We start from the raw sequence: 115607 nt of genomic DNA, 5'->3' as shown, positions 1-115607 counted from the left end.
TTTTTGACTAGCAGGTATTCATATTTAAGATATCTACATTGCGTTTCTGAATAAATACATAGCCTATATGAATTAAGTTAGTAAATAGTTAAAGAAGTTATAGTAACTAGGAAATTCACAGCCACTTAATATGATTGATTGTTGAACGAAATTGTTGAATGAAGCTTCTCTCTTTTCAATTTACTGTAATTTTTAACAGTGTTTAAAGATTTAACAGATTAAAAAACATGGGTGCCTTGATTCTGAAGCGTTAAACCACTACACCAAATATTTTATTTTTATAGATTGCATAACAAAAGACCCATTTGTGATTGTCTGTCTTTATTAATCGTTTACACTTAAATCGGTCTATGCTGCAACATATAACACTCCATTGCTACACATAGTTAACTGGAGACCTTTTAACATATATAAATGCATCAAGATATTGTTTATTAAGTTGTCAAGTTGTTATTGTCTTTATCTTTCTATTAAAAATTACAGTCAATTGAAAAGAGAGAAGCCTCATTCAGCAATTTCATTAATTGATCATAACTGCTATTAAGTGGCTGTGAATTTCCTAGTTACTATAACTTCTGTATTCTGAATTAATACATAGCCTATATTAATCATTTGTAATAAGAATTCAATAAATGTAATTAGTATATCAAACATGCTTGTGGGGGCCTGGGTAGCTCAGCGAGTATTGACGCTGACTTCCACCCCTTAAGTCACGAGTTCGAATCCAGGGCCAAGGTCTCCTAAGCAACCAAATTGGCCAGTTGCTAGGGAAGGTAGAGTCACATGGGATAACCTCCTCGTGGTCGCTAATGTGGTTGGCTCTTTGTGTGGTGCATGCTGTGTTGTGTGTGGATGCTGCGGAGAATAGTGTGAAGCCTCCACATGCGCTATGTCTCCGCGGTGACGCGCTCAACAAGCCAAGTGATAAGATAAGCGGATTGACGATCTCAGACGTGGAGCCAACTGAGATTCGTCCTCCGCCACCCTGATTGAGGTCATTATGCCACCACGAGGACTTAGAGCGCAGTGGGAAATGGGCATTCCAAATTGGGGAAAAATGGGGAGAAAAAAAACATGCTTGTGTATTATTTGACAATACAGTTATAACCTACTTGATGACAGTGTGTAACAGCAACACAATGAGAGAAGTGCTGCTGTGTTGGAGTGATGCAAAATGGATCAATAAAGTTTGTTTCTAATAATTACATCCCAACTGTAGACATGCAATGTGCAATTTACCTTAGAGCTAATGTAGAGGTTCTGATTTTATTTGTGTTTATTTGGGAATGATGGGTGATTCAAATAATTTTTCCAAGTGCTCCATCATCATTGTTCCTTATTATTGGATTACATTTTTTTTTAATTGCAAAATTCTGTTTAAAATAAACCAAACTTGCAAGACTAACATTAAAATATCAATCCTTTATCAGACAAAATTGTGGATGGCAAACATATCTGATGTTTTTTCTAAGGCGGTGCATAGCAGAGAGGCAATTTGCATAAGCATTTTAGATATCTGTAAAGTAATTTTCACAAGTAAGAATGTTGATTTAAGATATCTCTTATAGAATTCTTCCCAGTCAGATTAATAATTGCATCTCCAAATAAAGATCTGCCTTGTCTGTAATCAATTTGAGATGGCCACAAAAACATTATATCTTTCAATGAAAACTGACTAGTAATAATTCAACTTAAACATGTCTCCTATTAAATATTGACTAGTCATAAATCCAATTCAAGATATCTACAACTATAATTTGCCTTGTCATATCTCAGATATCAAAAAAATATAATTAGGATATCTTTAAAGATATAGAATAGTAGATATCTTTAAAGACTGAATAACTGGATCATGACTAGTCAAAACCATATTTAAGATATCTTTAAGTTCTGTCTATAATAATTCAATTACAGATATCTACAATTGATTTTATTACTAGTAATAACTTAAGAGATATCTTAAATTATAATTTGTAATAGTAATAAATCAGTTGTAGATATCTGTAATTACAATTTCTACTAGGGAAAAACTCTATTGTAGATAGAAATCTACAATTTTCAATGCAATCTTATTGGAACAAATGACTGGTCAAAATCGCATCGCAGACATCTTCAATGTAAATTATGACTTGTCAGAAATGCACAACAGATATCTGAAATTGGAGTTTTAACTATTCATAACATAATTATGGATTGTCAAATCTGAATATTAAATGATCTAGTAAATGATTAAATGAAAAACGCCTGCCATATGTGTAAGGGCAATTTAGATATCAGTAAAAAATAATTAGAGCAAGTCAAAACTGAATTAAATATATCTCTAATCATCTTTGTGGATGTGTGACGTGACAAGAGACGAGATCTGTGACGTCATTGCAGATATCTTAAATGCAATTTCGACAAGGCAAACTGTATTAACAGATATCTTTAGTGTTTTTTCTAACTAGTCAAATTTTAACTGCAGACATCTCAAATTAGCATTCTGACTAGACAAATTAGAATTGTGACTCGTCAAAATGCAAATGTAGATATCTAAAATATAACTACGGATAGTTAGAGAAAAGCTTTAAAAGCCAAAACGGCTTGCGATGATCGGCCTCGTCAATGCATTTAAATGACCCGATATTAAATATCTTGAATAGGACACTTTTCAGACACTGATATCAAATTAAGCCTTCTTTTTCTATAAAACAGCGTACAAATGACATGATGAGTGTTTTATGTTACATTAAAATGATATCAACAGGCATCAAACATCATTAAAGGGCAGGAAGAAAATGTATACATTCCATCAGCAATGGAAAACTGGTGGTATTTACTACAGTGTGAGAAAGGTAAACATTCATTGCACCGCACCAGTCTTAGTAATGAAGAGTTGACTAGCCAGTTATCTATTCAAGTGAATACAATGTAATTGACCGAATCTCAAATGGCATTATTTACCAGACGCATCAAGCAAAGTGCGATACATGTCGTCGGTAAATAAACTTGCAGTTGAGTAATGGAGGTTGGGCGGTAGATTAGTATGTTAGTCTGCAGTATCGGTAGCGCGCCACAATTTATTTATACGTTTACGTCACACTACGGTGAAAATTACCTCACTTCCGCAATCTCTTTAAGAGATTCGAAATTTCAAATCGCCTTGAAAGAAGACGAGAGTAGACAGCTGCAGTCAGAGCAGGAGTGAAAAGCGTGCTGTCAAGTCCGACAGTTCTCACTTCTCGTGGTGGATCAGACGCCTTCGAGATCAGTGCAGTGTATTTAGCAGAGACGGGCCACTTCTATGAAAATGAATGGGAGAATTGGAACGCTCAACCGGAAGGTAGACAAGAAGTCCCGCCTTGTGGTTAAAAGAGCAATCACCTTTTAGATACAGACATAACCTGTCAATCAACTCGAGAACGCGCATGAGCATTAGCTATACAAGCCGGGAAAATTGCACATATATATATTGTCTACCGATATATATATATATATATATATATCACATATATATATATATATATATATATATATATATATATATATATATATATAATGACACGTTCGTTGACACTTGATCTCAGATTTTATAAGGAGATATATCCAATTGTGTGTTTGTCCCACTGATCTATATCAGTGGTTTGTCCCCATATTTAAGGGAGAGAATATTGGACTAAACGACTTTGCACCAAATTTTATTTTCTTGTTTTTAAACACGAAGAAGGATAGTAAGGGTTAAATATTTGCCAACCTATGTATTTAGTTAAATGGGTCTTATAAATGTGCATACATTTGTAAACTATGTGTTTGTTAGATTATACTTATAAGACAATGTATACGGGTCAATAACGTGACGCTCATTTTTGTCCTGATCTATTCTTTTTAATCTGTTATTCAAAAATACATTTTAAAAGCAATTCACACAAAGTAATTGCTTGAATACAATCAAAGTTCCTTTCAAAGCAAGTCAGTCCACTTGGCGTCCATTTTTGGAACTCATTTGGCACTCATTTCAATGGATACGAGCAAGCGGCATAAAAGTACAGCTCCTATCTACTTGAATATCGAAATATCCAAAAAGGTTGATCAATATTAAGATCAAATAACATATTTAAAATCTGTGGTAAAATATGTCGTCAATAGTATCATGAATTTAACTTCGTTATCTCGGATCACACTAAAAATATATATTTTTCAGTCTGGATAAGCTAATGCGTATTTTCGAGTTAACAGACAGGTGATTTCTGTTGTCTAAAAGATGATTACCTCTTTCATCGCTAAGGAGGGACTTTCTTTTCTAACATCCGTTGGCTGTTCCAAGTTCTCCCATTAATTTTAAAACCAGTGGTGTGTCTCTGAATACACCTCTGCTATGAACATGTTTTAAAAATTTCAGTTCAAAGTCATTTTTATATATTTTCTAAGCCTTAAAGTAAAAAAAAAAAAAAGTCACCGTCTAGACTCTAGAGACAGTAAATTATAACTATATTAATAATAATAAAAATCTAATTTAAAAATGTATTTCCTGACAAAATAAATATTGTCATAAGTAGTTTGTAATAATCGTTTATTTAAAAAACTATTTTATTAGATTTGTTTATTTATTTAAAATAATCAGTGAAACTAAATTGTTTAAAAATATAAAATAATTAATATTTTAAAAACTTTTATCCACCAAATCAAAGTCAGGTGGTGTAACCAAAATGCAGGTAACCATTTTGAAGTCTTGTGAAAAGAGAGAACCCATTTAGACAGTCATGACTTTGTGTGAATTTATCAGCTATTTAGACATTTTTATGAAAGGCATATTTTGGTCAGGTCAATTGGAGTAACCATTAAAAACTTCTTGATATTCCTGACTCAAACAATCATGATATTTTTAATAATAATAATAAAATATATATTTTTTTACCTTAAAATATATGTTTGAAAACAAGTTGTGTTCACTTCGTGTAAGAAAATTATTTTAATACCTTCATTTAAAAAATAAAAAATAAAAAAAAGGATAACCCAGGATAACACATATTTTATTAAAAATGTTGTATAGCCTATTCAGAAGCAAAAATGAATACTTTAACCCATATTCCAGATTTTCTGTTAGAATTTTAGAAATGGAATAAAACTTTATATAATAAAGTATACTTCAATATGTTTCTGAATCCCCCATAAACCATTTTACTTTGTATGGATTAGTGATGGGAAGATCGGATCATTTTACTGACTTGGATATTTGAATCTCCTTGAAGGAATGTTTATTCAAGTCATTTCGTTCATTAGTCACGTGATAACCGCATAGGTTTGAGCAGGAAACAGAATTCATTAGTGAATTGATTAGGAATGGTTCTTTTCATTCATTTGTCACGTGAGCTAATAGTCTCCACATAGAAGACAAACGATATGTTAATTTTCTCTTAACAGCTTAAAGTTCATTGTGTTGCAGTTGTTTGTATCATGATGAATACATATAGTGTGACTTTTAATAAAGTACATTTTAAATCATAAAAATTGTCATGATGAGCTATTTGTGTGATTTGTATGCAGTATAATAAATATATACACACACACACACACACACACACACACACACACACACACAGCCAAAAGTTAGGAATAATGTACAGATTTTGCTCTTATGGAAAGAAATTGGTACTTCTATTCACCCAAGTGGCATTCAACTGATCACAATTTATAGTCGGGACATTAAAGTGAAACATTACTATTGCAATTGGAAAAAAATTAAATATTTAGAACTTCTTAAAAGTTCGTGGTGCAATGACAGCTTTGCAGATCCTTGCCATTCTAGCTGTCAGTTTGTCCAGATACTCAAGTGACCTTTCACCCCACACTTCCTGTAGCACTTGACATAGATGTGACTGTCTTTTCGGGCACTTCTCACGCACCTTACAGTCTAGCTGATCCCACAAAAGCTCAATGGGTTTAAGATCCATAACACTCTTTTCCAATTATCTGTTGTCCAACGTCAATTTCTTTGCCCACTCTAATCTTTTCTTTTTCTACTTCAAAAGTGGCTTTTTCTTTGCAATTCTTCCCATAAGGCCTGCACTCCTGAGTCTTCTCTTTACTATTGTACTGAGTGTTGAGCGGGTAGAATTCAGTGAAGCTGTCAGCTGAGGACACGCGAGTCATCTATTTCTGAAACTGGAGACTTTGATGTATTTATCCTCTTGTTTAGTTGTACATCTGGCCTTCCACATCTCTTTCTGTCCTTGTTAGAGCCAGTTGTCCTTTGTCTTAGAAGACTGTAGTGTACACCTTTGTTGAAATCTTCAGTTTTTTGGGCAATTTCAAGCATTGTATAGCCTTCATTCCTCAAAACAATGACTGACAGATGAGTTTCTAGAGAAAGGTTTCTTTTTTTGCCATTTTTGACCTAATATTGACCTTAAGACATGCCAGTATATTGCATACTGTGGGAACTCAAAAACAAACAAAATGTTAAGCTTCATTTAACAAACCAAATTTAGCATGATTACTCAAGGATAAGGTGTTTGAGGGAGCCTGGGTAGCTCAGCAAGTATTGACGCGGACTACCACCCCTGGAGTAGCGAGTTTGAATCCAGGGCATGCTGAGTGACTTCAGTCTGGTCTCCTAAGCAACCAAATTGGCCTGGTTGCTAGGGAGGGTAGAGACACATGGGATAACCTCCTCGTGGTAGCGATTAGTGGTTCCTTCTCTCAATTGGACACATGGTAAGTTGGGCATGGATCGCAGAGAATAGCATGACCCTCCACGTACGGTGTCTCCGCTGTGTCATGCGCAGCGAGCCACGTGATAAGATGCACGGATTCACTGTCTCAGAAGTGGAGGCAACTGAAACTTGTTCTCCGCCACCCAGATTGAGGTGAGTAACCGCACCACCACAAGGGCCTACCAAGTAGTGGGAATTGGGCATACCAAATTGGGGAGAAAAGGGATATAAAAAAATAAAATTAAAATAAAAGTGTTCTCACGTACACAAGGAGTGTACATATATACACATTCACTCATAGGCCACTTTATTTGGTAAACCTGTACATCTACTTATTCATGCTATTATCTAATCAGCCAATTGTGTGGCAGCAATGTAATGTATAAAATCATGTCGAAACAGTTCAGGAGCTTCAGTTAATGTTCACATCAACCATCAGAATGGGGAAAAATGTGATCAGTGGCATGATTTTTTGTGCCAGACGTACTGGCTTGAATATTTCTGTAACTGCTGATCTCCTTGGATTTTTCATGCACAACTGTCTCGAGTGTGTAAAGAGATTGGTGTGAAAAACAAAAAACAGTTCTGTGGACGAAAACTGCTTGTTGATGACAGAGGTCAGAGGAGAATGGCCAGACTGGTCCAAGTTGACTGCAAGGTGACAGTAACCCAAATAACCACACTTTACAACAGCTCTATGCAGAACATACATTTCTGAACATGCAACACATCGAACACTTAGGCGGATGGGCTACAGCAGCAGAAGACTCCTCCGGGTACCACTACTGTCAGATAAGAACAGGAAACTGAGACTGCAGTGGTCTAAGGCTCATCAAAACTGGACAGTTTAGACTGTAAAAACATTGCCTGGTCTGATGAATCTCGATTTCTGATGAGGTACACAGATGGTAGGCCCACTGCAGCCTCAGTTTTCTGTTCTTGGCTGACAGAAATGGAAACCAACGTGGTCTTCTGCTGTTGTAGCCCATCCGCCTCAAGGATTAACATGTTGTGCATTCTGAGATGCTATTCTGCTCACTGCAACTGTATCCTTGCTGTAGGATACAGTTGCTGTACCATATCCTTTGTCAGATCAAACCAGTCTGACCTTCTCCGTTGACCTCTCTCATCAACAAGGCATTTCTGTCCACAGAACTGCCACTCATTAGTTGTTTTCTGCACCATTCTCTTTACACTCTAGAAGGAGATCATCAGTTACAGAAATACTCAAACCAGAATGTCTCGACGGGTCAGAGCTGTTTTGGCTGCACAAGGGGGACCTACATGATATTAGGCAGGTGGTTTTAATGTTGTGGCTGATCGGTGTGTGTGTGTGTGTGTGTGTATGTACACACACACACACACACACACACACACACACACACACACACACACACACACACACAAACCTACGAATAGCTTATAGTTGACTCTGCACATTAAGCTGGGATACGAGAAAGAATAATAATAAAAAAAGAACATACAAATCAGCTTTAAACAAAATATTGCAAAATAAGCTTTTCTGGGGCTCGAAGAAACAACAATTACACATCCAAACATTTAAACAAACATAAGAAATATTTATTCCACATAATTTTATACTCCACCAAAAAACCTTAAAATGATCTGAGGTTATGATACAATTTTTTTTTTCACATTACAAAATACTATGATTTGTGTACAAACATTTCTGAACATCAATGGAATCTAAACAAAAAATATAATAAAAGTGAAATGCATGATTGAATATTCAATATAAGTGCTCAACTGTGATTAAGAGTAAACACCTGAAAAACCAAACGCAATTGGAGAAAACAAATGAACACTGTATATGGCTGTGTACATCATTAAGAAAATTAGTGTTTCATGGCTAATGTATTAAAAGTATTGCTTTTGTTGAGATGTAATCTGGGATTAATGCAACTGCATGACTACAGCGGCAAAACAAAGTTGAACTCCTGTTGAACTCATCTGAAGGGTTTGACGATTTTCATTGAAATGTAGTTCTGTAAAAATAAAAGTGAATTAGTTTTTCACAAATTAAAGAGAAGTGTCAGACAAAGTGCCCATACAACATGAGATAAATCACAAAATTTGTGAAAGCATTGTTTCAATTCTGTATCAATCTTCATGTAGTGTGTCCTTACCGGTAATGAATACAGCAAGATCCCAAGGAATAATAGCACTAAGATCAGCAAAATCAGGCCAATGAATATCCATTTAAATCTGCGCCATACAATGAACTTGCACGTCTTGCATGGATTAGTGAACCAAAAAAATGAGGTATCCGGTCGCCTAAAAGAATTTAAGAGAGAAGTAAATATTGTGATGTCCTCTGTTAACAAAAATAGTAAAACAATTCAAACAAAAAACACACACACACAACATTAAAACCACCTGCCTAATATTGTGTAGGTAGGTCCCCCTCGTGCTGCAAAAACAGCAACAACTCACATCTCAGAATAGCATTCTGAGATGATATTCTTTTCACCACAAATGTACACAGCGGTTATCTGAGTTACTGTAGACATTGTCAGTTCAAACCAGTCTGGCCATTCTCACATGGATGATTGTTAGCACCAGATGGGCTGGTTTGAGTATTTCTGTAACTGCTGACCAGCTGGGATTTCATACAACAGTCTCTAGAATTTACTCTGAATGGGGCCAAAAACAAAAAACAACATCCAGTGAGCGGCAGTTCTGTGGACGGAAATTCCTTGTTGATGAGAGAGGTCAACAAAGAATGGCCAGACTGGTTCAAACTGACAAAGTCTATGGTAACACAATATTAGGCAGGTGGTTTTAATGTTGTGGCTCATCGATGTATGTGTGTATATATATATATATGAAAGGAAAATTACTTTGGAGGATCAAGCTTTGGATTCATATTTGGCTCATCTCTGCCTTTTCCAGCAGGTCTCTCATCTGCCTCCTTCTCATTCACAATCTCTAGCGTCAACTCAACCTTCCCCTACAAAAATATATATAAAAAAATTAAAAATAAAAAAAAACACAAACAGGGCCAGATTCATCAAGCTTCAAGGCAAAACGTTATTATATGACATATGACATATTACGGAGTGAAATATATCTGTGCAGTTTCAATCCTAAAAATAAAACCTGAAATAGAATTATCATCTTTGAACCATGTGTTCCCTCTCTGCAGTTTATATAGGTTGGTTTTCAATTTAAGAGTAAATAAAGATCTGTGGTTAACATTAGAGACTTTAACGATTGTTCTACAACATATATTAGACAGTCATACTTCAAACGTGACATTTGAAGAAGCTGTTTTTTAACAATGCAAATTGAAGGACTACAGCTATGACAAGGATATGAGTGCACATGCTTGGAGAATCAGACAACCATTGTAGTTCTTATGTAGCTACTTACATTTTTAAAAAGGCAATTAATACTAAATGACAATTCTAAAAATACTCCAGAGGGAACCCATGGTAAATTAGTCATCTGGGTTGGCCAACAAAATAACATTTTGACAAAAGTGAACTGACTGAACAGATGCTTGCATGTTCACATGAGAACTTGTGCTGTTTAGCACTAAAAACAGCCAAAAGCACTAAAAAGTTCTAACTGAACACAGGTGAGCTCGCTGAGAATAGATTCAATTACCAAAACCTTCATGCCTTCAGAAGACTTTGAATGTGATGCACGAGTCACATGGGCCACTTTAATTAAGCGTTTGGGTCTTTTTTTAAGCTATAAAGTAAGGGTTTGGTTTTGAGGGTAAATTGTCAAAAGAAAATATTTTTAAATCCTTTAAAGTATTACAGGCTTGTCTGGATAGCATAGGTCAGTTGGCCCATGATGCTAGATACTCATATCTACACCATTCTGCTTCCAAAAAAATATCTTTACATAGAATAACTGTATTCAGCCCTCGTTATGCTTTTAAGCACCCGTATTAATACAGTTACTTTATATAATGTAGTTCTAATACTTTTAGAATACATCTCTTATAATGACCACAAGGCAAGGCAGAAGAAAATTCAAATGAGAAAATGTATAATTTTTCTGAACAGCACAGATGCACGCTGCACACTTGCTCTCTTTTCCCCAGACAGAGCAGCTGCAGTGCAGTGGGTCGCTAGTATATAATACCCAGATGATCAGTCTGATACGTGGATGTGCTGACTGCTAGATGGTGCTATTGACCACTCAGAATAGAGTATTCCAGAAAGCCGTGTAATAATCATGTACAATGTTTCTGGGACTGAATATGTGTCAACCACACCAGAATGTTGTTGTCTTAATCAGCTGTCAGGTTTGCACCAGAATCAACACAGCCACATTTTCACACAAATATTACAATCAAGCTCCTGATACATTGTTTTGTGCGATTATAATTGCTACGTAAATACATTTACTTAAAATCTCATACGAAAGTGATTTACAAAAAAGAATTAAATGCACCCATAAAGGTGTCAGAAAAAAGAAAATGGAAAATGCGAAGACTGAATAGGCCTAAATATGGAAAGCAAACCTAGTTCAAATCTTTAATGTACTTTGTTCTCACTATGTTGTATGTTTAATTTCTGTAAGTGGCATCCAGTTATTACCTCGGTTTCACCAAAGGCAGCACCTGCTTCTTCCCTCTCTCACTCACAGCACACTCAGAAAAAAGACCTCTCACAAGATGAGCAAAGTAGCTATGGAAATCACTTCGGTGGTGGTGTGGGAATCAGATTTCTGAAACGTTGGCTTGCAAGTCACTATGGATGTTTTCATGTGCATTCTTGCAAGTTATTTTCCCACCAAGCAGGCTTTTTCAAATGCAGGTCATGTCCCGTTTTTGACCGGACCATGTTGACGTTCATTTTGCTCATCAAAAATGTATGCTTTTGATTAAGTAGCCTAGACAATAAGTATTTTAGGCTAGGTATGCAATTTTACCCTGTTGATCAAGAAGGCCATTTTCAATGATGTGCTGACTGTTAAAGGGATGATTCACCCAAAAATAAATATTCTCTCACCCTCATGTCATTCCAGATGTGTAAATCTTTCCTTTACTGCAGAACACAAAGATTTTTAGAAGAATATTTCAGCTCTGTAGGTCCTCACAATGTAAGTTAATGGGTGTCAACATTTTAAGCTCCAAAAAGCACATAAAGGCATCAAAAAAGTATGCTAGATGTGGATGAGAAACTTTTTTTTTTGCTAGAAATTCTTCTCCCTGCCAAGTAGGGGTCGATATGCACAAATAATGTGAATCACCAAAAACAAGAAGAATGTGAAAGTTAATGTGGAGATTGACTGAGCAGGGAGAGATTTTATAGTAAAAATATTACTTAAATATTGATCTGTTTCTCACTCACACCTATCACATTGCTTCTGAAGATTTTGATTTAACCACTGTACTCTTATGGATTACTTTTATGCTGCCTTGTGGGATTTTGAGCTTTCAAATTTTGGCACCCATTCACTTGCATTGTATGGATCAAAAAATCAAAAGATATTCTTCTAAAAATCTTCATTTGAGTTCAGCAGATGAAAGAAAGTCATACACATCTGGGATGGAATAAGAGGGAGTAAACGATGAGAGAATTAAAATGATTTGGTGAAGTATTCCTTTAACAAGTTAAACTTAATTTTATTCTGTGCATGTCATGTTTAAGAAATATATTTGGTTTATTGTACACTTCTCAAAAAGGCCTATTTTTTCCTATCCTATAGTTTATTTATTTTTACATCGTAACTGTTAGGCTATTGGTTAACGTTTTTAACCGAACATGTCAAATTACTACAATCATAATGCACGTCTTGAAATACATGCAACTTTTCAGCCAATGTTTTCCCCAATCTTGTAGATTTGGCTTAACTTAATTATTTTCAACAATGTCCTGACTGTTTTTATGTTAAGTAACTTTAACATGGTGAATTCTGTTAAGAACAGACGTTTGCTCTATTGGTTATGATTTATTCAGTCAATCGTTTTCAATAAATATGACTAACAATGATTCAGTGAATGTGTGTCGTGTTTTATCTTTAATGTACAATGATCATAATGCAAGGCAAGCACCTCACAGATAAATGCCAATTTTCAGCAGAATTTAGTGTCAGATTTGGCTGTTTTATGAGGGTTTCTTACTTTTTAGACTAGTCGACCCCAACATTTTTATTTAAACGTCAGTGAAATTAGTCGTTCCGCACTTCCCTATTCTAAACTTTCACAAACAACCCTGCTTGGTATCTACAATGTCACAGCTATAGCGGCTTTTGAGTCAATGAGGTACAGGCAGCATTTTCTTATATGTTGGAAAGTGGACAAGATGTTGTATTTGACCGCAAACTGCCTTCGGTCTTCCATGAAGAAAAACATCAGCGTCTAACTCCACATCTAATCTAAAAAACTTCAAGGTAGTGCTAAATTTAGAGAGATTTGCTGACAAATATCTAACTAGCCATTCAGAATCACTTAGATGTTAATACTGAAAAAAATAAATAAAATAGAGTTGTTAGCTCAATAACCGTAACGGACAAATATAAATAACTTTTAATCAGAAATGTATAACATTTTTAGCTTTACTTAATTTTCATTCATGTGTACAACTCAGAATATCAATTTTAAGGTGAACTTAAGAGTTACATAAAGTAAATGAATAATCGTGAGTTCTCTGAACTTCTTTAGCTTACAAATCCATAAAATTAAGATTTTAAGTACTACTAACTCGAAAAATCAAGTACAGAACTGAGGAATACCCATATGCCCCTGCACATGAATAATTTTAGCATGTTTGTTTGGTCAAAAAGGAGCTTCTATGGACATTTAATTAGTTGTATTTTTTGTATATCGATGCTGTTAATTACAGTAGCTATTTAGTGTAAATGCAATATAAAGTCTATTAAAGTACAATTAGGGTGATTAGTGGCCCATAAGTGGTCAACTTGGATTGTTCAATCCATGTAATTTTAACTTGCGCATGTGAATATGCATAGCGGAAGTGCAGCTTTATGTGCACATTTTTGGCCAATCAGGTTTAATGCCTGACCTCAGTTATTTTCTTTAGAGCCAAGTAAATTAAGAACAAACAGTGATATAAATGTTAATTTAAAACAACTTGCTATTAGTTGATAAATCTTATTTGTTATATACATTTAAAAAAGAAAATATGAACCGATACATTTGTGTATATCAAACAAATGTTTTCTAGTTGTGCTGAAATAAAATGACCATAAGTTGAATTTACTTAAATATAAGAAAACATTTTGCATCACGCTTTTTAAGTAAAACCAACACAAAATGTATTTCAGTTATATGTAGCAGTTCAGAAAAGATAGTGACACATCACACATAATTCTTCCAATTGTGACTGAAAGTATTCTGAATATATAACTTTTTTATGTGATGTATCGGAAAACATTAATGAATACATTTAAAAGAGAGTATTTCGCATTCAGCCCAGAATACTTTAAGTAATCTGCCCAACCCAGGGTACTAATAAGGATGTTTTTTGGTGATGCACAAAATGCACATTTATGGCTCAGGGGATTGGCTAAAAAAACATTTCCAGAATTGAGCGCCCATGATCAGAGATGGTAGCAAGAAGGCAGCGTGCTTACAAGCGGACATGCGCCAACCGAGCAACTGCTATTGAGATGAATGGGATCCATATACAGGATTAAAATAAAAAGTGACATGTAGACACCCTTTAACATGTTTCATATCTGGATAGTAACTGAATATTCTTTAGCTAGATTGCATTTCCACCTTGCAGACCAATGCGTCTCTCTCCACTATAATCAGACAGAGATCCTATTATATCATACATATTAGAAACATATAACATCAAAGGGTGCGGTAACTGAATATCCTCCATTATACAAATGCTTTCCTTCACTTTGACAGTTAAATAATAAGGTATCTCTCTCTACTTTAGATACCTTTCCACAGTAAAGGATGCTAATAGTGATTAGAAAACGGACCATGAGAAAGACGTGAGTGTGGATTTGTGGAGAGAGAGTTGAGAGATTCCAAGTGTATACTAGTGGAATAATTCACAGAATATTATTCATTAATCAGATGACAAGGCAGCAGTGTCTGTTGTGTTATTCACATTGCAATGGCAGAGTAAACAGAAAGAAAAGATAAGAACTCACAACACGGTGCTTAAACGTTGGATGACTGTAGTACAACCTCATTGTATATTTACTTATTTGTATCAGGATAAGGAAAATGCATTTGCATTTACACCTTTGAAAGTGGGCAGAATCGGTCCCTGACCACCTCCGAATGTGATTGGGTTTACAGATCGGGCATTTGCACCTGACATCCGATTACAATCAGATCACAGAAACTGCATGTTAACGGCAGATGTAAATGGGACTGTAGACGCTTTCATGCATTAGCTGTACTTACACCAAGCTCCCTCTTCCCATCTTTCTCTATATAACACGGCCACCATCCTCTTACTGACTTCTGGTCAAATAGAGACTTTGATTGGTCTGATTTTGGAGGAGCAGTCCCATCAGGCAACATGGTAAGGTTGCATTTCTCTGCAGATTTGGAGGGGTTGATGAGGTTTTGCAGATCGAGTTCAATAGCACCTGTTACGAAAATTTAATTAATGTACAGTAGCCTCAAAAAGACACTTATGCCATGCTTAAAAATGTCAGATTTTATTGCAAGCAAAATATTAAAGTATAATTTATTTTAAAGAAATATGCCACAAGCACACTTTTCAAGCTAAACATTTCACAAAAAGATGTTTGTTAGCTTTTTAAGGGGTAATATGAGGAGGAATAAATAAGAGCTTGATCCCCAGCCCAAAAAGAGCATTTATTTAAACTAAACTCATTCATAACTTCCACAGATTTGTGACAAATACATCAACTGATATGACTTAAAATTATATGTGGACCTAAATAATAATAAATAAAAGAAATAGGATATGACCATTGAAAGTATTTAACAACATAAAGTTATAAATGAATAATTAGTGTGGTTTGTTTAATTCCACAGAACTCACACATGAGCTGCATACACACATCTCACCTAGGTAATCATCCAGGGAGAATTTGTCATTGTCCCATATTTGAATAATCAGCTTGGGCGGGATTCTGAACTCCGTTTTGTCAAGGCTCCAGAAATTTTCCTGTATGACAGAAGAGGGTAAGAATGTTTTAATAACAGTTTAAAAAGTGTTCCCATGAACACCTCATGAAACACTGGTACACTCAATCATATGCATCACCTTTTTAGACACAAGACACAGCTGCTCTGCAGGCAGGTACTCAAAGTCAAAGACAAATCTCCAGTTGAAATTGCCATCGCCATCCAGAGATCTGTAGTGAACATCTGTTTTTTGCTTATCGTCTTCCATACCCGGCAACCAACTGATCAATACAGACAGAAACGTAAAAAATGTAAGTTTAAGAAAGAAATTCATCACAACAAATGCTGAAAATTGGTAGCAGTAAAAATAGTTGAAGATTTGAGTTTTGATTTTAAAATCATCTTTATGCTAGTGTACTCCTAAAAGTTCAAACAACAATAATATTTAAAATGTAGCCTTTCCAGGAAAAATATTGATGACTCATCTTGCACTCATGGGCGTTTAAAATTTTGTCCAATCAAATGCTACTAAGAATGTGAAAATTTCATTTAAAAAAGAAAGTCAAAATTGAGCTTGTCAAGCCATTTCTTGAAGTAGCTAAAATATTTTCCGTACCCCTTCACATAGATGTCACTCATATTTTCTCCGGTAATACTTGTTTCATCCAAAACTACTTCAGCTGTGTTCCAAACAATGACACGCAGAACGTACCTGACAGAAAGATCGAACATGGGTTTATCAGTCAGTAAAAAAAACAGCATAACTTGAATATACAGATTTCTGCTCACTTCTTTGCCTTGCGTGGCGAAATGTCAAATGGAGGTCCAGGAAGTCCAAGACTTTTGGGGAAAATATCAACCCACATTTGAAGTAATCCCTTTGAAACACAGATTAGTTAATAATGTTCATCATAAAAACAGTTAACTATTTGACCCTGCTTTTTAAATTAAAAAGGGTCTCATCTGAGGCATATAAATAAGGGTCTTACCTGTGGCATATTTGGTTGGAAGCTACTGTATAGAGTCCTGGTTTCAACATGCTCGGAAACCAGGACTTGAGTTCTGAGCACGTGCAGAGCGATGCGTTCACTTGGAGGACCCAGGTGCTGGTGAATTTCCTTGTTTGCTTCTAAAACACATGTATAATATTATAATATGTTATTTGAATGTACACTTGCATTGTAGAGCATCACTGGAAAAGCATAGTTTCTAAAAGGCACAACAGCAAAGAACGGAAGTTCTGAGAGGTTGCAAGACAGATGCTAAAGTGTTTTAGGCATTTTCTAGATCATTTTTAAGCATTTAATGAAATGTCCCGAGTGGTTGCTATGCAGTTGCCAAGGGGTTTTAGTCCTCCTCAGGTTGTTGCCAAGCAATTGATTAGGCGTTCTAAGTGGTTACTCAGGATTTAAAAAAATACAAATAAAAAAAATAAAAACCCTGGGTGTTCTGAGTGGTTGCTAGGCAGATGCTAAGGTGATATAGGTGTTTCTTAGGTTGTCCCTAAACAACTGATTAAGTGATATGAGTGTCTGCTAGGCAGATGCTGAAGCATTTTAGTCATTACTTAGGTGGCTTTTAAGCCATTGAATAGGTTTTCTGAGTGGTTGCCATGCAGTTGCTTAGGTGTTGTTGTTGTTCTTAGGTTGTTGCTAAGCAACTGATTAGGCATTCTGCATTGTTACTCAGAATTAAAAAAAACAACACTAGTGTGTTCCGAGTGGTTGCTAGGGTGTTTAAGGTGCTTCTTACATTGTCCCTGAGCAACTGATTAGGTGTTCTGAGTGGTTGCTATGCAGTTGCTAAGGTGTTTTAGACATTTTCTAGGCCATTGTTTAGCAAATCACAGGTGTTCTGAGTGGTTGCTATGCAGTCGCAAAGGTGTTGTAGGCATTTTCTAGGTTGTTGCTAACCAATTAATTAATTTGTACCAATTGATTACTCTATTTTAAGTTTCTACAATAACAGTATTTTGGCCTTTTCATGCCAACATAAAGTTAAAAGAAGAACAAATTGCATTCACCAAAGTCAGAAAGGCAATAGAGTTGGCCACCAAAGGTTAATGTGTTTCCATTGTCTTCAGTCCTGGGTTCACTTATTCCTTTAAAACGAGCGTGATGTTGAAGAATCTGAGATGGTTTGAGCTGATCACGCCACTGGTTTGGTCCAGAGCTATTTAATGAACAAAATATTAGCCAATCAATTTCTCTCCCATTGATCTCAAAGGAAATAAGGTTAACATTAAAAGGACATTGCACAGTAAGCGTCTCACATGCAATAAGTTTGGGGTAAACCACAGTAGGAGCCGAAGTGAGAAAGTAAACGGTTTTCCAAGTCAATCACTGTCTCCCCAACCTTCTCGTCTTGGGTTAGCAAATCAAAGTCATAGACAGCGATTTTCAAGTCTTTGTCTTGAGGGAGGAAGCATGTCAGCTCAAACATTCTGTTGAGAGATGAGGAATATTTTTTTGTTTTTAAACAGCTTTAAAACTCTCACTATAAGTGAAAGAATGATACATTACGGGATCACCTTCCAAACACTGGGAAGAGTGTATTTGGCATGTAGTTGTCTCTGTCATCAATACACTTTTTCCCCAAATGGATCTTGATGTATGGGTCACACTGAAAAAGACAAAGAACTTTATTTTTATTGTACTAAAAAGGAACTCAGGAACAAATCCAAACATTCAAACTAAATTAAGGCTGCTAATCAATTATGTGATTAATCAAATTGATAACAATTAATCACATGCATCAAACAGAAAAGTTTCCAAATGAAGATAATTGACCCTTCGATAAGCTCTGTCCCACGTAGTTACCGTTGCTCCCTCTGACAAGCTTTGCTGAACATCCCTTTAGGAATGTATGGGAGATTGCGGTGAACAGCACGGTTTATGGCAAAATATTCTCATAAACGAAATGAATAATATTCTTACATGTGCTGGAATAAAGAGTGACACTCAAGGCATATTAATCTGATGTTTTTGTAAAACAAATAGTTAAATACCACAGTAATTTGATAGAAAACTCTGGAATAAAAAAAGGTTTAATCCATAGCATGCTCTTCTCAAGATTTATATAAAGACATAAAAAAGAAAGAAAAAACACTGCATGTATCCTCTCTGGGTAACTTTAAATGTTTTTTGATTAATTTTCTCCCCAATTTAGAATGCCCAATTTTTAAGCAAATCCCATTATGTTCACGTCCCCAGACTTTAATTATTAATTTTAAATGTTACTTTCTCCATTTGGTATATTTCCCAAATCGTTTCCCTCCATCTTTGAAATTGTAGGGGTTCTGGTTTAATGTTTTGTAATCAGCTTCAAAGCTGCTATTCTGATTACCCTTAATATGTTTTTTCAAATGTATTTCTTAATGACAATGGCATTTTACACAAAATACATTTTTCTGGATGTATTTCTATTGTGCAGCTAAATATTAAATGAACTTGTCTAATCACTTAATTACAATAAATTGTCGATTTAGAGCACTCATATAGAATTTGAATGTAATGTTCTCCACAATTTCTCCTACACTCCCCTTTTACCATGCTGTTGTATTTACTTTGAATAACAGGTGTTATATACAAAGAAATTATAAAAATTGCATTTTTAATCTTCCAAACATATGCCCTCCAAACACTGGATTGAGTAGTATGGAATATATTATATTTCTTCCCAGTCTTGTCAATTAGTTTAAATTTTTAGTTCATCCTCCCACCTACATATACATTTATTCAGAGTGTCCTGTACAGCTCTTTCAAGTGGATAAGATGTACTGTATGTATCAATTATATAATGCATATATTTAGTCAGCTTAAAAATTATTTATTAAATTTGGGAATTCTAGTCCTCTGAGACTTTTTAACAACATAAGGCTTTTAAGACTTTTTAAGGTTTCCTATTATCCCACATATATTTACAAAGTAGTTTATTTCATTGTCTAAAAACACTTTTAGATATACAATCTGGTAGATTTTGAAAAAGGAAAATAAACTTAGGGACAATATTCATATTTATAGTCTCCATTCGTTTTGTAATCAACAGTAGCATATATTTATTTGTAATGTTTTGAATGATATATACAATTTTCAATTCAATAAATAGAAAAGCTTTCATATTTTAAATAAATTTAAGCTTTTAAAATTAATAAGCCTTTGTGTTCTTGTTGTGGGCCTATATGAATTCACATGCGCATGAGGTTTTATATACGGTATATATATATATATATATATATATATATATATATATATATATATTTTGATCAAATTAAGAATTAGTTTACAGCAGTCATCTTGAGCTCTCGTAGCAGCCACTATTTCTTCTTATTGTGTAAATATCTTTAATTGCTTTATAATTGTAGTTATCCCTTGTATTGTGTAAATCGTTTGTTTTAAGTTTTCATGATTTCATGCTGAACTCTTGAGCAGTGTTTTTTTTTTTTCTTTTTTTTAAACAATGTCTTTTGTACAGTTTAAATTAATTGAAATTCTTATTTTCATAATCATCAGCTTTCAGTAGAGAGGTAAATCCTGCTGAGTCTCTCGCGAGAAGTGAATTGCGTTCTCACGGGATTGGTTGTGTGCTGCAAACGTCACTCATTCATGTGCACGAGCACATAATCTAATCTTAAAGTTAGAATCGAAGCCTGAGTTGACAGAGAAAGTTGATGATGCATCATGGTACCAATTAAGCCTAATTGGATTGAATCAGAGTTTGTTCAGCAACCTTCATGGAACAAGGTCTGCAAAAGGTCAAAACAAAACCGGATAAACAAACCAAGGTAAAGAAAACTGGACAGGAAGCAGTGGAACTGAATCTAGAATACAGTATGTCACCGACAAGACAGGAGAAACAACAATGAACTGACAAAGCAGCACACACACAAGGGGAATATAAAGGGAAGGAAATGAGGAGGGAAATGAGGGGGTCAGGTGGAACAGATAACAAGGTAAACCAGGGGGCAGGGAATCACTAAAGACTGAACTGACATGAGTGCACACCACAATAAGAAAACACAAAACCATGTGCACTCACACAACACTAGTGTCAGGATCCAGCCACAACTATAAATGAGACTAACCACAGTGTCAGGATCCTGAGACTGAAGACTTAAATACAGGGTCAGAAACCTGACAATTTGTTTTGAAATTTAAATGTGTATCTTAAAAATAGGCAAAAATATTATTTTGTTCGTATTGATGTAGTTTTATTGAATGATTTGCTGTATATGCAATAATTTCCATATCAAACAAGACGTAAAAAAAATCATAAATAACGTATTATTTCTTGTTCTGGGACAAGCAATATGTTTTTCGGTCATTGATCAGGTGTCCGGGAATTTTCCAGGGCCAAGGTGGCAACCTTGTATAAAAATCCCTTATGGAATTTATATACGGGTTAATTGCAGCATATGTTTTAATCTCATAATTTTTTCATAATGAAATCCTCCAAATTAATTAAAATGTTAAATTGACAGCCTCAACTAAATAGAACTTCTTGTTCTGAGATTTTACACAATGCTGAATGTATCAAAGGGTTAGTACTTTGCCATTGTTGTCTTTGGGTTGTAAATCAAGGGCTCGAACCACGTAGATTCTGACCACACACTCCTGAGGGATGCTGTCGGGCAGCTCTCTGAACTGACGTGGTGGAGGGGTCACCCCGGGGTCATCGGGCAATGGGTAGACCTTAAAGGAGCCCTGAAAACAAACAATTTAACATTCCACATAAATTATTAATTATACACTATAGCTAATGGACCTAATTAGGCAATACGAAGGGAACAGCATTTGCCAAAGTAGCGACAGAGTGTCAAACATTCAAGTCTGGTAACGTGACATTCATTCACACTGACAAGGCAATTTCAAGTCAACATGAAATGTTAAATACAAATAAATTGTCCTTACAAATGGGTGAGTTGGACAACGTTTTGATTTCATGTTGATTTTTTTTAATGAATTAATGAATTTTAATGAATTAGTCCCAAGACTAAATAATTTCATTCATTTTTAAGAAGCAGAAGTAAATAGCAGCAAACCTATTCTTATTGAAAAACAGGAAAACATCTTGCCTTGAACTCTCCAACTACAGCCAGGTCATCATCATCACCATCATTTTTCCCACGATTCAATTTGAAGGTTTTGCAGAAATCAGTCAGGCCCATAAACTCATCTACACTTTCAAGCTCTTTTTCATACACCTATTAAAACACACAGACCCCGTTTACAGCGTGTATTAAGGTGCATTTTGGGTGATCTGATCACAAGTGGTCAGCGCTAAATACAGGTGTAAACACTAATCCATCCTGAATGTGTCCCGGACAGCAGCGAGCACAACCCCTCACCTGTAAATTTACCGCCGCGCTAAAACAAGAGTTTTCAAATTTGCCAGTTACGTGCCGTTTTAACCATTTCAACCTGAAAATTTGAAAACATATAAAATACAAGCACACAGATCTTCAATGTGTCTGATATCAACATGCAGGGACACAGATAAGAAACACACACAAATCTATAGCTCAGCTAAGACAGGTACTCCACTAAAACAACAGATAGTTAAGATTGAAATGTTGCGTTTGTGATTAAGATTCAGTTTCAACTGCTTCTGGGAGAAACACCACGTTGGATTTATTTGAGATTTCCTTGTCTTTTCTGACTTTTCCGTGTGTTTTTTAATCCTGCACTAACACATTGACATAGTGATTGATGTCATCATGAAACCAGAGACCCTCCCCTCGAAATCTGGACATAAATCTCAGGAGACACATGGTAATACCAGGTGTAAACAGAGATGTGTCTTGCCTGGCCACATATGATCGGATCACCCGAGACGTATCTTAATAACCGGTGTAAAAACAGGGTCATAGAAACGAAAATGTCAATAACAACGACTACAGGACAAATAACAGCTCTGCTACAATCCTAATAACCGTCTGGAATGAAGGCAAATTGATTGTTACAAAGCATTTCAGAGACTTTGTATTTCAATGACAATAAATCATTTGCATGATGCAAGGGAGATCTATCCAGAACTCACGGTCAGCTTGTCGTAACCTTTCTCAAGGTATGGCCGGCATTTCTCGCCCTCTCCAATAGATGCATAAAACTTACTCCACCAATCAACAGTCTCTTTCTCCTGTAAAGAAAATTAAGTCAATTTCATGCTCACAACAGAGCTAAAAACAAAACTAGAAGGTGAACTAATTTTATATAGTATTTATAAGTATTATAAAGTATTTCAATATTGAAAAATGTCCACCTTTCAGTGGAAACTCACCTTCTCGCGCTGCTGAAAACATTTTGGAAGGACAAACAAATGGAAAAAGTTAGAAGTTTGTAAGCTGGAAAATATAATATTAAACTTTGTAAGACATCACATCACATTGCAAAGCAGCTCAACTTCACCTAACCAGAGTAACATGATTCAAATCATTGCTCCACAATTAAATACCCATAGCGAACAAAGGGAGTTAGCTTCCAGTTACTCAAGATCAAGTAAGCCTAGTTAAAGAGTAAATTTACATTTACTTTTACAATTTACATCATTCTGGAGGTCAGAAATTGATTGATTTGTTTTTTTCCCCCAATTAAACCCATTTGTACAGAAATTGAAGACTCACACAATCAGTCTCTACAGAAGGGATAAACTACCAAACTTTAGAATTCACTTTAAATGACATTTCATTGCAAATGTCAGGCAGTTTGATTGAAGTGGCATCAGCATGCATTAATAGCATACATACTTGAGGTGGACTACCAGTGGCCATTTTGTCAACAGCAGCTGAGATGCCATACATAAACTGAAATTCACAAGGTTGAAAGTAATAGCAAATTCATATGGATGTATGCACCAGTGCCCATTATATTATCAGTGGCTATGCTCGGAACAGCATACTAGCTTACTACTCTAGCAATTTCTGCTGTTCATAAGTATGTATATTATACACAATATACAGATTTCCACAATGCAGTGCTCTCAACTTTTAATTTCCAGTGTGATGGATGAACTGGAAGTACTAGCAGTACTATCAGATTTTTAACATCTCCATTCTGATTCTCAAATGCAGTTCAGACAACCTTACATTTTAAAGGCTAGACAAAAAGGTAAAAAAACAAACAAACAAAAAACTACCAGATTGTGCCAAGAGTTTCACGACTGAACTTAAAATTATCATTGTTGTCTTGTAACAGCAATGTAGCATTTATTGTGGAATGATGCCTTTAAAAAAAACAGTAGACATTATGCAGTGTATACTGCACAGTATTCAGTAAATCATAAAGTGTTCTATCACAAGAAGGGAATAAAGTACCTAAACTCATAAACCCAAGTGACTTGGACATTTATATAGCATTTATTTCTGTACCTGAGCTTCTAGATGTTGTTCTCTGCTGTCCTCAATGTTTACATGGAGGTCTCTAGGACCAGCCGCCATCAAAGCCACTGCAGGAAAAGACACGCAGCTCTTAGAAGAATGACGACAACACCTCATTCTTTCAAATGATGTCTATCATTTAAAATGATAAATAAATTAAAATATACTCAAATGTGAAAGATGGGATGTACTTTTTGAAGACATTGCATTTTCAGGAACAATGACATAAGGGTCACATCGAAACTCCTCCAGAGAACTGATGGTGCATTGGCCAACCACAGGTTTTCGTCCAAACGGTCTGTGGTCAATGACTTTCAGCACTATTGGGGGAGAATACATCTCCTCTTTGGGTAGAAGCTACAGACATGAAATAAGATGCAGAAGACATTTAATGTGGCCCCCAAAAATATTTGGACACTTCAGCCACACTTGAATGAGTGTAGACGAATGGAGCAAAATCAGGCTTATGTTTTATGACATCAAAGGTGCACTCCTGACAAGGCGGCTGTTCCAGAAGTTAGGCATCTTAATTATGCTGCCTCCTAAAATATAGTTTTGGCCAAATTCTTAAGTATCAATGTATGCATCCTTCATACGGCAATCCCAGAACACACCATGATGAGCTCACTGAAACCAAGTGAGCTCTCTTGCTGGATACTACCTACATTAGGCAGCTGGCTTCTAAGGAATCCGAAGTGAAAAGAAACTACAAGAGTGAACCATTTGAGAAACCTCTACATAGGTAGCAACTCTGTGTGTCATACAAATAGCGCTCCTCATGTGAAGCGTACAGCAGATGTGACTTAAAATTGATTTCAATGGAGTTCGATGTAAGCATGTTGAAAAGATAACAACGTGACACTCCAACCCAAACTCCACTCCAATGAACAGCACACACAAATATTGGATGAAGTACTACTTGGACTGAATTTTTTCTCTCAATACAAGGTTTTTCAAAAATCATTTTAGAGTTAATTTAAAAAAAAAAAAATATATATATATATACATACATATATATACATATATATATATATATATATATATATATATATATATATATATATATATATATATATATTAATTTTAGTGCTTAAAACAGCAAGTTGCGAAGCGAACTATGTCATCAAAATCCTTTTAGCAAGTCTGGCCACTCAGTGGCCATCTTTGGAACGCTCCCTGGCAGCTACTTTTTATGTAGACAAGCAGTATACAAGTGCCACAGCTCCCGTCTACTTGAATGGAGAAAGACCGAAATCTCCAAAATGATTGGTCAAGATTACAATCAAATAACGCATTTCAAATCAGCAGTAAAATCTGACAAAACTGGTATCATAAATTGTGCTTTACCTCAGATTACACAAAAAAAAATTATTTCCAGGCTTGTACAGATACTGCACATGCACGTTCTCTGGTTTATTGACAGGCGATGTCTGTGTCTAAAAGGCCATTGGCACGATTACCTGTAAAGCGGGACTTCCTTTTCTACATCCGTTTTGTTTCCTTTGCTTTTTCTCCCCAATTTGGAATACCCAATTCCCAATGCTCTCTAAGTCCTCGTGGTGGCGTAGTGACTCATCCGGGTGGTGGAGGATGAATCTCAGCTGCCTCAGTGTCTGAGACGTCAATCCGTGTATCTCATCACGTGGCTTGTTGAACGAGTTACCGCGGAGATATAGCGTGTGAAGGCTTCACGCTATTCTCCCATTCATTTGTAATAGAAGTGACCCGCTTCTGCTAAATAGTCTCTGATGTGATCCTCTAATCAAAGCATTTTTTTCAAATATCATAAGTGCTAATTTATAAAAGAAAGAAAGAAATAAATAAATAAAAATCAAACATTGATTTTAGCTCAAAAAACAGCATGTTAACACGTTGATAATATAGCATTATACATGGAGAACAATTGAAACGATATGACTTGAATCTAGAGTTTTCAACCTTTGCAATCCTGAAATTCTTCACAGTCATAAATCAAATGGCCCAGGCATCCTCATTGGTCAGAAAGACCCCCCAGCCTCCTGATCTTCCACACAAAGTTAAAGCAGAGTTCTCTTTGAAAAGTTTCCAAAAGACCATCAGATTTGCACGACTCGAATAATAAGACATTCCTTAAACCAGAAACATTTCACACAAAGTCACAGTACTTTGCTGAATCAACCTTCCAAAAGGTACAGAATGCATTTAAATCCACAGTTCACACAATACTTAGTCTTGCTAGGCATTCGGACAATTGTTTTGAACTGTGGTAACTTGTATAACTGACAAATTAATTATTATAGCCTGCTATATCTCTTTAAAATGTGTGTAATATTTCATCCATGTTGTATAACCCATGAATTAAGTAGTATTATTTTGTAACCAGGGATTTTCATGTTTTGTTACCTACATATATAACATCCATGAAAAAAATGTCATGTTTAGTATGCAAGCGTTCGCTAGTGTATGCAGAGAAAGCTGATGACAATGAATATCATGTCTCTTGTAACATTCTCAAGATATAAAAGCTCATGATTAAATATGAACTATTTTTGAGCGGGACATTTTTAAGACTCTGGAACAAAGAACCATTAAATCTACTGTCGGAAAAGACAGCCCAGTTGACCATTTGCCTCTGAAAAGTCACTTCTGATTGGCGCAGGACACCTTTGGGGATGCGGTCAATTTCAGTTCAAATATTTCCAAACAGCAAGAACATGTCCTCTTGCCTCTCTAGTCTCTTCATCCTCTCTTCTCTTAGCTCTGGGAGCTCCTCGCACTTCTCTCTTCTGCCTGCACGTGCTGGTTGCTCCGCTGACTGCCAGGTCCATGCCATGTGTGGCCCAAGGAAGCTCGGGACTCGACGTCCCGAGAAGGAATAAAAAGGCCTCGCTTCAAAGCTAACCCCATAATTCATACAGACAATAACTCTTCGATCATACAGAGATCAAAACATCGACGGAGCGAACTTTTGACCAAGCGCCAATAACCAAGCAACACAAAGAATGCAAGGAAACACCACAAAGACAAGCAAGTACATCTCCAGCATAGTGTTCAATGTGCTGGTGTATTAATTAAATAATTTGGGTAATCCGATAGCAAATTGATGTAGACTCAAAGAAGTATAAATGGTTCTTAAGGTATTGTCAACAGACTCCGTAAAGTTCATTTTCACTGTATTGCTCATTTATTTCACATTCTGTCACTTTTCACCAACCTGTCTCATGTATATACGTGTTAAATTAGATTTATCTTTAGAATAGTAATAAAGTTTGTCTCTGTTCAAAGATGAATGACTGTGGTATATTTTGATAAATAATCTCATCCCTATTTTTAAAAGATTTCACTTCAAAGCTGTACCTAAATACGTGTGATATTATTTTCAATAAGCCATGAGAATAATATTACTCCAATAAGTGAATTAATCATAAGGAAAATATGTAAACATCCGATCCGGATAAAGCATATATTGCCGTAAAGCTTCGACCCTCCGCTTTCCGGCAATGTCTCTCAAGATCAAATAGACCAATCAGGGGCTGTGATATTGCATCCTGACTGTGAAGTGATCACTAGGTAGGTTACGTGCGCAAAACACACAGATGCGTCTCACCAGACACCTGAGCGCATATTTACCACTTTCAACAGTGTTTTATGTAATGACAAAGGAGGGTTATTACTGTTCAGACAACATATATATTTTTTTTTTTTTTTTTTTTAGCAGTGTTTTATGCAACTTCAAAGGGTTTCCTGTAAAATGACACCAAACTGTGTATTTAGGCCAAAGTATGTGGGAATGGGAAGCTTTTTAATTTGGGTAGGCCAAATCCAGGCGGAAATCCCCAAAAATGGCAAGGATCTTAAGAGGTTAATAAAGCTAATTTTTTACTGTAGAACTTGTGAGCTGATACAACTAGATGTTGTATTACGATTTCAATGATGGTGAATCTATTAAGACAAAGTATCTAGTTATTTGTCATTTATCTAATTTATAATGGTTGTCGAACGCGACTAATTCCGTTATACATTTTATTACCTAATAAGGTACAATAAGGACAGTTTAATTTAGTTCATAGTTCACATATTTTGAGACCCTAAATTCAGCATACCGAATACACTTACATATAATGGTGTGAGAATGAGGGCAATTTAAAGTTCAATTCTAAATGTCACATTTAGTTTTTTCCCCAACAATAAGCAAAAATGTGATACTAATATAACTGTAAAATGTACAGCATATACAAATATTGTATAAAGTAGTTAACTTTTTAATTACATTGAACCATTTGTGTCAATTCCCATCGTCCAAAATGAAGATATTTGGGAACTATCTAGTTGTCAAACAGTAGTGGAACATGTCCATAGATAAAGTGATTAACTACTCCTGTGTTTACTCTGCTATGACACCTGTGTAAACTTGAGGGGATATTACTTCATAGATCCACTAAAAATTTCCCTTTTGGAAGAATTTGTTTTTGAGGCCTAAGATTATGCCTCTTGCTATATCTAATCAAGCCATGAAATTCATTCATTTGTAAGTGAGGCTTGTCTCAAAATACTTCTTGGGGCAACTTCATTAACACAGTGTATTAGTTCTCATGTTTTCTTTCTTTCCCTTAGAAAGTGATTAAACTCACCACTTTTAATAAGAGGACATTTCCTGGGAAATTTGGGCTCTTCTTCATGTTTTTGATTACGGCTGTCTGAATTCTCTCTCCTCCACACTCCACCACCAGACAGGGCGAGGTGACGGGAGCAAGCTGATAGGTCTTCATGTTACGCAAACCCCAAGCCAGAATCTGCATCACACAAAACCATAAAATAATTTAAGCGCTAATTTTAAACAAACATCCATTTTAGCACTAAAAACAATGCAAGTTCTATGGTGTAAAAACATGCAAATGTTAAGGGGGTTCTCTAAAAGCACTCATGAATGCAAAATGGATATCAAGGTTTTTACTCCACCAAAACCTAATCTATGCCTTCAGAAGACTTGGAATATTATGTATGCGTCGCATGGACTACTTTTATGATACTTTTGGGACCTTTAAGCTTTAAAGAGAGTTACTATCCACTACACTGCCACTGTATTGAAAAAGGACAGGGATGTTGATTACAATTTTTCCTTTGTTTTCTGCACAAGAGAGAATGTAATAAAGGTTTGAAATGACAATGTGTGAGTGTGGTTAAATTATGACAAAAGTTTCATTTTTGGGAGAATTTTTTCCTTTATTTATTGAACATTCCATTAAGCTTTAAATGTGATTTAGCGAGGACCTGGGTAGCTTGCCTCATATTGATGCCATTTATCACCCCTGGAGTCGTGGGTTCGAAACCAGGGTGTGCCAAGTGACTCCAGCCAGGTCTCCTAAGAAACCAAATTGGCCTGGTTGCAAGGGAGAGTAGTCCCACATGGGATAACCTCCTCGTGGTCACAATTAAGTGGTTGTCACTCTTAATGGGGCACGTGGTAAGTTTTGCGTGGATCGCGGAGAGTAGCATGAGCCTCCACATGCTGTGAGTCTCCGCAGTGTCGTGCACAGCAAGCCACGTGATAAGATGCGCGGATTGACTGTCTCAGAAGCGGAAGCAAATGAGACTTGTACCGCCACCCAGATTGAGGTGAGTAACAATGCCACCAGGAAGACTGGATGGATGGATGGATGGATGGATGGATGGATGGATGGATGGATGACACAGTTGAAGACAAAATGATCACACAGTTGAAGACAAAATGATTAGCACCCTATGAAATATTTAGTTATTTTTAAAATTATTCCCAAGTGCTGTTTAATGGAGCAAAGATTTTTCTCAACATAGCATTTCTAAACATAAGTTTATTTAGGCTTAAACTTAGAGTGTTTATAATACAAATTGAAACAAAATTATAACCAAGAATAAAAAAAATTGACAGGTCAAAATTATTAGCCCTCTGATGTTAATAGTCAATAGTGTATCCCTTTTGCTTGATAACAGCCTTTAGTCGTTTGTTGTAGTTCTCAACAAGTTTTAGGCATTTCTTCTGAGTCGCAGCAGCCCATTCCTCCTCAGCAAATCTCTCAAGCTCCTCCAGATTGGTTGGTCTCCTGGCATGGACTCTAGTCTTCAGTGTGGCCCACAGATTTTCTATGGAATTCAATTCTGGGCTTTGTGCAGGCCAGTCAAGGATGTTCACTTTGCTCATTTGGAGGTAGTTCTTCACCAGAAGTGAGGTATGCTTATTTTTTATTTTTTTGTGTTTTGTGAGGTTGACTTTCAAAATCTTCTCGTAGTCTTCCTTTTTCATGATTCTTTCGACCCTGATGAGATTCCCAGTTCCAGATACACTGAAACATCCCCACAGCATTATACTCCCACCGCCATGTTTCACTTTGGGAACAGTGTTCTTTTGGGTTGAGCGCCTCTCCCTTCTTTCTCCAAACATAGGCAACATCTCTATGGCCAAAGAGCTCTAGTTTTGTCTCATCTGACCAAAGGACACATTTCCAGTATGCATAATTTTTCTCTAGGTTGTCCTTGTCAAACTTCAGTCTAGCTTGGAGGTGTCTCTTCTTCAGAAGTGGAGTTTTTCTTGGTCTGCAACCTCGCAGTCCATTCCTGTGCAGAGCTCTAGTGACTGTCTTCGTTGAGACATCAAACCCAGACTTGGCTAAATCATTCACTAGTGTCTTGGCAGTTGATCTTGGGTCTTTAGAAACCTCTCTCACCAGTTTTATTTTGCTTCCTGCCTCTGCCAGTCTTTTTCTCCACTGTGTGGGTCTCTTCAAACTTCTTGATAATACTTCTCACTGCAGTTCTTGACACCTGAAAACACTTTGCTAAATGTGTATATCCTTCTCCTGCTTTGTGAGCAATAACAATGATTATTTTGATGACAGTTTATTACTTCACTAGTTGTTTTGCAAGATACAAATCCTCAGTTTGAAGTGCAAATTAAAGGCTTCGGGGATTAATTAGGTTAATTGGAGAGTTAGGTTAATTAGGCAAGTCATTGGATAACAGTGGTTGATTCCATAGCCAATCAACAAGATACTTTCTTGAGGGGGCTAATAATATTGACCTTACCATTTTTTTAATTATTTTTTTTAATAATTATTTTATTCCAGGCAAATTTAAATAAATAAGGCTTTCTCAAGAGGAAAAATATATTAAGAAATGCTGTGTTAAAATCCCCTTGCTCTGTTAAACATCACTTGGGAAATATTTGAAAAACAATTGAAATTTCATAGGGGCTAATCATTTTGTCTTCAACTGTATAATATATATATATATATATATATATATATATATATATATATATATATATATATATATATATATATATATATATATATATATATATATATACACATATACACATACACACAGTGGGTACGGAAAGTATTCAGACCCCCTTAAATTTTTCACTCTTTGTTATATTGCAGCCATTTGCTAAAATCATTTAAGTTCATTTTTTTTCCACATTATTGTACACACAGCACCCCATATTGACAGAAAAACACAGAATTTTGACATTTTTGCACATTTATTAAAAAAGAAAAACTGAAATATCACATGGTTCTAAGTATTCAGACCCTTTGCTGTGACACTCATATATTTAACTCGGGTGCTGTCCATTTCTTCTGATCATCCTTGAGATGGTTCTACACCTTCAATTGAGTCCAGCTGTGTTTGATTATACTGATTGGACTTGATTAGGAAAGCCACACACCTGTCTATATAAGACTTTACAGCTCACAGTGCATGTCAGAGCAAATGAGAATCATGAGGTCAAAGGAACTGCCTGAAGAGCTCAGAGACAGAATTGTGGCAAGGCACAGATCTGGCCAAGGTTACAAAAAAGTTTCTGCTGCCCTTAAGGTTCATAAGAGCACAGTGGCCTCCATAATCCTTAAATGGAAGATGTTTGGGACGACCAGAACCCTTCCTAGAGCTGGCCGTCCGGCCAAACTGAGCTATCGGGGGAGAAGAACCTTGGTGAGAGAGGTAAAGAAGAACCCAAAGATCACTGTGGCTGAGCTCCAGAGATGCAGTCGGGAGATGTGAGAAAGTTGCAGTAAGTCAACCATCACTGCAGCCATCCACCAGTCGGGGCTTCATGGCAGAGTGGCCCGACGGAAGCCTCTCCTCAGTGCAAGACACATGAAAGCCCGCATGGAGTTTGCTAAAAAACACCTGAAGGACTCCAAGATGGTGATAAATAAGATTCTCTGGTCTGATGAGACCACGATAGAAGTTTTTGGCCTTAATTCTAAGCGGTATGTGTGGAGAAAACCAGGCACTGCTCATCACCTGTCCAATACAGTCTCAACAGTGAAGCATGGTGGTGGCAGCATCATGCTGTGGGGGTGTTTTTCAGCTGCAGGGACAGGACGACTGGTTGCAATCGAGGGAAAGATGAATGCGGCCAAGTACAGGGATATCCTGGACGAAAACCTTCTCCAGAGTGCTCTGGACCTCAGACTGGGCCGAAGGTTCACCTTCCAACAAGACAATGACCCTAAGCACACCGCTAAAATAACGAAGCTAAAATGACTGTTCTTGAATGGCCCAGCCAGAGCCCTGACTTAAACCCAATTGAGCATCTCTGGAGAGACCTGAAAATGGCTGTCCACCAACGTTTACCATCCAACCTGACAGAACTGGAGAGGATCTGCAAGGAGGAATGGCAGAGGATACCCAAATCCAGATGTGAAAAACTTGTTGCATCTTTCCCAAAAAGACTCATGGCTGTATTAGATCAAAAGGGTGCTTCTACTATATACTGAACAAAGGGTCTGAATACTTAGGACCATGTGATATTTCAGTTTTTCTTTTTTAATAAATGTGCAAAAATGTCAACAATTCTGTGTTTTTCTGAAAACAAATGAACTTAAATGATTTTAGCAAATGGCTGCAATATAACAAAGAGTGAAAAATGTAAGGGGGTCTGAATACTTTCCGTACCCACTGTATATATATATATACACACACACACACACACACACACAGGTAAAACTTACCTCTATGGCAGTAAGTTGCACCACAGGTCGAATCCCTTGGGGAACCATATAGAGCTTCTCTCCTCTTTTGGGTGGAGCAAGAGGAAGTTCGGTCTCATTTCCCTAAAGCAGGCAACACAACATGAAAATGATCAGGCATAACTGCATTAACCTGAGACCAATCTTTAATGTGGTAAATGAGGCTCGAAATCGATGAACAACAAACCTTGCTCTTCAAAATGAGCTCTGCAGCCACTAGAATGTCTCCAGCAACAACACCATTGTGAGTTACAGGCTCCCACATGAGTTTAGGAGATGCATCCACATCTGAGTTTAACTTCACAAAGGGCACACATGTACTCCTGCCAAGCAGCTCATCTTTACCCTAGCAGAATGCACAAATCAATACTACAAATTGCATACTCGAAGGCAAGTATTTATCACTACTGGTAAAAAAAAAAAAAATTATAATTCTCTCTCTCCCCTTTTCTCCCAATTTGGAATGCCCAATTCCCAATGCACTCCAAGTCCTCATGGTGGCGTTGTGATTTACCTCAATCCAGGTGGAGGCGACGAATCTCAGTTGCCTCTGCGTCTGAGACCGTCAACCCCTGCATCTTATCACGTGGCTTGTTGAGTGCGTTACCGCAGAGACATAGCGCGTGTGGAGGCTTCACGCTATTCTCTGCGGCATCCACGGACAACTCACCACACTGAGAGCGGGATCCACATTATAGCAATCGCAAGGAGGTTATCCCATGTGATTCTACCCTACCTAGCAACCGGGCCAATTTGGTTGCTTAGGAGACCTGGCTGGAGTCACTCCGCACATCATGGATTCGACTCGCGACTTCCAGGGTGGTAGTCAGTGTCAATACACGCTGAGCTACCCAGTATTAATATGAATTACTGTGCATCACATATCAGAGACCATTTCTCTTGATCTAATCAATTCCCAGTGGGAATCACATTATGGAAGTACAATGAGTTGCGAACACAGTTTCATGTTGACTTTAAAAGACATCCTGAAACCAAGCTGATATTTGTCGGATGAGTGAAAAACAAATGTGAGAAAAGAAAGAAATCAGACTAACCACTTGATCGCTGTCAAAAATTTCCAGCACCACTCTGGGTGGGTTTTCGGCAAGAAACTTGGGGTCACCATAGATTTCAACATTTTTAAAAATAAGAGTCTGATCCCATGTCGGGTTCAAGGTGCTTTTGATTGTCTCTGATGTTTGACTCTGATGCAAGTATGACACATGGACATATGGATCTGCAATTCAAACCAGCAGGATTTAAGTCAATTAGAAGGTGGGTGGCCTTTTTAGGACAGATCATGAACATCAAAACAGTTTTATAACCTGAGAAGCTGTCTGTGTCCAGAGCAATAAGGTTTCTGGCCTGGTAAACATAGACTCTCAAGTGGTACGCGAATGATCCTGCAAGAAAATTAAGCTTTTAGTGCAATGGAGTCTAAAGAAAAAAATTTGCTTTCTGTAATTGTTGGCTGTGTACAGAATGGCATCCTAATATAATACTCTTACTATTTCTGGTGCTTTTTTCCTTTGCTAAACATTTTCTAAAATGCAGTCTAAAAGACAGCACACTGCAGAATACTGTATGTCACAATGCAATGCTCTAAACTAGACCTTCCATTTCAAGTGTGATGAATGAACTGAATGGAATTAATTTCTGCCGATCTCTTTTTTTGACTCCTCATTTAATCAAACTGGCAAAATAAAAAGGGAATAGATGACAACTAGATGTTACTCACATGCAATGTGATGAGGTCATGTAGCATTTGACTGTTTAAATAGTTTATTGTGAAATAATGCCTACTGTTTCACTTACTATTTAAAAATAAATAAATAAATAAATAAAATATATAAAAATATATATATATATTATACAGTCTATACTGCAAAGTATTGGTATTTGATTTTGTGCTTTAGCCTCTATCGTTAAATTACTCACGGTCAAATGTGCATGACACAGTGGGTGTGTTTTCTCCAAACTGCTTAGTAGAAGATTCTGCTTTGGAGCTTTTGTCTTCATCTTTAGATTCCATATCAACTCCCTGTAAAGCAAGTCAAGCGTGAGTTTTATCTGTCATTATGTGGCTGATGAATACTAGGATACATATAAGGAAAGAAAAGTCCTAAAGTCTTGTTGCTAACCAGCGCCCCCTCCAGTTTGAAAATGGCTGACGCTCCGACTCGATCAGAAGGTGCCATCTTCCTTCTCCAGCGGCGCCTACGGAATGTGTCTGAGGAGCGCTGCTGCCTGTGGAACTTCCAGCCAATCAGTGAGGAGTATTCCCAGCCCTCTGGATCTCCTGTGTCCTTCGTCTAGACATCAAAACAATAAGAAAATTAATTAAGCAGCACTTATCATTGTTCCTAATTCAAGTCCACAAAGAATGGCATTCACAACCAATTTTACTTTGTGTGAAACAGAATATTCAACAATTTTTTTAGAGACTTAGGTGCTCTCAGTAATATTTTCTTCATTAAAAAACTTGTGCTCCTAATGAAATGAATAGTAATTAAACAAATGTTTAATATGATCTCTTACAAGAGATATTTGACTGCAGTCATATCAGTAACCTTGGAGAGGGTCCCCTCATGCGGGCTGCCATGTTAGGATCAGATGGCCAGCTAAACACTATTTGCTTAATTGTTGTAACAGGCCAGTTATTGGACACTTTCACTCATGGATTAATCATGGCAGACTGTGAATAACTAATTTCTACAATGGCATCAGCAACTGAAAACTACTGTGTTTGAATCATGCTTCATCCACACCTCTAGGGGTCAGTGTAAGTCCAAGATGATATGCACAACATATCTGAGTGCACCTTTAAAATAAATAACATCAGGAATTGATTGTGTGTGAAAAGCAGTCTCTGTAAAAGTCAAAGTCGTTTTAGAGGCGGAGCAAGTTATTAAAAACTGGTATATTTCTTGTCTTTTTTTCTATTTCTTTGTCAATATTTTACACTGATAAATCGTTCATAGAATAGGAAACTAAAGACAGACAGCAAATGCCAATTGTGATCTCATATTTACGTATATGGCTCTCACATCATAAATTTTTTTTCGTACATAGTATTTTTGTCTTGTTTTCCAGTAAAATATATCCAAACCATCCTTCTTAAAGTGATAGTTCACCCAAAAATGAAAATTCATCATTTACCCACCCTCATGCCATCCCAGATGTGTATGATTTTTTTCTGCTGAATACAAACATCTTTAGAAAAATATCTCTGCTCTGTAGGTCCTCACAATGCAAGTGAATGGTGACCAGAACTCAGAAGGTCCAAAAAGGACAAGGCAGCATAAAAGTAATCCATACAACTCCAGTGGTTAAATCCATATCTTCTCAAGCGATATGATGGGTGTGGGTGAGAAAAAGAACAATATTTAAGTCCTTTTTACTATAAATCTCCACCTTTGACCAGCCCCAACCAATACGAGGCTAAATGAGAAAGTGAAAATGTAGGACTTAAACATTGATCTGTTTCTCACCCACACCAATCATATCAATCATGCTTCAGAAGATATGCTTTTAACCACAGAAGGTCAAAAATGCACATAAAGGCAGCATTAATAGAAATGCAAAATACTTCAGAGTTCTGGTCACCATTTACTTGCATTCTAAGAACCTACAGAGCTGAAATACTCTTCTAAAAATCTTAATGTTCTACTGAAGAAAGTCTTACACATCTGGGATGGCATGAGGGTGAGTAAATGATGAAAGAATTATCATTATAAATTAAACGTTATTCTAGGGAAAGCCATTATGTTATTCTTACCCAATTAGCAAGTAGATTTTTTGTTTTGCTTTAAGCATATACCTTACTACATAACATTTTACAGAAAACAAAACCAAATATTAATGCAGTTTTGCTTGTCAAGTGAATGTTTTAAGGATGTTATTTATTTATTATTTACAGTGATGTAATTATAACTGAGCAAGACAAAGATATTTTTGAAGTGCCGTTTCAACTCGTCAAAGATCAAACCGCTGTAAAATCTCTGTCATTTAAAATAGCACAATCTACACTTGCATCAGCAGCAGTTTTGGTGCCAGGAGTCCTTTTCCGAGGTCGGATCATTCTTCTGCGACGATGGACATGGTACATCTTCTCAGTTGCTACCCAGGATTTGGGCTTATCATCAGGTGGAATGGTGATTCCATACTCCCAACCTAAATTTAAAATCCACATCATATAACTGCCCAATCCAAACTGCTTAAGCACTCTGTATAGAGAGACAATAAAATGCAACTCAGAACAGGACCACAGGCTAACCTTTTTCATCGACAGCCCGGTTGACATCAAAAGACCAGTTATCTTCCCACTGCCAGCCTGGCGGACATTTAATCTCTGTAGGGCTCTGGACATTTTCTCCATTCTGTAAACACAAAATAGGACTGTTCAGACAGCCTCAGTGATATATTAAAGACTGTAATAACTAACTATAAAAAATAATAAAATAAAATTGAGCATGTTTTTTTTCTTTCTATTGGTTTTCATACCAAATAAGTATGGGGAGTGTTTAATAGAGGTCAAAGGATTAAAAAAAATAACATACAGTACATATAACAATCATCATACAACATACAAACTGCAAATTTCAGGAGTCCTGGAAAAAAAGACCCATTTAAAACCAAGCTATTGTAACTAAGCTGCAAAAACAACCCGTTCTAAAATACTTGAATTCTGACACCAGGAAATAAATATTAAAATATGACCATATTTACATCAAACCATGTGTCGTTACTTGCTGTGTGTAGCACCTGCCACTCTGTACATGTTACTGAAGAATGGGACAGCACAACCTAAGTATACTTAACATCAATCCTGCAGTAAGTGTGTGAACGCAGCAAAGTGATATTGCTCATTCCACATGCAAAGGAGCAGTTTCTTAAAGGTACAGCAGCAAAATAAACAGTTTAATTCTGAGGGATAGAGAGAGTCTTGGAAAAAAAAATTATGGCACAATACATGTTCTAATTTTGAAAGTGGACCTCAGAGAGAAAAATAAATGGTGTGTTCTCTAATGATTTAAGAGTTGCAGTAATCTAAAAAGGCTAAATGAATAAATGGCTTTTTATGATATCTAAAATAAAGCTGAAGTTTTAGGTGCTTTTACCACATCAGTGTAAGGTTCAGCCGCAAGCTTCCATTCTCCCCCTGGGAATCGAGTCTCGTTCTCATAAACCTCATCAAGGAACTCTGTGTGTCCAGCATCGGCATCATTCAGCAGACTGAAACATAATAGGATTTATTAATAGGATCAGTTTTTGCGCAATTTGCATCAGACGGTTAGCGAACGGTCTGAGGCTGAGACTTGCAGCAGGTTGGTGGGGGGTGTTTGTCTGTGTTCCGCGACTGCTATGGGGTCATTGAATAACGTATAATGTGCGAGTAAGGACGGTCGTTGGATATTCTGGTACCCCCCTAGGGTAAGATGGTGCCATCTTAGAGAGTTGGTGCCCTAAGCAGACTTCCTTTGTGTATATGGAGCTGAGCTATTGGTGTAGAAATTGTGAATGACCGACGTCACAATTCTGCGGAAATACATATATCAACATTCATGGTCATGCTTGCATTAACAAACAACACTAATAATGCTGTGAAATGTTTTCAAATGCAAATATGAGAAAATAGCTAGCTAATATATTTAGAGGAGCTCACTTTGTCTCTGGATTCACACACCAGTCACCTTCCCACTCCCAGCCAACAGGGGGCATGAAGTACTCCTGCTTCAGCTTCACTTTGCCTGTGACATCAGAGAACTTGCAGCGATTCAGCAAACCGGTGGTGCCCCACTTTCCCAGAACCAGTGCCTGGTTTTCATACTGTAAAAGAAAAATAAGCAATCATATGCTCCAAACTCAGTACTGACCATCTCTAAGCTACCATCTGACAATCTTTACCAGTTCTGCGAATACACTGAACATCCCCTGCGCATAAGTATTGAACTTCTTTTCATCTGTTGCCAGTCCAAGCCACATGTTCACCCGGATCTGGACAGGAATCTTCGAATCTTTGTTCTTGTCCATGGGATACTGTTTGAAAACAAAGATATCATGTGACTGCGATCACAACATACTTTCAAAAAACTATGACAAACAAACACATGCCCATTCTAATCTGACTGAGTAAATCAAGTAAATTAAAAAAAATAAAAATAAAAAAAAAAATAAAAAAAAGTTTCATTAGTTTAACTTTGTTCAAACATTTTGGGAAGCTTTTCCACAAGCTTCTCACAATAAGTTGCTGGAATTTTGGCCCATTCTTCCAGACAGAACTGGTGTAACCTAGTCAGGTTTGTAGGCCTCCTTGCTCACAAACGCTTTTTCAGTTCTGCCCATCGGATTCAGGTCAGGGTTTTGTGATGGCCACCCAATACCTTGACTTTGTTGTCCTTAAGCCATTTTGCCACAATTTCGGAGCTAAGTTTGGGGTTATTGTTCATTTAGAAGACCCATTTGCGACCAAGCTTTAAATTCAAGGCTGATGTCTTGAGATGCTGCTTCAATATATCCACATACATTTTCCTTCATCATGATGTCATCTATTTTGTGAAGTGCACCAGTCCCTCCAGCAGCAAAACACCCACACAGTATGATGCTGCCACCCCAATGCTTCACGGTTGGGATTGTGTTCTTCAGCTTGCAAGCCTCACCCTATTTTGCTCCAAACATAACCATGGTCATTATGGCCAAAAAGTAAGATCATTGACCCCATGTGCACTTGCAAACTGTAGTCTTGCATTTTATGGAGGTTTTGGGGCACTGGCTTCTTCCTTGCTGAGCTGCCTTTCAGGTTATGTAGATATAGGACTAATTTTACTGTGGATATAGATACTTGTCTATCCGTTTCCTCCAGCATCTTCACAAAGGTCCTTTGCTGTTGTTCTGGGACTGATTTGCACTTTTCGCACCAAACTACGTTCATCTTTAGGAGACAGAATGAGTCTCCTTCCTGAGAGGTATGATGGTTGTGTGGTCCCATGGCTTTTATACTTTCGTACTGTTGTGTATACAGATGAACATTGTACCTTTAGGAGATTGGAAATTGCTTTTGTTTTGTTTTCTGAGGTCTTGGCTAATTTCGTTTGATTTTCCCATGATGTTAAGCAAAAAGGCATGGAGTTTGAAGGTAGGCCTTGAAATACATCCACAGCCACACCTCCAATTGACTCCAGTTAGCCAATTATCCATTCAGAAGGTAATTGTCTAATTGCCTAAAAGATTTACAGAATTTTCTGGAATTTTCCAAGCTGCTTAAAGGCAGTTAGTGTATGTAAACTTCTGACCTACTGGAATTGTGATATAGTCAATTTAAAGTGAAGCAATCTGTCTGTAAATAATTGTTGGAAAAATTACATGTGTCATGTCCAAAGTAGATAGTTTGCTAATATGAAATCTGTGCATTGGTTAAAAAGTTTATGTAAACTTCTGACTTCAACTGTATATATGCACACACACACGGCCAAAAGTTTGGAATAATGTAAAGATTTCGCTCTTATGGAAAGAAATTGGTACTTTTATTCACCAAAGTGTCATTCAAAAGATCACAATGTATAGTCAGGACATTAATAATGTGAAAAATTACCATTACAATTGAGAAAAAAAAAAATGCAGAACTTAATCTACTTCAAAGTGTTCTCCACGTGGTGCAATGACAGCTTTGCAGATCGTTGGCATTCTAGCTGTCAGTTTGTCCAGATACTCAAGTGACATTTCACCACACGCTTCCTTTAGCACTTGCCATAGATGTGACTGTCTTGTCGGACACTTCTCACGCACCTTACAGCTTAGCTGATCCCACAAAAGCTCAATGGGGTTGAGATCCATAACACTCTTTTCCAATTATCTGTTTCTTTGTGTTTCTTTGCCCACTTTTCATTTTTCTGTTTCAAAAGTGGCGTTTTCTTTGCAATTCTTCCCATAAGGCCTGCACCCCTGAGTCTTCTCTTTACTGTTGTACATGAAACTGGTGTTGAGCGGGTAGAATTCAATGAAGCTGTCAGCTGAGTACATGTGAGGCATCTATTTCTCAAACTAGAGACTGTTGTACTTCTCTTGTTTAGTTGTACATCTGGCCTTCCACATCTCTTTCGGTCCTTGTTAGAGCCTGTTGTAGTGTACACCTCTTGAATATTTGAATATGAAAATGTTTTAATATGGATGCAGAGGCAGTATAAAAACACGTGCTTCGACGAAGGTAAAGATTAACGTCAGAATACTTAAAATATAGTGCATGGTATGGATTACTTTTATCATGCTTTTTTGTCTTTGTTGGAGATTGACAACTGCATAACAATGGCGCTTCATAATGAACATTAAATAATTGTAAAAGTAAAAAAAAAAATAACATTTGGTGACAAATTCCTAAAAATTGACAAAATGACTTAAAATGCCACTTGTAACACACATTTTGGACAAATTTCTCCTAATACCTGCATGAAGATAGTCTGAGTCTTGCCACAGTACTGGCCACAGGCCTGCTCACAGTAGCCTGAATAGATCACTAGATGGGCTGGGATGCGGGTGTATGCAACCCTTTTTTCTCCTCGCAACATCCAGATTATCACATCAGGCATGCTGTTCTGAGGCTTTGGAAAAAGACAATAATGTTAATAAAAAATTATTACTTTGGACAGATTACTAACCTAACACTGGTAATATCCAGTAGAGCTATTGGTTGATTTCTAATTTGTTACACTGCCTAACCACATGAAATAAATTGTTCAAGGTAGTGGTTCTCAACTGGTGGGTCGCACACAAAAATGGGTCGTTCTGATGAGTCGTGGACAGCAGGCAAATACAAAGCAATGAAGTGCAACAAACCATATAAAATAATGCCTAGTTTGGAAAGAAAATAACAGGCTTATAAACATTTAAGAGGTGAAACACTTAATATTTTATTTTTGATGTCAAAGGCCATGTGTCCAATCAAATTCTACAATATTTTGGCACAAATTCATCAGTCACAAAACAGATTTTGCCCAGTGTTTTTTGCATGTGACAGACTGGTATATCACACTCTGCTGTTGGTTATGCATTTAACAAATTGCTCAATTTCCTGCGGCCTAAATGCAATGCAGGCCGACACTGTAAAATCTAGGTCATGAAGAAAAACCAGTTGAGAACCTCTGGTCTAAGTAAAGAAAAACAGACAACTCAACTTTTTACTTTTAAGTACTGCAGCTCAACCTCTAAACAAAAGTAAACAGAACACACCACCACAGCCAGTTGCTTGAGCTTGTCCAACCAGCCTTCAATGATGCCTAAGCTCTTATTAACATCTTCAGCCCCTTCAAGCAAGTATTTGGCCCCCTTCATAATGCTTTGCAGAGTGCTGTCCCGCAACTTCTTCATCTGAAGATCCAGCGTTGTGAGGTTAGCCTTCCCCTCCAGATCAGGAATTTTCAAACTAAGGATATGATGGGAGCAAACATTTGGGTAGGTGACATGAAATACTAATGGGAAGTTGACAGATCTTGCAGTAGGACATGCTATTCTACATCTACAGTAACTGCTATGGACAGAAAAGAGACACTATTAAATATTTAACATACTGTAAATGTGTTTAGCAATATCTTTTACGTAATGTTTAAATGTGTAAATATATTACTTATATACAAATCTTCTACAATTATATTTTGAATTATACTACCATTTATACATCATTTACCATGTGCACTTAACCATCATTTATTTAAATGCTATTTTTCTATTTGCACATCTGGTTAGATGTTAACAGTATTTGATTGGCACTGCACGTGTACTGTAAATGACAAATGAAGCTGAATCTGATCAAATCTAAAAACAAAATCCAGCATGAATATGAATATGAATAAAAAATATGAATAACTAGGTAACAATGGGGCACTTTTGATTTGTTTTCTCCAAAACCCCTAAACGGCAGCAAAAACTACCACAGTTCTTTCCTTGACACCTGTTTGTCACTATAGACAGCAAAATATTCCTGATCCATGAGATCATTGGGAATAATGTCTAAAGGTTGATTGAGGCAATTTGATCCAGGGACTAAAAACTAAATGTTTTTAATTTCTGTTCTTTCTTAGCAGAAACAAATTTTTTCATTCCAGTGTTCAGCTGCTGGCCTTCCACTGGCTCCTTTCCAATTGGTAACCAGTTAGAACAAAATTAAAGAATGGTTAAACACTTTTTTAAATAACAGTAAACTGTGCTGAGGGTGGGTGATATACTAGTTGCAGTGTTTCCAGATCTCTCAAGAAAAAAGGGACCTGGTGGAGTCATGTGACACCATGTGAGGTTCGGACCTGTAAACTATGAGCTCCGCTCATTTTGCTAGTTTAAACACTATTAATTATTACAACCGGTGAGATTCGATACACTCTGTTCCATAACAGTTCTAGGAGGACAGGCTCTGGAGACATTAAAAGACACTAACGTACTCAAGCTGATACCCCTGGGAACGCCGCAAGCCAGGGAGTGGATTTGATGGGGAAATGTGGTAAATTCAGCGAGAAATGTTGAACAGCAATGCTGATGAAGGTTGTGGCTGACTTGGAAGATATTGCTGTAAGATGTTGATCGATCACTGCCATGGAGATTAAGTTCTTTGAAGTGGTTACAAGAGTGGGGGATGTTGAGAAACAGATTATCTGGAGTCATCCGAGAGGGAATTAGCTGCTAATCCGCTAGCGACAAAGGTGGATTTGGAGCGCGTCTGGGAAGGGTCAGGACATGAGCCGAAAAGGGTCAGGACATGAGTGAAATTCGTGGACGGGCTCTTTGTGAATCTGCTTGACATCACAGGCCATAAGCTAGAAATCGAGTGAGCACACAGGGTTCCGGCTCATCGATTTGCTGAGGGAGACAGGCCCCGATTAATTCTGGCCAAATTTCTGCGCTGTCATGCACTGGGTTAATGCACACACTTTTCTTTTTTCTGTTTGTTCTGGTGGAAGTTCGGGTTTGATTGTTGCACTAATGTTGCAATGTGGTCTTTACAATTTTGTTTTTGACACACAATCTATTTTTCTCATGTCAAAATGTAAAATGTTTATGAGCAGATTGTCTATCCACGTGGAATGTGAATGGGTTGGGACACCCCATAACATTTTTTATTTCTCATCAAGCATAAGAAATATGATATATTGTTTCTTCAAGAAATGCATCTTTCCCTGCAGGAAGCTGAAAAATTTGGGAAGATATGGGATGGACATGTTTTCTTTAATGCTGGCTCAAGTAAGAGCAGGGGAGTCATAACACTGATAAGCATCTACGATTCAAATATCTCAAACAGATTAAAGATAAATTAGGAAGAGCCATTATTGTTTTTTTAGTAGAAATTCATGGGCAGTGTCTTATTTTAGCTAATATTTACGCACCTAACGTTGATGATCAGGGCTTTTTTATAGATCTTGAAGGGATGCTGCAAGCCACTAGCACCCCTCATGATATAATATTGGGAGGAGCCTTTAATCTTTTGATAGACTCAGTCCTTGATCATAGTGAAGCAAAAGTGTGCAAGCGCCCTAGAGCAACATTGATGCTTAACAGGATGTGTAAAAAAACTTACAGATATTTGGGAGACTTTTGAACCCATCTGGTAGGGACTAGACATTTTTATCATCAGTCCCAAGATTAATTCTAGAATAGAATTTTTTTTATTTCATCTGTTGTTGAATTCTTAATTGGAAACATTTTAGTCTCATATCACACCCTGGTGAGTTTAGAGGTGTTGCCAAATATGGAGAAAAGGATATCAAACACCTGGTGCTTAAACGTATCCCTTTTGCAAAATCCTGAATTCCAACAAATGATAAAGGCTGATGTTTATATGGAGACCAACTGGTCCACAGTATCCTCTGTGGGTGTGACTTGGGAGGCATTTAAGGCAGTTCATAGGTGCCAAAACATACATACAGTACATTAATCACCAAAAAAAACAAAAAACATGAGAACTCGTAGAATACTAAAAGTGCCAAGGCAGGGGGACCTGTGTAGCTCAGCGAGTAAAGATGCTGACTACCACTCCTGGAGTCGCGGGTTTGAATCCAGGGCGTGCTGATTGACTCCTTTCAGGTATCCTAGGCAACCAAATTGGCCCAGTTGCTAGGGAGGGTAGAGTCTAGTGGGGTAACCTCCTCGTGGTCGCTATGTGGTTCTCGCTCTTGGTTGGGCACATTGTGCGTGGATGCCAAGGAGAATAGCGTGAAGCCTCCACACACGCCATGTCTCCACGGTAACACGCTCAACAAGCCACTTGATAAGATGCGCGGATTGATGGTCTCAGACACTGAGGCAACTGAGATTCGTCCTCTGCATTCGGTCGCAGACATTTGGCTCATTGATTGTTTCCGCCTGAGAGAGACCCTCCCAGGTTTTGAATTGAACAGGAAGTGCTTGCCCCCATTTCGCCATTGCAAGGCCTATCAAACTAATCAGGGAAGTTAAGTTACACCCAGTTATCTCGCATTTGCTCTCGGTATGGACAATAGTGTCCAGAGTGTTTAATTCGGACATTTATTTAAATGTTGCCTCAGGCATATGGCTGAATCCAAAGTTATGTATTAATAAGTCCCCTTTCTGCTGGTTAGAGTGTGGGGGACGTTACTACACTTGGTGACCTATATGAGAGTGGAGTGTTGAGATCCTTTGAAAATTTTGTTCAACATTTTGGGATTCCCAGATCTCAGTTCTTTAGGCATTTACAGCTCCGCCACCTGCTCTGTACTATTTTTGGGAGTAGCATACTCCACCTTAAAGCGGCAGATCCTCTGGGGGTGGTGATTACTGCTTTTGGAAAAGGTCATGAGGCATCAGTGTACTATTCCCTGCTAATTCAGAGTCTGGAGGATGGAGTTTTAACTTCTGTCAAGAGATTATGGGAGAAAGAATTAAACTTGGTATTGGAGGAGCGCGTGTAGGCTAGGATTCAACAAAACATCAATTCTACATTTAGAGATGCAAGGGTGGGCCTTATGCAGTTCAAGATTTTACATAGATCCTATTTGGACCCCCTCTAGATTGTATAGGCTTCTGGCGATGCCAATCAGAAGATGGAGACACAACCCATGTTTTTTGGTGGTGTGTTAAGATCCAAGAATTTTGGTTGAAGGTTCAGAGATTTATGTGTGATGTATTGGCACTCAAATTTCATTTAGCCCCAGACTCTGTATTTTAGGCGATGGGGTCAGTGTCATGATCGGCAGACAAATTGTTTTAAGGGGATGGAAGTTGGCTGGTCGAATTTGGATTTGTTTGTGGGGAAAAGGGGCAAACATTTGGTGTTCTTGGAGGGCTCTTGGGGAGGGGCAGTGGAGAGAGAGGTATAATATGTGTGAACACACACACACACACACACACACACACAGGAATGTTTGTTGAGGGTCAGGGTGAGATTGGGGATTGGAAGGGGGAATAGTGGGGGTTAAATATTAATTCTGTGTATCCATGTTTTCCTTTTCTTTAAGTATGAATCAACAAATAAATGTTAAAAATCACAAGAAAAAAAGGGACCTGGTCTTAATGCCTAATTTAAAATATTTTGTCAAAAATATTTTCAAAACATCTGGCCAACTAAACTCAGCTAACTAATTACTCAATTATCTCTCTCTTCTGCATACATGCACACACTGATTGGGCTTGTTTGGACTAAACAACATATTATGCAAGTTAAATTATTTTATTTAAACATTGAATAAATGTACTTCTTTTAATGATTTGTTTTAGCACACATTTCTTTGTGTATTTGCTAATACAGTCCAATCCTTTTTATTTCACTTTGAAGCTTATGATTATTGTTCATGTTCACCAAATAATAATATCCTTAGTTAAAAAAAACATGTTAGAATCTATACTTTTGAGCAAGGATCTATAATTTTGATACAACATCAGTATCGGATGTATTGATAATTTAGGATCGATCCGCCCATCCTTACCGCACATAGACAGATTCCCCTTTGTTTTGGACACATTCCCCCTTGGACACTTTATTCCCCTTTTTCTGTAGTTATTTTAAATAAACACCTCTCTGAGGCCTGACGCCACATCCACTGTGTCTGTCTCTTGATCACCCCGCCACATTTGATACAGTTTGCATGGCAGAGCCGTGAGGATGCACGTCTGGCGCTGAATCAGCCGGGAGGGGGATAAAGCCAGAGGTGCCAGTTCGAGAGAGAGAGAGGGACATATGCGGGCGGCCACAGTGTGCATCTGTTTGATTGTTTGTTTATGTTTAAGTTGATTTATGTGATTAAAGTTGACGCAAGACTGTTCTGAGACTCCGCCTCCTTTCCCATCGTGTGAACCCGGTTATATTGGTGCCGAAACCCGGGAAGGAGGAGGGATGCGCTGTCGTGGAGTCCTTGTCATCATCTGCTGGGAGCCGGAGGAACCGCTACTGTCTGCCAGGGGCGGAAGAGTGGCTGAGGACCAGGCGACGGCTTGTCCGGGGACAGGTGAGTGAGTTTTTCTCTCTCTCCTTACTCCGTCTCTCCCCCTCGCTCTTTCAGGGCTCCAGAGAGGCGGGGAAGACCTGCCGGCAGAAGGACCTCCAGAAGGGTAACACCTCCCCTCCAAGAAGGGAGGAGAGTACGTCAAGCCGGAGGTTTCCCCACGGCCTGAATCAGGCAGTGGAGTGCGACTAGGAGGAGGGGTGTGGCTGGGCCGTGAGGATGCACACCCGGTGCTGAATTGTCCTAATCAGTTGGGGGGGCTGAAGACGAGCTGGAGGTGCCAATTCGAGAAAGAGACACACACACGGCCGCTGTCAGTGTCTCTGTGTTTATGTTAGTTTAATTTGTGTCATTAATGTTACATTGACTGTTCTGCCGGTTCCCGCCGCCTCCTTGCCAATCGTGTGAACCCCGTTACAAATACATGTAGTGACATCATCAAAGCTGATCTAGTTATTCACACACACACACACACACACACACACACACACACACACACACACACACACACACACACACACACACACACACACACACACACACACACACACACACACACACACACACACACACACACACACACACACACACACACACACACACACACACACACACACACACACACACACCACTGGGTTTAGGTGTCATTACCTGCTGAGATCTTCCATTAACTGTTTGATGAGCTTGAACCAGATTTCTACAAGTCTTGCATCTGGGGTTTTGGACTGTATTGCAGTCTTTAACATGGTAAGATTTGTTTGCTGCAAAAAAGGGAAAGTTCTGATAAGTGTTTATGGCACAATGGCTGAATTATTAGAATAGATCCATACAAAATCACTGATCCTTGAGACATATGGGACAAAACATGTCCCACAATTATTTGGCCATTAGTTTCCACTTAAAAAGAAATCAGAGATGGTCATTAAATTGTTCTTAACACAAATGTACCATTTCATTTGATATTCTCTTTCTTTTATCCAAATGATGACATTACATTATCACTCTCAATCCCTGTAAAACCACTTGTCCACAGACCAAAACTCTTCATATAGAAGAAACTATAAATTAGAAGACAATTATATGTATCTTTAAAAGGAAACATTACTTGTGTCCTGACAGATGGAAGAGGTTCATTTTTTAAATCTCTTTCATTAGGTTTTACAGGTGTGTGCCTCATTTTTGTCAACAATATAAAATCTTTAAGAAAACATTTATTAAGAAACCGTTCCAGTAAGTTATTGTGCTTGTATTTTCCAATAGTATCTAGCTTCAGCTCGGAAGCACCGGAAGTTTCAAGGCAGAAGTGCCAGGACTGCGGTCTCTGGGTGGACGTTGAGGTCTAAAGTCTTATGACAGCAGAATGTTTTCGGCCAGCAGTTGAGGCTGGATGTTTACATGGCTGAAGTTAGGTTTGTTTGGTGAAGTGTACATGCTAAATGCTTGGATACGTTCTCTGTTTATGTTGTGGATGCTTCTATTTGTTGTCATGCTTTAATGAATCGAACATTTCTCGGGCATATCGCGTTTACCATTCGTGGCAAGCTTATCTAAAGTTGTTTGTAAGCACTGATTTTTCTTTGTAACAGTATTTTACTAATATAGAGCTTCACTTGTTTAGCCTGCTATTTAAATGTTAATGGACATTGGCTATCGCTCCATTATGTCTTTACTGCCAAACAAAAATAAACAACTTGGATTATTATTAATGTTATCACTGCATTTTATTTTGTGTTTAATAAAATATATTTCATCCACATAATTATTAAACCCTCATTTGTGTTTTTACATAACAGTTTTTTTTTATTTCAATTTGATCTTTTAATCTTACCAAAGTTTACTTGAATTGTTCAATGAGGCTAAAAATATTTTATATAAAAATAAATAAATGTCACAGTTCAAACTAACTCCAGCCCTGAGAAAACGGATATGTCAACCTGGTCAATCAAATTGTAAATAAAATGTTTGGGATCTTTACTCATAGTTACTTGCTAGCAACACCAGTAAATCTAAATGGCTACTGCATCTACAATCAAACACATGATAAAAATGAATAATATGGTTTTGTTAAACATTTTAAATAAAAAATAACTTGATTAAATGGAAGCATAATTTTGCACCCAAATGTAAAAAAAATAATAATAAACATTTTTGACAGATTAATCCTTAATAATTCCTTGTTTCATAGATTTTTAAATTTTATCTATTTTTTTTTTAAAGTGATTCACAGTACATTTAAAAACATGTAGCTGTGACCTAGGACTGTGATTCTTAAACTCTGAATTTTAGGCTATATGGAAATTTAGGCTTAAACCAACAGTTCATACAAACCATTCACCAGTAGTTTCATACAAACCATTCACTTACCAAACGGTCAGCAATGTACAGAATGATGTTCATTGAGTCTAAACGGTGACTGACATCCTCCCAGAAGGAAGAAAAAGCAACCACAGGTTTAGATTCGGCCCAGGGCAGGTAGTAGTAATAATTACCTGAAAGGACCAAACACAAGTGAACTCGGTATCATAGCTGATTCCATCAAGCTTTGACTACATTCATTATTTTTTTTAAGTTCCACTGAAGTTGTTTGAGCTCAAGTCATAATTTAGTAGGCCTCCCAATTAAAATGACCTCCCCCTCACCCTTTATTCTACCCGCTTCTAAAATTAAATGGTTAATTTGTGTTGTTGCGCCTTTAAGAAACATCCCCATGGCATGTCAAATGAGCAGCTCTGAATACTTCCTACATCAGTGCTCTCACCAAGTTCTGTGTTTGCTGTGAGGGCAGTACAGTTTTAAATGCCCCATCCTGATTTGTGCCACTCAAACTGTTAAGATCAGACTTAAATCAACAGGGAAAATAAACTTAAGTTGCTCGTTGCCTGGTGTTCAGGCAAAATGTAATGTATCCTGCTTTCTTATTACCCCACCATGACTGGGCAGGCCAAATTTCTGATCACACAACAGGCATGTAAATTATCGTGAAAATGCGGGTGGTCATATGTAGATGTATCCATAAGTATATGTTCAGCAGATTCAATATATGTGTTTGACTTCTTTTGGGGAGTTTTGAGTTGTAAGTTTATCTCCTCCTCAATGCTATTTTTGTGAGAGTACAAGGCGCAGTGCTAAGTGCAAAGACAGTGCGCTATGTCTCAATTTTCGTGCCAGAGAAAAGCACAAGTGGGCGTTGGTGGGAGTGTTTGTGCTATCTGTGGGTGTACAGTCAGGTCCATAAATATTGAGACATCGACACAATTCTAATCTTTTTGTCTCTATACACCACCACAATGGATTTGAAATGAAACAAACAGATGTGCTTTAACTGCAGACTTTCAGCTTTAATTTGAGGGTATTTACATCCAAATCAGGTGAACGGTGTAGGAATTACAACAGTTTGTATATGTGCCTCCCACTTTTTAAGGGACCAAAAGTAATGGGACAGATTAACAATCATAAATCAAACTTTCACTTTTTAATACTTGGTTGCAAATCCTTTGCAGTCAATTACAGCCTGAAGTCTGGAACGCATAGACATCACCAGACACTGGGTTTCATCCCTGGTGATGCTCTGCCAGGCCTCTACTGCAACTGTCTTCATTCCTGCTTGTTCTTGGGGCATTTTCCCTTCAGTTTTGTCTTCAGCAAGTGAAATGCATGCTCAATCGGATTCAGGTCAGGTGATTGACTTGGCCATTGCATAACATTCCACTTCTTTCCCTTAAAAAACTCTTTGGTTGCTTTCGCAGTATGCTTCGGGTCATTGTCCTTCTGTACTGTGAAGCGCCGTCCAATGAGTTCTGAAGCATTTGGCTGAATATGAGCAGATAATATTGCCCGAAACACTTCAGAATTCATCCTGCTGCTTTCGTCAGCAGTCACGTCATCAATAAATACAAGAGAACCAGTTCCATTGAAAATACCCTCAAATTAAAGCTGAAAGTCTGCAGTTAAAGCACATCTTGTTAGTTTCATTTCAAATCCATTGTGGTGGTGTACAGAGCCAAAAAGATTAGAATTGTGTCGATGTCCCAATATTTATGAACCTGACTGTATGCACACAAACTGCAGGTGTATTGTATGTTAATGAAGTGGCGCAAAGTGAAATTAGCTATTTTCATGAGAAAAAGGTCATTGCGCTAAAATGTTTCAAAAGCAGGTCTGTTCTCAGCACAAGTATTAATTCAGTTCCTACAATTGCAATTGGGAGATTCCACCAACACGTTGTCATAAAGTTCATGTCCAAACTCTGAAAATATAGGGGAAAATAAAAATGGTCCCTGATGATCAGAGTTGAAGCCATCTTATGAAACAAAAGACTATGAGATTTGTTTAATCAATATGTCATGGTTTATTTTTAAATGATTATTATTATTAAAATGTTTTATTGCATTTATGATCTAATTTGTATTGGTATTTTTTCACCTGTTGTTGTAGAGTGATTTTTAAGGCACTTCAAAAGGGACAGTGGAAGAAGTTGAAGAGGGTAAAATGTTTGCATTTGGTATTATTTTTTCACTTTGTTATTTTGATTATAAATATATCAAAATCAGTATTCATCTCAATAAATGAAAAAAAAATGTCTAAATAAAAAAACTGACTGGTAGAAGTGCATGCCATGATTTGTGTGTCAGTAGATGAAAACGATCAATAATACTTATATTCTCTATAATTTAACGTGTAAAATCCTGATGAGAATTGCATTGTCCCCGTGTATAAAAGGAGCATGTCACAGTCCTAGAAATATGACTGACATTCAACAAGGATGCAGATAATGCACAAAAGAACATTTGTCCATATTTCTATTCTTCTAATTTATTGCATACTCAATTTACACTACCAACTTCTTATGAATGTGCTGTCTTTGTTTCTATAGCTGGTGCTTGAGGGATGGACTACAGCATATAATAGGATGCATGCGGTTGAATAACCTCAGAATTAAATTGCACTTGTCCCAGCCTATTAGCAGTTTGCGTGCACAATTTTGCTAAACCCATTTGCACCTAGACTAGCGCATGTTTGCAAGAAAATACCAAAACTTCATGGCCATGCCCACTGACTTAGCACTTATGACATAAAGGATAGTGCTGTGCCTAGCGCTAGCACTATCAAAATTGGGCCCTATCTCTCAAAACATTAAGGACATTTTGATACCTCCTGAGAGCTTATAAATGTGCATTCTAGCTCCTCACCATCAAACACAGCGCAGCTGTACCGTGTGGTTGAAGCCAAAGGTTTGCATGTAAAGTCCATCTTGTTGCCGTAGTTGCCAATGCTCACTTCAAACTGAATGGGCTCTCCTGGTTCCTGGATCATAGCTGCACTATGGAAAACTGCACAAAGGCAGTACTTCCTTCTGCGCTGATACTTCTGTTTAAAGAAAGGAAATACCATAGCTGTAAATAAAGGCTTCATGTGAATAACAACTTTGTATGGAAACTGAAAGAACCTCACCTGAACAACCAAGATATCATCATTAGAAATGTCTTCCACCATCTTGTCAGCCTTTTCCTCAAGTTTAGTAGAAAGCTCAACAAGAATTCTCCCTCTGTAGGCCACTCCTTCACCCTGCAATGATTTCACAAATGTTGCCATCAATTTGGAAGGCAGAATGCTTCCTAAAGACACCTTCTGCACACTAACGGCAAGGACAGACATTCAAGACCAACCTGAGGGTAAAGGGTGTCATGTTGATGAGCAACATAACACACAATACTGTCAAGCAGTCAGTCTGGCAAGCTCGTATGTGATTGGCTGGCTTTGCACAACTTCCGTGAGTAAGGGCACATCAAGTATTTTTATCAGTCCACCTGGAAACTAAGTTATCTGCCAGATACAATGAGCACTTCTGAGGAGGAACTAGTCAATGGATTTGTCAAAGTTTTCCAGGATAGTGGCATCAAATCTTTGAAAGATATTTAGAATTTTGCTCCAAAGCCATATGATTTTCCTCAACTCTTTAATGGGTGAGCATTGAAAGAGTTGAGGAAAGACCAAATGGAGATGGTGTTATGATGGTGAGCAGAGAGAAAGAGGACAGCAGGGTGGAAGAGTAAAGAGACAGTAGAATTTCAAATGATCCAAAGTCCCTTTTATTGATAATGTTATGAATCACGGTTTCTCTGGGATGCACAAAGAACTCGGCCAAATCTCCACCCTTATTTTTTGACTCCTCAAAATGTTCCAGTCCTTCAAATATCCTCTCAAATTATAATTCAGCTATCTCAGCTGCCCTTGAATAGCACACCCCTATCAAGACAAAGCTGGTGCCCTCTTCTCGCTCATCGCCTTACTCCTGAACTGCGGGCATTGAAGAGAGTGGTTCGTCGTCTTGAATGACTCCGTACAAAAACAGGCCTTACAGTTCATTCATTAGCTCTTACAGAACATCAGCTGAAGTACAGAGCAGCACTGCACATTCAATGTACTTTTCCAGAATCATCCAAAAAGGAAGCTGTAGACATAGAGCCCACTTTGCTACAGTGAACAAGCTAATTCACCTACCGGTTCAGGACTCATACAGCTCTGATGAACTTTGTGACTCATTTCTGCACTTCTTTCAAGATAAAACTGTTTCCATTTACCAAACAAACATTGACGTCAACCATTTCTGAAGATCATGTGCACAAATGTCTGTCTGAACACCCTATCCACCATTTCTCCTCCTTCACTCCCCCTAGCCCATCATCAGTCAGTGATCTAATTTTACATTCCAACTCATCATCCTGTCAGCTGGACCCTGCCCCAACCTCCCTTCATTTCGCACATGATTCACGTCTCTTTCATCTGCCAATCTGGTTTTTGCCTATTCCACAGCACTGAAACTGCTGACTTGAAGGTTATTCATGACCTCAAGTGGTTGGATGTACCGTTACATTGTCTTCTACAGTGAAGAACTTAGTTTTTATATTTTATACCAATGTGTCCTTTTAAAATAAAATTTCCAATGTTTGTAGAACAGCATTCTTCCACCTCAGAAATATTTCCAAGTTACGACACATGCTCTCTGTTGCAGAGGCCTAAACAATTATTAATGCTTTCATGACCTCAAGACTACATTGTTGTAATGCATTATTGGGAGGATGTCCTGCAAGCTTAATAAATAAACTTCAATTAAACTTAAAAAATGTTAACTACGTACAAAGTTTTGAATGGTCTAGCACGTTCATTATGGTCGCAAAATTCTGGCCTGTTAATAGTTCCTAAAATATCAAAAATCACAAATGGGAGGTAGATCCTTTTCCTATTTGGCTCCTAAATTATGAAATGGTCTTCCAAAACACTTTGAGACTCAAACTCACTCACTCAGTTAAAGTCTATACAAAAGACTCATCTATTTTGCCACGCATATACCAAATTTATTCATCAACTCACAATTATTCTGCTTTATTTAGGTCGTCCGGAACCAGAAACACTTTAAATAATCTATAATTTGGCCAAAAATGTAATGGTATCTTTGCTAATATTATTATTTTTGTTTCAGTCTCAACAAGATCCAGCACTGTTCCTGCCTGGTGTCGGACTCCAAAGCTATGTGTCTCTGAGTGATGACTAAATGCAGCCGGTGCCAGCCAGAAACACATCAGTCTATTACGATGGGCTTCAGGGGAAGAACTGATGCCAACTCCAACCATAAAACATGGGATACTTCATATGCCATTGCCTGATCCTTGGACTTAGGACAGACCTCACCGAAATGACCTGCCGGTTGAACTGTGATGCACCTCACTGATCTATGCGTGCATACCCTTAGTCTAATGATGGACTACACTCTTAAAATGGAATACAAGGACTATCATTAAATTCACAACAAAACCCTACGTCAGCCTGCTTAAAAAGGACAATGCATACAATTGAAGTCAAGTTTGCATACACCTTAGCCAAATATATTTAAACAGTTTTTCATAATTCCTGACATTTAATTTTAGAAAACATTCCCTGTCAGTTAAGATCACTACTTTATTTTAAGAAAGTGTAATGTCAGAATAATAGTAGAGAGAATTATTTATTTCATCTTACATTTCTTTCATCCCATTCCCAGTGGGTCAGAAGTTTGCATACAATTTGTTAGTATTTGGTAGCATGATTTTCTGTAAAGCTGCTTTCAAAAATTTATGAAAATCAACATGGGAGACAAATATTACATTTCTGAAAACTTGGTACATGTGCTTTAAACTTGATTTTTAAAAAGGTTTGTCAAGTTTATAATCTCAGACAACCTTATTTGTTAATTAAAATGGACAGAATTTTCTGTTTTCTGTACCTGGGGCTGGTTGCATAAAACTTGTAGACTAGTCTTTACAAGTTAGTTGTCTAAAATTTTTGTCTTAGCTTTTTCAGTCAGTTTTAGTCAGATTTTATTATTGAATTGGAGTTTTCAATATTAATACTGCATATTCTCTGTTGCATAGAAATGTACATTTGACTGAAGCATTCGGTTGTGAATTTACATACACTGTGAATGACACAATGGTTTTCCTGTTTACCTAGTCACTGCTATTTAGAATGTCAGGGCTGTTTAATCTGGTTTCAAAGAGCTTTGCACGGAGCTTTAAGGTTCATTAATATCTCGTGCAGTCCCACTCAGCTCTCACACTGCGGCCAGTGGATGTGTTGCACGGGAGTGCCGGTCCTCGCGCTGCACCAGTGGGGCCAGTCCAATTCTCATGCTATGGCCAGTGGATGCGTTGCATCGGAGGGGAGGGCCAGTCCCACTCAGCTCTCACACTGTGGCCAGTGGATGTGTTGTGCGGGAGGGCCAGTCCAATTCTCATGCTATGGCCAGTGGATGCGTTGCATGGGAGGGGAGGGCCAGTCCCACTCAGCACTCACACTGTGGCCAGCGGATGGGTTGCATAGGAGGGCCGGTCCATGCGCTGCGCCAGTGGATACGTTGCACGCGAGGGCCAGTCCAGTTCTCATGCTGTGGCCAGTGGATGAGTTGCGCAGGAGATGAGGGCCAGTCCCCCTCAGCTCTCACACGGAGTCCAGAGGATGTGTTGTGCAGCAGAGGAAGGCCAGTCCAGCTCGGCTCTCGCGATGCGGCAAGTGGATGTGTTGCGTGGGGGGGCTGGTCCGCTTCTCACCCTGCGGCCAGTGGATGTGTTGCGTTGGGGGGCTGGTCCGGTTCTTGCGCTGCGGCCAGTGGATGCATTGTGCGGGAGAGTCATTAATTACACTTTGAGTATTTGGTGTTTTCCATGCACAGCATGGAATATTGGGTCGGTCAATATTCGATCGAACCTCCGGAAAATGTCTTTGTGCTCCAGATGGTCACTGCCCTACAGCTTGTTAGCGATTTCTAATATTGTGTCATTACACTTGTCAGATGTCCAGCAACAGTTTTTTCATTGTTTAGTTGGTCTAGAAGGGCTCTCCCTATTGTGCAAATTCACCTTGGCACACTATAATCTTCAATTGGTTCTATACAATTGTCAATTTCTTAGAAACCTTGTATCTCTTGATCTACAATTAAAGGTGAAGTTTTTCTAACCCTAAGAAATACTTAGGAAAATGGCAGTTAAGGAGCTTTATGCAACACAATGGTTTTTAAGGGCAAAATCTAAATTTTGCTTCTTTTAGTCCATGTCTAATAGCTTTAAAGCCATCTTTAAGCACAGAGCACTTCTAATCATTGGAAATTCATTTTCAGAAGATAAAAGCATTTAAAATCTGCAGTCTCTCCCTTCTGGGTAAAGAAAATACTCAAATGTATGACTCACAGTGCACTGCGTTAATTTTGACCAATCAAATGCTTTCTAGAATGAGAAAGTCCCCACCCCTCAATCTGATTAGCGTGTCTGGCTGTGTTCTAACTGGAGCTGAACATGACTCCACAGGGCACTTCGAAGGGTGCACAATCCACGCTGTAATGTCGTTCCAAACAGATTTAACAATAAGAATCACTTAAAATTTTGTTTTTAAATGACCGTTACCACCTTTCATCCATCTGAAGCTCTCAAAGTGGATGGTAATTGTCTTTGAAGTGAAAAGGGCATAGGGATGATCATTGCAGAATGGGAAGTGCCAATGCACAGAGGAAACTCACTGGAGTATCTTCATATGTTTAATGCAGCCTGAGTGTTCTTAGATTGTACAGTGCAAGTGAGTGTTCTTTACTCTTCATGTTTAGTGTGTCATGCTTTAAAACAAGGATATATATCAATGTTTTACTCGCTTGTTTCTCATTCATCTGCACTGACGTGCACAATGGCTCAAGCCTCATTGTTAGCAAATACCATGATGCACGGTGTTTGTTTGTAGCCTCATTTTGTAGAAACAGATGAGTTTGGTCCTTAAGTCAGTGGAAAAGTGGTCAGACTTCGGCAGATCGCTTCCCCGGCTGAACACTGGCTCTGGCATGAGAAGCAACAGGTGTGGTGTGTTGCTTTGCCGGGGCTACGATGTTAACTTAAGCCTATTGGCTGTCCAACTTCATGTTTCAGTAGGAATTACGTCAACAGGCTAAAGAAAACTGCCTTTTTCAAGCCACTTCAGGGAGGACTTCAAGTAAAAGTGTTTTTACAGGTAAAACGTCACAATCCCTTGCGATATCTTTTTTTCTCTGCAACACCCTAAAGTTTCCCTTAAACTTAAGGGTGTTGCAGCCTTAAGGGCTTTGTAATTTTTTTTAAGGAAAAATTACAAAGATGGTGGCTTATGCAACCGAGCACTAGGCTAACTTTTGTTTACATTCTATGTTGCCATGGAAAATAACTGTCAGCTGAGCTAGTGGGGGCTTCAATTTAGGGCTAAACAAGGTTTGAGTTGAGACTTTCTAGAAGACCTTGACTTCTATGATGGAAACAAAAATTTGTATTTCTTATTATTTGGGTAAAGATTTGTTCATTACAATTAATTTTGAAACACTGCATTCTTCTAATAAGCAAATATTGTGTACAGCGCCCACTGTTTTTTTAATTGTTTAGTGTCTTTTATCACAATGCAAATTAGACGGTCTTATTAAAGACAGCTGTGAGCTTGTTTATGCAACTGGCACCTGTTTTCAGCAACTGCCAGGTCATTACTTGAATTTCCCCCCAGTCTATTACTGGTGTATAATTTATTTCAGATAACCTTACCCTATGCACCACATAAAAACCAAAATAACCCATTGCTGGTCACTCCTCTTCATGTCTAAGTGTGCAGTTCATGGCAATAATAAACTGCAGTGTAGGTCAGACTTTGCACCAATAGTCAAGAAGTCTGTGCAAGACTACCATCTACATAAATTGAAGACTGCACCCAAAGCCCAGGACCCCAACTTGATTCCCCACTCCCCTAATTATTAATGATATTTTCTGCACATAAATTCCCATTACTTGGGCATGGAATCCGATCAAATAAATTATTGGCACTTGCCTTGCCTAAATTCAGGTCTTCATACGGGTCTTGTAAGCTTGTGAACTCTCTCGGGCTGCCATACAGATTGATATAGCAGGGCCCAAATGCAGGCAGGAACCCCATCTCAGATTCTCCGGTCTCTCCTGTCAAACAACACAAGACTTTGATAAAAATGTTTGCAATGGCATGACATTAGATGGTGTGAGGTCTGTTAAAGCATTCCAGAAGCAAAGCTTCCTACAATGTTAGTGTCAGAAAAACATTCAATGAATTCAATTAATGGGTTATAAATGTTAAACGAACAGAGTAGGGTTATGAAGATCAGGCATATACAACTGCTTTTGATGAATTGGTGTGCATGTAAACGGCTCAATGACAGACAATACTGCAGTACATTAATATACCATGTCAGTTTATTTTGGAGATTAAGGGTTATTATAAGATTAATGTAGTGCATTTTGCAATGATTTCATGCCAAACATGCCAAAACTGCATACGCCATTGCAAAGACTGCATGCAGGCATGCATTTGAAAGACACAAAAGGAACATAACTGCAACCCCTTGGTTAAGACATTCCTTTCAGAACAATTTTAAAGGATTAATTTAACCAAAGATGAAAATTCTGTCAAAAGTTACTCAAACTTGTTGTTCCAAACCCATATTACTTTTTTCTTTGGAACACAAAAGGAGATGTTCTTTCAAGCTTCAAAAAATTATTTCCCCCCCCCCCCCCGCCATTTCCATTTTTGGAATTTGACAGACAGCGAAAAGAGATGCGTAAAACATCTTCAAAAAATCTTTGAAGTTTAGAACAAAATCAGGGTGACTTAATAGTGACAGAATTTTGTTTTTTGGGTTAACTATCCCTTTAATAAAAAACATTTGGTTTGATATATAATATAAAAAAAAAAAGATTCAACTTTATTGTCATTGTGCAGTGTACAGGTACAGAGCCAATGAAATGCAGTTGTTTTCATATATCCCAACTAAGCTGAGGTCCGAACACAGGGTCAGCCATGAAACAGTGCCCCTGGAGCAGATAGGGTCAAGGGCCCAACAGTGGTATCTTGGCAGTGCTTGAACCCCCAACCTTTCAGTTAGTAACTCAGTGCTACTACTGCAGGTTACATGTGCTACTGCATGTAACCTGCAGTAGTGACACTTTACTCAAGAATATAATTTGATTTGAACTAGATTAAAACGTGCGTTTAGACACAAGGGATTGCAGAGATGGAATTAGTACACATATTTAACCTTTACTCTCTGGAAATTCATATCCTGTGTAGTCTTCTAGCATAAAATAAAATGAATAAAAATGAATTAATATTTCAGACATTTTTAAATGTACAATGTATTGTGCAGCTCGTGCACAACATGGAACTACTATACAGCCATATCAATTATTTTTAAAGCAATAGTTCATCCAAAAATGCAAACTCTGTGATTATTCACTCACTCTCATATAGTTCCAAACTCATAGAATATTATTATTAATATATTATAATATATTTTTCTTCCGTAGAACACAAAAGGAGACGTTAGGCAAATGTTAGACTGGTATTGCATTTTCCATCCATACAATGAAAGTGAATGGTGACTGAGACTAACATTCTGCATAACATTTTCTTGTGTTTTATGGAAGAAAGTCATACAGGTTTGGAACATCACATGGGTGAGTATATGACAGAATTTTCACTTTGGCTGAACTAAGGCTTTAAGTAGTATCCTTTTAAGCCAAAAAGGTTCACATAAATGTGCATTATTTTAATAATTCATACAAAGAGCAATTTTTTGTATTACATACTTTTTATACATTGGAAATTCTTACATTAAATATTGTGTGCCATACCTTCAACTTCACCACCAGAGGATGCTATTTTGGTCAGATCCAGATACGTGGTGCCGATGGCATCATTCCCAGTGAGCCGATCCCTGAGGAAGAGGGGTGGAGTGAGACTCAGCTTAAATGTGTTACATGTAATAACAGAATTAGTCCAGCCAGGGACTCTCAATTTTTCCACTGTTGCCAATGCAACTCTGGTCTGGTTTATGGGGAGCAATGCAGTGTGGGAGTGGGTGGGACAGCTCTGCAATGACTCATACTGCCTGTCTGTGTCCTCACAGCTCAAAACATTGACCAGTCTTCTGACTCCCAGCTCACATTCCAACAGCAATTACAAAGGGAATTCTCAGTTTCATATCCGCAAAACAACCATGCCACCGCTGAGATACTCACCAGTCAAATACCGTCAGCTTGATCCTTTCGCACATGGACGGGAACTGTAAAACAAGCCAACGTTTTTTTCACTTTGAAATTTCAAAAGGAACAGACAATGAGCATAAACAAATCTGTACCAATCCAGCATTTAAAAAACCTTATTACCTTAATCTGAAGATTAAGCTGTTGGTTCCACTCTGGGTTTGCATTCTTCTCTATTATTCGTGTACAAAGCTGCAAGCACAGACATGGAATGGCTTCAGACAGAAGTCAGAAAAATCTGGATATTTGAAGGAATAGCTCATCGAAAAATGTAATTCTGTCATTATTTACTCATCCTCATGTCAGCTAAATAAATACAAACCGCATTGGTTCTTCTGACATGTCATGACATTTCGTCATGAGAAGCACGGAGTACCAATGTGGTTTGATGCAATCGATGCGCCCATGTTTCATTTGAGCACTTTATAGAGCTGTTCAGCCATGATGTCAATTTGTAAACATTAGTCGAAGATGCTTGGACGTTCTACAATCTAAATTGCACATTCATAACTGAAACAAGAATTTTACAGCTGTGTTAAAAAAAATTGTTGCAAACGGGACTACAAATACCACAAGCAAGTGAAAGTGCCCAATGAAATGGAAAACTGTAGTAGTTCTTATCTAGCAACTTGTTAGCAACATACTTCTATTTTTAAACATACCAGCTTCAAAACTCACATTTGGGTTCATCCAAGTATCTTAAAAGTAAAAGTTAACCACAGAACTCATTTTATTCATAAATCCAAAATTGCCATTATAAAAACCCATAGGAAAACCCTGAGGTAACGCATGGCTTTTTGGACTACAACCCGAACAGCTCTATTAATGATTTAACAGTGAATAACAATTTAAAATTCATTCAGTTCATCATAAAGTGTTTGTATGCTTCATAAGACCTATACAATAATAGTGCACAAGTCACAAACACTACTTTTATTATGATTTTATTTCTGTCCTTTCTCCGTCACTATTCACTTACAATATATGGCAAATAAACCACGTGAAGACTTGAAAAAAACAAAAAACACAAAAGTGTGTTTGTAGTGTATTTCTTAAAAATAAATGGCACAGTTGTATAATGCCAAGTCATTCATTTCTTTAAGTCTGCATTAAGTGTCCAAATCACTTTTGGGCCCACAATTGTTTGGAGGAGGACAGTACCTTTTTGCCAGCAAAACAGGCCTCGACAAATGGGTCCACCAGATTTTTCTTATTTCCATACCCCCCAAATGTCTCTTTTATAGTCTGGCTGATGGAGTCATCCACTGAAATCAAACAGCATTTCCATGTTAAAAATCACTGTACTTTTTAAAAACGGGTGTATGGCTGCAAACATTCTGCATGAGTTCCTTTCAAATGTTTTTGTGATCAAATAAAATGAGATTCTATTTAAAAGGTGAAGTGTGTAATTTCTGTGCCACAATCATCACGAAACACAATTGCAAAAATAAATCACAAGTTACCCCAAATACTCCCCCAGTTCATTGAAAGAGATAGTCCCACTCCAAAGTCATGACATTGGTTGAGCAAATGTTGGTGTTGCACCACATAGTTTACACTTTCAGGGAAATCAACCTACCAATGGCTTATTTATAGTTACTCTCCAGATTAAGCATTTGTTTTGTATGCATAGAGTTAATAAGAGACATTTATACAGGTATGTGTATATCGTTATATGCCATAAAATCATAAAATGTATTGTAAATAATTACAATTTGAGTTTTCCAGAGGACATTTTTAAAATATTTAATAAACACATTGAATGCTGAAGTTTAATTTGCTGAAGTTTTAAATCTCTTCTCTGGCTGCCGTTCAGTCCCTACAAGTATATCAGGCTGCAGCTTGCTGAATGTCTGGGTCATTCTCGCGCACATGCTGGGTCAAACATGCGGTTGCGCTTTTGAAATGGGTTCAGACAAAGGTGTGAGCGTTTTCAGGTGCTGCGAAGAGATCCAGCAGCAAGTCCGTATCTCTCGCACACCTCGTTCACCGCTTGAGGGTGAAGTCTTCATTCTCCGTACAGTAAATCCACTCCCATGTTTATTATGCTTGGGACATGAGTCGCGCGTTATGAATTAGCGTGCACTGCTCCACACGATCAGTTTCTTCGTTAGGATGTGCAGTTGAGTCGAGCTTGCACCTCCTGAAAATGTATATATATGCCAATGTTATCCACAGAAAGAGGGGGAAAACATTAGTGAAGTTTCTCCCATCGTACAAAGGGGCCTAATAGGAGCCTGTAACTGAGTAACCTGCCAAGAACAACTCGGGACACCTTTCTCCTATCGCGTGAAGATTCAGGAAGTAAAAAAAAATCTTAGAATATTAAATGCATAATGTTTTTGTTTTTTACACGTAAAACAGCGTAATAGCAGATATTAACATATTAATTTCCCAGTCGGCTCAACACATACAGCATCAACATTGTGGCCATTTCCTGGAGTGAAAACCACAGAAACCAAATCTGCCACTGTGAGAACAAGACCATGATGGAATAACTGTCTTACTCTGGGGGATGTCCTCCGCTCGAAACACTCTGAGTTGGAGTGTGACCCATCGCAGAGTGACGCCAGCGGGTAGCAGCAGGTTACTCTCCACGTCATCTTTATCACTGTCCTGATCCTTCTTCTCCACCTGACAAACACATACAACACTCACAATGCATCAACAATTCAGTTTAATATAGAATTAACTCTTCTTATGCTTTTTAAAATTATTTTTTTTACTTTTTTTGTTCGTTTAATACCAAACCACACATTTACAGATAATGTGCTGTATTTTGCCTTTTTAGAAGTCATATCAGTCATTTACATGGGAAAACAAAACTAAAACATACATGGACAAACATTACGCTCTGTTCCAAAACCTAGTGAGCTGCCTACATAGGCAGCATTATAAGACATCACAGGCCTACCAAAGGGTAGGCTTCATAATGGTCTTAATTCTAAAGCAGCATTGCAGCAAATGTCCATTATAACTTCACTTGTTCCTTTCAATACTAAAAGTATCCATAGAAACAGCTCAGTGTATTAAAAATGTGAGTATTTTTTCAATATTTGAGCGTGCTATGTGTTTTATGTTTACTTGAGTATTAAGTCATTAGCAACATGCTAATGCTAAACTACTGAAATTGGCTTCTTTCAGCTCCTTGTTGAAAATGCATTTTTATTGGGCCATTTCTAACTTGGACAATGAGGATATTTAATTTAAGAACAAAATCAGTGAGCCCACCATCTGAAACCGGGACATAATTAAATTTTTTAGAGAATTGTTGGGACACTAAGACACACCTCTTTAAACCAGGACATTTTCTAAATCCCCACAGATTTGAGGAGCACTATTTGGATGATGTTTTGGTGGTGCTACCTATACAGAGCGTTCCAAATCAGGGTCCATTTAAGTTAGGATGCTGCCTTAGACAGCAGCTTACAATGTAGGAAGTAGACAGTAAGGCAGCTCACCAGGGTTTGGAAAAGAGCTTAATATTTGTCAAACACTCTAAGAGTTCATACAAATTAGCTTAAGATGCTGTACCGGTGACTCATCTCCTGTTCCCAATACAAACATGCTGATTTTGAGGTAACCCTTTGCTTCTGAGCTCGAGTCATCAGGATCACTCAGCAGAACCCATTTCTTCATGATACAGTGAGCTGCGTTGAGAAAGAAATATCAATGATCAATATATAAACAAAGGGAAATGTGTTGAATATGCTGTAACGGTCAGAAAATTACCTGGTTCATCATAGATGTAGCCAATATCAAGCTAAAAAGGGAAAGAGACATTCATAAGTTTCTTAAATACATGAAGCTTCTGATAGTACAGAAGATTTAATTTACAAATACCTTGAATTCACCCATGAGACTGTCTGATCTGAAAGAAGAGGAATTGTACACCTGTGGAAAATAACAAAAATATATAAACATACCCACAGTTTAAATATTAAGCCACTAATCTACTATTGTACCAATTATGAAAGAAACTAAACATGTTTTCCTTATAATTAAAGTTACAACAGAAAATGTGAATGTTGGGGAAAATAAAAAGGAACAATGGTGAGCAGCAATAGTTCCTTCCTTACCCGGAAACTGATATTCTCATCAAACAAATCAGAGGGCAACATGTTGACATTGTAAAAGAACATCTGTAAAGAGTAACACATACAGTTTTCAGTGATATTTCTTTATGATTTAGATCGCTTTTTAAAATAATTCAAGGGATAGTTCACCCTAAAATGAAAATTCTCTCTTCATTTACTCACCATCATGCCATCCCAGATTTTTGTAGGTCCTTACAATGCAAGTGAATGGTGCCCCAAACTTTGAATCTTCCAAAATCACAAAGTCAGAAAGTAATCCATAACAGCCCAGGTATACTTCGATGCCTTTGCAAGTACACTCTTCTGACTGCGAGCGAATACGAAAGCATTTGATGCATGCCCACTACAACCTCTTTGTGATACTCTTTTAGTAGGAGTCAATGGCCGGTGCACGAGGCAACGATGCACACAAACAATAACGGCGTTATTACTAGATTATGATGAAATTTACATCACCCATACTGTAAGTAGAGTGATATGATAAGTGTGGGAGATTAACCGATCAATATTCAAGTTCTGTTTTAATATAAATCTCCAATTTTGACCAGCCCCAACCAGTACATGGTGGAGATTTATTAAATTATGGTACAAAGGACTTTAATATTGATCCGTTTCTCAACCATACCTTTCATATCACTTCTGAAGACATGGATTAAATCACTGGAGTCTTTTTGGATTACTTTTATACTGCCTTTATGTGCTTTTTGGTGATTCACAGTTTTGGCCACCATTCATTTGCATTGTATGGACCTAAATAATCTTTATGTTCAGCAGAAGAAAGTATGTCATGCACTTCTGGAATGCCACGGAGTGAGTAAATTATGAGAAATAAAATGTTTGGGTGAACTATCACCAAGTACGCATTCAAACTTAAAGACCCCATCAAATGACTTAACGGCAATTTTTGTTTCTCCTTTAAGGTTTTTCTTATTGAAAAAGCAATTTTTCCAGGAACAGAATGAATGTCAAATGTAATCTTGCCAACTGCTAATAGACATGGACTAAAGATACAAAACTCCAATATGATTTCATAGGGTCTTTCAACAGTAAATATGAGTAATGTACCTCATCAAAGTATGGGTTATTTCCTTTCTTGATTCTAGTTCTGTGAGTATCTCCACACACATGCACTTTGACCACAGGCTTTATGTTATTTCCAGACAACTGACGGCCCTCAATTACTCGCACACGTATCTGAATGACAAAAAAAAATAAATAAATAAATAAAAGACATTTAAAATATCAAACAGCAACATAAACGCATATGCAATCAGCATCTAAATAAAAAATGACATTTTATTGTCATTCTAAGGATAAGGCCTGTAATGTACACCTGAAAGTCCTGAGGTTTATTGGCCAAATTATTGCGTTTCCTGGTCCTAAACTGAAGTTTCTGTCCAGGCTCAGCAGAGGGTGCGACACCTCGCCATGTCCCATCAGCGACATCTCCCTCACCCACAGCTAATCAGAGACCAATCATAAAAAAAAAATATACATTATACAAGATCCAAAAAACACTATATAATATGTAATGTAACTAATGATAGACTTAAATTGGTCAAGAAGATTAATCAGCTAATATTTGGCCATTTTGAGATTATCAGCATCAGCGGATAACTATGTACAATTGGCCAATTAACAGAAGTGGTGTTTCAAAAGTTACTGCCAGCCTTTAGTGGTGGGGATTTTGATTCATCCCAGTGATTTAAAGGAATATTTCGGGTTCAATACAAGTTAAGCTCAGTCGACAGCATTTGTGGCATAATGTTGAATACATTCGCCCCTCATTTATTATTAAATTGTATTATTTATTTTTGCCTCACTGAGGTCACAGTGAGGCACTTACAATGGCAGTGAATGGGACAAATGTTTGGAGGGTTTAACCAGAAATGTGAAGCGTATAATTTTATAAAACACTTATTAATTCTTGTGATAAACGCATGTGTTATTTGAGCTGTAAAGTTGTTTAAATTGTCATTTTTACAGTCGTTTTAGGGTTTGTTGACATTACATCGTCATGGCAACAAAGTGGTAAATTTGGCTGTAACTTTACACAGAAAAGGTTAGTAAGTGATTTTAAAATCACAATAAATTTATGTAAACACATTGTTTGTCTTGTGGTTATCCTTTTGAAACAGTTAGTATTTTAACGGTCAAAAATTGGCTCATTCACTTCCATTGCAAGTGCCTCCCTATAACACTTTTTGCATTTTTTAAAGAAAAGGAACGAGTCAAAATAATTTTTTGTTGTAATCAATATTATCCCACAAAGGCTACATTCTGAATGTGGCCCAGATCAGATTTTTTGCTCAAATCTGATTTTTTTGTTAGGTCGATCACATTTTAAACGTAGCATATATCGGACACTGGTCTGAGCAGCCAACACTCTTTAACTGACCCACATGCGTTTATAACAGTCCTTGAGTATGCATAAAACAAATTTCGGCATGTTCATCTTTATAGTATGAATAATTAATTAAATTATAATTAAAAGCGTAATTAGATAGGACACATCCCTGATAATAAGTCTGAGTGATGCAGAAAGACTGTTGATAGATCAAGTATTTTCATGCAGTCACCCATAAAATGGAAAGACAGCAGGAAAAATGGCATTACATACAGTATTTGTAAGGTAAGAAGGGTCATATTTATTTCAGATTTCCATTGACTGGCTTGAATTTGGATTTTGATACAGTTTGAGAAATATAGAAACTCTTGTTTTCTGAGCAAGTAACACAAGCAAAGAGTACTGTTATATATAAACCTACATCTGTATCATCTCAAACGCATATTTAAGGTGCAATTTAAACAAATAGCTGAACCCAACTGTTGAAGTCTAAAGTTGATACACTTTCCATAAAAAGAAACTGAATGCATTAACTAGACAGATATGACTCGCACTTAAAAGCTTTAAAATATAACAGCCGTGTATACGCTGGAAATCAAGCATGTAAATGATGAATGTTGAGGTAGATTCATTATAAAAATATAATTAAATCTGACCTGGCTGTTCACACCGAAGACACATTGGAAAAAAATCATATATGTACCAATTTATTTCCACATTTGAAATTGGGCCCAGATCGGATTTCAAAAAGTACAATTCATAGTGCTTTTGACGGTTCACACTATTATCAATTAACAGATCTGACATATGGGAATGAAAAAAATCTGATTTGAGACACTTTCAGCTGCGGTGTGAACGCTGCCAAATGCTGTTGTATTAAACCTGGAATATTTTGAAAGTATTATAAGTATTATGAATCCATTCATCAAAGAGATTTGTTCACATTGTATTTGTCAAATGTTATGCACTATGAACTAACAATAACAATGAACAATTGTAATTTGTATTAACTAACATTAACAAAGATTAATAAATGCTGTAAAAATATAGATATTTATTTGTTCATGATACCTGATGTATTAACTCATGTTAATTCATTGAATGTTATTGTAAAGTGTTACTATTGATACATCAAAAAAAAATTTGCTATCATATCCATCATCCTATTCTCTAGAAATCTGTATTTGTCCATTAAAAAAAAACCTTATCAGTTAACCACTAAATGTTTTATGTTAAAGCAAATTAAATCTTATTCTTTGAATGAATGAAAAAAATCTTCAGAGAAGCCTTTCAAACAATTACAATTTCAGTTTATGATAGGAGACTACAGTTTATTTTATTCAATGAGATTTGCAAAAAAAATTAAATAATGAGTGAAATACCAACAAACATTTCAACATTCGCTGCAGGAATCCATTTCAACTAACCTGTGTTTCCGGCCATGCTGCTGTCTGGTTGGTCGTTTGGGTTAGCACTGGCAGGAAGCTCGTAGCTGATCAAAATACTGATGGTGGCCTAAAAAGGTTGCAATTAATGATCTCATTATAATGTGTCAAACAGACTACATGAACACTAAACACATTTCCATCTATTGACAGTGCCGCTATCATTATGTGATTAGTTCACCACAAAATATCATCAGATGATTATTTTTTTATACCTTAATATATCTGGGTCTAATTAAAAATAACTAAATAAATTTAGCCTGTAAAGTCTGCTGTAAAATAAACTGAATCATTATCTTATCTTAAGCAGACCTGGGTGGAATCTGTGAACTTTCACCTCTGGGCTGATTTTAGGTGAAAATCTGGAGGATGGATTTCAATTATGCATATATATTTATAGACAATAATTTGCTTTACTGAGGTGAGAGTTCTACAATATTATTAGTAACTGAAAACATTATCAAATTCATCAAACTATTCAATCAATGAAAAAACAAAGGGACGGGGGATATGTAGAAATTAATGAATGACTAACAATTCAAATCTGCAAAAATATGCCAAGCTTTCAGTGGAGTCAATGTGGGCATGCTCGTAAAAATATATTTAGTTGTTTTCTGTCATTTGATTTAATAGATGTGTGAAATGAGAACGCTCACTCCAATGCTTATGCCAGTTTCGTCCACTAGAGCCAAGTTTTTCACTGGAAGAGATTTCACTTTGCCACTGGAAAGTTCTTGCAGAGAGACTTTTGCAGAGCCAATTAACCTAAAACAAAAATAAAGTCAAGCTGGTTGTCATATATACTATGATGCTGTAAATCATACATTATATCAGTCTTGCATAGTGTTTCAAATGCTGATGCGAGAACTAGACGATTTTTCATTTGCATTTGAAAAACAAATGTTGTGCAAGTTAAAAGTCTGACATGGGCATAAGTAATTTACTTCATACACATTACTGGGTGGTAGAAGTGTCCAAGTCGTAGCCCTGGGTAATCCCAATTCTACCACCACCAGAGTGAAGAAATCACAGCACGAGAAAGAGAAAACACCCCTGAAACAGAAGCAGCAGGCGGAGTCAAAAGCAAGGGTCCTACTTAGGGCTGGCTGCAGTAATTATATCAGAAAACACTGAAGAGCTCTCAACATTAAAATGCAAACTGCTGGCTGACCAATGTGGCAAAAGTAAATGTGACATCCTCTGCCTTCAGGAGATGCATAGAGGGAGCAACAACATCCACCCCAATGACCTTGACGTCTTTTGACGACTTTGACAGTATCTGAGAAGTCTTTGTTAAGACAGGCATACCAGTTGAAGCCACTCACCTTTCTGACACTGATAACACTGAAGTGCTAACAGTCAATCTGAGCAGCATTGCAGTAACATCTGTGTACAAACCTGCAAATGGGGCCTCTGTGGCAAGAAAGGTACTTCCAGACGTGCATGGCAAGCCACATACAGCCATAGGAGCTTTCAAAAGTCACAGCACCTAATGGGGCTACCCCAACACCAACAAGAATGGAGAGGCAATTGAAGAGTGGATGGACTACAATCAGTTGACTCTCATTCATAACTCCAAGCTACCACCATCCTTCCAGTGCACGCTGGAAGCGTGGCTACAACAGTGACCTTATTGCAGTATCAGACAGTGTCAAAAATAAATTGTACACAAACATATAGCCAACTCTCAACATCGCCCTGTAGTAATTGAAGTCCATGCTGTTGTTGTCCCCAACACAGTACCATTCAGGTGGCGCTTCAACTAAAAGAAAGCAGATTGGGACCATTTCAGAGCGTCGGTTTCAAAGTGGAAGAAAAGATTATGCACGTTATGCCAACCCCCTCATGCTACGATAAATTCAGCGAGACTGTGAACAAAGCAGCTAGATGTCAAATCCCTGGATGCAGCAGTTCAGTACATCTCAGGCTTGTCTGATGAGACCTCTGAGCTCTAAGAACAGTCAAAATGTGTGAGTGTTAAGAAGAACATCTCCAAAGAGCTGAAGGTTAAGGGAAGGTTAATCTGGTTAAGACAATTGACATGTCAAAAAACAGCAAGGCAGCATGGAACTTAATCAGAAAGCTCCATGGTGACCCTTTAGCAGTGCCTCAACAACCCAAAGTGACAGCCAACCAAGTTGTCAACCAACAGCTTCTGAATGCCAAGTGTGGAAAGAAGCAAAAAGGACAGAAGGGAAAGAACCAGCTTGATAGAAAGAAATACCTGATGACCCTGGTTACACAAAGCCCTTTACCATAGAGGACCTGGAAGCTGGAATAGCCAGTTTAACACCAGGGAAAGCCATGGGTCTATACAGGAAGGAAATTAAACATCTTGGCCCAAAATGAAAGAAATGGCTTCTAGAACCATTCAGCAATTGCCTGTCAACAAACAATTTCTCTAAAATCTGGAAGAAAGCCCATGTAATTGAAGCTTAGGAAGGACTCCGCTAGGTCTTAGAGCTACAGACCCATATTACTGCTATGTCACACTTATAAGCATTTGAGCACCTCCTTTTGAATTGTCTTGCATATTTCAGCTACAGATAAAGCATCATCCCTGAAAAGGCAGGCTTCCGACCTGGAAAGTCAATCGCAAGCCAAGTTCTCAACCACATGGAGCACATCAAAGATGGCTACGAGTGAGGGATAGTAACATGTGTCATCTTTGTTGACCTATCCGCAGCATACGATATGGTCAACCATAGGCGCTTACTTCAGAAGATCTTGGACATAACGAGAGACATCCGTCCAACATAACTTATTGGTAGCATGTTGGAAAGCAGGATGTTCTTTCTTGAGTTAGGTGGCAAGAACTCTCAGACAATGAAAACTACTGCACTAGCCCTCTACTACTCTTCTGCAAAATATGCCTGTCCAGAATGTGAGAGATCAGCACATGCCTCCAAGCTTGACTCCGCCCTCAAGAGTACTTGCAATATGATCAGCGGGTGCCTAAACCCACCAACACTGTCTTTATATAGGTACTGATAGAGATCCTGCCAAGCCAGCAGCCACAGACACTCCCTCTATAGTCACCAACCAGCAGAACAAAGGCTTCCATCAAGGAAGGCTTCCTTCACTATGTGCTGCCAGCAGAGCACATGACATCACTATGAGCACAACTACGTGGCAGGAGAGAATCCAGGCCCTGCCCCCAAACGGGTCCATGTAGCTACCAGCCAGTGAGAACCTTGGAGATCATTAAAGATAATGTTAAATAGGTGAGTGAACTTGCAAAAACAATGTCAGACACTAATATGCCCTGGCCCCCTCCCTGTTAATCGTGGTGACGAGGTTTAGAGTAGATTAGGGTCACTGAATGGCTGCATGTCTGAGTGGTTCCGGAAAATAGCATAGGATTCAGACAATTGGAAGAGTTTTGGGGTAATACCATCTGTTGCAGGGCTCCCTGTTCTTCTATTCTATTTGCAAAAAGAATGTTTGGGAGTCTAAAATTTATATTTCCTAATGACACACTAAATCTGACGATAGAAATAACTATTTTAAGACAAATGTTTTTTTTTTTCTTTAAACATCTTGTGTCTAAGACGTTTACCCAGCACTGTACATTCCCAAGCGTAGCAAGCGCCCTCAAGTTCAGCAAGTGTAAATATCTTATATTTTGCTTCTAAAGTAAATGTATCTTGTTTTAAGGATTTTTTGTCAATTTTAAATGACAAAAAAGACAAAAATACTTGATAACAATAGAATTTTTTACTGTGAATTTCTTTACAGAATTAAACATGATAAAAAGTTTTTTTCCCTTTAATTCAGTTAATGTCATTTAGAGGTATTTTTAAAAGATGATTTTGTCCCCTTTATTGTTGGTAAGCACATTTAATACAACCTTATAAGTCAGGGACAAGCTATATAATCGGTTAAGAGCCGTTGCAATAAATCCACACAGTCAAAGGTGTGCAGACGGTGCTCACATATTTACAGCAAGTTTCTTTTTTATAAGTCTTCATGAGTGTGTGGGAAATTGACACTTATTTCAATGCCCATTTTGCCATGTTTCTACATCAGGCACCTAGTCTTATTTTGAATCAGTGCATGCAATTCAAAATAAAAAAATCAAAATGTCTTTGTAATCTTAAATCAAAATTAAACAACTTTCCTTTTCAGACTAAAGTTACCAATTCCTCTTACTGCTTAACCCCTCCCCTCTAACCACTGCTGATTCCATTCGGGTACGTAACGTTTCACCATCCAATCTGATGGATAACATTTCAGGAGGATAAAATTAAATCCTGCCCTATTTGTTTTTCTATACAGTCCATGGAATTCCCAGATGACCCAATCCATGGAATACCCAGTATACAACAGGGTACGCTGTACAGAATGCTGTATGCCACAGTGCCATGCACTTCACTTTCTATTTCCTGTGTGATGGATGAACTGGAATAAATAGACACAAAAGTAAAACAAAATTTGTGACTCATTATTTGATCAGACTGCAAAATTTTAAGAACTTTTTACACAAAATTGGATAAATAAAAAGCAAAATAACCATGTTTATTTCCAAGATGATATCTGAATGCCACTGTTGTCACATGACCTCTTTTTGTCACATGACGTCATCATATTGCATGTTTACTTCAGCCAATGTAGGACACTACTGTTTGAAACATTTTTAAAGGCAGCAAACTGTGTATGCTACACAATATTCATGAAGTAGCGATCTAGTATTTCATTCTAAACATACAGTGTAGCTACACTCGATGTTTCATGTTGACTTCAAAATTTGTTCTCTCAGCCCACTTAAAGCTTATAAACATAGGTAGTTCAGAGTTGGGCAGAGTGCTTAATGAACAAGACAATATATGTACTTATCAAATGGAGAAAAATTTTGTGTACCCTTTTACTTTGTAAGGTCAAAAGAGAGCTCTCCTCCAAAAGTAAATAATGTCCCCAGGTTATCATTGTGAACTGGGAGTAGGTCAGCATCAGACACTTTAAAGGTATTTTGCACTCGAGTATCGGTTCAACGAAATGTTTGCTGTAAACCCTGTAATTAATTCCAAAGCTGCAAACAACGGTGTTTACACATATACCTTCGGAAAACATTGGCATTCAAACACTAACATATTAGCTCTACTTTACACATTTGATTAGTGGGATGGTGCGGTACGATTTCAAAATAATGAAGGGTGTGTCCACGAGCATTAAACTGGAGCACACTATGAGATTCCTTTAAAAGGAGACCTATTATGCAAAATTCACTTATACATGGTGCATGTACATAAATGTGAGATGGCAGTGAGTTTACACAACCACCTTACAATGTTAAAAGTCCACCCACTCCTCTTTCTTACATTTCTATTAATCAAAAACAGTGTCAAAAATGAATGGTTTTCGTTTCTGCTCTAAAGTGACATCACGTTAGAGTAGGCACCGCCCACGACTGGCGACGGACTCCATCCTAGCATCATAGATCCTCCCCTGTGATCTACACACAGTCCGCCATTTCCTTCCACGCTGGAGCAGATACAGTGAGAAGAATAATGTGTCAGCTTTGTAAGCATCATAAGTGTTCTGTTGTTGAACATAGAGTCTTCATGTACTCCCGGCATCAGAGTCACTGAAGACGCAGTGGACAAGTTTTGTTTTTGAAGGAAATGTGCCCCAAAACATACAAAAATGTGTGTGTGTTTGTGCAAATCATTTTACACCGAACTGCTTTGTGAATGAGTGTCAATATAAAGCAGAATTTTCCAAAAATTTGATTCTCAAGCATGGATAAGTACCAACTCTTCATATTCCAGCTTTATATCCCGCAGATGCAAGTATCGCACTTTATATTTTGTGAATGTTTGCAAATCGCAAACTAAAGTTACCATTGTCTCTGATTGTATTCACGGAGACCAAAGCTATGTCGGGGGCGGGGAGCAAAAGGCATTTACAACATGGTATAATAAATGATCTGTGGGCTGTTGAGCTGAAACTTCAGACACATTCTTGAGACACCTGAGACTTACATTGCATCTTGTAAAAAAGGGCATAATAGGTCTCCTTTAAATGGGTCATAGCATGCCTTTAATTATTATTTTAATGTTCCTTGAGGTTCACTTATAATATTAGTAAAGTTTTAACGGCCTGTTTCGGTGCTGCTTCTTTCACCCACTGTTTCTGATTGGCTCTCTGCTCTTGGCTTACATGCTCTATCCTTGACATCTCACTGTCACCAATGTTGGGCAGGGCTACGAAAGTGATAACGTAAGAAGGCATTGATGTGTTGTGGAGGCGGTCAGATGCAAATATCGACCACATCGCAATGTGGAGGAAGTAGAGAACGAGACATTTTGGCAGTTTGGAGAAAGTTTTGAGTTCTGAAACTTACAGTATTCTTTTATACACTAATGTTCTCTTACATGGCAAAAGATCAAGGAAAATATCATTAATTTCATGACCCCTTTAAGTATTGTCGCATTCATGAAAAACAAGAACAAATTTAGTTGTAAAACATACCTACCATGTTGCATGCAGCAACCAATTTACATAAGGATTTAAAACAATTTACATATAGTAGTTCTGCTCATAAAAACATTTTTGCGTAAATGAAAAAAAATATATATTTAACAATTTACATAGATGGTTTATTAATAAGTTACACAAAAATGGTATCTGCTCATAAAATCATGCTTACATTTTTGCATTGAATTAGCAGCGACAATTTACGTAAATTAGTTTACAAACAATTTACAAACTGATTTGTTCTGCTCGTAAAAGCACCTACGTCAATTGTAGCAACTCAATGTGACAATTTACTAAATTTACAAAAAATTGTTCCACTTTTAAAATGTTCCATTCGTAATTGTCGCATGAAATAAGATTCAGAAATCTGCATAAATGGTTTAATGGAGAATTTACACAGATTTGCTAAGTTCGTAAAAGTAATCTTAAATTAAAATCACATTAATTTTGACGCAATGGCTTTATGAACAATTTAAACAAATTAGTTCTGCTTATGTAAATTCTCTAATTCATCCTACTCCAACTATTCATATGTAATGTTGCATTGAATTCCATGCAAATCATTTACAAACAATTTAGAGAGAAATTTGTTCTGCTCACGTTTCAATATTACTCATTTGGTATATCAGACACATTATGATAATTTTCAGACTAAGTTGTACCTAACCCAGCCCTTACATGGAGTTGTTTGACTCCCTGAATCCAAAACCAGAGCTAAAAACAATGAATGAGAAACCTGGAAAAGCATCCCCTCAAGCATCGATTAATCACAACATTCAAGAACAATAAAAGCTTATGAACAATATTGCCATTGAGCAACATTCACTGGCTTAATTTACAAACTAACTTTCAAAGGCTGATGTTCTAGGTTTCCAGCAAACAATAATGCCAAAGCAAACATTACAGGCAAAGGTAACACACCCTCGAACATTTCACATCAACCCGTTTCCTTTTTGAAATGCTATTACTTAGATGCTTATCCTGACGAAACTCCAAGAGATGATTAATATTTACTCAAACTGACATTCTTTAAAACAACTTGGTCTTCCAGTACACAGGCATGAAAGTATTCCAATAGGAACTAGATTTGTACATTTTCTGAAGAAAATATAAGTGATGTTTGCCAGAGGATTGTTAGGCAGTTGCTAAGGTTTTCAGCTCGTTGCTATGTGGTTGCTAGGGTTTTCTGGGTGCTTGTTAGGGGGTTGCTTACTGGCCCAAATCAAAAAAGCCCACCAATGTATTACATATTCTGGTCTCTAGACATGTCTTAAGTCCCCTTTTCAATGCAAATGAGATTGTTCTGCCTTTAATCACGCACCAGACGTAAATCTTAATTTCAGTCGCTTAGAAAAGTAATAGAACACTTTGCCTGAACAAGCAGCAAGAATTATGCTATCATTCATGTCTGTAGCACCAAAGTTTAATACTTAGGGTTAGGGATTTAAATAAACTACTAACCCTATGTAGTAGTGATTTTTGCCTTAGCAAACGCATGGGTTCTATTTACAATTTTGGCCTTTGAGTAGCAGTTGTTGAAATCCTAGCTAATCGGTGTCATGGTGCTCTTAATTTGCCACAGACTCGAACAGCATTGAATTAACATTCACAATGACACTTTTGTTCCAAAGAGCAAAATATGAGTGTGCCATATACATCCCTCCATAGTTTAGACCACAGAGACAAAATCTGTTGCAGCTATTCAAATCAACATAGAATATTCTGGAAGGCATTTTAAAGAACTAAGATAGCATGTCCTTATTTTCTTATAAAATTAGGGTTTTTCCTTAAAGGTGCTGCAAACCTTCACGCGACTGAGCTTTCACATGACTGAGCCATAGAATTATCCATGACCTAACATCCCAAAACCCCGTGCTCCAAAGATAATTTTGAGAACAAAACAGAGCAAAAGAGCAGCATTGTTTGTTCCAGTGAATGTCAAATTTAACAGTGGTACAATAGCACCCCCAACGGACAAACATTACAAATCAAAGCCTCAATGACATAATTCAACACTATGAGAACGAGCAAAATGATTGACAGGTGAAAAGCGTCAATGTCCGCAGATTTTTGTTTGCTGTTTACAAAGTCTACAGCTGTCACAGAGACCGGTGAGATATCTCAGCACAATTATTTCAATAATATTTTTAAGAGAAAATTTCCCATGAAAAAATAAATCGCTTACAACATTTTTAACTTGGCATTATGCAAATAAGGTGCTTTTTAACTATGTATACCCCCATATTAACTGCAACTTAAATGTTATCCTGTGTTTACATGACAAATACTCTTTCAACACATATATATCAGCAACATGGAGCCAAAGAAATGCATTGTATTATGTAATGGTGTTATGGAGAAATCGAGCTGCGAGTTTCCATTTGAAGAACTGAAGCTACATGTCAGAATGGTCCAACATACTGATATTCGTTCTCCCCAGATAGTTCATAGCATTCAGTTCATGTTTTTCCATCCTATATCTTCACCATAACACTTTTGATTTAGCTGCCAAGAAACGGCTGTCAGAAATCCAAAATAGGAACAGTTCCTGACAATTACTTGACAGAAACATTCCTTTTCCTTCATGATTTGAATGCTTCTCAGATTAACTCTTGGAAAACGTCACGCTGGTGTAAGTTCTCTGGTGAAATGTAAACTGATGTCAATGGAATCGATATGGAAATTAATAACTCGCAGCATGACAGGGCAAATATATCAGCGGGTGACCACAGCAAGCAGGGTCAGAAATGAATTGAAGTGAAGAGCAATACCTTGACTGAATTAATGTTTTTCATGACTATAAAAGCATTTGAATGTTGGGCTTATGCTTAAAAGCCTGACAATTCCAGAAAAGCCAGAAAACATGGGAAATGATGAGTTTGAAGAATTATGGGTTTTTAGAAGTTAAAATATAAGACAGGTTTAATTTGTGCTATTTCATAATTTTGATGACTTCAATCGAAAATGCCATGAAGCAAGAGTAGGTAGCAGCCTATTTAATTATTCAGAGTGAGAATTTATTTTATTGAATTGATTCAAAGATGCACACAGCAATGTTTACATTATTCAAAATGTTTTACTCATACAGAAATGAAGTGCTTCTGAAATTTGTTTAAAGTCATGTACTCTGACATGAGATGAAGACTATCAGCAGGCCAATAAAAGCGGTTTATTATACATAAACTGTGCTCCATTAAATGTAGGTATTTGACATTGGAGGATAACTTGGGAGGGATTCTGTATTGTTAAAACATCAAATCCATAAGGCAAGTATTGCCCCTTATTGTAAAAAATAACATCTAGCACTGTCAAGTGTCTAAAACAGCCACGTGATAAAAGCAGCAACATTTGCATTGAATTGCATCTATGTAAATTTCAACAAAGTCTCTCTCTTTGTATTTGGCACACAGATATCCTCCAATTCTATATTCAAAGAAAAATCTGGAATAACTGGAAAAACATGTAATTTAGAGCCAAATATGTTGTTAAAGCCCACTAAGACCCATCAATTAAACCCGTCAGGACTTTATACAAGAATGAGATTTCACAGAAGTGACAAACAATCATGTATTCATGCAGAAATGTGAACCAAATGCCTTGTGTCATGGTAGAGCAGGTCTCAACATGGCCAAGAGGGTGTGAGAGCTGCAGGGTATTTACTGGTTTAAACTGTGACAGACATAAGATCAACATGGTTCACTGTGTCTCTAAAAAACAAGCACCAGTTTTAATAATGATATCAATACAAAAGTAAGAGGCAGTGAAGGTAAATTCAATAATGCAAGATTCTAAACAGCACTTTAAAACATATATTGCACTCTATATGTACTGTTCATTGCACTGGATTTCAAGTTGCTTTTGGAAAAGAGCATCTCTTAGAGGAATAGATTCCCCTCTACGTGCACATTTTGTTATCCTATACTCACACTTATGTCATCCCAAACCCCTGTGACTGTTTTTCCTTCGATAAAACACAAAAGATGAATTTTTGAAGAATATCCTGGCCACTCTTTTCCATATAATTAAACTGAATGGGGACGGAGTCTGTCACACTCCAAAATAACAAAAAAGCATCAAATATTTTGTCTGTGCAATTGTTTTTATTTTGGCTCTTAACACCTTTCCATTCACGGGCCTGGGGAACATTAATTTATTAACGCGATTAATGCAAGATCCCTTTTTCCTTCTCATTTCTGAAAATTCACTAAAATTCTTCCCACTTCATTTGGCTAAAACTGGCATATAAATTTCAAGGACGTACACGCTCGACTGCACATCCTAGAAAAAGATTGTGTGGTGCAGTGCACGCCTATTACGTGCAACACACGTACCGCAAAATAAATATGCTTAATATGCATAGTAAATATGGGAGCGGATTAAATGTACAGACAACTGAGACTTCACCCGCAAGTAATGAGCCTGGAGTGGAAGAGATACGGGCAACAAAAATACAAAAAGAAAGAAACGTGCAAGAGAGACCAAACCTGCACGATAGAGACTGAATGGCAGCCTAAGAAAATAAAAGTTTCGATATTTAAACTACAGCAAATTACACGGTTTTATATCTGTATGTATAACGTCTTACCATGTATACTTAAGTTGTTTATCTTAATTTCTTGGCATGTAAAAATATCCTTTTATAACAGATTCAACTTTATTTTAACGTACATATTAAAATAAATGATGACTGACCAATTTCTTGCAAGTTATTTGAGACAAAGTATAAAGTAAATATAATTATGATTATATTTTAATGTATGTGATGCACCATAATTAATCACAGAAAACTGTGGGAGCATGATATTCTTCTACATTTCACCTTTGTGTTCTAATCTAGAAAAAAAGTCATATGCGTTGGAATAACATGCGGTGAGGAAATGATGACATTTTCATGTCACACTGCAGAAAAGTTCAACAACACAAAGACTCTTGGTAAAGTTCTAGATCCAATGAGCTTCTCCAGTCACAACTTGTTTGATAAGGGTGGAAGCAAAAGTTCAACATCCCACTGTTTGTCAAACACTGGATAATATTGAATACATGATTCAGAGGAGTTTAGTAACACTTACCTGTCTTTGCCAAGAGTTTCGTAGTCTTTTACAATCACATCAATGTATGAGGAGGAATCCAGAGGAGCACCTTTTAAATCAAACTCAAGCGTCTAAAATTGAAAGGAAAAAAAAAAGCATAAACAATGCTGAATTTCTATTTAACAATCGCAGCTTCTAAAGCAATGTTCAAAAGTGTATATACTCATATGGTCATATGCTCAGAATTAGTCAGGAAATTCATATCTAATAAAATAAACAATACATGCACTCACAGTTTAAATACCCAACCAAAAGTAACAAGCAGCACATTTAAGCCCACATCATTGGTAACTTCAATTGAAATGAAATATCATGGAGTTAAATGTCTTTAACATGCATAAAACCCAATCTTACCTCATTCCAGACTGGGTTCACTTCATTTTTGATGGTTTTAGTCTTCTTCTTTTCGCCTAAAATAACACGAAAACCACCAAGTGAGCAGAATGGAGATGGTATTTTTATTTTGATAATCGATTAACAGAAACCCCATGACGTGATAATGATGAGTGCATACTTGCCTTTAAACGCCACAGATGCGACGGGGTCTGGCCTGTCCAATTTCTTCTTAGGCAGACCCGCCGCAGACTCAACTGCAACACGCAACATGACAGAAAAGTGCACTAGTTATTCTTTCATACTGATTTCACCCTGATATACACGCAGGTCAGTCTCAGAAGAGATGCGAGCTCACTGCAGTGTTCTCGTGGATTGTTAAGAGTTTGTAAAGGGTGTGGACCTCAATGACACAATGTGGCAGACTGCCTACCTGTTCAATGAACTGTTTTTTTTTTTTTTTTTTTTGTGCTTAAGTGATGCTCGTCGGATTCCTTTATAATTATGAAGTACTTCTGATTTATAACATCATATTTAAAATACGATAATTCTTCCAAATACACGTACCCCTTACATTTGCTGGGCTCGGTAAAAAGTTTTATAGATGAACCAAACGCGCCGCCTAGCGGTTTACTGGAGTACTTGAAGTCACGGACGGCAGTGTTGGGGAGTATCAAGTAACTAACTAGCGACGCTGCTAACTAAACCCACCCACTGAAGCAAAATTGCCACGTTTTCTTTTGGTGTGTTTGTTTTGTGCTAACACATTTTGTGTTCCCGGTAACTGATCCTACCAATTATTTAATAAGGCTTTTTAATTGTATGACAAATAAGAACTGTCCGTACTCCACATTTGCAAATTTGTTATCACAACACTTATATTAAGAGTTGGTAAACCCATAAAAAAGATGAGACAGCCATGTGTTATAAATCGTTGGAAAACTCTAAATTTGTAGAATGCCACGACTTTCACTCAAGAGGCCAAACTGCAATGAGTATTAGTGTATGCAATTCCCACAGACACAGAAATGTAATAAACAGGAGGGGCTTTTTGTCACATTTTTCTTTATTACTTCCTGAAACATACATAAAACATAGACAATGTTGTATCGTAACTTACAGCAGACTATCCTGATTCAAACGAGCCCAAACGCAACAAATACGATAAGGATAGCTTGAAATACTCCTCAAAGAGTGTACAAGGAAAGACAATGCACAAAAGGGCACACAACACACATTGTGTGAGTGAGTGTGTGTGCAAACACAAACATTTGTGCTCATCTAAAGAATAGTGATTCTTCTGAACACATGTTATATGTTAACATGTAATACTACTGTATTTAGTAGTCTAATCCATTCATTTCCAATGGCCGGTCATTTTTGACCGGGAACACAAGTGTAAAACATGAAATAAAACCCAAAAAATATAAAGAAAATGGTACAAATTTTGTTGTGTATTCAGATACCATGTGAACAAAGTCAAGGAATTTTATTCAAATTGGATTAAGTAAAATGGGTCGACAAAATCACCAGAACACAACATAAGGGTTAAAGCCATTAAATAATACATATTTATATATGCATATGCATGCAATAACTATACATACAAGTTACTGACACCCTGGACAATAACACAACAGTTTTGGCAGGAAAGAATTTGCACGTTGAATGTCACAACTTGCTGAAGACACACAGAATTCTCTCCCAAACTCAAGACTTTTTGTAATCAGTGGCATCTTAGAAAGACTTTCAAGAAGGAAAAAAGAAATGTGTTCATACAGTACAAAAAATGGCAGGCTTAATTTAGTTAATTCCAGCTATATTCCAGTATACAATAGAACAAAATATTATTACACAAGTTCTAGTGTACAGACAAGACAAGGAGCATTCTGTAAAAATACACACGGTTAAGTGTAAATAATATGCAAAAATAGTTTTATCCACGTAATAATTGTAAGCTACTGATTAAGTCACTGCATAAAGTATCATCTACATAATAATCACATAAAGACTCCATCTCTCCTTACTGAAAAAAGCTTATTAAAATAACAACTGTATTTAGAATAAGAAATAGATTAAGGAAAATAGAGAATAAGAGATCAAACTAAACATTTTCTTTTGTGTTTTATTGGGTTTACAATATAAAAAAAGACAATTAATTACATTTGAATGGGAGTGAGAAACTGTTCAAACAAGACAAGGTTTTATTTAGTTACGAAGCAATACATTTTGAAAGGCCGCCTCACTACACTTTAAAAACACAATTTCCTTATTGCTGATGTCATTCATGTTCTTTATGTTTGATGATGCTATGCAGCAGACTTCTGGCTCCTCTCAATGGCCATTCGCTCCAGTCTCTCTGTGTAAAACCCATTGAAGTCCAGCCTGTAAAAATAAGTTGTATTATCAAAGCTATAGAGACTGAATTAAAATAAAGGTTGAAAGAACTTGTTTGTGAGCAGTTCAAAAGTAAGACATTTCAAGTTTTCAGATTAAAATAGTATTGGGTCAATAGCTGGGTTTCCAGCCACATGTTTATGCACATTTTGGAATATTTCATAAAAACCACTGGATGGAAACACCAAGAAAAATCTCCAAATTGTGCATAAGAAAATTGATACGCTCACTTTTTGTGCATCAAAAATGAATACCATATTTTTTTTTTTTATTTGATAAGAAATGCACATAAAACCTGATGGAAACACATTTACCGAAATAAACTCCAATTTATTATGAATACAAGATGCATATAAAATATTCATGTGACAGAATAATTCATTCATAACTGGACTAACCAACAGACCAAACATCACATCTGAAAAGTTGCTCTGGTCATCCTGAAATCAACGGTGTCTAGTAAATCCAAAGCTTACATAAAGTTTGCACAGTAAATACGTTGAATACAAACTTGAACAGTGTGGAAGAGCAGATTTGTTGACACTTTTGAAAAATATATTATAGACCCGCACAGTAAAATCATAAGAATGGATGAACTCACACACATAAGGCTCCCAGAACTGTGGTGCACTGTCGCCCCCAGACATGAGACAAGGCTGTGTTCAGAAATGCATACTACCCATACTACTCTTACTACTTCTGCCATACATGTGTCTACAGCAGAAATGAGTAGTATGCCATTCCAAATTCAGCCACGTTCTTTACAGTGTTTTGTCTGCGTGCTCTAAACCGCGAGTATTTTATTAATAAAAGTCACTGTGGCTACAATTTCTAAGTATTGATTTTGTTCTTTTGAACTCACTGGATGGAAATGCGGCTTTATCTGCACATTGTATTTGCGATATTATGTTTAGTTGCATAAATTAGCTTGGATGGAAACAGCTATTGACAAAATAAGTATTTCCAAAATAATAAAAAAAGAGAGATGTTTTAAAAATATAGTTTAAACAGCTGTGCCAAGTTCTAAAAAAGGTAATCTTTGTACTTGGCTTTCAAAGTTTTGACATTGAAAACGTTTATATGCCCGGCTCAACTAGGGCCTTTCTGTGTGGAGTTTGTCCTGGGTTTCCTCCGGTTTCCACCACAAGTCCAAAAAACATGCAGGTTAAGTGAAATGGAGACTCTAAATTGCCCCGTATGTGTGTGCGAGAGTGAGAGTCCCCCAGCCACTGGAGATTGCGTCAGGAAGGGCATCCGGCGTAAAACTTGTGCCAAATGAAATATATATATATATATATGTGTGTGTGCAGACTATCACAAAGCGGACCCTGCACCTACGCGAGACAAACGCTAGGAAGGACGGACGCACACACACGCAATATATAAATATATGTGAAATAAAAAATGCTTCTGGAATGTTGGTAACGCTATACACCGTTTTATTAATATATTAAAACAAAACTGCTAATGATTAACATAAAATTATAAAACAAATAATAAACCAAGATTAGGTCAAACAACGTTCGCCAAAGTTTCTTTTTTCATGAATTTCAGCCTTATAATGACACCTTTTTTGTTTTTTTAATTCAAGAGAAAATAAATTCATTGTTTACTCACCCCTGTGTTGCTATATTACTTTTTTCTTAACGCAAAGGGAGAAATTGTGAAAATAAATTGTGCATTACTATACAGTTGTAATATATTGTTGGCTTCGCTAATGACAATCAACCGTTGAAGTTTTTAACAATGTGAAGTCGCTGGCAGTGACAATACTATATGAATGTGTATTTAACACCTATCCTGAGTCCCAATCATCCGCATGTTTTTTTATATGTACCAAAACCTTGTTAGTGACAAAGTCAAACAGTTTTATTATACTAAAATATTTTCCAGGACATTTACATATTTTTCCTCATTTTCCATGCACTGCAAAATTACAGGTTTTCCAGGACACATGGGAACCCTGTATGTGACTCAAGCCTTGTTCTGAAGGCAAAATCTAATATATTATTTAATGAAAATTCTAACCGACTTTGCAATTCACGAGAGTGCACGAGAGCAACAGAATACACAGCCCCGCTCACGAGATGGGGCGTTCAAGTGTGAAACCGTCAATTATTTAATTAATCATTCAGACCAATAACCAGTCAGACTCATTGACTTAAAAAAATTATTCGCTCACAAATCAGAAATCATTATGTCTTACGAGCAAGTTTTACTCTTTACTAAGGAAAACTAGAAAACAGCAATGTTTTCTGTGGCTTTTCCATGATTTTTATGACTTTACTAATTTCAATGACGCCTCCAGGCCTATAAGTCACAAATTATATATATTGACCCAATTCTGCTCGAAGTCCTGATGGTGACTCAAATATCATCTGCCTCCGCGTCTGAGACCATCAACCTTCGCATCTTATCACATGGCTCGTGGAGCACGTTACCGAGGAAATATAGCACATCTGGAGGCCCACGTCATCCACCGCGGCTTCTACACACAACTCACCACAGACCCCACCGAAAGCGAGAACCACATTATAGTGACCACGAGGACTCTACCCATCCGTGAGACTCAACCAGGCCACTTTGGTTGCTTAGGAGACCTGACTGGAGTCACTCAGCACACCCTGGGATTCGAATACACAAACTCCAGGGGTGGTAGCCAGCCTCTTTACCACTGAGATACCCAGGCACCCTATAAGTCACAATTTTTACATTCCCTGATATTTCCAGGTTTTCCATGACCGTGGGAGCCCTGTTAAAATATCTGGACAAAACTAGTTTTTATTGTCACTGCTAAAGTTAAAATGTTAAAACAATAAGCTTTGTTTAGCACTAATACACACATTTTTGTTGCTTTTTCACATGTGAATGTGTTCAGAGTTTCACTGAAAGGCTCCACTCACCTGTAGATGATGTTGATCATGCTGTGTTCACAGTCGTTGGTGCTGTAAATGCTGACCTTATCTAAAAGATCCAGCAATAAAGTGCTGAAGTTACTGTCAAACTTACTGATGGTCCCCTCAAACCCTGAGTCAGACTGCAGGGCATCCACGTGCTCAGCCAAGAACTGTGAAATGGAAATATATAGTCTTGATAAAGTAAATTCATATACTTAAAGTGTATTACCATTATGGTGTGAGTAATGCCAGATTTATCTAGGAGTATTATTACTGCCTCATTTCTGTTATTGTACAATAACTGGTTAATTGTGAGTCACTCACTTTAGAGGCCAGTCTCTTTTTCTCAGCCTCTTCAGTTCGTTTGCTTGGGGCTAGAGAGCCCTCCATGGTGCCATGCTCAAGGGTTAGACGTTTAATCTCGCTGTCTATCCTTATGCTCTGGGTGACACGCTGTAAAACAATTAATAAACACTCCATTATGCATCCTGACCTAAAGGGAACCCCTCATTAAGACTGTCAAAGCAAATTTATACATTTCACAACATGCACAGACACCAATGTACAGAGTGCAACAATGGGGTTCTGGAAGTAAAAATCCCATTCATCTTCTCTTTTATTGTAACAAAAGCATTAACATTTTTCAAGGCAAACATACTGTACGATGAGCTCTGAGATTAATTGATGGTAAATGGCCCTCTAGAAGCTAAAAGTCAGAATAATTTCAACTTAAATTTAAAAAAATTGTGTTTAAAAGCCAAATTCTCTGTGAACTACACTATCCATAATCCTGAAGAGAGAGCAACCAATCAGAGAAGTCACTGCTATCATGTATATGGAAACTGCAACAAAAGAGCTCAATGGCGATTGCCTACTAATTTTGTCATTTAGTTCTCCAATCCACAAAAAAACGAGTAATTGATTATTTGTAAATTAAAATGCAAGTAAAAAAAGAAAAAAGTTTGACACATACATGAAATTTTTATTTTATTCAAAAATGTTACCAAGAACGGTTTTAAAATAAAATATCTTCAAACTATTTTTTACTTTTGGGGAAAAAAAAATAAAAAATATATATATATATTTTATATATTTGCACTCACCCAGAGCTTAATTAGAAACCAATACTGAAGGCATTAGGTTAATGCACATAAAGACTTCACATGTTATTATAAAAAACATAGTAGTAAAATTTGTCCTTTTATAAAATGTGATCTGTCAGTGTTCAGAGATTTAATGCACATACACACATACTGGTCTGATAAGCGTCCGAGTTTCTTGTACCGCATAGCGTTTTCCTTCCACCATAAAAGCAGGTTCTCATCCGCTGGTTTGCATGACTCAACAAGAACCAAATACTGATAGAATAGAATTCAATAAGAATTTAAATATTACAAGTATTGCCACACTTGGCTTTGCTTGAAAGCAAAGACACCGTAATATCTCCTCTTTTCCAACACCTCGACGACACATAAACACAGCACCCCCAGTGGACTCAATTATAACTGCGAGATGCTTACGACAGGCAAATGCACAAAGGAAAATCAATTTGCGATATTCGAGTAGTGATTTTAATAGTTAACTAGCTGGTGCAGAACGACAACTCGATTACTTGTGCACATCCCTAAAAATCGGACGCAAATATTGATCTATAAAACAAATCAACATTAATTATAATGTGAAGTTAAAACAAAATACATCTAAAAAAAATGCTAAAATTATACCAAAAAATGGACAAATATACATTTGATAACAGGACTTTTACACTTCACTACAATGAAAACATCTCTCCATAATGTCTATATCTTTACCTCCATGCAGTTGGTGAACATGACACAGACAGACATGAGTTTGGAGAAGATCCGGAGCAGTTCAGGGTTGGTGAGCATACAGTCCTTCAGACAGTTATCCAGGAAACTGGTGTGATGACACAGCACATCATCAATGTTGGATGCCTATAACAGATAATTGAAATATACATGCAAGGTCTAACCAGAGACTATTTAGCAGAGATGGGCCACGTAATCGTCGTAAGCTTAGCGTCATGCAAACACCAGACTCCATTGAAATCAATTGTGAGTCGAGCCTCCAATGCCCCTAAAATGAGGAGCACCATTTGTGGAGTTGCTGCCTATGTAGAGCATTCTTAATCAGTCCCTTATAAGGTTCTAGAGTTATGATGCTGCCATGGAAGGCAGCTGCCTACTGTATGTATATGTATGTAGTAAATACATTTCTTTGACTCACAGACTTCAGGTTGTTCTCCATGATGTGCCACGTAGGCTCCATAACCTCAAACATCATGTAGTACTGAATGTTCTGAACGAAGTTAAGCATTCGCTGTCTTAATGCAAACGCTGCGGCAAACCTGCAATAAACAAGAGCTCCTCAGTAAGATGTCCACTTGAAGATGCTGAACAATTTTTAAAAGAATGAATAAATCTGCAATCTCACCATTTAGCAGAGTGTAGTGAATACTGTTTAGCTGCTTTATTGCTGATCCACACATTACACAACAGCCTCTCCACATGCTTGCAGTAGAACATATGCCTGAACAGCATCTGGTATCTCGTCAAGGCTTTCCTATAGGACAGAAGATCATGTCAAAGGACTAGTTCACCCAGAAATGAAAATTCTATCATTTACTCACCTTCATGTTGTTTTAAACCCATCTCATTTTCTTTCTTACGTTCACTTTCATTATATTGAAAAGAGCGGCCAGGATATTATTCAAAAGTTCACCCACTGTGTTCCACACAAGAAAGTCATATAGCTTTGGAACAACATGAGGGTGACTAAATTCTACATTTTGGCCATTCCTTTAAGAAGGATAGAGCCACAACTGCTGCCCAAACTCATTGTTTGAATTGAAAAGTATCCTGCCATATGGAAAAAGTGGAATACCGGTTAATTATGAGTGAAAGTGGCCACTTGACGATGTAGTCGAAGGAGAAAGCCTCTAATCCACTGAGTGAGACCTCTGTTGGCTCTGCATTAATGATGGCTTTCTCTTGCTTGGTATCTATGGCGAGAACGCGCAACAGCTGGGTGATGACATCATGAGGCATCAGGTCAATCTAGAGGGGAAAAATACAGGTTAAATACAGCATTTCCCATGATGACCTGGTGCCTATTCTTAGTCAACTGGATGACATTTTCCACTTGTTAATGGGAATATCAACCAACCTCAAAATTATGCAGACTGGATAATTGACAATGTCTTCAAATGGAATGCAAATGACAGTTGTCAATCAAGATGGATCAATCAAAACCATAATCTTCTGTATTCACATTAATAACATTCAATTATCACTTAATACAGCAAAAAAATTTCTGCCAAGAGATTTCGCGATTTGATTAAATTCCGATTCGCAAACTTTCTATTCGATTCAGATTTTGATTATAGCAGTTATAACATCCATTTTGCTTACATATGAAAGAAATAATCTCCTAGCTAATGCTGTTAATTATACAGGGGACCTTCTAACTAGGTACATTATGAAACAATTCGTTTTGCTAATTATATTTTATTTGTTTTCATCATTTTAGCTTTTTAAAAACATACTAATCCTCGTATTCCATCAATAAATATATTATACTGCAAATATTATATATTGTTTATAATATTATAAACTATATACATTGATTTGCAGAAAACATCAGTACTGTCTCTTTAAGAAAACCGGCAGTTCTGAACTGAACGTTTGTATATGAGCGCATATTAAAGAGAGAGGACTCAAATTGCTTCTGTACCTCATGCATGCTATTCGAGATTAGAATTAAATGTTTATTTACATCTGACTGTAAAAAACAGGAAGGATATCAAAAAAGACATTATTTAATGACAAATGTATTGCGTGGATCTCGTCTTAGGACACTCACAAGGAACGAGTAAAAAAACAAAAAACATACACGCTCAACACATAGTGAAAGAATGCTTCACTGGTAAGTGAAATCTGAACATTTACCAGCCGGTGGCTAAAAAAACATTTTAGTTGCATATGCAAAATTTGGTAGAGAGTTGCACAAATAGTAAAATATCGATCTTGGGTTTTAAGAATCTATATCGAGATCATTCAAATGAAGATTGCGATGCATCGGAAAAATCGCTATTTTTACCCAGTCCTAATTTGAACACATTTACAATAACAGCGCCTCTCTTGATTAGGCAAATAGTAAATTTTTATTTCAAATCAAATTTCAAATTTAGAATTTTTATTTCAAATTGCATTGAAACACTTCGTAAAACTATGTAAATAATTATTTAGAAAGTACAATTTTATCTGCTTGCCATAATTTAGTTTTAAATCCAAACCATAAAGGTGTATCTCTTTGTATAATATGAAAAGTGTTTACTTCGATTCTGAAGCAAACCTCTCCATCAAACTTTTTTTTTCCTATTGTGGATGTAGACTTCTATGGCATACTGAAGACCTCTTGAACAATTTTATTAAATAAAATGTAACCTAATACAAACATGCATCAGCTTTTGTAGAACACAACTAAAATTTCTCCTGGTTTATGGTTTCAACCATAATCTTATAGTATGTAGTATTTATTTTCATAACCAGTCAAATGTTTGGACACAGCTACTCATTCTTTATCATTACTGATTTCTACCAATCTATCAAGTCAACCAATGACAACATCAAGAAAGCAGATGGAACCTTTGTGAGGTCTCCCAGCAAACACCTACAATGGTGGAAAGAATTTCCCCAAGAACTATACAATCACGACGATCCACCTCAAGGACCACCGGCAGAGCCACCGCCTATCGACCCACCAGTTAATGCATTTCTCGACAATTAACCTACATTTGACAAATTGAAAACCACCGTCTGATCACTGAAGAACAGAAAGGCACCCGGAGTAGATCATGCGGGATTTAGGCCGAACCGTGGATGATGTGATCAAATCTTCGACATTCGTCAAATGATGGAATAAAGGATTAGATGTGGGAAGCGAACCATCATCGTCTTTATAGACTTCAAGTCTGCGTTCAACTGTGTCCACTGGCCAGCACTATGGAGAGCATTGGAGACTGACCATGTCCCCGAAAATGTCATAAGACGACTTGCGTGCAGTCGACCACAACGACAGAGCGATCTTCGCTGATACTGACACCGGAGCTACTGACATTCTTTCTAGCATCGCCGAGCAATATGGCCTCAAAATCAACGCAGACAAGACCAAAGTTTTGACAACGGATGGGTCGCCGGCCAATGTCCACCTTGACGGAGCCCAGATCAAACAGGTTCAGGAATTCAATTACCTAGGATCCGTGGTGCAGGAGAAGAAAGTGGTTTGTTCAACTGATGTCCACGCCAGAATCAGCCAAGCAACCACGGCATTTGTTTCGCTAAATTGGTGCCCATGGAAAAGGACCAACATCTCCGTTAAGACCAAAATACACCTTTTCCAGATGCTGATCCTGCCAATTCTCAGGTCAGAAAAATGGACTCTACTGAAGCAAGGCCTAAACAAGTTCGAGGTCTTCCAAATGCGATGCCTGCAGCAGATCCTTAGTATCTCCCTACGCGACCGCATCCGAAATGAAACCATCCGGATAAGATACGACCACCAGCCAACTGTCGAGGAAGCGATCCAAATAAGAAAACTGAGATGGTTCAGGCACATATGCAAAATGAACATCACCGTACCAGCTTCACTGGCGAAATCGTCCAACAGAATGGAAAGTTCAAAGAGCAGCACCCAAGAAGACATGGTCAAAACAAATTGAAGACCTGAAAAACCGGCAATCCACCCTCTGTGATGCCTGGATCGAAAAGCATTCTGGGTGACGTCTGAAATCCAGCGGCACACACAGTAGCGTATGGGCTCCGGAGGAAACCCCATCCTATCGTTGACTAGGGATCAAAGAAGACGACTGTTTTCTATATTTTAGATAAATGGTTAAGTAATCAAAAGTATTAAAACCACAAATGGAATCATGGAAATTATGTAGTGACCAAGAAATCTCATGTATTCCATGCTGGATACTTGTTGGCTGCTTTAAATTATTTTTAGGTTACTGAGAACTAACTGGTTAGAAAACAGTTGACCATTTCACCTTTAAATCATCTTTGAAGGGGTCTGTGTTTGCAGTACTCATCCTCAGAGCCAGCTCCAGAAGGGCCTCCAGGCGTGGAGGGATGATGTCATCAACCGGCTTTTTCAACTCCTCCTCCGTCAGATCCATAAAATGCACAAAGAAGTCTCCTTTATCCATTAAGAAATAATGCTTGATCGACCTGCACCACAACATGACAGAAATGAGGAAAAGGTGTTACATTTTAAAAGCAATAACATTCTAATATTAGAACAGATTTCAGAACTTGGAGGTTTACCTCAGGCGTGAAACAAGCTCCTTTTCCTCCATCAGGAAGTCGAGCAGAACTTTACTGGCGTAATAATATGCTTTCTCAATCTGCTCCACATACGCTCTCTCTTTGAGAGTGTAAAGAACTTCTTTGGCGTCTGGACAGGTGACATCACGGCCACACTCTCGCACTACATTCAGATACTTCCCTGAGATGAGAAAGAACCAAATTAATTTAGGGAGATTTTAAAACTTTCTACATCTTCTAAAGGTTTTGACAACAGAGATAATGTGTCATATATTTAAATGTATATGTAAATTACATGCCTTACCTGTGTTTAATATCTTATCTGCCATTTTCTGCAGAAAGGCTGGAATCCTGTGCTGGACGATAGTGTATCTCTGATCCCAGTATTTATCATTGTAATCCTCCTGAATCTTCTCTTTTTGCAGCTCATGTTCCTCAACCATGAATTCGCTATAATGCACACGCAAGCACGCACGCACGCAAGCACATGCACACAAACACACAGTGTGTGATCACGAAGGTTAATTCCTATTAAACTTTTATCATGAAATAGCATTCAAAATGACAAATATTGTGGACTAAAAGTAAATCTGATTGTATTATGAGCAATTTTTTGTGATGGGTCACTTTCAGTTCATAAGTTGGAATTTCAAAGGTACGATTTTAGCCACTCTGGAACTTCCACTAGACTGAGCCATAAAATTAGACACACCTCTCTTTCGCAGCCTCAGATGACAACTGTTATGAATCTGAATATGCAGTTAAACGGAACAAATCGCTTCAACTTCTACACTACGAGAATGCGCAAAATGAACGCACATTTATGTTTTTGCTTGCCGTTTACACACTATAGTGGTGTCACAGAGACCGGTGTGATATCTGGTGTGATACACTTATTTTAGAGTTATTTTTAAGGGATATTTTTGAATGGTATACATTTTCTGTATTCCATTCAATAAAAAAATGTTATAATAACCGTAGGGGGCCTGGGTAGCTCAGCGAGTATTGGCCCCTGTATTACCACCCCAGTTCAAATCCAGGATGTCCTGAATGACTCCAGCCAGGTCCGAAAGCAACCAAATTGGCCCAGTTGCCAGGGAGGGTAGAGTTACATGGGGTAACCTCCTCGTGGTTATGATTAGTGGTTCTCGCTCTCAATGGGGGTGTATGGCAAGTTGTGCGTGGATCGCGGAGAGTAGCATGAGCCTCCAAATGAAACTTCGCTGTGTCATGCACAACAAGCCACATGATAAGATGTGCGGATTGACGGTCTCAGAAGCACTTTTCCTCTGCTACCCAGATTGAGGAGAGTAACCGTGCCACCACGAGGACCTACTAAGTAGTGGGAATTGAGCAGTCCAAAAGGGGATAAAATAAATAAATAAATATAAAATGCTTACAACACCTTACAAGGAATATTCCGGGTCCAATACAAGGTCAATCAACAGCATTTGTGGCATAATAATGAGTAACATTCAAATTTATTTCGACTAGTCCCTCCTTTTCTTTAAAAAAAGAAAAAAAAAAAAAAGAAAAAAAAAATCGAGGTTACAGTGAGGCACTCACAAATGGAAGTGAATGGGGCAAATTTTTGGAGGGTTTAAATGCAGAAATGGGAAACTTATAATCTTATAAAAGTACTTACATTAATTCTTCTGTTAAAACTAATGTATTATTTGAGCTGTAAAGTTGTTTAAATTGTCATATTTACAGTTATTTTAGGGTTTGTTGATATCGTCATGGCATTGAAGTTGTAAATTTGGCTGTAACATTGCACAGAAAAAGTTAGAAAGTGATTTTATCACAGTTAAATCATGTTAACACGCATACTGTTTCCATCTTGTGGCTATACTTAAACTCAATTTTAGAATTTTTAAAGGAGGAGCAAGACAAAATGATTTTTTTGTAGTACTCAATGTTATGCCACAAATGCTGTCGATTGAGCTTAACTTTTATTGAATCCAGAATATTCCTTTAAGTGAATTGGATCACAGGAAGAGGAATTTACTGAATTGCAAAAGCTTGTTATTACGAATTGATCTTATTTCACCACCATGGTCCAAAAGAAATTACTGTTAATTTATATAAATGAATTTAATTTCAATGACAATTCAAACATTGATTATAAATATATCTAATGTTTCTGGAAACTTTTTTTATGGGCAACTCATTTTGAAAATATAAATATAATTATTATTATTTCAATCCAATTAAATTTTACTTCCATAAATTCAAATTACAATTCTGCATCCTGTTTGGCACACAACTCTGTTGATCAGTGGTCAGATTTTACCTGTAAGGATCTTTAATGATGCCCCTATAGATCCACTTCTCCAGTATTTCAAAGTACGGGACGCTGGCTGCTTTGGTTAGGTAAAGGCAGAGCTCTTGAGCCTGGCTGTCTCCGGTGTAATTGAACGTACGATCATGAAGCAGACTTAATGTTGACCCACCCATACACTCACCCTTATCAACAGAGGTGGCTAAATGAAAGAGGGTGCAGGGAGAGAGCTCATTAGCAGGCTGCAGGGTATATCAACACATACATCTCAACAAGACAAAATGTGAGTGCTGCTTTATTGACTAGAACGCTGCTGCAACGAACCAATATTTCTAAAAGTGAAAGATTAAAGAACCAGCAGTCAATAACATGAAAAAGATACATTGCCTTGTTAAAAGAGCAAGCTCATTAAAAGAACAAAAGAAATAAAATAACTCGTAACTCTTTTCAAAATGTTTTTTGTAACTTTTTCAGTAGTAATTGCATGTGCAAACAGCTTTACCGATGGAGGCCAGGATTTCCATGGTGCGCATGGTGGGCTGAATGTAGAACCAGAGCTTCTGCAGGGAGATCATGCCCTGTCTGTGAAGATGCTCAAGCTGTGTTATCAGGATGAGATATTCCTTCACCAGGGTCCTCATAGCTGCAGTCAGGGCATGATTCACTTGACCATACTCAAATGATGACTTCTCCTCAGTGAAGCTGCAAACAGAATACACTGCTTAAATGAAGCACTACAAGGGGCGGTATTAAGATTTGATCGTTGGGGGGGCACTGTGATGTTTTCGGGTTGGGCTTGACAGTTGACCATCAATCTTTATGCCATTGTTCCCCCTTAATAAACTTCTGATGCCCCCTAGAGAGATGGCAAAATGATCAATGGTCAACCTGTTGTCCCTTAGACCCGGCCACGACTATAAACTCCCCTTTCAAACTTTGCATCATTAAAAACATGGTTTCCTTCATCTCAATGGCATGAGGTTTTGTGACTTTTCCTACATTTGCTATCCACACACACACACACACACGGCTGGATTGTGATGGTGTGACAAAAATACTCGCACTAAACATGTTCAGGATCAAATTTGACCTCACATAGGAAATTAACGGATCAGATGATAAGACCAAGGATTAATATATATATATATATATATATATATATATATATATATATATATATATATATATATATATATAAAAATGTGTCTATGTGAAGAATGCAAGAACCAAGCCAAGTACAAGTTTATCCTGGAAGAAAACTTGCTTCCTTCAGGTCTGACAATGTTCCCTAACTCTGAAGATTGTTTTTTCCAGCAGGACAATCCTCCATGCCACACAGCCAGGTCAATCAAGGTGTGGATGGAGGACCACCGGATCAAAACCCTGTCATGGCCAGCCCGATGTACAGACATGAACCCCACTAAAAACATCTGGAATGTGATCAAGAGAAAGACGGATGGTCACAAGCCATCAAACAAAGCCGAGCCGCTTGTTTTTTTGCAACAGGAGTGGCATAAAGTCACCCAACAGCAATGTATAAAACTGGTAGCATGCCAAGACGCATGGAAGCTGTGACTGAAAATCAGGGTTATTCCCCCAAATGTTGATTTCTGAACTCTTCCTAAGTTAAAACATTACTGTAGTGTTGTTTAAAAATGAATATGAACTTGTTCTTTTCAATATCTGAGGTCTGAAAACACTGCATTTTTTATTTTATTTTGACTAGTTGTCATTTTCTGCAAATAAATGCTCTAAATGACAATATTTTATTTGGAATTAGGGAGAAATGTTCATTTTACCTATAAACACATACCTATAAATAGTAAATCCAGAAAAATGTATAATTTAGCAGTGGTCTCTTAATTAAAAAAATTGGAACTCTGCAGCTGGTTATAGTTGTAATTTTAGGTCATTTAAAAATAATAGTAATCCAGCAGATGGCACCAATTTGCCCCTAATGCATGACACATTCTTCACATTTTCTCCATGAATGGAATTGAGAAATGTAGATCTTCATTGAGGTGAATGTAACATAACATTTTCTTAATTTATATGAAAAGTAATGGTGTACTTCGGTATTCAGAGGTAAATAAATAAGGTTAAAAAATACCACAACCCCCCAAAAAAACTGCACAAATTTTGAGTTTTCAAATGAGTGAAGTTAGTGTTATAACATTAGTTGAAACAAATTGTGATTACGGTGCAAAATTATACGTTAAGAAAATAAGAGAATGCACCTGTAACGAACAGAGTGCAAGGGTTAAATTAACTTCTGACAATTGTAAACAAGTGTTCAACCAAGCTACGTAAAATGTGATCACATCATTGCTTTTCAGAGAATGATTTCAGAATGTGCTAGACAATCAAAGACACAGTTCCCACCCTTTTTATCCAATGGAATACCATGACTTTCCGTGACCTTTTACGTCATTTAGGATTGCTGGATATAGAATTTTTTTAAATAATAATAAATAAAAAAATCACTAATAAATCATTACGACCGATTTGTGAAAGTTTTGACCTAAAATTGTTCTCAAAAGAAAGATTCGTTCACAAATCCGAAATCACTATCATGTGCAAGCAAATGTATATTTATTTTTATTTTAGGCAGAGGAAAACAACATTAATAATGTGTGAGATTTACATGACTTTTCCAGTCCTGGAAATCCCAATTTTTATTTGATTTAATTGATATTTCCAGGTCTTTCATGACTGTGGGAAAGTAAGGACAAATTGTTGTGTAGTGCGCAGGGATGCCACATTTTTTAGACATCATGATAAGTTCAAAAGAACTATGTCATTCATTGTGCGGTGTCTATCTTTTATAGCTCTGGTGTTACAAAGATTCTGTATTCTGAAGAAGTTCAGGCTGCAAAGAGAACTTTAGTGACACTATTACTATAACATTTTCATGAGTTTTTAAGGTTGAATTCATTTCCATTAGTGGCCAACCGATATGTATTTTTTATTGGCTGAGTGAGGTAACACTTAATGTGTTAAAAGTAATGAGATATACTATACACCAGGGGTTCCATTAGCTGATAAATACCGGCTTTTGACCATTAAAATGTCCCAATGTCCGACAAAATCGTGTGTTATGAGTGTGAAGCGATCGTCTGTGTCCGCAACTGCTTTCGGGTCCTTGAATAACATATTACGTGCAAGTAAGGGCAGCCGGTGGACTCCTCTTCAGTTTCTTTACTTGTTTGGAGGAGATCATTTTTTTCTATTCAGGGTTTTCTCTGGGTCAAAAAGGATTGAACAGCACAAGTTATCCCACTCTGTATACATGGCAATATAAAGCAGTAATGTATCACAATATACTACATTTAAAAAAATACAGAGCTGAAGAATATTCAGAAAATAAATACTAAAAAAAGCGCTTGCGACAATAACATTTGACAATCACAGACGCTTGTGTCAGATGAGAAATATTCATATCCCCCAGCCCTAGACATAACCCACAGACATATTTGTTATTTTAATAATTCTTTGTAAATGAAAAGATATGTGGCAAATTTATTTGAGTTTTTTTATTTGCCCACTTGCTCCCTGTTGACTTTATTTTTTAACTAGACGCCAATACCATGATGGACATTTTTTCTTCTTTTTAATAGAAAAGCGGCTACAGAGAACAAACACTTGCAGTTTATTTTGTGTCTAGGGCTGAAACGATTAGTTGACATTATCAACAAACAAAAAAAATTGTCGCCAAAAATGTTCGTTGTCGAATAGTCCTTTGATCTCATTTAACATAACATGAGATCACATTAAACTCTAACGATGATGAATAAGAGCAGCACTGAGGAAGAATTACTCAGATCACAGTCCAGATGCACTCTAAACTTTCTAAACAGCTTCAGGTGATGTAGATTGCAAAGTATGAGGGAAATTATACAAAATAAAAAAATACAAGTAAATTCAGAAGCACACTCATTGTGGAATAAGCGGAGCACTTTAAAGGAAACACCCCGGCATTACATCTTTAATGCAGTTATATTTAATGTGTTATAGCTTTATTAGAGTTCAAATAATACAGAAACAGATCATATAAATAACTACAAACTTCGAAACTGGCATTTCTATGTGCAGCCAGCGACTAAGAGGGAGAGATTAAAACTCTACCCGGCTGATGCACACTCTGTCACGCTTGTCCAGCTAGATTAGAACTTATTGGCTCATGACTTATTGAATCATAATATATGCATCACTGTGCGTTTCTTATTGTGAAGAAAAGTGGCAATACACAACTTTATTAATAAGAGAGATTTTGTTTTTTTATGAGTTCAAGATGGATTGACGTAAACAGAAAGATGAGAGAGAGGGTCGTCTTCACCCCATTATACACTGCAACACATTTTTTTGATTTGTTTTGTTTTGGTTTGTTTTCCAATATAAATATCTAAAACTCCTTTAAAAAGCTTAAATTTTATTTAGCAGCTATACTGCAGATTATTATTTTTTTATCTGAGAATGTTGAAAATAATATAAAAAAATAAAAAAAAATTAATATCTAACCATCCTTTAAAAAAGATGCATTCACCTGAGAAGCAACATATAAGATATTTAGACTTGCTTTTAGAGAATAGATCTTGAATAGAAGTATATTTTGTGTTTACTGCACTTGCAGAATTATAAACAAGTGAAAAAAAAAAACACTTATATACAAAATACACTTATATTTAAGATAAATTCTCTTAAAAGCAAGTCTAAATATCTTATATGTTGATTCTCAATTAAATGTATATTGTTTTAAGGATATTTAGAACATTTTAAATTGAAAACAAGACAAAAACATTTGATAACAATATGATTTTTTTACAGTGAAATTATTTACTGAATTAAACTTAATACAAATTATTTTATTTCCCTTTAATTCAGTGAATGTCATTTAGAGCAGTGTATTTCCTCTTTATTGTTAGTAAGCATGTTTAATATAACCTCTTAAGTCAGGACACAAGCAGAATAATCGTTAAGGTCTAATGATTAATCGTTGCAATAATAGTAGAACAGACAAATAATTGTTCTAATAATCATTAGATTAATCGATTATCAAAATAATAGTTATTTGCAGCCCTATTTGTGTCATTATCATATTACATTTGTATGCATAGTCCATCACATTACACCGAAATGAGACGACCTGAGATTTTCCAATTTGTCCGGCAAACTTTTGCATTTCCGGACACATTGGCCGCAATGGCCGGCACCTAAATTTCTTATCCGAAACTCTGCTGTACACTAAATTTAAATGAACACTTTTTGGACAATATTTACTCCAAATTAATACAATGTGCAAAATTCGTTGTCAAGATTTTCTGTAGATTGTGGAGCTTAACCTTGGCAGACTGATCATTTCTGTCAATCGGCCAATTGGTGACAGTTATTAGCCAAAGCCAATTATATCAAAATGTCCAAATATCAGCTGATTAATTAATCTTTTCACTAATTTTCATAACTTTTCTAGGCTTGGAAATCACTGATAATTCCCTGATATTTTCAGATTTTCATGACTGTGGAAACCCTGCAATTACAGACTTCTTAAATGTAACATTTCATGACAAAAAAAGCTTTCTAGAAGCTTTCCAGCATGCTTACCAAAAACACAACTGAAACATGGTAGCATCAACAAAACAGAAGTACTACCATCAAGGATGGTCATATCATTTACTGACCGTGTGATAGTGGAGTAACAAGATGCGACGGGTAATATCCGGTTGACGAGCTCTTTGATGGAAATGTCCAGGGAATGATCTACTATGAAGGAGCGGCTCTGTCTGCCTAGCACAGGCTGAGCAGTGATGTCTCTCCCATCTACACCAATCAGCACATACAGCAGGTCTTCAACCAAAGCTTGCTCTTGTGAAGCAAGTGGCATTGTTCCTGAAATTAAACACATTCATTAATGGGTCAATATGTACTCTACAATTCTCAACATACAAAAATGCCAGCATGAAACTTTGCCCATTGACTTTCATAATACACTTTCCTGGTTTTAAAGGAATAGTTCACCCAAAAATGCTCTCATCATTTACTCACCCTCATGCCATCCCAGATGTGTATGACTTTCTTTCTTCTGCAGAAAATTTTTAGAAGAATATTTCAGCTCTGTAGGTCCTCATAAGTGAATGGTGGCCAGAACTCTGAAGCACCAAAAAGCACATGAAGGCAGCATAAAAGTAATCCAGTGGTTTTTTGAAGTGATCTAATCGGTTTTGAGAGTGAACAAAACATACTGTAATACCTTTTTTAACTATAAATCTTGACATCAGCATTCTCCATGGCGATCATGGTTTCAAGCTCGATTACACTTCAGAGTCCAATCTAGCACTCAAGCAACAGAAAGTGTAACTGAGCTTAAATTCAAGAATGTGTCTAGAGACTGCATTGGCAAGAGATACAGTATGGTCCGTTCTCACCCAAAACAGATTGGATCCCTTCAGAAGATATTGATTAAACAACTGGACTACTTCTATGCTGCCTTTATGTGCTTTTTAGTCCTTCAAAGTTCTGGCCACCATTCACTTGCATTGTAATGACCTACAGAGCTGAAAAAGTCTTCTAAAAATCTTAAACTATCCCTTTCAGTTTTTCCTCATAATCTCACCTTGAACATACTAGGGATGTGCGACACTAGTCAGGTAAACGGTTCTGGTGCTGATAGTAAACACTGGAATTACTAGTCGGTTAAAGTTTTCCCCCGTGTTCAAAATTTGTACACATTTACATTTGGCTTTATACGTTAAAAGAGGCTGCACTTATCATATCACTGACATATTAATGCTACACATTTTAAATATAATTAATAATACACATATTATAAAAATTGCAGTTAGAAAGTTTCATTTCACCGCAGGCTGTGCATGCTTCTTTCATCTCTCACTCACGTCACGCGCAGTAAAATGTCCTCTCGCTAAGAAAACTCAGCAAAGTAGCTATAGAAATCCCTTCGGTGGTGGTGCCTCAAGCGGATTTCCAAAACATTGGCTTGAAAGTCAGATGTTTTCACATTTGAGTCTTCTTTAAATCTCTGCAAGCTCGTAAGTTATTTTTCAACAAAGCGGGCTTTTTTTAAGTGCAGGACTGCTGCTTCAGGTGAGTCAAGTCCTATCTTTCACAGGACCATATCGACATGTTAATTTTGCTCATCAAAAAATGTATGCATTTGAGTAAGTGTGACAGGGCGGAGGGCGGGGCCGGGTCATGATTCTGCCCACCCGGCCCCTAATCAGGCTAATCAAGCCTCAGAGAGGGATAAAGGCCGACTGGAAGCTGCAGTGTGAGTGAGAGAGAGAGAGAGAGAGAGAGAGAACTGTCTGACACCTTTGTGTGTTTGTCTTTTTGTTTAAGTTGTTTATTAAACTTTATTTATATTGTCAAGCCGGTTCTCTCCTCCTCCTTGCCCATCGTAATACCTTTACAGTAAGGAATGCCATTTTTTTTAATTTGCTGATTAAGAAGGCTATTTTCAACGAGGTGCAAAACGGGTTAAACTACCTTTTATTCTGTGTGCACGTCATGTTTAGTATACATTAGATTTTTTTGTAGGCAGTGTCGCTTCTGGCATACTTGGTGCCCTAAGCAAGATTGGACATGGCACAATTTGGGACACCTTTCTCCCATCACGATCTTGCGAACTCTGTGCGGGGGCGGGGTGACACGATTTGGGACATCTTTCTCCCATCGCGATCTTGCGAGCTCAGGGTGGGGGCAGCCAGGCAGGTACCAGACCTAGACAAGCGCCTATATCAGGATCCACTACTAATTAGGCCTATTTTTTCTATCCTATAGCTATTATTTTTTTTACATCGTTATCGGGTAACGTTTTTTACAGATCAGCTGTCATATTAGATCCATGGCTAATACACGACCGCACGTCATGGAAAATGCACAACTTTTCCTCTCGTAGATTTGGCTTACCTGTTAATTATTTTACACAATGTCCTGACTGTTTTAATATGTTAAGTATCTTTTACTTGGTGAATTCCATTTAGAACTATTGGTCCTGCAATATTCACTCAATTGCTTTCAATAAATAAACTTGTATTTGCTAAAGGTGAATGTGTGTCATGTTCTATATTTAATATACAATGATCATAATGCAAGGCGAGCACGTCACAGATAAATGCCCCTTTTCAGCAGAATTGAACGTCATATTTGGAATTGATTTAATATTTTATATGGGTTGCATAAACAAATTTGGTTTGGTTTCTTATTAGACAATTCAACTCCAACATTTTCATTTAAACGTCAGTGAAATTAGTCGTTCCACACATCCCTAGAACATGCAGGTTGTTAATGTTGTTAACCAATAACCAAACAGCAATTTAAGCATTGTTTAACAATCTCTCATTCAGTTCTGGCTCCGTTTCAGTATGGAATGCACACTTTTCAAGTCCTGCCCTGCGTTTTCTCCCATTGAGTATCCTGTTTTACTTAACATTATGGAAGTAAAAAGGGTTTCAAAAGCCATATTTTTTTGCATTTAAACTACCACATTTAATTGAATTGTAAAATAACAATAATAAAAGGTATTGTCTCATACCAATAGCCACAACAGGATCTCCCACAGGGGTGGGGCTAGGGATGAAATCACCAATCAGTGCAGGCCGATCATACACCCAGTTTGGAAACACAGGGTTGGGTTGAGTGGGGTTCTTCTTGTTATGTCTATCTCTCAGCATTTTACGAATGACCTCAGAAGACTGCGGTAAAAACAAACCCGTCGTAATAATGCAGATGCTATGCACAGGCCAAATGTAGAGAGATACATGGTCTCTCCTTAAACAAATCATTTGTTTTGTTTTTCATGCTGCTCACTGAACAGGTACCTGAGGAACAGCGGTACTGGCAGTGACGTTGCCCAGCTTTTTCCGTAACTCCTCCAGTTCATGCATAGACATCTTGCTGCTGGTTGCAGGAATGTTGTAAGATGTGGTGCTTGAAGTGGCATTTGCTGAAATCTCTGATCTCTCCTTGGCATTCTGCTGCAGGAACTTCAAAGTCTGAAGAGCAGATATGGTGAAGAAATGAGGACAAATGAACTGACTATATAATATTTTCACTAGGTGTCTAATGGTTCACTCATCTCATGATTTGGTTCAGTTCACAATTCTTCTAAACTAATTCTGGATCATGAAAAGTTTAGATTGAAAGTAATTTTATTATTATTATTATTATTACTTTAAAGACATGCAAAACATTTAAAATGTAGCACTGTTATTAAAAGTGCTATATGATCCTCAGTGATGTACAGGGCAATGGTGACACAAAATGGAAATAATAGCTAATAATTAGCCTTGCTGAAAATATGGAATAATGTTACATACAGTGCATCCAGAAAGTATTCACAGCACTTCACTATTTCCACATTTTGTTATGTTACAGCCTTATTCCAAAATGGATTCAATTTATTATTTTCTCTATAAACAATATCCCATTATGACAACACCAAAGAAGTTTGTATGAAATATTTGCACATTTATAAAACAAAATACAAAATAAATACAAAACAAATTTAATAAATCACACGTACATAAGTATTCACAGCCTTTGCCATGACAATCAAAATTGAGCTGAGGTGCATCCTGTTTCCACTGATCATCCTTGAGATGTTTCTACAACTTGACTGGAGTCCACCTGTGGTAAATTCAGTTGATTGGACATGATTTGGAAAGGCACACACCTTTCTATATAAGGTCCAACAGTTAACAGTGCATGTCGGAGCACAAACCAAGCCATGAAGTCCAAGGAATTGTCTGTAGACCTCCGTGACAGGATTGTATTGAGGCACAAAAATATTTCTGCAGTATTGATGGTCCCAATGAGCACAGTGGCCTCCATCATCCGTAAATGGAAGAAGTTTGGAACTCCACCAGGACTCTTCCTAGAGCTGGCCGCCCGGGCAAAGGGAGCGATCGGGGGAGAAGGGCCTTAGTCAGGGAGGTGACCAAGAACCCGATGGTCACTCTGACAGAGCTCCAGCGTTTCTCTGTGGAGAGAGGAGAACCTTCCAGAAGAACAACCATCTCAGCAGCACTTCACCAATCAGGCCTGTATGGTAGAGTGTCCAGACGGAAGACACTCCTCAGTAAAAGGCCCATGACAGCCCACCTGGAGTTTGCCAAAAGGCACCTGAAGGACTCTCAGACCATGAGAAACATACTTCTCTGGTCTGATGAAACTCTTTGGCCTGAATGGTAAGCGTCATGTCTGGAGGAAACCAGGCACCGCTTATCACCTGGCCAATACCATCCCTACAGTGAAGCATGGTGGTGGCAGTATCATGCTGTCGGGATGTTTTTCTGCGGCAGGAACTGGGAGACTAGTCAGGATCGAGGGAAAGATGAATGCAGCAATGTACAGAGGCATCCTTGATGAAGACCTGCTCCAGAGCACTCTGGACCTCAGACTGGGGCGAAGGTTCATCTTCCAACAGGACAACGACCAAGCACACATCCAAGATAATAAAGGAGTGGCTACAGGACAACTCTGTGAATGTCCTTGAGTGGCCCAGCCAGAGCACAGACTTGAACCCGATTGAACATCTCTGGAGAGATCTGAAAATGGCTGTGCACTGACGCTCCCCATCCAACCTGATGGAGCTTGAGAGGTCCTGCAAAGAAGAATGGGAGAAACGGCCCAAAAATAGTTGTGCCAAGCTTGTAGCATCATACACAAAAAGACTTGAGGCTGTGATTGGTGCCAAAGGTGCTTCAACAAAGTATTGAGCAAAGGCTGTGAATATGATTTTTAAATTGTTAATAAATTTGCAAAGATTTCAAACAAACTGCTTTCATATTGTCATTATGGGGTATTGTTTGTAGGATTTTGAGGAAAATAATTAATTTAATCCATTTTGGAATAAGGCTGTAACATAACTAAATGTGGAAAAATGAAGCGCTGTGAATTCTTTCCGGATGCACTGTACATATGTTCCTTACACACTATCAATGATTACATATATTTTAAATTACAGCAGTATTTTATTAATACTGCTGTAATTATCCTAAAATAATTTTGTCTTTGATTCGATGTAAATATTCTTTTCAAAAATACATATTTAATGGCAGTGCATGCTCCAGTTAAATGAAGTCACTATTAAATGTACTGATGAAATCAAATCTGATATGACATTTGACATCGCATAGCATTATAATGCATATTCAGCATTATATATAGTAGATTAATATGGCATTTTCTTTAACCTCTGTAAACTTTATTTTTCTCTCACGCATTCAGAGCAGATCACTTGGAGAAGGTCTGTGTACCTTCGGATAATTTGTTTTCTCGTTTTGTCTTCAAAACCGAATAACCAATAAACAGACCGTTTATTCGCTTTTCATCTAGAAAGAAATGATCAAAACTGAGAAAAAACATTTATTTTTTCATTTCATATAAGAACTATAAAAACAGGAATTCAGCTCGATTTCTCTTTTTTCCATTCAAGCGCATAAAATAAGTGTACAATCTGTGTGACACGCCCATTTCTACTGATTGTTAAACCTGCAATGTCATCTGTCATTCCTCATTCCTTTTCTTCAGAATAAAAGCCTTTTCAGATGGGATATGGCGAGCACTAAATCACCACAAGTTTATCACATTGAGGACAGCTTTTTTTTACAGTCAATGTGGTGCTAGCGATGCGGTTTCAGGTGTGCATGTTGCCATGGAAACAGTCAGAAAGGACTTTATTTTGCCTGACATGTCTATCTGTACACCTTTTTAAAAAGTAAAATATTAGTAGGGGTGTAAATATGTGTCCATATACCAGTGGCGGGCCATGCATTGAAAATCTAGGCCTTCAATGTGATTCATGCCATTAAGAATACACAGTTTCACAATGAATAAGACACTCTATGCCTTTGGGCATCACACGCTATGTCGCAGCTAACTAATAATACCAATTGACATTTTAAAAACATGTCACACGATCACACAATCACAGCAGAACATCTTGTGTTTTTAAATCCATAAGAATCTCTTCCTCAACTGTGATAGCGACAGTGATGACAGACGACTCGTCAGACAGCTTGATCTTACGAATTTCGCTTTTGAATTACATACATCACTTAAAGTGTGATTGCGTCACTCAAGGTGAGCTAGAAGGACTCGAGCAGGACATTTCCTAAAGACCACACACACTAAGAACAAATAAATCAATCTGATTGGCTGATGAATCTGATAATCTGACTTAAGTTGCTCATTCTTTTGCACTGTTGAGGGATTCTGTGGAAATTCTGAAGGCTTAACGGGGTGGAGCTCAGACTCCCGCACTGATTCGGCTAACGAGCATGGATTCAGGCATGTGATTTGTGAAACAGATGTCACACTTCTCTTGTAAGCATCAAGGAATAAATTCTGACTGGATAAACTCTTATTTTTTCTCTATTTGTTTGTAGATTAATTAAGAGTGGAAAGCAATTAAAAATACATAGATAAAAATTGAAAGGATGAAAAATATGTATTTATTTGGCATGTTAGGCCAGTAGCGAAGGCTTTGCTGGCCCTGAGAATTTGCCACTGTCATATACAGAATATTTTGTGTTAACAAGGTCTGAGGGTGTTTTGGGCCCTGAAGAAGTTTTGACATGGCTTGACATTTGTGCTTTTTTCAGTTGCTTAAAAACATTAATGGCTAAAGTCTGATTACACTGTATTCAGCACAAAATGGGCTACAATAATATGTGAGCAACATGTGTGTACATGTTTGTATTTTTTTGAAAATAATGTTTATGCTTGGTTTTTGAAAAAAAAAAATAAAAATAAATAAGGCCATATTTATTATTATTTTTTATTTATTTATTTGGGTCCCCATTAGCTTCCACAATGTGGTTGCTAGTCTTCCTGGGGCCATATAACACATACTAAACATTTGTCCACAAGCCTTCTGAGAACTGGATCTTGTAGCCTAGAGTTTTTGCTACAAAATGATCTGAAAACCATCCTGATCACTCATTCATACAAAACAATACAGTAATTTAACTTTAAGACACATTTGCGAGGAGGCGTGAACTATAATGAATATTGATTGTAATTCACACCTGAGGAGACAAAAGACCCTCCCCTGGGCCCATCAATGAGGAATGTGACAAAAAGAGAATGAATGTGAGGAGACTTAATGATCAAAATAAAGTTTTAATTAATCTGACTATACATTTTCTTTACATAAAGACCTACACTACCATTTAAAAGAAGTCTCTTCGATGTTTTTAAGGGACAGTCGGGGCATTTATCATTTGCATTGATCGCCTCAGCACATTACCGTATGAATAGCGCCCTCTGCCCGTGGGTGTGATCACATTAGAGATAGTTATCTGAGCCAGTAAAAACTGTACATCGCTTAGTTTCATAACAATAGGGAGAATATTTGTTTTAAATTTGAATTGTTTTATTTAAAAGTAGACATTTTAAGCATTCTTTAAATATATGTTTCATGTTTGAGTGATAAGTATTCGCAGAGTTTCAGTTCATTTTTGTGACGTGTTTCAGAAATATGCTCGTGAACACAGAGATATTCTCTTTATTTTTACAAAAGCTTTTATTGTTATTGTGAGTGTACACAAATAAAAGTAGACCATTTATAGTCTCTAATGATGTCTTACACTTATCTGTATGCCCCAAAATGATGGGAGAATTTTATGTTGTTTCCGCTGTAATGCCGACCGCCGGCGCGTCTGTCGACCCCAGGGGGTTAAACAGAACAAAATGAACCTTACATTTTTAATGGCTACAAATAGTTTTCATTTTATTTGTATGACACAACATCTCAACATGAACTGATTGAATAAAATGAAACCCTTATCTAGTATGCAGTTGTCTCTCTATAACATCTGGACTATATGATCTTCATACAGACAAGATGTTATCTTCACTATGCGTTCAACCACTATGCAATAAAATATAATTTATGGACAGCGAATGTGTGTAAAACTTAAGGGGAATTAAATCAATAAGTAAGGCTCTTCTAGCCACAATTCGATTATAGTTTTTAATATTATTACCCCATTAAAATAGCCAGCCTTATTAATATTAAGCCTATACTCCATGTGTGTGCCTTGGATATTTGGCTTGATGTAGCCTACCATCAACACGATTCTCTAAGACCAGGTTGGATTAGCAGGCAACACCTTTAATACACTTTTGGTGTAGGACCATTACATTTACCTTTTTGGTAAAAAAAAGTCTTATAAGACAGATGATCAATAAATTAATTACACTAGGGATTCATGCTTTCAGCGTGAGGGGGCCGTTTTCAGGTTCAGATAAGTAGGTGAATTTAATTATATATATATATATATATATATATATATATATATATATATATATATATATATCTCTCTCAAGCAAAATGCAACTGCATGTCAGCGAAAGTAAATCAGAAACAGGGTGCATTTGGTTCAATTATATTTCAGAAATTCAATGGAACGGAGAGTGGGCCTCGGATAGGCGGTAAGTGAGGAACTGCGCGCGACTCACGCCCCAACAATGAACTTGACATTTGCTGATTAAAGAATGGAAAGCAAAAGGTGTAACAAAGACTGGAAAAAAAAAATCATTAGAGAGAATAAAATTAATAATAATGCACAATCAATATGGGCTGAGATCCTTCCCTCAAAAAAATCCTAGGTCCTTTTGTGTAACAACAACAACAACAACAATTTACATTTATATAGCGCTTTTCTAGGCACTCAAAGCGCTTTACATAGTATAGGGGGAATCTCCTCAACCACCACCAGTGTGCAGCATCCACCTGGATGATGCGACGGCAGCCATAGTGCGCCAGAACGCCCACCACATACCAGCTATTGGTGGAGAGGAGATGGTAGAGTGATGTAGCCAATTCAGGGATGGAGATTATTAGGAGGCCAAGATAGATAGGGGCCAATGGGGGGGAATTTGGCTAGGACACCGGGGTTAAACCCCTACTCTTTTACAAGAAGTGCAGTAGGGATTTTTAATGACCACAGAGAGTCAGGACCTCGGTTTAACGTCCCATCCGAAAGACGGTGCTTTTTTTTACAGTACAGTGTCCCAGTCACTATACTGGGCATTAGGACCCACACAGACCGTAGGGTGAGCACCCCCTGCTGGCCTCCCTAATACCACTTCCAGCAGCAACCTTGGTTTTCCCCAGGAGGTACTGGCCAGGCTCAACCCTGCTTAGCTTTAGTGGGCAACCAGGCAATAGCTGCAGGGTGATATGGCTACATGGTGTACTTGTCCTGTAAGGCTTATTCACATCCAATGAACATTTATATTTCCATTTATGTTTCCCCTGCAATTATTGGCTTGATTTAATTATTAATAACAACAACAACAATAATGGCCAGATAACAAAGTATATTTAGTTACAGTTAGGTCTGTGAACAGCATCCCAATGTTCTTCATTAAAATGATTAGAATCTATCTGCTAAAGCAATCGGCAAATTTGAACTTGATGAACTCTTATTTACTATGAACAGGGTTGAGGAAGAATTGATGATGGTGCGTGTTGACCAATCAGTGGAAACAGGAGTGTCAGGCCTGCCCACGTGTACAAAACAAATATTCAAGTTTTAATCTCTGTTTATATGCACAAATGAATAATTTATTTTCTTGTTTTTGGCCATTTCTTTTAAAATTGAAAAATAAGCAGATACAGCATAAATTGTTGTGCTGTGATGAAGGGTGAGAACGGAGATGTGATAAATTAACGGTTTATAAGACAAAACCGAGAAAGGTACATGGACCGGAGAAGCATCCTAATAAGCCAAAAATTACATAAAGAGATGTTTTCTGTAATATACGCTGCCAGATCCCTCCCGGATAAAAAGGCGCTTCTCTCCTACTCACTGTATTACATTCAATTACATGTTTTCACTTTCAGTTCTCACAGATTCGGCTAGTAAACACATTTTAGACCTCCTTGTGTGCATTGAAGCAATTTACAGGAATGAATAGATTCCAGGGGGGTGGGGGGACCTCACCAGTAATAAAAACAAGCAAGTACAACCCCCACCCCAATATTTATACCATGATCAATGGAAACATGTAAATTCTTCACACTCCCAATGTTCAAGCTAAATCTAAGCCCTTGTACGTAGGCATAGATTGTCATGAATATTTGATTAAGATGCTTGTAATTAGGGCTGGGTGATAAAACGATATCGATATTTATCACGATAAAGAAAATCCATGATAAGCTTTTGAGGAATTTTCGATATTTACTGAGTGTTGCTAAAACACAAGCAGTTCAGCTTTCTCAGGCTGCGTTTCCACTGGGGTGGACGAAATCCACTCAAAGGCGATCACAGCTCTAGGAGAGAGCTTGCTCCGCATGCGTTGCCTCTTTTCCATGCATGCGTGTAGACATGAAGATCCGCATGAGTTAACATGGTTTCAAAGCACCTTTTAGAGTAGACCATAAAATTTTTCACTTTTAAATGTATCTTTATTAATCAGCCTTTAATAATAAACAAATCAAATAAACAAGTCGATTTGTGTTCTAATTTTGTGAAAATTAATTAGATGTCTGGAATGGATAAGGAAAGACTAAAATTATTAGTTGGTAGACTACTCTCTCACGGTTTTAAAAAACGTTTTCTAAATTTCCTCTTGGGACACCCCTGAACCCACATTCAGCATCATTCCACAGTCACAAGGGCTTATATGCCCCATACTTGGGTATCTGAATCTAAAGAAATATAAAAAATATTTAATTTTAATGTAAAAAATATTCCAACAAATACTGGACTGCTGTCACTATGCTTCAGACAAAACAGACGATCTTTTAACATTCATTTTCTATAAAATATTTAAATATTTCTTCCATCAACTTTGAAATTAAAAAAAAAGCATTACAGTAAAGAGGATGTGATTTTGTTCATTAAAGTAATGATAATGGGGGAATGTGCTTGATGCAAACAATGTAAAAATGCAAAACAAAATGCAAAAGAAAGAATAAAAAATGAAAACAAATAAAAAAAATTACATAAAATAAAAACATAAATCGCTAAAATAGGATTCAATTTCTTTACACAAAATATAATTTCTTATACTGGTCATTTAATTCTGAGAAGTATGTCCTGGATATGTTCCTGACAGGTTTCATGAGATTCATCCATTCATCCATGCACATTTATTGTTTGCAAATAATGATACCTCTTCATATCATACCTCTTTATCCTCAGTGAGTTTGGAGAGGAGATACACCAGTGGATCTAGGTTACGTGCATTCTTTGACTTCAACTCATCATATTTCCTCAAGAAGTCTTCAGGTGTTTTGGAGTGCTCTGCGATTTTAACCTGTAAGACAAATGTAACTCAGCCAAGAGCATTCATAACACGTTTAATGTGATATACAACATATCATGCATTCTGACCTTGGCACTGTGTATAGATACTGTAGAGGTGACATATGGTGTCCTGTTCTTCTGAAGTAAATCTATATAAACCTCCGCACCATCTTCACCTCGTACATTCAAGAGGCCGAGCAGCTCATTAACATCATGATGAATCCTGAATTCACTCATGACTCCAAATACACCAGCTCGAATAAAACAGATATAAATCAATGAGTCGAGCAACATAAAAAATGAATCGCTAACACAAGTGACACTAGATCAACTAACTGAATTTGCTTACAGTTGGAGGTGTAAAAATATAGGGTTGAAATGCGCAATGACAATCAATAAACGTAACTTAAAATAAGACTGTTAACTATTATTTATTTATTTACATCTGACCAGTGGCACATTGACATAAACGCAGACAGGCTAGCTGAACAACTCTGTAACTAAAAAAATAAATAAATACAATATGTCAGTTTATAAGGTAAAAAAGTATGATACATTCTGAATAACACGTACCACATCTGTTGATAAAGCCCTAGAGTAACTAACAACAACGTTACATTCATAGGAAGTCGGAAACTGTGGAGAAGGATTTGTAAATGTCCGCCAAAATGCTTCGTTTTCAAAATAAAAGTCTGTCACGCTCTTCTTTTAAATAGAACGGAACATTAACGCCTGAGGCTAAATACACAGGGCCATAGCAATGTATTCTGGGCCCCCTGACTGCATATTTGTTGTTGAACACCCCTGAGGGCCCATAGTACCGTTACCACCTTTCACCCCACTATCTAAGGCCCTGTAAAAACATAAACATGCTGATAAATAAATTTTCATAAAAAGCAGGAGATCTTTATCTGTGCAGTCTGTATAAGTCTTTTCATTGGTTGAAATGTTGTTTTTAAAACTATTAATTTATTAGGCCACTGTAATATTGACATCACATGAGCACCCTTTCAGTTCCCAGTAAAAGTTATGGAATTCATGATGAACCACTTGCAATTTTTGGAGAATAAAAATGTTTTATATAATGTGCCTCAAAGTCTAATTTGACCTGATTTTAATTTATTGTAAAATATTTCCTCATATCCATGTGCATCTTTAAAAATACAAAAGGTGCACTAATTATTTCCACATTCACATGGGATTCCAGTCATATCAGTAACCTTATAAAAGGTTATAAAGTTTTATTCTACATAGTTAGGGTCCCCCCATGGGGGCTGCCATGTTAGGATCACATGACCAGCTAAATACTACTCACTAATAGACCTTGTGCGGCATTCCATTCAACTCGGAAAGTTGGATTTTCCAACTGTCAACTAAGAAAAGTGCAAGGGAACACCACTTTCCAACTTGGAAACTCATGTGGAAATTTTCAACTCCGATTTTGACAATATACAGGAGGGTAATGTCACATGTTGGCACCCAGGGAGATATACAAAGTAAGTGATAAACATTCACTTTTATTAAATAATATCGATAAATGAGTCAAAGTTCCTACATTACATAGCATTGAAGCTTGTTTAATAAAACGCCTGTAGAAACAGGTGTATAAAACATGGTAAATTATGCTCTTCTTTGATAATCGTACACCTGTTGTGCAAATGCTAGCATTGCAGCATTGTTCATCAATTGGGTTCCAAGGAGAAGTCTCTGGTTACAGTCAAACACCTGCTAAGCTAACGGAAGCGTTGCAGTTTTGTTTCCAAACACGTCATCTTCCGAGCATCTGGCAATGGAATGCCTTTATGGTCAGACATCCGACTTGAATGGAACTCAGCATTATTCACAGCAGCATCATCTTTAAATTTTTTAAAGGAATGACAATGAGGCTGTGAGGGATAGACGTACAGTCTACACAATGGGTTGTACTTCTTTTTTTTTCTATTTTTAAGTGTTTTGGATCAATTTGCTGATGAAACATTAAAAAAATATTTTCCCAAAAATGTCAGTAGAAAAAAAAACTCCATTCAACATGATTTGTGGAAAATTAGACGTGATCTAGGAGCTTTTTTATAACTTTACACCATACATGTCATTGAAGAGATGGTAAATCTATCCCTCGCAGCCTCTTTTTCATTCCTGTCAAAAATCAAAGATGGCGCTACTGTGACTAATACAGTAACCGCCCTGTTATTGGACACATTCACTCATGTATTCAATTAATCATGGCAGACTCTAAAGTACATTTCTACAATGGCAGTGGTAACTGAAAATATTGCATTTGAATGAGGCTGCATCCATGCCTCTAGGTGTCAGTGTAAGTCCAAGATGACGTACAGTGCACAAATATAGCTGAGTGCACCTTTAAAAGAAAAATCATTGGATTTTTAATTAAAAAACAATGGTCATATTATGATGGAAGTTGTTCAAAATATGCAATTTAAATGTAAATTAGGAAACTTTTCATATATATCACTGTTAATTTCCTGTAAAACAGTTTAATTCAACAATCAAGTCTGCTATTACAGATTAATTTGTAATCATAGCTTAATTAAATCAACATTTATACAAATATTTTTGATAGGGGGCCTGGGTATTGACGCTGACTACCATCCCTGGAGTGACTCCAGCAAGGTCTCCTAAGCAACCACATTGGCCCTGTTGCTAGGAAGTGTAGAGCCACATGAGGTAACCTCCTCATAGTCGCTTTAATGTGTGGTTCTCGCTCTCGGTGGGGCGCATGGTGAGTTGTGCATGGATGCCGCTGAGAATAGCATGGGCCTCCACACATGCTATGTCTCCGCTGTAACGCGCTCAACAAGCCATATGTTAAGATGCACGGATTGACGGTCTCAGATGCGGAGGCAACTGGGATTCGTCCTCTGCCATCCAGATAAAGGCGAGTCACAACTTAGAGTGCATTGGGAAATAGGCATTTGGCATTTAAATATATATTAAAAAAAAATATATATATATATAAAATAAAAACATATCTTTGTTTGGTATGACCTTTGTATGACCTGAAGGACATTTGAAAATATTCACATGTCCCTTTCATGATATAATAAACACACTTATAATGTACAGTATGATTAATTTCACAGAATCATAGAAATGATCCCGCCAGCAACCAGCTATCTCTATATTTATAAATATATATATAGGCCTACCTTCAAATTCAGTTCCTTTTTGCTTGACATCATGTGAAAAATCAAAAGAAATCAGCCAAGTCTTCAGAAAACAAATTGTGGACCTCCACAAGTCTGGTTCATCCTTGGGAGCAACCTGACCCACTGGAAATGTGATGCAAGAAATAAAAGCTGGAATAAATCATTCTCTCCCCTATTATTTGGACATTTCACATTGTTATTAATAAAGTAGTTATCCAAACTGACCTAAGACGGGGAATTTGTTCTATGATTAAGTGTCAGGAATTGTGAAAAACTGAGTTTAAATAT

The 115607-nt window shown here is 37.2% G+C and overlaps 2 protein-coding genes across 6 annotated transcripts; both read right to left on the bottom strand.

The window, feature by feature from the left end:
* Nucleotides 1–8256: 8256 nt before the first annotated feature.
* Nucleotides 8257–81341, bottom strand: myof (myoferlin). 5 transcript variants are annotated; one of them, XM_052112275.1, is made up of 55 exons: nucleotides 81140–81341; nucleotides 80976–81031; nucleotides 80601–80692; nucleotides 69711–69819; nucleotides 69037–69124; nucleotides 66596–66723; nucleotides 66328–66456; nucleotides 65245–65307; nucleotides 65009–65059; nucleotides 64898–64928; nucleotides 64700–64815; nucleotides 63673–63799; nucleotides 62327–62430; nucleotides 61289–61357; nucleotides 61142–61185; nucleotides 60755–60837; nucleotides 60160–60195; nucleotides 58923–59047; nucleotides 53016–53129; nucleotides 52754–52931; nucleotides 49929–50053; nucleotides 48216–48325; nucleotides 42352–42544; nucleotides 41568–41723; nucleotides 39037–39168; nucleotides 38795–38958; nucleotides 38250–38364; nucleotides 37406–37508; nucleotides 37163–37302; nucleotides 35271–35441; nucleotides 35068–35170; nucleotides 34455–34532; nucleotides 34185–34366; nucleotides 33317–33475; nucleotides 33112–33213; nucleotides 28747–28908; nucleotides 24328–24493; nucleotides 24128–24204; nucleotides 23507–23563; nucleotides 23041–23049; nucleotides 22801–22899; nucleotides 21836–21964; nucleotides 21309–21464; nucleotides 18293–18384; nucleotides 18035–18205; nucleotides 17786–17934; nucleotides 16752–16891; nucleotides 16552–16640; nucleotides 16379–16474; nucleotides 15902–16043; nucleotides 15703–15802; nucleotides 15067–15254; nucleotides 9554–9663; nucleotides 8840–8987; nucleotides 8257–8698 (listed from the first exon to the last, which is right to left on the bottom strand). In XM_052112275.1, exons 1-55 carry the CDS (start codon nucleotides 81225–81227, stop codon nucleotides 8660–8662), a joined length of 6183 nt encoding a protein of 2060 aa, XP_051968235.1. In that variant the 5' UTR covers nucleotides 81228–81341; the 3' UTR covers nucleotides 8257–8659. The 5 variants fall into 5 exon arrangements, with proteins under 5 accessions (XP_051968235.1, XP_051968230.1, XP_051968231.1 ...); XM_052112270.1 differs by lacking the exon at nucleotides 23507–23563 and having other exon boundaries at nucleotides 23041–23052; XM_052112271.1 differs by lacking the exon at nucleotides 23507–23563 and having other exon boundaries at nucleotides 23041–23052; nucleotides 60160–60192.
* A 672-nt stretch (nucleotides 81342–82013) lies between these two features.
* Nucleotides 82014–112805, bottom strand: tubgcp2 (tubulin, gamma complex associated protein 2). Its single transcript, XM_052112659.1, has 18 exons — nucleotides 112726–112805; nucleotides 112240–112406; nucleotides 112034–112162; nucleotides 103708–103881; nucleotides 103422–103581; nucleotides 100552–100759; nucleotides 95379–95578; nucleotides 94889–95078; nucleotides 92900–93045; nucleotides 92596–92776; nucleotides 92319–92499; nucleotides 89153–89325; nucleotides 88703–88831; nucleotides 88496–88616; nucleotides 88060–88203; nucleotides 86573–86701; nucleotides 86255–86418; nucleotides 82014–83339 (listed from the first exon to the last, which is right to left on the bottom strand). Exons 2-18 carry the CDS (start codon nucleotides 112387–112389, stop codon nucleotides 83264–83266), a joined length of 2655 nt encoding a protein of 884 aa, XP_051968619.1. The 5' UTR covers nucleotides 112390–112406; nucleotides 112726–112805; the 3' UTR covers nucleotides 82014–83263.
* Nucleotides 112806–115607: the final 2802 nt, after the last annotated feature.

Source organism: Xyrauchen texanus, chromosome 40 (genome assembly GCF_025860055.1).
Source record: "Xyrauchen texanus isolate HMW12.3.18 chromosome 40, RBS_HiC_50CHRs, whole genome shotgun sequence".
Taxonomy (NCBI): domain Eukaryota; kingdom Metazoa; phylum Chordata; class Actinopteri; order Cypriniformes; family Catostomidae; genus Xyrauchen; species Xyrauchen texanus.
Note: the sequence above shows the minus strand (reverse complement) of the source record. Positions and strands in the feature narration are given on the sequence as shown.

What these genes read in the sequence shown, in the direction of transcription:
- tubgcp2 (XM_052112659.1), bottom strand. Translation starts at nt 112,389, where the DNA reads ATGAGTGAATTCAGGATTCATCATGATGTTAATGAGCTGCTCGGCCTC. An exon ending in AGATAAGATATTAAACACAG is followed by an intron (nt 92,777 to 92,899) that starts GTAAGGCATGTA and finishes TTCTCATCTCAG; the next exon opens with GGAAGTATCTGAATGTAGTG. An exon ending in CTTTCACTCATAATTAACCG is followed by an intron (nt 88,832 to 89,152) that starts GTATTCCACTTT and finishes TCTGTCCTATAG; the next exon opens with GAAAGCCTTGACGAGATACC.
- myof (XM_052112275.1), bottom strand. Translation starts at nt 81,227, where the DNA reads ATGTTGCGTGTTGCAGTTGAGTCTGCGGCGGGTCTGCCTAAGAAGAAA. An exon ending in GTCTCATGGGTGAATTCAAG is followed by an intron (nt 64,929 to 65,008) that starts GTATTTGTAAAT and finishes TTCCCTTTTTAG; the next exon opens with CTTGATATTGGCTACATCTA. An exon ending in AGCTCATTTTGAAGAGCAAG is followed by an intron (nt 33,214 to 33,316) that starts GTTTGTTGTTCA and finishes TGCCTGCTTTAG; the next exon opens with GGAAATGAGACCGAACTTCC.